General features: G+C 41.6%; 2 protein-coding genes across 3 annotated transcripts; one reads left to right on the forward strand and one right to left on the reverse strand.

The window, feature by feature from the left end:
• Positions 1–12702: 12702 nt before the first annotated feature.
• Positions 12703–95478, reverse strand: RNF144B (ring finger protein 144B). Its single transcript, XM_035549880.2, has 8 exons — positions 95346–95478; positions 44697–44885; positions 32146–32250; positions 23578–23638; positions 16339–16543; positions 15025–15169; positions 13035–13124; positions 12703–12843 (listed from the first exon to the last, which is right to left on the reverse strand). Exons 2-8 carry the CDS (start codon positions 44859–44861, stop codon positions 12703–12705), a joined length of 912 nt encoding a protein of 303 aa, XP_035405773.1. The 5' UTR covers positions 44862–44885; positions 95346–95478.
• Positions 94829–113078, forward strand: DEK (DEK proto-oncogene). Of its 2 annotated transcripts, none has more exons than XM_035549879.2 (11): positions 94829–95099; positions 97745–97891; positions 99764–99865; positions 100376–100485; positions 104091–104185; positions 104744–104864; positions 105911–106093; positions 108979–109111; positions 109772–109920; positions 111249–111317; positions 112124–113078. In XM_035549879.2, the coding sequence occupies exons 2-11, from the start codon at positions 97756–97758 to the stop codon at positions 112133–112135; spliced, it is 1110 nt and encodes a 369-aa protein (XP_035405772.1). In that variant the 5' UTR covers positions 94829–95099; positions 97745–97755; the 3' UTR covers positions 112136–113078. The 2 variants fall into 2 exon arrangements, with proteins under 2 accessions (XP_035405772.1, XP_035405770.1); XM_035549877.2 differs by lacking the exon at positions 94829–95099 and adding an exon at positions 96285–96438.
• Positions 113079–117354: the final 4276 nt, after the last annotated feature.

A 117354-nucleotide genomic window follows, 5' to 3' on the forward strand; every position in this document is an offset into this window, starting at 1 on the left:
TTTCATTTTTTGTTGTTTTTTTTTTTGAAGAAAACTTCCTGGGGAGGAAGCTATAGTACATATGCTGCTTTATGGAGTCCACGGGCTATAAAGGAGCCTTTGCACCAGCACCGAGACCCCCACACAAGCAGCCTTCGCAACAGAGCATCAGTGCCCTGGCCCCAGTACTTACCACTGAAATAGCAGCTTTCACCTTCCCCGAGCAAAGCAGTGCCCTCTGCAGCCCCACCACCTTATCATTGCTGCAGTTCCCTAGACCTTGGACAGTTGCTCTATGTTTTAGTCTCACGCATGCTGAGGCATAATCATTTCTGAGAAGAAGCCAGTCATCTGAGGTGTTTTGAAGTCATCATGTGCATAAAAATAAATAGATAGGTAATACGGTAGCATTTATATAATTGTCATCTGTGATTGTGTAATGATAGCTTGTGAATAATGGGTTTTATAGTAATACCTCAGTGCCAAGGCTGTAAGTAGTCCTAACCACCAGTGCTAATACTTCCTATGTGACATCAGCTTAATGAATATCATGAATATACACCAACACAAAACCCCGAGTCTCAGACACTGTTGCCTTCCCAGAGGAAGGAGAGAGGGATCTTGGGGTGCTGTGCTGCTACCACAGGACTCAATCTAGCAAAAAACTTGCCTGCTATTTATTGTTTATATAGCAAAGCCTTCCCATGATTTTAAGTGGGTCTGCCCTTGTATCAGAGGTCTCCAAAATACATCAGCATGGGACCAGGCAGGGACACATGGCGTTTGGAGCCCAACAAGTGCCTCAGGTAGCATCAACCATGGATGAGGCTGCTGGAGGGAGGTGGGCACCCAGTCTCAGTAGCCTCCATGCCCACCACTACATCAGGCTCTTCTCCCACAGTCACTGTCCCACAAGAGTTTACATGTTGGCGCAGGCTTGGCATAGTCTATGCTGGCCTTACCAGGAAGCTCATGAAAATGCAACATGAAGCACAGCCACAGACCCAGGCCTGAAGCTATCTGAACCCAAGCCGCAGCTGTGAAGAGTGACCAAAATGCTTGAAGGGATCACAGACCACCAGAAGCTTAGAATTAGGATTTCACTTTTAATTAGCTGATACATCCTTATTTCTCACTGAATTATCCCCTGCTATTTACATATATGCTAATCACCTACTAAGCCTCCACACCTGTCAATGGAGGAGACAGTCCCCAGTTTCTCCTAATTGACCTCACTTGAAGCACACAGCTAGTTTTACTGGCTAATCTAGATGTGATTAGGCCTTTGCAGGGAGAAGGTGCTCTCATGTCAGGGGGCAGAAGTGAGAGGATCAACAGCGTTGATCCTTTTGGCTCACTGTGGAGGCCCTGCTCACAGCTCTGTGCAAGTGATGAGCGAGTCCCTGTCAGAGGACACAGCAACACATGCACAGCTCAGTGCCACACAGTCTCTGAGTACACTGATGTCACTGAAGGTGTTGCTGACCCACTTCAGCCCAGATGAAAGGATTATTTATGGGATACCACCCTCCTTCATGGTTAGAATTAGCAAGCAGGTTGTAATTACCTGGTGGAGTTTAATCAGGATGCCTTTAGCTAACAGGTGAGCAGCAAATTTTTTCCTCCAAAAAGCTACCTGTGATACAGACAGAAGCTCCAGATTAGAAAAAACACGCATGTGGACTTCTACTATTTGCTTAGGCGTTTCAAACCCAATGCCAAAAATAACTTCATCACTGGAAATGGTTTCCTATGGCAATAGCTTTACCATAAGAAATTTTACACAGCTCCTGAGGGAGAGAAGGACAAAGTTTTGTTTTTTTTTTATATGCACCCCAAGCCCCTGCTGCTAAGCACCCCAGACCACACACCAGGGAGACCTGAGGTGATGGCAGGCCACCACAGCAACACCAGCCCCTGCTGTACCTCCTCACCCAGCTGAGAGGGCACTTTGTCCCTCTGGGGCCCAGAGAATTGCAGAATTGTAGGGGTTGGAAGGGACCTCAAGAGATCATTGGGTCCAACCCCCCTGCCAAAACAGGTTCCCTAGAGCAGGTTGCCCAGGTAGGCATCCAGATGGGCCTTGAATATCTCCAGAGAAGGAGACTCCACAACCTCCCTGGGCAGCCTGTCCCAGTGCTCCGTCACCCTCACCGTGAAGTTCTTTCGCATGTTGGTGCGGAACTTCCTGTGCTCCATTTTGTGGCCATTGCCCCTTGTCCTGTCCACACAAACCACCGAAAAGAGGTTGGCCAAATCCCTCTGTCTCCCACACTTAAGATATTTGTAAACATTGATAAGATCCAGAGGATCCCTATCATCACCTTTAAGGCAATGCCCCCAAGGAGCCAGAGATTGCTCCTTCTGTGGTGGTATCAAAACTTACGGATGACACGGACTAGAGGCCCCCAGGCCTCTCACATCTTAGCCTGAACAAAGCTAGAAGCTTCCTTTCCATAACAATTGTGTTTTAAAAGTAGCACTATACCACAGTAGTGCCATGGACACTACAAAACTAGCACAATAACACTCCCAGGAGCTGCTTCCTCACTCACTGTTACTTCCAGGACCATCTGCAACAGGAACAGCTGCTGAAGTAGCAGGAGTCTCCTTCCTCCAGTGACAGGCAGCAGCACAAGCTGCTACAGGCACAGACGCTCATCTGGGCTTAAATTCAATTCATTAGCCAAGACAGAGAAAAACTTAATTACTCACTAATTGACCAGTCCTCAAGGCTTTCTCAAAGGCTGATATTTTGTCATTGACATGGCTCTTGGTAAAGCAAGACTGGCAAATTACAAACTGTGCCTGCTAATGGATTGTTCTAATAGGAGGTCAGCATCAGGAATGCTTTTTGTTTGTTTGTTTGTCTACCACATGATATTAGAAAAAAGAGGAGGGAAAAAAAAAAAAAAAAAAAGGCAATTTTCAAATTTTCAGTCTGAAGAAAACCAGGGGTTCTCCTGCTTGGACTATTACCCCTCTGGGGAAGTTTTCTGCAGCTTCAGTTTGGGAACCCAGGGTCCTGCAGTTTTCCCTTTGCGGATAAAACACAGGCCTGTCTTTGGGCAGGTGTGAGCACTGCACTGTTACTCAGAAACTCTGCCCTCAGTAAGTATTCCAGCCTTCCCACCAGATTTTCAAGCACAGCTATTCTCTTTGGTAGCCCTGCTACAGCTCAGTTTAGGGAAAGGACCAGCAAGAAAGGATTTAGTTGCTCCTGTTGAATATCACAACAGACTCGCTGCTTTGAGTTTGCTTGTTGGACACCTGCAAGGCTCTGCATGCCGCCCCACAGCAGAAGTCACGCTGGCCACAGCTGAGTTTGCAGCACCGCTGAGGCATGGGAGATAGGAGCACAGACCCTTTGGGTGTCCTCCGTGTAAGAAGAGAGGAGGCACCTCCAAAAGACAGGTCAGCGCAGCGGTGAACTGGGTCAGCTTGCTGGGGTGAGCACTGAAGGTACCAGCAGGAACCTATTTCCTGATTGTGGCATTTCACTCTGGTGGGATGAACCTGGCCTTAATGACTCTTTGAGAGTAGATGAAACCACCTCCTGCGAGCTGTCTTGGAGGCCATTGGCTGCTGCAGAGGAGGAAACAACCCCATGAAGTCACAGGCCACATGAAAAAGCATGATAGCATCATTATAGGGTGGACAGGCATCACCCACGGGGTCACACCAGAACAAAACACCAGCTTCTCGCTGGGAGACCTCAGGAGGTGTTTTGTGAGACTGACATGGGTGACGTTTGTCAAACTGGAAGGACAGATCAGGCTGAAGGTAACGTTTAAGTCAACACTCACTCCAACGCAAAAAGAGATATGGGCATGGGTGGGCAGATAGCTGTTACGTACATACAAGTTAAGGTAAAGGACATCTTTTGTAACCTCAAAAAATACAGGAAGTTTAAAATCCAGGGGCTTAGTCATAAATAACCCTGAAATAAACCACTACTCATTGAAGAAAACTGGCCTTTATGACAAGTACTGGAACTGGGGGTAAAATTGCACACTGAAGCTGGAAACAAATCAAATTTGAAGCTATTAACTTTTTCCTTTTTTCTTTTTTTTTTTTTTTTTGGAAAACCTGGTCAGATTTTTGGGTTAGCAGGAGTAATGGTGAGTGCTAGTTCCCTTCTCACATTAAGAAAGTGAATTGAATGTGGTAGGTAGTTCCCATTTCTACTGAAGAACAAGTGCACGTGGAAGAAGTTGTGACCACACAGGAGTTGTGGTGCCTCTACAATTTCTGCTCAGCTGAAAATTGCTCACGCTTGTCTGATCTGGAATTTTAAAAATTGCAGAGAAATTCACAAATGCTGAATTTTTGCCTTGGAAAACATTTTTTTTTTCTGAAGTTGCAAGGTGAGGAGCCGGCAGCTCACTCGTCTACCAGGTGGGAAGCTGGGCAGCTTGCCCACCGTCAGCAGCTGGTGGGCTGGCAGGGCACCAGGCATGTTGGCTGCCAACAGCTGGTTTCCATTGGGAGTTTGATGGAATTGACACATTCCCACCACAATGCCGCTTCCTCTATCATCAGCAAGATCCTCTGATGGAAAACTGCTGTGCTGGAAGTATTCAGTCTGCTGCAATGTGTCATGCATATTACTGTCTGGGCCAATGCATTGCCACGGCATTGTTGCACATTGACAGAACAAAACCAGAGCATTGGCTATTAAAAAATAAAATAAAATAATAATAATTAATAAAAAGCCAACTCAATAAATAAAATGGCTGTGTTTAAATAAAATGACATCAGTGCTGAATATACTCTGAGCAAACTGGTGGGAAAAAAATGCATGGGCATGGCTGAAATTTTGAGCTGCACGTGAAAATGGTGACATGGTTACAAAGGCAATGTCAGGTGAAAACAGTCTTCTCAGTCGTTCCCCTCAACCCTCATCCCAAAAACATGCTTCCTGAAAGCCAAAACTCTCAAGATCTGTCCGATAATCTGCTGATGTGAAAAGCTCCACAGATGATATGCTGGGTTTTTGAGGATGTGCCACTCAGCTGGAAAATCCTACTTCAGATGCTGAGTAATTGTAGTTAGGATAGAAATATTTAATAGTAAGCATCACCTTAATATTCGATGCTCAGAAACATAGCTGCAATTGTCCCTTATAAACACGGTAGGAAATGGGTGTGCAAGAAAACTAAGGAGCGTTTTTATGTGAAATGACACAGCTGAGTGTAATGTTTCGTTATGTCTTTTGGCAACACAGACCATGAGGCCCGATTCTGCTGCAAGGACAGGCAGGGTTGAGGGAGCAAAGGATGTGAAGGGGGGCTTTGAAGCAGCAGACTTCCCTTACTGCAGCTTCCCATGGGTTCCCCACTTGCAGGTAGCTCTGGCTGCTCCTGGTATGCCCCAGGTCGTGGTCCCCACCAGAGCGTGCGAGGGGCCAGGTTTACAGGAATCCTGCACCCCACCTGCAGAGAGAAAAGAGTAATGCCGCAGTGGCACGCAGGAGCTAAGCCAGAGCTTGCCCCACTCTCTGTAAATGGATTTACACAAATCTCAAAGGCTGTTAAGGAGCCCAGGGGAGGTACTGCTTACAGCTTAACGCCATTTATGTTTTAGAAAGCAGATAAGAGTCAAGATTCTGATCTATCCTCTTTTATTCTCAAAATTTCTAGTGAGCACCCCAGATATGTTTGTTCCCACATTTTCTGAACCAAATGTTAATCTTTTTAAAGACAGACAACAAAATGACATAAATATCTTTTCACTAATTTTTTAATGTTGCACATACTGCATTTTGTAACATCAGAAGAAAAAAATGAAGTAAATCTCAGAGATGGAAAATAAATATATACTTTTATGAATGTATGCAGAGAGAGTGCAAAAAATTGCATCTGTAAAATGTTTAAATGCTGAATCATACAACCAAAATTTTACAAAAGCACTTATTTCTTTATACGTCAGCTTTCTTATAAACACAAAAATATTTTAACAAATCTTACAAAGATCAAACCCTTTTTGCCCTTCACCAGGATAAAAGTGGTGAAGAAAGTGTATTACCTGGAGGAAAAGAAGAAACCCAGATAAACAAAACATAAGCTTAAACAGGTATCAGGGAAACGACATCTATATGCTGAAGAGGAGTTCACCCTTGTGCAGCGCAGCGCAGAAGGCAAGTCCCCCTGAACAGGAAGGGCTGGCCTCCGAAGAGGAATTTGCTTCCTGCCGTCGAGACAAAACTATTCCTTTCCATGCCACCCACCCAGCACAGCAATGAAGTGTCCTGTGTCATGCTCCTGTCAAACCGAGGCTTCGTTTCAAACGCCGACGCATTGGAAAGCAGCGCAGTGTGTCCAGCCAGGAGACTTCCCACCAGCAAGACCTTATGCACTTTTCCCCAGAAATATGCAATACTGTGGTAGTTTGGAGTTCTCACAGGGTGACACTTGGCACCTGCGATGCTAGTATCATCAGGGAATATAGCAGTTCTGCTGCTCTTCCTAGATATTATGCAAAATGCACACCTACACCAGGCCAACTCCAAATAACTCATCAACTGCGGTTTCTCTGAGGCAGACCAGTAGCAGAGCCTGCAAAACCGAAGGAACAGAGGTTTGCTGTGGCATTTGAGAAGTTTGGGGGTCGGGTATATAGTTACGGTCAAGCTAGAGATGGTGGCCCTGATGAAACTCTGGGAGACACACACGCACAGTGACCTGGCCTGGCGTCCTGGCTGCGGTGCTGCACGGGCTTCGCGCCATACATGCCGTACAGCTGGCAGCGCTCATGAAGCCTCTCAGACCAGTCCCTTGTGCACCACATCTACTGCATGTGTCCCAGCAAGCTGTAAAAGCCCAGGCACCTTCCTGAAATGTAACAAACTCATTGCACATATGTTGTGGCATCACACATTCGACCTGACCAGGATCTCCTGGCATGTGGCCACCAGAAGCTGTTGCTTCTGTTTGAATATCCAGAAGGCACAGACAAATTATTTAAGTCTTTAATTTTCAGCTAGGAACAGAAAAAGCCTCTTAGGCAGAAGGGGAAAAAGAAGTGGAAAGAATGATGTCATGTCCTCTAGAAAGGTGGTGGACCTTGTCAACCACCATCATCTTGAATAGCCCAGATCATGATGGTCAATAAAATTCATTACTAGGAAATTACCTTCCCTAACAATAGGAATTTGCTTCATTCAAAGAACTAACTTGAGGGATCGTAACAAAACACTCTGGTGTAACTAAAAAAAACAGTATAGAACATTTGCTGTGGACTGCACCAAACCATAGGAGTTTACCCTGCCTGGAACACAACAACTTTCTCCATAGTAAGTAGAAGAGGAAAGGTTTTCCATATGAATGCAATTAAAAATAAATGTATCACATGATAAAAGCCAACTATACTTCAAAATTGGTATAATTACAAAATATAAATTATATGTGAATTATATAAATTATAAATTATAAAAATGCATTGGTTCTGAGAAACTGAGTGTAGTGACACAAAATAGACCTTTGGGCTTCTTGTTCTGCAAAAACCATTACTCTCTCACTACATTACTAACCAGAAGACAAATAAATATTAGACTGAAGTTTTTCATAATCATAGCAGTAAGATGACCTTCTGGCAGACTGCAGAAGAATCAACTCTCATTATTTCAGAAGTACATTTTCACATCTTTATTGCTAGCCACATAAATTAGGGCCTGATACTACATACTTACACACAAGGGAGATGTCTTACTAGCTTATGAGTCTTACTTGACTGTCTATAACTAGAACACTCTGTTAAAACTGTTTTATTGAATTTCTTAAATTATCTTACATATAAGTATATCCAAGAAAGCTTCCAGGGGGGTTGGATCCCTAAAATATGGAGACCTACAAGAGAATCTTTTTTGATGTATAAAATGAAAACATGTAAGTTTTATTTTTTGCCCAGTATATTTCCAAAAAGTCTGCTCAACAGTAGAAGCATATTTCATGTGAAACTCAAAAAGCTGTTGGGCTCTAACAAAGCAGTCCTTATTTAGGGATTCCAAGACAACCTCTTAAGTATCAATGAGTTTTTCTACACAAGCCAAGTTTGAAATTTCTATCTTTGGTCATTATCTAAGCATCAAATTTCTTAATAAAATCTCTGAGAAATTTGTTGGAAGGTTTTTATCCTCATATAAAGAAATCTACTAATTTCACTCTAGAAATCTTTGGCCTGAGACAGGGGATGAAAAGCACAATCTCAAAAGGATTTTGTATGAGAAAAGAAAAGAATGACTGACAGAGATTACAGTGCAAAACAGATTTCAAATTTTTAAAGTGGCAGGGACTGCAACACAACCACCTGCTGTGGTACCAGAGAAGAGAGCAGTCAAAAGCTGGTTTCATTGTCCTGTTGTGGAAACACAGTTGCTTTCTGTCCACTTGCATATCTTCAAGCAAATATGAAGATAATATCCAGTTTCTCTTAAGTTTATTCAAGTAAAAAAAATATGTACATTTTAAACTTATCTTTGGACTTTATTTTCTGCTATGTTACTGGACAGACAACCATACATAGCATTTAGCATCATTAAAGCACTGCGGAAACATCAGTTACTGTAAACCTTCGTGCCTTCCTTTGAGATAAGTAACCCCATGTGCCATTAAAAAATAACCAGTTACTGAAAGGCCACCTTGACCATCTCCCGTAGTTCTACAATAAATACTGCAGAGAAGTACTTATGCTCTAGCATGAGAGATATTTACTTCTTATTGACAAGTGGTTTTGGAAGCAGGTACTACCACCTTCATTGTAACACAAGGACAAGAGATGCAGAGTTGGATCCCCAGCCGTATTCGACACAGCTGCCATGACTGCAGAGAAATTACGGTGAGGTATGTGGCCATGGAGATTTGTGGCCAGCTGCAGTAAAAATCCAAATTTCCATTACTTTCTAGACTTTTAGGATTGGATCTTTAGACATCCATAGCCCAATATTCTGAAGGGCTGAATGCCTCTGACTCATAGGGAATAGACAGTTGTGACTTTTGTTCTCCAAAGGAGTCATCTGTAGACATTGTCAATCTAACATTAATAGCCAAAATAAATAGCCAAAAAAAGCAAAGTTTGTCTCAGTGGTTAAAGGCCACAGGGAGAATTGGCAACAGAGTCAGGGAGGGTTGCAGGTGTGCCATACACTCCAGCTCCTGCGCAGCACTCAACCCTGCCAAAGCCTGGAATTCTCCCTTGGGTGCTTCCTGCACACCAACCACATGCGAAAGGAGAACAAGGATAGATGGTGAGAGTGGTGAGGATGAGGGCTGATACTAACATGCACCGCATCACATAGATGGAGTTCAAGAGGGTAGACTTACAACTACATCGATTTAGAATAGTCAAAAGCAGCCAGAGTCCCATTTTTTGTTTTGTTTGGTTTGGTTTTTTTCCTCCCTAATTTCTGTTCATATTATTTGCCGTGCTTGCAATAAATTTCTTATAAAGTGAGTTTGTTGTTGTTTTTTTTTAAAAAAAAGAAACCCTGTAAAAAACACTCTTGCTAAAATGGTTCATTGTGTATGACTGCATATGACCAGTTGGGGCAAAATAGTTGCCTGCTGGAAAGCAAGACAACAGGGCCCTACTGCTCCTGGCACTTCAGCACAGGTACAGCTCTACCCGGCAGAGTTAGTGCATCCTTATGAGCTGGCCAGGTCACAGTCTACTTAGAGCACATGCTCAGGCATCCCTACACAAAGAAAAGCCAGGATACACAGTGTACTGGGCAAAGCCTTTTAAATAAGTTAATCCTCATAAGATTTATAGTTTAAGCTCTGAAGTAGTTCTGGAGCTTCCTTCTTGAACTATTTGTTGCGTCTACACAGCCAAAGAAAGGAGTGCCTGTAGTTCATGCTACTTTATCCAGCTTTTGGGTAAAGACCCCCAGCTAATATCTGGGCATACAGGCTCCTTAAATGCCTGGATTGGCATTCTGGCTCTTAGGTTGCCCTAACATCCAGATACTAAACTTCTACTGCTTTTGGTACACCCACCGGACACCTAAACTGGCACAAGCAATAAGAAGTGCACACAGAAAAGGCACATCTTCCTTCTGCTCTGTAGATATTAATCTCTGAGAGAAGTTATCCTGCACTCAAACTGAGAAGTTAATAAAAATAGACAGAAAAGTGTTTCTTTCACAGACTTTGTAGCTATGCACATGTGCACTGCTTTTATAAAACATTATCCTTCAAACCACTGAAACAAATTGCTATTTTCTGGAGAGAGCTACATTAACTTCAGACAGCATTTAAAGACCTAAACAAGGTGGAATTTGTTTTATAATAAAAATGGTGACTTTATGTCTATTAGCATATTCTGGGCAAGATACTGCCTTCAGCTGCATTCCTTTAACAGAGGGAAGAACCTGGCAATTTCATTAACGCAGCAGTACTAACGAAAAACCATGAGACACCTTCATTTCACTGGGCGTTTTAGCAAAAACTACAAACGAAAGAGGAAGTTGACAAAGAAAGAAACTGGGCTAGCAGAAGGTGTATTGAAGACCACAAAACATGAAAAAAAAAAATTAACATGCAAAGGGTATTATTACTTGCTGGTTATGGTTAAAGAGACTGTACAGCTCCTGTATCTTTGTCCTTGAGGGCTTCGTTAAAGTAAGACTCTCAACTGAAAGTTCCTCAATAAGCTGGAAATGGCAGTAGGGCCATAAAAATGTAGGTAGAAAAATAGTGTAAAGCCGAGGGCTAGATACTTTAATCTGTCACAAGTGCCCCCAAGTACAACCATTACTGCTGGTAAAGAAAACACATACAGAAAACATTCTCTACTTTGTATAAATCGTAGTTGTCTGCATTGCACTCTGTATTTAAAATGTACTGACTACCTTTCTGCTTCCCTTAGAAGCCGCGGATGGAGAATAAATATAACCTTTCAAATCGGCGAGCGCTGCCTGCCCTCCAGTCACGACTAGTAGCAAAGTCAGATAGCATTTATAAGAGAAATCGATTAAAAAGTAAAACAGACAACATCATTTAAGGCCTTTGTCCCTGCTAGTCTGCTCAACAGACTAGATTTTCTTAAAATAAGAAAATCTACCACTTCTGTTACAGTTAACAGAGGGGGAAGTTAAACAAAAAAGGTCACATTTATGGCTGCCAAGAAGGCAAAGTTCCTGAGGCTCAGCCAAACGCAACAGAAAATATGTTCTTTGCAGCATTCTTCTGGTGCTTCGCATTGCATGCATGGAGGAGGGTAGGACCAAGGAGGAAAAGCCTGACGTGATGCTCAGGTTGAGCATCCCATTTAAAACTTGCAGCCCTTATTGCAAAGGTTTGGAATTACAACTGATTAAACAGTGCAAATTCGTATCAGTTCCCACACATATAAAATGCACTGTAAGTCCAGAACAAAAGATGCTGCTGGCCAGGGTTTTGAGGAGCACCAGCCATTAAGGAAATAAATGCACGGAGCAGAGTCTGAACTCAGCTACTGGGTGAGCCTGAAGTAACTCCAGCTCTTCAGGGAGGTTTCAGTGAATTTATACGGGTGTAACTGATACTAGGGTCTAAATCAGTTTAGTGGTGAGGCACCAAGTGAAAACAAAGGGTGTATAAAATGACAGGCTTTCATATTCAGAGTAACTAAAAATGAGCGGTAACAAAGTTTGTTAACCTTGAGTGGGACAGAAAAAATATTCACCAATGGATGGAGCTTACATTTACACAGCATTTCTCAAGTATTCACTTCAGCAGGTCCATAACGTTCAAGAGAGGGTTTTGGTTTAGCCTGTTCTGAGTAACGTTTTACAGGGTTCTTGCTGCTACCCCATGTAAACTGCTGAAAAAATATACTGACTGCCTGGAAGATAAATTGTGCATTATGTACTCAGTATATCCACACACAAGGTCACTGTATATACACACAGCCAAGATCCCAGTACTGCACAAAATAGGAGCCTTTCCTAAAACACCAGATTCCTGGTGACTTTACTACACCCATGTTACTGACAAAAGGCATGCCCAATAGCAGGGAAATATGCTTAGTCCTTGTATTTCAATGTAGGTACGTCTCATTTGATCTGAAAAAAGCATCTATTTTCCCAAGCTAGTCCAGTCTCTTAAGAGAAAGCTCTGTCTTACAAATAGTTTTGTTGGTTTTTACTTGTGTAATTGAGATCAGTAATATGAATCCCATTGATTTCAATGCTGAAAGAAATGCCATGGAAGCCAGTTGACAGGAAACTGTCAATATATTTTCTTAACAGTTTTTTACCTCTAATGGGACACAAGCTAGCAGGCAGAAGACCTTTATCAAGCTTTTCCCTCTCCCCGTTGTAAAATACCCAAAACTTTCTGAAAAATCCGACTGTCACCAAGAACCAACAGATAGCATGACAGTAACAGTTGGGTCTGCAAAGGCAGAATAATACTGCAGGATCAACTCGTGCAGTTGATGGAAGGTGGCAATCTTCTAGCAATCTCAAGAGCTGGCTCATACTTAAGGGTATGAACTACCGATCGGCGTCCTGTTTTTCTTTTAGAAAGCAAAAAACCTATACCGTATGTACTGCACTATTATCTAGACTTTTTCCACACTGCAACTTGTAAGTGATAGAGTAGCCTGTAGAGAATAGGCACTTATCCCAAGAATTGGCAAAAAAAAAGGGAGCATTATTTGGTAGGTATGGCACCAAAATACAACCACTGCGCTTTCTCACAAACATATGCTATACAGACAGAGGCTCAAACAGACGCAGAGTTAGGTTGCTGGCAGACTGTGTTTTTTCTTTTTGCTTCGGCAAGATTTGCAAATGCAGCAGATGATGCATGGAGATGCCACAAGCAGCAAGGGAGAGGTCACCAATGCTATGATACCTAGTCCAACGAGGATCCCTACAACCTGAAAGACATAGCGGGGAAAAATATGTATTTAGCTAATGTGGAAAATAAAATACATGTGCATTCATAAGCATGGGGTAAGCCACAAAAATAGTTGAAAGCATGAAAATAACCATATTGGTCCTTCACTGAAGGGTAAAATCTCTGCTTAACACATGCATGATTGCTCTGTTCAGCTGACTAGAAACACACCTGTGTCCTGTTCCACATCACTGAAGCACGTGAGTGGCCTAGCTTATTTCTGCAAGGGCCTTTGTCGTAATGTCTTAAGAAGATGTCGTTCTAAAAAACAAAAGAAGAAGCTGTAAGAGAAGGTTACAGTATGGGGACATGCAGGGACATGTTCAAGACTGGACTGGAAATACAACTTCCCTGACACTGCTGTAAAATTACCTGCTGCTGGCAGGGAAATTCACCTACCTTCCAAATAATTATCTGGAAAACCTTCTTGCAGTTCCAAAAAGTGTAGTGTATTTGGAATCCAAAATATTGTATAGCATCTTCCTTCCTCCACTTCTAAAAAGCTTTGGACAACTATATCTGCATTGCATTTATGACAAAATTACCTAGTCTGTAATTTGGTGATGCTAAAGGGGCCTATAATCAAGACATTTCTGAAAGTTAGCAGTCTCAGGTATCATCTTCCTTAGGTACTTCTACCTTCTGTTCTGCTGTCCCTTCAAGTCATTTTTCTTACTAGGCTTAACAGGAAAATTGAAAATAAAATGAAATAAATAAAATAAAATATAAAATAAACAGAAATCCCTGTTTCTTTTTGTTTTTATAAAAAAATAGAAATCGCCATTTCTTTTTGTTTTTCCCAATATTACTAAAGTATCTATTTTTTCTTCAGAAGATGACTAATGCTCCACATTACTCTACCCTTGCCAGCTGTGCTGTGACCTAATGCTGCTTCCTCTTTCATTCTTTAGCCTTACTCTTCAGCTCTGCAGGTATTACCCACATCCAAATCTGGATTTCCCTTAACCCTGCTCATTTAGAAAAACTACATTTGAATCGGACAGCTATGGTTTCTTTTTTCTTTGTCCTCTTGAACAGACTAAAACTTTGTAAGGACATGTCTGCAGAAAGGGAGAATCTGATGGTCTTCCAGTTCAGCAAAGTTTTAAGCATTCATTGTGTACCATATGTACTCTGAGGCAAGCCATCAGTCTGATGTCGAAAAAGCACACTCCTGCATCCAAAAATGGGACATAACATTAAGTGAAACTTGCTAAGCATTCTGAGAAAAGGAAGGCTGAAGAATGAGGAAGTCTCGTTGTTTGCTAGCTGAGGAGTATAAAAAAAAAGAAGAAAAGTCGTGCATCTTTTGATATTTTATTTCAAGTGCTGGTAAAGTTATTTTCACATTCTCACCGTTGTTATTAATGACTGTGCCAAAAAGGGAAGCAGTCACATATACAAATACATTACTTCTTGTACTCTTAATCCTACCAGAAAACTTAAGGTCCACAAAAGTTGAGACTAGTTGGTATCACTTGAGAAATAATTAGCCACCTGCATTTCATAACCCATGTTGATAATGCAACAGTTTTATCCTCAAGCCTACTAACTAATCATTCTCTTCAGCAACACAGCACTAGAGATGGACTAGCAAAGAAGACCAAGTTTATACGAGCTCTTAATGTACCCTCCCTTGAAACAACTGCCTTCACCCAGTACCATACCATTTTTTGGACAGGCTGTGATCCTTGCAGTTGGAGCAAGCATGAGAAACTTATTTCCCTGACTCTCAAACTGTTTTTGGCTTCTGCATGGGAACAGGAAATCAGTGAAGGGCAGTGCTATAATGGACCTCCAGAAAGTAACCAATCTGTCCCAGTTCCCTCAAAGACCTACCACGGGACCTCTGGATATGGCTATAATCCTTTATGGAAGAAGGATGTTGATATAAATAAAAGCACTGGATAGTACTTTTATTAGTGAGAAGAAAAGAATGAAGTGAATGAAGTTCCTTTGACTAGTGGAAGGGGTCCCTGCCCATGGCAGGGGGATTGGAATTAGATGATCTTTAAGGTCCTTTCCAACCCAAAGCATTCTATGCTTCTACGTTAGAAGCTGAAATAAGCCAGGAGATTCACTAGAACATCTAGGAGTTGTTGGGAAGCTTCTATGGGTTACCCCGGTTACCCTTTATCTATTTTTGATCTGCAGCACTTACATCCAAGTTCTGTAGACAGTACCAGCAAAACGTGTGTTTGCAGTTCTTGCACATCATCTGAGCACAGCCCTCGTTCCTCTCAATGTAGATCCGACAAACTGGGCACTGCTTAATTGGTGCCTCTGTCTCTGTTCCAATAAGTGATCTAGAAGAGTAAGGAAACATTAGAGTGAAATGTAAATATAATTATAGGTGATACTCAGATTCACTACCTAATGTGTATTGTACTTACTATTCAGAGCATCTAATGTTATTGTTTTAATGCACTTAATGCGAGGCTTATTATATTCAGAATACACCAAAGTATACTCAGTAATAAGTGAAGGATTTTATATCATGTAAAGTTGAAAGGCTATTCTCTTGGTCTTTCATGCTAAATAAAGCCAACACTGACTATACCCACCAACATATCACCTACAGCATTAAAAATCAGCACTTGGTAAGAGTGCTTCCACAACACATTAACAGAACTGGGCTATGCAACTCATGGCATTGTCCTTGCCTAAACAGAATAACTTAAATTCCACCAAAGCCAAGGATCAAACCTGGGCGAGAGAAATTATGGTGAGACATCTTTGGCAACTCATATCTGATGAAGTCTCTAGCAAGCAGAATCTTTAGGTTTTAAGTCTTTAATTTCTTACAAAAAGCAATAGGAAACTTTGAATATACATGACTGAACTTTATCTGATTCAGAAAACAAAGATGGATGGCCACAGACATTATATAATCTAAACAAATAAGTGTTTTCCTTCTATAGATTAATGCCTTATGCAACCTGACCTGTGGGTTATTTGCACCTACGTAAAATTAACTTAAATCATATTTCTCCCACCAAATGGGACACTGCACACCCACTCTTCATAAAAGTTAAGATTTTTCTATGTAGAAATTCTGTAAATATAAAGCAGAGGTAATTTCTTAATCACAGTACAAGCAAAGTTTGGATCCCAGAATATTAGTGTACTGGATGTTTTGTACAGGTACATGTCATACTTCTACCATGCAAACAAGGTCTTTAGGAGGACTGAAAGCCCTGGTGGATTTCACCTTTCAGAAGTGTCAGTGGCATCCCAAAATTTGGTAAGAACCCAAATAATATTAAGATTTTTTTAAAAAAGGAAATGTATAATTTAAAATAATCATTAGATTGGAATTATATTTAGGGAACACCAGCAGAGGTGGATAGTATCAGAGATGCACCTAAGAAACCAGATGGAAGCAGTTCCATGAAACTGACGTTAGACACAGAGTGAGCACTTCATGCCAAATCAAACCAAAAGACCACATGACTCCTGTGGGTTCCTCTCTTACCCCTGCTCTGTTGGTACCAGAGTAGTTTGGTTTTCTGGGCACAGGCGCTGTGGGTGCCACGTCTCCTTGCAAGAGGAGCAGAACGTCAGGTGGCAAGCTGGACACTCCACTGGCACCGGCACTCCTGGCTCGCTCGGCCCAATACAGCACACCGTCTGGCAGTCAGCCGCAGGGCACCATGTTCTCTCGGGGTCCAAGTGGACTTCTGAAACGTAACAGAGACAGAAATAAAACTGGTCATATGGTCCCCTTCTCATTCCAGTGACATGTCTAGGTATGCAAGACCCAGTTCTGCATGGGCATGGGGAAGTTGAGGCTCTCTGCACCTGTGCTCACGGGCTTTTGAGCCTACTTTTCTTCAGGCAGGTCTGAAATGGTATTCTGCAACAGCAGCTGCACTGGAAGCATCACAAAAACAGCAACATACTACAAGGGACATATTCTTTGCCTTTATAGGAGGGTACAAAAGATGAAGACAACTAATGCTTTCTGAGAAGCATGTACCATTTTGTCTTTCACATGTGGAAACCATGTCGCATCGCTCATGTAAATAGCAGGAGAACTGTCATTAAATTAAGATCAAGTCACTTTCTGTACCTTATTTCCCCCACGCTCTTTTAAGTGATTAATACTCACTTTATTATATGATCAGTATTTGTCAGGTGTCCAATTATAACAATAGTCAATGTAAGTTCATGAGTGGAAACATTGGCACATGGTAGCAAATGATAAATGTTGATTCTTTCTCTTGCTCCCCAACCTTTATCTGAGGACTTTGGACTTGCAGCAGAAACCCAGATGAATCACATCCACTGTTAGGGTTGTCCACTGTGTGTTCACTTCACACTGCTCAAGTCAATGCAGCCCAGCCAAACACTCCCACCCTGCATCTCCTCCCTCCCTGGGAGCTCTCTGGGACCACCAATGAAAATGGATGTGGGGAATGCCTCAGTAAAGCATGGAAATCCCTGACTGTGAGATCTAAAAAGCCATTACAGAGTTCTTCTCTACTTCCAGCAGGTAAAAACAAACAAAAGGCCACACAAGGGCCCCTGACATATGTTCTCTGGCAAATTTTGCTGAAACAGTCGAAGGCATTTCCTGCTGTGCACACTCCTGTCTGCATTGCTTCTTTGCAGGAGGTTGCTGGTAGCCCACCTTGCAGGGGGCTGGTGGATGGGTATCTAGCAGATGCTCCAGCCAGCATGATAAACAATGGTATCAATTCAGCATCCAGACATCTAGAAACTAGAAACCATACAACTAGAATTGTGTTCAAAGAAGTAAAGCAGTAGATACATAAACAGTAGAAAAATAAAACATAAGCAGTAAATAGATAAAAGTACACATGCATCAACGCCTGGGGAAGACATCCCACAACCTTCGTAACCTAATGTACTTTAGAAACTGAGTTCTTTTCCAGTATGTCAAACATCTGTGTTCAACTTGAAAACTTCCAGCTTCTTCACAGGTGGCCTGTGCGAACCTCATGAAGTTCAGCAAGGCCAAGCACAAGGTCCCGCACCTGGGTTGGGGCAATCCCAAGCACAAATACAGACTGGGCAGAGAATGGATTGAGAGCAGCCCTGAGAAGAACCTGGGGGTGTTGAGGGAGGTGATTCTCCCCATCTACTCTAGTGAGAACCCACCTGGAGCACTGCATTCAGCTCTGGGGACCCCAGCACAAGAAGGACGTGGACATACTAGAACAAGTCCAGAGCAGGGCCACAAAGATGATGAAGGGCTGGAGCACCTCTCCTATGAAGACAGGCTGAGGGAGTTGGGGTTGTTCAGCCTGGAGAAGAGAAGGCTCCGGGGAGACCTTATAGCGGCCTTCCAGTGCCTAAAGGGGGCCTGCAGGAAAGCTGGGGAGGGACTCTTTGTCAGGGATTGGAGTGATAGGACAAGGGATAATGGCTTTAAACTAAAAGTGGGTAGGTTTATGTTAGATATAAGGAAGAAATTCTTTACTCAGAGGGTGGTGAGGCACTGGCACAGGCTGCCCAGAGAAGCTGTGGATGCCCCATCCCTGGAGGTGTTCAAGGCCAGGTTGGATGGGGCGCTGAGCAACCTGATCTAGTGGGAGGTGTCCTTGCCCATGGCAGGGGGGTTGGAATTAGATCATCTCTAAGGTCCCTTCCAATCCAAACCATTCTATGATTCAAAGCTATGGGAAAACAAACAAACAAAAACCCTTACAGGCAATCTCCCTCCCTAACTGAAACAAACTAACTTCAGCCTAATCCACTGGTAGCTCAGAGTTTCCTGATAATTTTGGAGGTGTCTTTTGGGGTGAACAGTAAACCCACACCAAAATACGACTTGGTTTATCATAAAACTATTCACACATTCAGGGTGATTCTTGACAGATACTTAGAGAAGAAGCCACATTTTAATGATCATGTTAGCAAAGCCACCAGCAGAGGAGTAACCACTAACACCTTTTTTCTATTTAATATTTGAGAGCAAGCATGTAGGAGAGAATTTCATTCAACTCCTCTGCTCAAGACAAGCTGAGACCCTTTCTTTTCTGAAGGTGTCCTCTGGGTCAGGCTATCACATAGTCCTGTGTCTGGCTTTCAGTTTCCATTGATGCTACTACAATCTGGGTGCACAGTGGTGGCAGGGATAATACTCACCTGGGCCATGATCTGACTACCAGGCAAGGCAGTCAAGAGACACGGGTTTGAACCTCTTTCAACAAAGACTAGCACGTAGTCTCCCATATTTAAAGTAGGCATATCGGTCACTGTCATATGGGACACTAAGTCAGGGCTTTGCTACATTCCTCTATTTTCCATCCCTCCATGTAGTTATTGCAACTACAGGTAATATATTAATCTGTGTCAGAGTCCTCTGACAGATGTGGAGACTTTCCGCATCCATGGCAAAGGCTTTAATCTATAATTTAGGCAGTGCCAGAAGAACACCTGTACCACCTACCTTCTTTTCCAGCCATTCCATGAATCTAGTTACCTTCTTTCCCCTTATTCTCTTACACGTGCTTCCTCTACCAGCAAAAGCAAATAAACATTTTGCTTTGAACTGAATTAAAGCCAGAAAAAGACAGTTTGTAGCTTCATTTGTGGGGAGAAGAAAGAGACAGGGGTGGACAAGCCATCCAAGCATTTTTAAATAGCATCCTTCCTGAGAACTCATTATTTCTGTAGCTTCCTTCAGAGATGATGCTCTGAACTGGGTAAGACCATGCCCTATTATTGACTATTGCATTTAAGTCTTCCCACAATAGGTTCCATATGTTTTCTGTTGATAAACAACAGTTAAAATGAGAAAAAAACTGCAGTTCCTGCAGATAGCATGCTCAACTTTGGAAACCTAAATTCTCATATCCTCGTTTTGGATGAAAGACAGGATGTCTGGTTTTGACATCCACTGGGCAAAGGGTTGTAAGTCTTACTGATTTTTACAAGTTTTTTGCAGTAAGATGTGATGCATAAAATGAAACTCCCTCCTCTCCCACTTCCTTCATTTTACAAAGAACCTACAGATGGTGTTTTGCAATCCATGCTGTCTCATACTGTTTGCTTTACCATGGAGTACAAGCAAAACCAGAAAAAAAATAAAATAAAAAGGAGCAGCCAAAAAAAGGAAAGAGGCTATCATTTTACTCTGACAAGATGTTCAGTCTTTTGGTTAGGGCTATTTCTCTCTTGAGCCTTTTCCCTGCTTCCTCACAGCCAGTTCAGCCACGCTCATTCCACTCTCAGGAGGAAAGCTTCCCCAGACCGTGCCAGTAAGAGGCAGGGATCTGGCCAGTTTTCACACAATACACAAGCAAGCAGGTGAGATGTGTGATGCAAACAGAGGCATCTGCAAAATGAGTACAAAAAATGCAGCACTCTGAAGAATGAAGAATTTCTGGCTTAGAAGAGGTACCTACCGAAAAGGTGGCCCCGTGCACTCCACAAAATATTAGGAACACCTGTCTTTTAATGCACTGCTTTTCAGTCAGGCATAAAAAGGAGGTTCTCACCATCTTTCACTATGTCTATTGGGCAACTGTCAGAGAAACAGAAATACACCGCGTGTGTCCTAACCACATCCTATTCCACTATTTTGTTATTTCTGATGGCCACAACAACCCCATCCTAAACAGACATACAGCAATTCCTGTTTCTTCTATTAAGACAGATTGCACAGAAGCCCTGTGACTAGGTCCTGATAAGTTCTAGATACGTAGGAAAGCTTGGTTTAAAGCCTGGAAACATTTGCATACTAAGAACACAAAGAACACAAGAGGACTGAATATTTTCAGTGCTTTCAGTATCAGACTATGCAATTGCATATAGACATCAAATTGTATGCCAGTTACTTCTCACAGCCTTTTAACCCAATATTATCTGTCCAATTTCTTAGAAATAAGGTAATAGAGAGGAAACATATAGTATTAAAACAGCTAGCAAAGATGGGGAAAACAGCTTTTGGATGTCTAAGTTCTTCATGTCTTCAAAATTTTTCTCAAAATTAATCTCTTAACAAAAAATGTCTGTAAGGATGAGAAGCACTGGCTTTACCAATCACCTGAAGACTGGTGAGAAAAGACCACAGAGCAAGAGCAGAAAGACTTACCCATGCAGTTGGTTACTTATGTCCAGCATTTCTAGTAAAGCAAAGGGGAAACCAAAGCAAGATGGAGGACAGACAGCCCGTATCTCAACAGAATAAAGCTGGGAGCAGAAGGGTCTAAATATAGCAAGTGGAAGGGTTTGAATATTGGGTTTTGTTGATCAGAGCAAAAGTAACGAAGGACAGCCTAGTACCTGCCTATTTTAAGAATCAGAATTTGGCCTATTGTATTTGCAAATGTGGAAAAGAGGACAGTACACTTCAGACGCAACATCTGGAAAACACATTGCTTTCTATTTCTTTCCCTTACCATGCAGCAAAAAACAACCCTAGCTAACTCCAGCTAGCCTTTCCCTAGTGCCTGATCTGAAGAAAAAAACTGAGGACCAGGAAGAAAAGGGAGCTCAAAATATTTCATATGTAAATTTTTTCTTCATTTTTAAATGAACTTGAAAGGCTGACTACAGCCACGCTACTATTACACTGAATTTCAGTTCTCTGAGGTATTCTCTATCATTACATAATTCCAGTGAATCCGTGGTCCTCTGAAGGTGTACTTGGCTTGGCTGACATCAGCTCTGGCCATTGAGCTGCATCCTGACTGGAGTTCACGTGTTTTTAGGGAAAGGCCTATGGCTGAATGCAAAGACCAATGGACTACACTTGCTGGCAGGTCAAGGAGCTGCAGCTGAGTTTGCCTTAGGGCTCGTGTGAAAAGAGATCGTGAGGCTACACAGTGGTTGTGGTTGGCAGGAGTCTGTGGGAGAGGCAAGAGCTAGGCAGTAGCAGCCTGGGCTTTGGGTAGCACGAGGTTTGGAAAGGGCTGGGTTTCACTTATGCCGACAGAGGCACAAGCTGTGCATCAGATCTCATTTGTCGGGAGTCCCTGAGCAGACACCGGGTCAGAAGCTGGACCCAGCAGCTGCCATCATCAAGGCTTCTTGCTAGATTCACAAAAGGACCATCAAGTCGGCATTGCTGCTGGTTTGGGTAGGCAAGCTTTGCTGGGCTGTTGTCAGGTCTAAGAAGAGAGCTTCAGCCAGCAGAAGCCCGCAAGCCAGGTTCAACTGGTAAGTGTAGAAAGGTCAGCCTTAGGGGGCAATGCTAAACCTGGGACAAGCGAAAGGTCCTGGCTGGGGGTGGCATTAGTGCTGGTGTCCAGGACACAACTTGAGTTAGCAGGTTGTGTTCCCAGGCATCAGTAAGTTCACTTTATTGCTGGGGCACGCGAGGTCAAAAGTCTCGGTTTAAGCCTGCTGCTTGGATGCCAGTTTACTCATCATAGAGGAGAAAGGACAGATCTAAAAACATCATGAAAAAAGGCAGTGGAGGTGGAGGAGGATTTGCAAGACTTAGGCAAGAAGGAAAAGGGAAGGAGGATTTAAAAAACAGACAAGTTCCAGGTTTCTGAGAGTGGGAGGCAGTAAAAAAAAAAAAATGTAACAGGGAGTTGGACAAAAGATCATGAGTTCAGCTTTGGCTAGTTGTAGAGGAAGAGATACCAGGAAATCATTAGTTTCACAGTCTTCAGCTAAAAAAAAGGTTTTATGTAAAAGAGATTAATGTATTGCAAGAATGCCTCACTTTCTTAACCCCTTAATATGTTATTTAACAAGCTGTGATTTCTACTTTCTAGGGCTGTAGACAAGCCACTGCTTGGGTTATGAACTAGAAGGACTTCCTAAGGAATTAAGGGTAAACAAGAAGAAGGTAGAATGGGAGAAAGAAATCAAAAGTGAAAGCTGAGTTTGAGATTTTTTTGTTGTTCTTTGTCCTGAGTACCTGCAAACCACAGCTACAATCTGCATCTGCCCATGACCTCTGGGGCACACTTGGGTGTACTTATTTTGTTGGTTTTGTACTTCATGGTCATCTCACTGAACTTCAGTCCAGATGAGATTCAGTAAAAACCCATATATTCTTCTATCTGACCATTTTTTTTAAGTGCATTAATATACCTAACTTTTATGAACCTCTGCATTTTCATTCTTATTCCCAATTCCTCTGCATCTAAGCATGCATATAAAGCAGAGCACAAATATAGACTTCAGAGGAAAGCTTGAAGACAGAGTTAGAGCTGATCAGTCCCAGATACCCTACTCTGCAAGCTACCACAATCCAAATTCTTTGAAAAATACTACAACTTCCAGCTGGGCTTTCAAGTTGGTGTCAGTCTTCAAAATCAGCACGGGATCTCATCTTTCTGACTATCAAGTGTCTTCTTCAGCCTTGGCAAGGAATCGTCTCCTGAAGCAGAATGCTGATCTCTGACATACCAAAGCTTGGCACCAGTAAGATCTTCAGTTTCAAGACTCCTTACTACTATGCCTTACTCAGTAATGAGGGGTCCAATTATCCCTCAGGGAAAAAAAAAATTAAACATACTAGAAGAATACACACAAGGCTTCTCCGTGAGAAAAATCTCTTCTAGGGATGCTTGCAAAAGTTTCTATCAGACAGCAGGATCTGTATCTCCTAGAAGTTTTGAAGATCCTCGTGGATGTATATTTCAAAACAATGACATCTTCTCCATCTCTTCCTTAACTCACCCAGCATGCTTTGTCTTAAGGCAGAGTGGTCTGCAATATGTCATATTGCTGCCTCTACTGACACTTTAAAACTCGAGGTAATAGAAACAAAAAGGGCTCATACCACGTTCAAACTTCAGCCTCTTGTACAACTGAAACTGGTCAACAGGCACCAAACAGGCAATCTGAAATGAGAAACAAACAGAAAAATCATTAGAAACAATTAGAGACTTGAGAAAATTTAATAAGCACCCTGTTCTACTTGTCTGCTCTCCTGATCCAGCTCTCAAATCCACCTTCTTTTTCTGCATACTTTTCACCACCACATTTCTTCACACTTAGACTTCCTTCTTCAAAGTATAAAGTAGTTCTTGGTCTCTCCTATTTCAACCACACGGCACAGTAGTTCAGCCCAAGTCCTTCTTACCATGCACAGGAAAGCCTTCTTTTGGGGTTCTGTATTTACTTCAACCTCTTTGTTTTATTTCATGTTTGTTTAATGTAATGAAGGATGACAGCTAGCCAGCCTTGGAAACTGAAGTCTGTTGTTCATGCACAAGAATACAGTCCAAACAAACGATTGCTCATTCATGTCTCCCAGTCTTTATGGTAGGAGCCAGTTAGCTCTCGGGAACAAAAAAGCCAGTCTGTTTTCCATTTTTTCTTCATGTAAAAAATGTATTTTTTCTTTTTTTTTTTTTTTTTTCTTTTCCTGGACTAAGACAGTTAATGCCACTGCTATTGGAATTTGCCTTAGACATGCACAAGCCCACTGGGAACTAAAGTTAACAATCTAGTTGGCATAGACAATCAGGCTTTGTCAATACATTTTGGGCACTACCATAATTAAGCTAACTTAGCCTCAACGGATAAATGCTCTGCTCTCCAGTCCATGTGAAATAACCAAGTATTTAAAACTAATAACCAAACCTGCATACAGTGTAAGGAGGGGTTCGAACAAAACTTGTCAGATATTTGAGAAGCCAAATGTTTGCTGAATTCAAAATATGAGATAAATCTCTTATTTGATCCATTCATAACATTGCAGAGTGCAGATCAGACCAGCACTGAAAAAATTTATGTCTAAATGACTTATTCTTTTCCTAAAAATAAACCTGGACTAATACCAGTAGAAGACCTGATCATTTGGAGCCCTGTGAAACAACACAGACCTGACAGCTTTGAAATGAAGGGTTCTCAACCCTCACCTCCAGTAGCCCCCAGTGGACCTTCAGATTACTGTAAAGGCAAAATTTTGCTCTCACTGGAGTAGAAATTGGCCCTTGCTATCCTTCTGGGTTGTGTTGCAAGGCACTCATGAGAAGAAATACAAAGACAGAAAAATTCAATACATATTCAATCTCGTAAATACCTCTGCTTTTGCAGTTGGAAAAAATAATAGCAGAGAATATATCCATTTGGAAGATAACAAATCACTATATTAAGATCTCAAATCAAATGAAATTAAAATTGCATTTTGAAGCTGATTTTTGGATCAATTTTTGACCTAAACCAATGCCACTGTTGTCCAGATTTAAGTGTTCGAAGGTGCTTAAAAAACTTATAATTGAAGAAATCAAAGGATTTTTCAGCTAACTGGGAAACACTGACACATCTTCACAAACCATACTCGTAGTCTAGTGAATCAGTTCTGTGGTCAAAGTACTGTCCTCATTCAGCTTCTGAATTCAGGGTGTGAAGTATTTTTAATATGAAAGTACTTTCATGGATACTTTAGTATGACTAACACAGAGAGCTTCCTGGAAAACTCTTCACCTGTTCATCAGAAGTTAGCTGAAACACTCTTGGAAAACAAATAACTTAATCAAACGAGTCAAAAAGAGTGAAGTTCAGCAGCTTCAGCAAAGAATGAAGCCAACCAACGGAATTACACAAAACCCACAAGACATCATTTCAGTATTGCCCAGTCTCCCCAGGACAGCTTAAAATCTAAACAGAGTTCTGAAAACAAAGGGAGTCATCTGCTTTTCTCTAGCTGGGTGAGCATTGGCAACTACTTTAAATTTTACTTCATTATGACTAAATTAAAACAGCGAGTCTCAATGCTGTAAGGGTAAGAGCCACTTGAGTGAATTGTGTAGTTTTCTGAGGCCTTTTTGTGCTTGCTCTTGCTTTCAACAAACTGTTGAAGTGCAGCTCTATTGAGCCCAGAATTTCCCATGTATTAAAAATCGGCCTTTTTGATGACAGTGGGAGCAGAGTTAGGAGTTTTATCACAGATTTCAATAGGTAGCAGAGTTGGTGCTGAAAGCATCCCTTTCTTCTATTGAAAACCTGACCTCACTGTGCCAGCCCTCCCCACTGGCTTCCTCCAGCCCCACTCTTCCTCCTATGCGGCCTCTTCACAGCCGAGGTCCGGCTCCCTGAACACAGCTCCGGGCACACACAGCCCGTCCCTTCTGCTGCTAATTTCATTTACGTTCAATGGTAAAGACAGCTTTCAGGCAGCATGGTTGGGCAATGAGGTGCTTATCTCCTCCTGCTTGGCATCAGAGTCTAAATGCTCATCTCCATGCAATTCTTTCAGCCCCGTCTGGGAGCCCATCCCAAACACCCCTGTCCTGCCTGACTGCACACACCCAGGGGTTCAGCACAGGATGGAAACCTGGGGAGGAAGCGAACTGGCAACAAGGCAGGTGGCAAAGGGCCAAAAGAGAAAGAGCACGAGCACGCCAGAAAGCAAGACATTTCATACTCTCGGATAAGAAATTATTCAATGCAACAAGAAATGCTACAGGACAAGTTTTAGGTGTTTTTTCTTTTTCTTTTCTTTTTTTTTTAATAAAAAACACTGGGTTAAGGTTACAATTAAACCTCTGAACAAAATGAGAATCTAGGACTCTCCTCTCATGAAAAGACATTGATTTGAGACTTATCAGACTGGTAGGAGTTGAAGTAAGTTCTGGTTTTCTATGCATCACAGGCAACTGCTTCATTTAAAGTACTCTTGTAGAGCACACGAATACTGGCAGGTCTCACTAAGAACATCAGCTTTCGCCTGAAGTAAAAATATCCATAGAAAAAAAAAAGCAAAATTTTGAAAGCTCGCTACCACAAAAGGCTCCAGCTGGACCCTTGCCAAGTGTCCCAAAAGATTGCCCACTACAGTACAATAACCGGGGGTGCTATTGCTATGCGAGACAAAAGAGCAAAGGAAGGAAAATGAAAGAGTTGGAAATAATTGAGTTCAGTTTACACAGGGGCAGACTGTTCCTTGTAACTTGGGCAGTGCAGTAACCAGGAGCCAAGGAAGAACAACTCCCCTGTTTTTAAACACTGGCTACCACAGTGGAAAGGGAAACTCACCGCTCCACCTATTCTCAGGCTTTCAAAGGAGATGCAAGGAGGCAATCAAGAGAACTGAATAGGCCTTACTTCCTTTCACACCCTTATGAATCAAGTCTTGATACTGCCTGGAGAGGAAAGTTCATCAGGACAAGTCCTTCTCCCTTTCTCTCTTCAGCAGACACACAGCAAGCAGAGATCCTGCACTGGCAGCACCAACAGCAAAGGGTTGCACTGCCCGGCTCTGCTGAAGTCCCACTCACAGAGGCAGCGTCTGATTTTGCAAGTAGTACAAAGCAGTTTTAACTTGGGCTGTGGTTGTTATGCTCAGTAGTTTAATCACAAAACATTAATTTGTTTTCTCTATCAAGGAGCTCTTCCCTTATTTAATGAGACACACACACAAAAGACTCTTATTTACTTCCCTCAGATCTACTTAAGAACAAGTAAATAACTTTTTTAAATTTTGACCCTGAAAAAAGTAGGTTGGCCTGCAACATTTTCCCACCTTCCTCCCCATTTTAACATTTCGATCGCCCCTAGCAAAATGTAAACCAACTTTCAAATTAAAAATAAAGCCTTTATTTTAAAACAACTCCCAGAGGGATTTTTGCTCAGCTATGTATGGAATACAACACAGTAAAGAATTTGAAGATCTGGGTCACTGTCCGTTTCATCAGCTCTTTGCAAAGTGTCGACAACCCTCTGCCAGGTTAGCACTGGCGAAGATCAGGTATTTACACAGATGGAGGGGTAATAAGCAGAAACTGCACTGAGTGCAAAGGGAAACTTCTCCTTGCTGAACTCAGGAGGCAAAAGGAAAGCCCAAATGATGCTCTCTCTTAGTGCTCCCTGCACAACTAATTCAAATCAGATTACATACATCACTGTGCCTTGTTGGCATCAACTCTACAAGCTTCAGAACAATGCAGACATTAGGAACCGCACAGCACAACCCACTAGAAATCATCCAAGCGAGTACTACATTGGAAGTCCTTATATGCACTCGAGACTTACCCTGATTCACAACTTACACTGGTGACTGCATTTGCACCATGTAAAACCATTTCAAGTCATAATAAATTACCCTCTATTTAGGTTAGGAATATTAACTGTTCCAATTAAATCAATGGAGCAAATCCCCAAGAGAGACAGGAATATTCTAGACGGGAGAAGTCTGCACAGTTGAGGAGATCTGCATTAGCATAAGATGTTCCTTCTACCTTCTGCTTCCAGGAAGAAACCCAAAGCATTTTCGTTTATTGTACTATTATAGTGCGAAAGGACAAACATCTTATTTAACAAGATGGCTTTTAAACTTTCCTTTTCTGTGTAACCAGCTATTTGAAACAGTGCCTGTAGCCAAAACCATTGCCTTCTCACCATTAACATCCATTTATTTCTGCTTTAAAACAAGCTACACTTAAAGCAGCTGCTTTCTTGATGTAACAGGTCAAGATATGATCTAGGCTTAGACTTGATTTCAAGCACTGTAGTGGAACAGTTCCTTCTATTGAAGTGCACTGTTTGTCAAAACCAAAAACAGCCAGGGAAAGTACCAGTTTCAACTAGCTTTTGTTAATGTAAAAACAAAACGGGGGGTTCAGAAAACATATTTTGAAAGTACTGAAAGGTACAATTTTATAGTTCAAATTACTTATGTTAATTTTTTTTTAAGAATAAAAAACCTGCAATATTTTCTTCTGAGGTCCAGAGAGACACAATGTTCTACTTCACCAGAAGTTAAGCCTTAACTCCCAACATCTCCTATACTCTGTGAATAAGCAGTTTACTCCCCAAACACCAATGAAATATTTAGACACATGCCTACTATTCAGACTTGCTAATTTCTTCATGACAAATATAGGAAGAAATTCTATCACACATTTACAATGTTAACCTGAGTTTTTGCCCTCTCCACTGCCAAAAGCAACACAAGAAGCGTATGTGTCAGAATCAAGTCCAGGGCAGTGAAAAGGCTCTAATAATTTAGTACCAAACAACAGTGACACTGAGGAATTTTACTGAGAAGTCAAAAACATACTTTATTCACAGAGAAGACAAGTAGGTCACTGGTAAGTACTGAAGAAATGTTACACACCTTGAATAAAGACCCTGACAGAGGAAAGTAGATGAACTTTCATAAATATTATGTGTTCTAAGTTGCTTATAAGCTTTATTATTAATTGTTCAGGTTTCTTATTGAACAGGACTCAATCCATAAGGCACTGAAGTCAATGGAAAGGCTTTTCTTCACTTCAAATTATGTCTAAGTTCACCTTATCTCCCTTGTGCAGGCTAGGGCAAAAGGCATTTAAAAAGCAAACAAGACAACTGCGTTAGCTAACGTAATTAGACACAATTTAGCCCAAAGTAGAGGAACCTATTTAACACCACATTCATGCGAAAGACAGTTTGAACTGCTGTTTTTTCTCCAAGCTCTAACAGTACCTGCTAAACATCAGTTACAGAAGGGTCTGAAATGGACATGACCTGAAAAATACACTTTTTCAAAACCCTGATGTTAACACAGGGGAAAAAAAAGGACCAATGTATTTTTCCCCCCAGGAGAGGTAACAGTCACATAATTTTCAGAAAAAAATAAAAATAAAAACATAAAAAAGTCTACATGCATATATTAACATATTTTATTGAATGTTTACCAGATAAACTTTTAAACGCACAAGTATAAATATCTTTAAGTTATATACTACTGAATGGTTGAGAAAGTGTTGCCAGAGGTATGACATTTCTCATGGCACTGTTGTGGTGATGAACATTTTCCTGCCGGAGGCCAGAGAGCAAACAACCAGCCCTTCTGGAGGCGAGGCGGCTGATGTTTCCACACCTGGAGTTTCAGAGTGTGTAATGAATAAACTCTAAGGCTAAATAGTACTTCCATGCCAAACAATAGCCATATGTAAGGACATTGTCTCCCATCTGAATAAGGTTCTATTTTTTAAACAGTAGCTTTTAAAGGCCACATTTTCACATGGAACAGCCTTTATAGAAAAGAAAAGAAAAAAAGAATACAGAGTGCTCACAGATAATCTGTGGTTTACTTACTAATCTTACAGATTATTAACAGAGACAGTCTATTAATTCTATTGTTCATCTTTTGTTTTGTTTTCACATTTTTTTTTCATTAAAAAATAAGAATTTGGTAAAATACATAAGCAGTTCAATTTAACGAGGTTGGGAGCTTGTTTGCTTTTCAAGCAGAGGGTTTGTGTTTCAAGTGCATCACCAAGAGGGAGTGTCAGAATATTCATTCATCCACCAGACACTAATGCACATCTTGGGTTGTTTAGTCGTTCTGCCTTTAGCCCCAAAAAGCACACAAGGATTAAGTTAATGGTCCACTAATACATGCCCTTGGGTGCCCTTCTGCTTACTAATGTGAAATACATCCGTACAGTTCCTATAGCATATATAGTTCCTAATTCAACAGTGCAGAATTCTTCCTACCATTTGCTAATCTTCTTTTAAAACAGCATTTTCAATAAATGTTATTTGTCTTCAGTCTGGTGCTACAGGTGGGAGGGACAACGCTACACCTTCTCGGCATCTATGCAGAAGAAAGGAGGATGGGAAACAGCTAACTTCTTTCCACAATGGCTGGATTCAGCCAAAGAAAATCTCCAATATGTGCCAGCACAGCATTTAAAAAAAAAAATTAATTGCACCTCCCAGGCCCTGATTCAGCTAAGCATTGTGTCTCAAATTCATGCTGGAGAGATCATGATTTTTGGGGGGAGAAATGTAATTCTTGGTAACTCTCTCCAGTTCCGTGTGAGACGGTGTTTCTATCTGCTTTCCCTTATGCAAGCAGAGCCACTGCAACTAGGCTGCACTCCTTCCCTGGTTAGAGGTGATCCCCTCGATGCGTGCCATCTTCCCAGCCCCGTGGCAGAGCAGAGAGGAGGAGTACAGCTGCCAGTGTCAATGGAACAAAGGAGGTCCCTCATGTTCAGTCAAAACTTTTGCCTCCCGATGGGTCTAACTCTCGCATGCCTGCTTGGAGGAAAATCCTATTCCATAATGAACGGAATTGAGTTTACTCCTTAATACAGAGTTAATATTGAGTTTACTCCTTTCTCTCCAGCAGAAAATAACCACACATGAAAAATTTGTGAGAAATAGCATGATTGCATTTGAATACGATTATACACCTCTAACACAGTTATGTCATCTGTATAAATAGCGGTTAAGGAAACCCAGAAGATAAATAAACTGCTTTTCTTTAGTTCCGGATGGAGGTCTGATTCTCCTTGACATTGTTCCTGCACACAAATGCAGAGAGAATGCACTGAATGAGCCAAAATCCTTTAGCCACCTTTTTTATCTCTGCTTGTGTTCCCGTGCCCAGCAGTGGCTCACCTGGCTCACAGAGCGAGCAAGCAAGCAAGAATAGCCTCAGGGTGAAATCAGATTTGCCCACGTTTTTCCATGGCTTTCTAGATGCGCGGAATAGCTGGCATGCATAAAGGTTCCAGCCACACTGCCAGCAGCTCCTCCCCGTGTCATGGGTTTGGCGCTAAGCCCAATTCAGAAACTTTACACCAGCCCTAAGTCAGCCTGGAGGCTGTTGGAGCTCTGCTGGGAGGCCATCGGGCAGCCTGGTGGGGGTCACTGACAGCCCCCTTGAACCCCTTTGCCCCAAGCAGTGTAAGGAGGTCTTGGAGCTACATTTTCCCCCCAGTTCCTCTGCCTTCGACTTTCAAAGTGAACCTTCATGTTACTCTGGGGGATTGTGCATGTGCCAGATGTGCAAACAGCTGTGCCCAAACCTCGTTTAGCTTCTGAGTTCTCAATCTCTCCCATCTCTGCCCTGGGAATTAAGCCACTTTTCTCTTAAGACCTACTTCCACCCAGTGCTGTGCAGATACCTTTCTTTGAATACAATTATGCAGTCTTGCATGTTTATACGGGCTGCAAATTGGTTGTTGCAGCCCAATATAAATATGGAGGAAGAAGTTCTGGCTTTGCATACAATCAGTTTGTGTTCTTGCTCTTGGGTTTAAAGAGGTGCTGGAATCTCAGTGTTTATAGTCATATCAAATCTGTTTTAATTGACAGCACTAAGGGAGGCTCAGCAATTCTAGGATACAAGGTGTTCTGGTTAAGTCACCTGCATGGGTAATTCAGAAGTTGTCTGGATGCCAAGTAAGCCCTTCCTCAAGGCACAGAGAAGGAAAAAAAGGAGCAAAACCCTTGAAAAACATCTGCTTGTTTCTAGTTCCTCTTGTCAGTCAGGCTTCTTGCCAAAAGCTCATTAAAGGTAATTAAAGGGAGGAAAAAGAACATGATCGTATTTATTATGTAGATGAAGAAAAGTACTTGGGGGGTTTTATGTTAAAAAAGAGGAAGAAAGAAGTGTTGATACCTCTGCTTCTTGTAGGGTCCCATGGTTCAAGCATACCATGTCTGGACAAGTGATAGGAGATCCACAACCGTCTTGAATTGCCAGCTGCATGTACTGTTTTAGGCACTAGGAAGAAGGAAAGGAAAAAAAAAGTTACAGCCCACATGTTGGGAACACACAGATGCTGGAGATACTACAGAGCTACCACCTCCACTGCCTTAATTGGCTGTCCTGAAGCTCCAGCACACAGAAAACATCAATTATTACAAGCGTGAATGTTACAAGTCATTACATTGGAAAGAATGCAACAAAGAACAATTAATTATGCATGACTTCATCTGCCGAGCATTGTGTTTACCCAAGTCAGCAAGTCAGACCCTTCAGTGCTAACAGCCCCTATGCTCTCCTCAACTGGGTTGGGTAGATTATGGGGAGGGGGGGCATCTTTCATCCTAATTAAACAGGCTTCTTTCTTTTGTCTTTCCTCCTGCATTCTTAATTCAGACTCTCAGCCAGCAGTCCCCATTGTAGGAGACCTCACTTACAAGAAGGAGGCTACTGTTCCCAGCTCCATAAAAGGGGGAGGGCTAGGAGGTTAGAGGAGGTTATAGTCTGTCCTACAAGATGTGCAGCTATCAGATCTCTCCTCCTTCTCAAGGCCCCACAGAGATCAGGTCATTTCCATGATTTACCTTGATTTATCATCAGCCTCTAGGCTATTAAGCAACAGTTCAAGGTCCATTTCCAGCATGGAAATCTTCTTACGAATGTTTCCAAATTGTTTCATCACACAAAAATGGCAGGCCTCTCCTCTCCAAAAAAATAAGCCCTCCGCTCCCCCTCACATTTTATTTAGCATGGCAGTTTCAAATGTATCTGGCTTGTTATTACACTTAACTATACAGTCTTCAGTAAAGTCATGAAATAAAACTGGGGCAATGGACTGAAGAGCACTGTTCTAATTTTGAAAACGCTCAAGAAGCATACAGTAAATTGCTAATCACTCTAAAATGTAAAAAGTAACAAGACATGGATTTCTGGCCGATTTTGGTATCAGTTTGCATAGTTTAATGTAAATGAAAACCAACACATTTTATGAGCAGCAGGACTAAGGAAGCTTTGTACTCTTCAGCTTTTTATTACATGCCCATGTGGTAAACCTGTCCTCCTCTTCAGTACTGCCGGCTGCTTCCCCTGATGCTCCTGCTCCCCTTCTCCTCCCTGCTCCCAACCCCAAAGGCCAGAAGCAGCACTGGGTGCCTCTGAGGACAGCTAACGGGTTAAACGCTACCTGCCCGTCTGTCATTTGGGCACCTAATCTGGGTTTCCCTGGCTAAACTCCTGTCAGTTTTCAAGAAGTATGTCAAAGTGTAAGGTCCCCGAGACCTCTGCCTCTCTGCCAGAGAGGGAAATCAGAGCGTAAAGTCCCAGGACTCTTCACAAAGTGCTTTTCCAGTATTTATGGGCATTTAACATTCAAGCCTGCGTTAGTCTGGACTGTTCTGAGAAGGCTTTGTGTAACGGGCTCCGATTAAAGAAATTTCCTCATTTGTATTTTTATTGGAAAGCTGGTATCCTCTTAAATGTCAGGCTACCTAGGAGTTCAAAAAACGGAAACGAGGTTTCCTCTTTATTCTGTCCCTCCACTGAAATGTCCCTGTCCACATCTTCTTGGTTAATTCGGATGGACTACACACGGTTGAAGCAAGTAGAAGCAAATTAAGTCAGTGGCATTTTAAAAAAAAATACGTTTTATTTATAAATATCTGAATAGTATTCGTTTAGAAGAATATAGGGATATAACCTACTGGTAGGTTTTAAATATCTAGCTCATTAAGCACTAAGTGGATTCAGATCCAGCACCCATTCCCGTAAGAAAGCAGCAGAGCAGGCTGTAAGGAAGAGATGGTACACAAGCAATATGTGGGAGGTGAAGGAGATATTCACAGGTCAAGGCGGAAAAAGACATCAGTCAGTAACTGAAGATGCTATGAACCACCTAGGGAGCATCAGTCCAGATTTACCCAGGAGCTACTCTTTTGTTATTCAAACAGCAGACTCCGTGCCTTTTCCCATCCACTTGTCCATCTTCCCTCAAGGCATCTAGGCACAGTGCTTACGAACAGTCAGTGTAATCACCAGACCAGTCACCCCATTATAACACGCAGCTCCACCACAGAGCGGTAAGCAGAAAACCAGGTACAACCACGGCGGTGGCAAAACAGTGTCCCCTGATCCCAGGGCAGCTCCCAGCCCTGCTGCTGATGCAGATAGAGACCATGGGAGCCCACGCACTTCAGATCATACAGCAGGAGAAACGGGGCTCCAGGCATCGACTCCCGACACGGCTTCCCTCCCTGGTTTGTGCCTGCACTGTCCACTATGAGTGATGCTCAGCCCTCCGAGTCCCGTCCCCGAAGCCTGCGTGTGCTGCAACGTGCAACATTTGAGGAAGGGGGAAAGTTCCCCTCCTGCCAAAAACTTTAGTCTGCCTTAGTTCATCAGAAAGCATGGGAGAACAACCTTTTACTTTCGCTGAGATCCTGGCTTCTATCTCCTCTGTGGTGCTGCCTGATATTTAGTAATTTGTTTTGACAGTGTGGTACAGAGGATTTGTATGCTGGGGGCAGCTCAGGTCAGCCAGTTACAGAGCAAGGACAAAGCCTGAGAAGTTCCTGCAGGCCTAGCAGCAGCCCAGAGGCTTGTTCTTAATTTAGACTTCCAGGACAGAAGCTCAGCGCGCTGGCAATTGCCCTCCCCTGCCACGATGGGCAGGGAGCACTTGAAGGAGCTCCCATCCACAGCACAGATTTTGATTTCAGCTTTTGTATGCACTAGCTGAACCATTAGGGATACCGAGGCAGGAGAACAGAGGTTTCTGAGGATTATTAATGCATCTGGATTCTCTCTCTCTTCTCACTCACCACCTGATCATGGGCGAGGACAGGGAGTTGAGCCTTCCCGCGGTACTTTTAGAGGGCACTGTGCTTTTAGGGGGTGACCTGGGGAGATTTCGTAACAGGTTTGTGCAGTGCCACAGATCTTCAAACGCTTCACCGCAAGCCTCCATGTTAAACAGCTTTCATAGCTATTAAACATTTTGCCTTGATTTTCTTAGCTTGGAGAATGTGTTCTGGGTGCAATTCAAGAAAGTGATAGAAGGACTTAAAGGAAGCCTTTACATTTATCACTGAAGGATTAAGCTTTTTACCTCAGTCTGTACATGAATGAAGATGTGAACTTCTTGTTCCCTCTTTCACAAGTTAGCAGCAAAGAAGAGATTGTGGAAAATTACTAAAATTTTCAAATACACTTCCACATTAACAGCAAGACTGTTTTTAAAGAAGTTTTACTCTTATTTACAGCTCAGCTACTAATTTAGCTACTTCCTTGAAAAGTGGCAAATAAAAGTATCTGAAAAGATGTAAAAGCTGCAAATGTGACGAAAAGAGGATTCACTGTTTATACAACGCATCATGATTCATTTTCCCAGCAGTATGTCCTCCTACACTATGAAGAATTCATTATATAGACATAAAATGTTAAGAGTTTTTTTTTCCATGTTTTTTGTCTACGAAAATCAGAAATATCCCCGTAAGGAAAAACGCTATTTATTTATTACACATGCTACTTAGTCACTCTACGAAGTGAAGGTAAGATCAAGATATTCGGCATTCTGTGGCACCGGAGCTCCTTGAAAGGATTTAAACCTTGACACCCAATAAATCACCAGGCTGTGACACCCGTGGGCTTCACAACGCCCTCCAATTTCCCCCAGTCCGGAGATTTACAAGCACGGGGAGCAGTCAGCAGAAGCTGCACCAGAGGACCTGTGGCTTTCAGTGGCAGTCATACCACAGGCTTGCTCTCCAGACTCATCAGCAGTGCCCTTCCTAGCAGCAAGCGAGGTTTCCACAAATGCCTCACCAAGTCGAGGCAGAATGGTCAGGGCAATGGACTAAAAACCCCTGAGGTCTCGCTCGACAGGTCTGAATCCTGCTGCCTACAAATGGAATCAGAGGATTACCTCCCCTACGTTTGCTCCTCAAATAAATGGAGGAAGCCAACCAAGGGAATTTTAACTCCCATGCCTGCAACTGTACACCGATCACATTCATCTCAACTGAGGTTCTGCCCACCAAGCAGCTATACCACGTAGATACTTGTGTTCCGGAAGGCATTAGGTAATCCTGATGCAACCAAGGAAGAGGGATCAGTTACAATGTGGAAATATCAGTCCACTAGTAAAAATCAGTACACCTAACAGAGGGTTTTGGTGCCAATCTAACTTCGCCAAACAACTTTTGCTCCTGCTGGACTACTGTCAACTTCAGTGAAAATAGTACTACACATATTTTTTTCTTCTACCTGAGATTCATAATGCATAATGAGACCTTTTTTTTCAAATAATTTGCTTTCTAGGCATTTGGGGGCAATAATTTGTTTTTCACAGTAAGATGTTTCTGTCTTTCAAGCCATCACCTTCTACCATTTAATAAAATAAGACGGGTGTCTATTTACCTACTTCAAAAAATGCTACTCGTGAGTATCTAGTAAGTTAAGGCCTGTAAAGTATTTGGATCATATTCTTATAGTACATGCAATATATATGCATTTATTTTTATTTTACAGGACTCGTAAAAGAGATTACGATTTAGGCAAATATTTACATATGCCCAAGTACACATTCCTCTCCTGGAGGCAAAGCTTTGTTGAAAATGTAAGTTGTAACATGAAAGAAGACTCTTTTAAAAAAGCACTGAAAATCCCAACCCAGCAATGCACAAATGAATAACAACAAATCCTTTTTCAGTAATAAACACTTCCTGTATTTTTCAAGAGTGTTTGCTATGGTCAGCTGTGAACTCCAGGAACAGAAAATTCTGTTCAGACCACTCACGGATTCTTCATTTCAGCACTTCTTGTACATGTTGCTCTAACTTCAACTTTTTTTTTCTTTCTTTTCCCAAATCGTATTGTATGGCGGGGATTTTTAATATGCTGACCAAAAAAAAAAAAAGAAAAAAAAAAAGGAAGTCTGTTTGGCAATGTCTTCAATCTGCAGAAGGACCATAACAGTTCTGCATTTTAACTTAAGAATGAGTTCAAAGTATAATTTTAGTATTATGTTGCTAGGTAATGATGTAACAAAGGCATTATATCCTTCTCCCTGGGAAATCTTATGCTTCTGTTCAAAGGCATTTTCAGGTCATCTCTACATCAGAGACAAAAGATGGATCCCAGTCACCCCTACATACTGCCTTTCCAAGTACTTTGACATATTCCATTACCCTGCTCTTCAGCTCCCTAAATGCAGCCTCACAGTTTTGGATGTGAAAGCATAAAAGTGAACAACAGATGTGATACAGCAAAATTGAACAGGTAGTATTAACGAGAGATGGAGGGATGGATAGGAAGAAGAAGGAAACTGAAAGGGCTGACCTATTTTCCTGTCAAGTGCTACAGATAGTGCTGCTAACCACTGTGTGGCAGTTGATACAGAACAAGTAAGGGTATTTTCTTTAATTAAACATGATAACTGTGGAAATGGGGGAAAAAATCAGGTCCACGCTAGTTCTTAACCACTCCTAGAGTATGATCTACGTTAAACATAAAAATATGATTTAAAGTATTCTGCCAAAGAAGAAAGTCTTTCTTACTAATGTGTAACTTGAAGACAATTTCCATTTCAGAAAATGTAAGAAAACCTCAGGCCCATGTTTTAATGCCCACAAGACTGACTTAAAATGTTAAATCTCTTTCTCAAAGTCCTCAAAACTGTATTGAGTTTGGGGTTGGGTTTTTTTTGGTGTTTATTTTTTTAGCCCTGGCCTTTCACAAACTCAAAATTTGAGGGGTGAAATAGAAAGACTACATATGGAGAGAAGACATAACTTTTTGATTGGCATTCCAGGGGCCACATGCCTCTGTCTTACGAGTCAGAACAGATTAAGTTTAGTTTTCACTTCAGTTCTCTGTAGTGTTTGTGTACTTTTTATTATATAAGACATAGTTCTCATTTCTTTCCTATTTACAAATGTTACCTGCTCTTCAGTGCATATGCATGACAATGAAGTAGCTGTGAAGTTTTATATGTAGAATTATTAACTTGCCAGAATTCTCAATTTTCACCCCAGTGGCTGCCCTATCCACTCAATATTTAATGAATTGGCAATTGATCAAATTGATCAAAAAATCAAAACTCAATTAAATGTAAAAAAAAAATAAAATCAAAGTAGAGAACAGTACTCAGCAGTTATGGCAGATCTACATAACGTTTAATGCATTCATCTTTATCATAACATGTGCACCTCTGCATGTTCAATCTGTAAAGCAGACCACTCACTTTCAATGTGTAGTAACTGAACTCCTGGAATGTGTCAAGCATTTTCCAGCAGGTCTTAAAACCAGATGAATTAAGCCTATTGTCGATTAGCTTGGAGGTATCTGCACTTTGCTTGAAGAAAAATGTGGGGCTTTTCCAACCAAAAAAAAAGTTTTTTAAAAGTACAACAAAAGCACACCAATAAAACATGTACTTGTATTGCCTGATCTGTATTTTAACTGCTAAGGACCAGGTGCAGTGATAAATGAAGTTACCTTTAAATGGATACAAGATCAGACCACACAAAAGACTTATTGAGGAAGATGCTTGAAAGAAAGTGAAAAAAATCCCTTTTAGCCTCAAATGACAAACTGTGGCTGAGTAGAAGGGGAGAAAAAACATGACTAACAAGCATCTTATTTTGTTAAAACTAAGTGAAAATATCAACAAGGAAAGATGACAGTGGACTAGAATATAATGGCCTCTTGCTGCTCCACAAGCCAGGGCTTTTAGGGGATCTGTCAAGTAAGCCTGAGAAATCTGCTGTAGTCAGCTTTGTCTCAACAGATCTACAGCCAATGGTGCTAGACTCTGCTCAGGTGCGCAGTCTAAAACCAATTTACACATGGCCCTCCACATGACGGACGCCTTTCAGAAAAGTCAGGATAGGTTCCCGGTAATCTTCACCATGAAATGGCACCACAAAACTAAAAATGACCAGAAATGCATGTGAGAAGTTTTCAGACCCTCTAAATTACTATAGAATTGCTACACGTTCAGTACTGGTGTTAGCAGGTGTGGGAATTTTCTTTTTTATAACTTTAAGACAAAGTTATTCTGCAACATTTCAAACGTCAAGCTGGGGGGAAAAAAAATCTGAAATGTCAAAAAATTTGACAGGTTTCTACCTGTGGGTGGAAACAGAAAACAATCTGAGGTGAGCTTATATAAAGTAAGTGGGGCATCGCAGCACAAGGGCTATTTAGGAAAAGGAGAACACAGTGTTCTAGTGCAGCCGTGAGCACATGCAGATGTCTCCTAGGATGGAGAAAAGAGGTGGAAGAGAGGATCAAGAAATCTCCTGAAAATTAGCACAAAGAAACAGAAGAGAGATTAAAACCCAGAGTTTGCTAGACGAAGGCAAATCCAAATTTTTCCTTACTCGTAAGTTTTACTAAGTAGTCTTTCACTGTAGTATTTGTGCATATTTGCTTCATTTCGCAGACATCCCACGCTCTTTGTCATCTGCCTCCCCCTTGTCTTTGATCTGCTCAATCTCCTCTGCTATGAGGCTTTTCTTCAAATGCTTTTTGCTGATGCTGATCCTTCACATCAGTTTGTCTACAGTTCTCCAACTCTCCCCTGCACAAGCAGCCAAAGACGTTGCAGTACTAAGGACAAAATGTCAATATTTGGCCACCCGAAGAAGGAAGCAGGGCAGCGCACAGCTGCTCCTAAAAGGCACAAGGAAAGCAGAGGAGCCTTAAGAGTGTCTTGCTGGCCAAGCACAACAGAAACTCCTGTTTCTGTGGAAGGGTTTTCCCTTCCCCTCTAGCAAAAATAGCTGGCAGCAGCACGCAAGCTCCTCTTTCAGAGGCTGCAGCTTCCTCACCAGGCAGGCAAGAGCTGCCCAGGACACTAGGCTGCCAACAGCAGCAAAAAAGCCTGTTTTGCCCACGCCTAGAGCCCTGGCCTTGCTGTCACACATAGCTAGAGCAGAAAATCTTGTTCTCCCAAACACCACCGGATCACCTTCTACTTGTAGAATACTCAAGGCAGAAGCTACCTGTGCTTCTATTCAACATTGCACGTTGACTTCTCCTTTTAAGGTTTCAGGAAGTTTAATCTTACTTTGACTGGATTCTGTGGAACAAAATAACAAACAGGTGATCATCATGGTATTTGTTTTGTAACTCAGTTACCTCACACGCTTCTCAGAAATACAAGACCTAACAAAGAATTTGCTTGGAAAAAAAGAAGGGTGATTCATGCTGGTCCTGCATAAACATGTGCTGACAACACAGGAGCAAATACATAAAAGTATCTTTTGTGTTCAGAGTTTGTTGTTTTTTGCATCTCAAACCCTATTCCAGTAAATAACACACAAGACATGGACAAAAGCTGCTGCTTAAATAGCAGCAATTCTACAGTGAGCGATTGCTCACCTGGCTCACGTCAGGGACCTGAAATGCTCAGAAAGAGGGGGGAAAAAAAGCAAAGGCAAAACCAAACAGACTTGGTGTGGGGGGAAAAGCTGACACCAGCATGCTCACACATTTACAGCCCCCCCCCAAAACCATGTTCTCCTTAACAACAATGTTGTCAACAGTAAGTAACCCACCAGAGCACTCCTGATGTTCGCCCAAGCAAGGCAAAATATAATTTTCCAAGTGTATTAATCAGGATATAATAAATATTAGTTTGCTTTGGACCCAGAGAGAAGTGCACCAAAATACTGTATTTCTTAACACTCTGACGGCACAGCCGGACATGGAGTATAATTGTTTTATGTACATATATGAGCAGTGTGACCACCAAAGGGGCAAAGACCTGTGTAGCTGCACATGTGTGTGGCATCCAAGGACATTGAGGTTGCAAGACAAGGCAAGCATAAGGTACTGTAGATACGAAGGACATCCTGCCAAATATGCAAGAAGGATGACTGGAGAGATGAAAAAACCAAGCAGTATGGGGAACAGATTAGACACCTCCCACCCCCCTTTTCTGAATGGGGCAAGTAGCATAAAACCATGTGGTCCAAGCAATACGCATATTGTTGAAAATATATACGTATATTCATTTACAATATTGTACATCACTGCAAAGGTTTTATGGATATAGAAAATGACCAGAGTAACATAAAGTGCAGTCAACAAAAGTTTTGCAGAGAAAATATACCTCACCATTTCCCTGCCCAGCCCTCTTTAGAGATCGGTCTTGCATTAGAAACTAATATAAACCAAACACAGCGAAACCAAGCCATGATGTGCATTATAGCCATTTCTAAATTCTTGGGATGTGTAAATGTGTGCTTCATCTCACATTTCAGTGGAGTCTTATGCCAACCGCAACAAATGTGGAGAAATACAAGGCTGATGACTGTTCAGACCTGACTGGGCTACCAAATAACACATCAACTGCGTTCCACAAAGCCATCTGCTTTTCCTTCGCCAAACAGACAGAGTAAAACTGTTTATAGGTAGTTGAAAAGCTCCTGCCTTAATAGCAACTTTCCACCAAAATTCAAGCATACACCTTCTTAAACAGAGTTTACTTACTTTGGCTAGAACACAGTCTTTATGAGATATATAAGGTATCTAAGTTGAAAATATAGCTGTACGCAATTTGAATGAAAAGGAGATATGATCTCCCCCTGCAGATGCCTAAACAGTAACAATTTCCAATTATCTCCACAGCTAAAAATGCTGTAGTGAAAAACAGTCATAGACAGAGAAGCATCATTACAGCTGTCAAAAAAGAAAAGGCCTCACACGATTAATATAACAATAGAACATACTATGTCCATGTCAAGTCCTTTTCTATTAAATTTCAAATTTAGTACTGCTCTTGAATCTACAGAATTAACCTTAGTGATAAAAGATAAGAATAAGCTATGCAAGCTGAAAGCATTGCTAGCTCAAAAACTAATATGGGCTTGATCCCATAGCTCAGGGTTGACATTCTCACTGCAGTCTCTGTCTTAAAGGTGGCATGAAGGGATCTAAAAGCCTTGTCATGGGTGGGAGGAAAGTTATGGCGTTGCATACCAGAGCAGCTACTGCAGGTTCTGCCCTGAGCAATGCCCAGTGCAAGCCCCAGCACTGAGGCACTCTGTAGCGAGGTGCTTCTGCCACTGCTCTTCGGAGGCTGCCTAAAGGTATTGGTGCAACTTAGCTTCCCAGAAACTGCTCAGGGTTCAAGATGTTAAAGCATTTAGTCAGGTTAAAAGTTTGCAGAGCCCTCTTTGTTACAGGATGCAAGATCCACGTGTTTGTGATGCATCAACACAGAAGTGTATCAGGAGGGTGCTCAGACACAGATTACCATTCAGACCTGTGCTACACGTATCAATCAACCTTCCTCTGTTACATATCTCACCTTTGAAAGAAGTGCCTTATAACTCCCTTTCTCTTTATAACCACCACAAAATGTCTCAGTGCTTTTTGAGACCCTTGATTTCCAGAGGAGCCTTCCTGAGCCCACGCCCCAGCAGCAGTAGGTAGAACTGTGCTTCGTCATGGGCACAGAGGGACCACAGGGAGCAAAGACACGTCAAAAGCTGTGCTGCTGCCAGCCCTGCTCGTATTTGTTTCCATGTCAGCACACGTGGTGAGCAACAGGAAAGGGAGCAGGAAAGCGCAGAGCATTCTGCAGGCAGTGACTCAGCCCCTGTCCAACCTTTCACACCGGCAGCCACAGAAATAAGGAGATGGCAGCCTCTCCTCACGGACAGCCTGCTCACAAAGGAGCTGTTCCTTTCCTTACCTGCCCCTGATATCACAGCCAGGCAAGGCGCTTGCAGGACAAGTGAGAAGTGACCATGAAAGACAGAGGCAAGCCGGCAACAACAGCCAAAGGGTAGACACAGAGCATAAGCACAACCGAGGCATATTAGGCACACTGAAATAAATAGAGCTTGTTGAAAGACTTCTCCCAGCTGCATTCAGTACTCACCCAAGGCTGGCTCTAGCCTTAGACACAGGCAGCGAAGTCTGCACAGATGCAAAGCAACCGTGACTGCACTTTCCAATTTTTTTGCAATGGCACTAGAGAGCCAAGCTCAGAGCAGATGCTCGTCATGATGCTGGCCAGGTAAGGGCTGTACGTATGGGGCGGAGGATGCAGCAACCACAAGGGACAGGTGGGGACCGCAACCACATACAGCCATCGGTGACATCTCCCTTTAGCCAGGGCCCTGGCGGATTGGAGAGCACATTTCTGCCTGGCACAGTCCTCAGCAGTCCTCCCTTCCCCAGGGGAGAAGGAATTACTCTGCCCTGCTAACACTGAGGTCAGAGTCATGTGCTATTAATGATACTAAATCAGAGTCGTTGAATTCTTGGAGAAGAGTGGGACCACTTTAAATATATCCACATATCCAAATTTTTAAATCTAAAGTTGTATCTTCCTTCATATCTACCTGTTAGGCATGTTCTCTTAAAACCTACGTTACAAACTGAAGAGTGGAAATGTTTTGCGGAAGTCATCAAGGAAAAGACACTTAATGAAGTTCAGGTTGAAAATGCACATTAACCAATCTTACACTAGTTTCTTGAAACACGTAACTAGATTCTTGTCCCTCTTAAGCTGGCCTTAACTCAGTGTAAATGAGGATACTCTGACTCAAGCAGGCTTGACAAATATCTCGTTTTTTCCATGAGTTCAAACAATCAAGCACAAAACTTAAAAGTACTTGTTTGATGCTCATCCACAAGTTGTTAAAATAATGTTTATTCTGGAATTTAAAAAAAAAAAAAAAACCTCTGTACAATGGCTTCTGACATACTTCCAATATCCGTTAGTCAGGTACATCAAAGTCACTATTGCCAGAGAAACTGGGTTCATTTTCCCATGCTGACAAAAAGAAACCAGAAGAGCACTAATATATGTAGGGCTTTCATGAGCTCACTCAACCTCAGCCTTTATCACTCCCAGCAGCTTTCTTTGATCTGAATTTGCAGGATAGAAAGTCCTCACTGACAACTGTACGCAATGCATGACCTGGGCAATTTCTCTGCAGCATAGACTGCAGAGACAAAGGTTCAATAGGCCAATTTTTGTTTAGATTTTCTGATTGCCCTTGAAAAATACATACAAGACTTAAAAAAAAAAGGCATCTGACTACTCAGAAAATAACAGGGAAACAAAACCTAACAAAATCTCACAGTCATTGTATGACATTTCAAGATTTCGCTTAAGAAAAAATAAATGCTGAGACTGTATATAGATGGCGTATGTTCTCTCACAGTCTTAAAATGCATATTTTCCCCATTTAATACTGGTATTTATTATTATTTGCTATGTAAATATCTCTTAGAGTTACCAATTATCAAAAACCGAATGGCAGATAAGTCTTTAGATAAGGCAAGACAGACTAATGCCAAATGTTCTTTAGGAAAGCATCCTCTATCAGCATGGATAACATCCTTCTAGCAGGGGACAAGCAATCCCAAGCAACCCTATCTCAGAGGTTTGTCTATCCCCCATTACTCTGCTCCTGTAACCTAAAGGTGCTGCTAGATCTTACCGATGTACAAAAGATGCAGCTGCATTCCTGAAGAGTGGTCATCTTATCCAGGGAATATTCACAGAGACATAGCTTGCAAGTGAGCAGCGGCTCCAGAGCTAACTCTCCAGCTTCTGACTTGTCAGCTGTCATGGTGAGAGGGCAAGCCTTCCCAGCAGAGCCCATCCGCTCACCAATCGTCAGCTTTGCCTGAAAAGAGAAATCAACAGCTGAAACATCCCACAGGCCACATAGTCACTTCTCATCGATCTGAGAACTTACAGCTCGGATCCATAAAAGCCCCTGCACACCCAAATTTACTACTTCAGCATCTCGGTGCCAGTTTCACGCTTCAGGATGTTCAAAATTTACCAAGAAGATGCTTGAGAGCTCAGCTCCCCAAAAGGCCTGAACTGGGTTGCATTCTCAGAGAATATTTACCTCATTGGCATGAAGCATGTCAGTCACGCCATTTATCATCAAATTTAAAAAAAAAAAAAATCACATAGATGAGATATTATCTATATTGTATGCAACAGAACACCAGTCAAAGCCCTCACCAAAGTCCTAGGAGCAAGGATCTGACTTGGGACAATGAATTCTGTATTTGAAAAAACGCTTATATATGTACACATACACATCACTCTGCCCTCTCAAACGAGTTTCAGAGTCATACCCCTCCCGTTACTGTGAATCCTGCAGTCATTGAGGCACCCACACAGTTTCAACTCTGCTCCCACCTTCCATTTGACATGGGGGCTCTCCTGGGCAGTGCAAGACAACTGCAAGTACAGACTCCCACTCCATAGGCAAGCACTGCAAACATTTAGCCTCTAATATAAGTGGCAGGTACCACAAACTGTACCTTCTCCTTGAGTTGTCACTGAGACAGTGAGCTAGCAGTCCCTACCAAGATGGGGAGCAAAGGCATCTAAACCCAGGAAAGCCTTTCACATCGAATGTCCTACATGATACGGGGCTGAAACTTAAACCCAAAGGAGTAAGAGTGTTTCATGAATATTTCTCTTTCTGCATTCCCTTGACTATGATGGATAGCTGCCTGCTCAGGTCTGTGTTTTTTTGGTATCCCACTCACTGGCATGCAACTCTTCAATCTATATCACAGGGCTCTTAGGCATATAAATGAGGTTTGTGAACCGTAAACTAAGTGCACTAGCACTTTGACATAGGGATACTCAAAACAGTCATGTTTCTACCACACATTATGTCACACCAGTGCTTGGGGAAGTAATGTCTCTCCCTTGAGAAGGAGCAATGGATTGGAATCTGATTCCATTATATGTGGAGATACCATGCTCATATATATAATATTTTCTGACCTTTTCTGAACATTTGAAAACACCGCACCATAACCATTAAAAAATTCAAGATCCCCATTCTTACCCACTTACACTGAAAGAGAAATTAAAGAAAATGATCTCGTGCTTAAACTGAAACAACAGTAAGAAAGTTTGCAGATTTTGTTCACCTCAAAATAGACAGTGGGTTTTGGTGCAGTATTTAGGGCACAGGAAAATCTATCGCCATCTCCAAAAAGCATGGCCTGAATTCCTGACTTGCTTCTGAATATACTTTGCCGATGCCAAAAGGACCTTCACACACATTTCTTATACGGAGAGACACGGTGGCCAGCTGCACACGGACACTTGCACCAGCACAAAGCGAGAGCACAGCACTACTAAATCTAAAAAGCCTCATTACAAATGGAGGCTACACAACTATGAAAACTGCAGAGGATCAAGACCCATTCACGTGCCTGTGAGATCTGACATCTCACGAGGCAAACAGGAGATCCCTTTGGTCCACTCGTGCTTCCCTCCCCTGCAGCCCTAAGTGTCCTCATGGCAGGGCTGTCAGGTCACGTTTGGCAGCGTGTCACTGCTGGTGTTCTGCTGCTCCCCGAGCAGCCATGGCAGCTGCACCCAGTCAGTGTGTACACAATGCATCAGCTTCAGTACCTGCTGAATTTCTCCCCAGAAGGAGAAATTATGGTGTTCATGAAGCAAGAGGGGACAGCACGTGTGAAATTTGCCCCACAGCTCACATCTCACTACATGTCATACGGTTGAGCCCCATCTCCATGCCTACCCCTTGAGACTCATGTCTGGTGTTCCCTTGTGTCTGCAAGAAGATCATTTTTCTTCAAAAGCTGTGAAACCACAACAAACCTGGGTGGAGCACACTTACGCTCTTTTTCAGTCTGTATTCTCCTAGCCCAGCCTGACAGAGAAGGTGTCACCTGTCCCTTTGGATGTCTTTCCTTTAAGCACCTGGTCTGAGAGACACAAAAGTCATAGCCAAGATTCTGGCAACCAACTTGCTTTGGGTTAGCCACAAGAAAATTCTCCCATTAATGGCTTGCTATCTCTTGTTCAAAACATATGCCACGCCTGCATTATTCTTGGCTCAGTCCCCGCCAGCTGCCATGCAGACCCCCACAACTCGCCCCATATGGCTGCTGAGCTGGGCTGCCCGCAGGGCCAGGAGCCTTGGAGCAAAGCCTCCCTCTGAGTCAGAAACTGCAAGACTCTTCTGTAATTACTGCAACAGGGGGGAAAAGGGAGTGAGTCACTGGAAATGCTACAGCAGATCAAGAACTACCTGTTATTTTGAACATGCTAGACATTATCTCAATATTTAGCAGGATTATAACGCATTTACTCAGATATGCTTTTCAACATCAGCTGCATCCGTACAGGTAAGCTACTCACCTCCATGAGCAGCGCACCCAGCAGACAGCACCACGCAAACCTGGCCGACCAGAGAATCCTGCCCCCAGTGCAGGCCGGGCTGCCTCACCTCACCACAACCTCGTTCACCCCAGGGGGGTTCAGCAAACAAAGCAGCCATGACCCCATGGGCACAGCACCTGAAGGAGGCACCATGGCTACTACAAGCAGTTCTCTCTCCATGCCCCCTGAGGAGCTGGCTTGTCCATAAGCACTTCTCCAGGTCAGGCTGGCACAGGTAAGGCCACCCTGTTAGTACCTGAAAATCTGTCCATCGAAGAGGGAGAGCGTGCACGGCCTGCTCCTTTTCCTGGAGCAACCCAACCAACTGGTCTCTGCTTCTGCCCACCAGAATAGCTACTTGTGCTGCCAGTGCCAAGGAAAGCATGCAGGAAGAAGAGTTAATGGTCACGGAGAGGGATAGCCCCATCCAGTGGCAAGAGAAACTGGGCCTGGGAATCACAGAATCACAGAATTGTACAGGTTGGAAGGGACCTCGAGACATCATCGGGTCCAACCCCCCTGCCAAAGCAGGTTCCTTAGAGCAGGCTGCCCAGGTAGGCGTCCAGATGGGCCTTGAATATCTCCAGAGAAGGAGACTCCACAACCTCCCTGGGCAGCCTGTTCCAGTGCTCTGTCACCCTCACCGTGAAGAAGTTCTTTTGCATGTTGATGTGGAACTTCCTGTGCTCCATTTTGTGGCCATTGCCCCTTGTCCTGTCCACACAAACCACAAAAAGAGGTTGGCCAAATCTCTCTGTCTCCCACACTTAATATATTTGTAAACATTAATAAGATCCCCTCTCAGTCTTCTTTTCTCCAGGCTGAACAGACCCAGGTCTCTCAGCCTTTCCTCACAGGGAAGATGCTCCAGGCCCCATATCATTTTTGTGGCCCTCCGCTGGACTCTTTCCAGGAGATCTGTGTTTTTTGTACCGGGGAGCCCAGAACTGGACACAGTACTCCAGGTGAGGCCTGACCAGGGCAGAGTAGAGGGGAAGGAAGGAGGTTCAATCCCATGTTTCAGGTGGTGGAAATGATGGGGAGAGAAATTTACTTGTCTTCCTCCAGCTCTCACCCTCTACTCCTTCTCTCCCAATGACTCAAGGCCCATTGTCCTCTCCTGAGCTCTCAAACCATCTACTGAACTTTACTACCCCTGGCAGAACTGACTTTTCCATCCACTGCGGAGCAGCTGTGAACTTCAAACTCATCCGCTCCACATTTTTATGGCTTTCACTTTGCCTGGCCTTGTCCCACAGACTGTCATTAGTTAATTATACATCCATTAGCTCTCTTTACAGTGGATTAAAATTCCTACTGTAATTACAAGTTGCCAAGACTTTAGGCTGAAAACAAAACATCTTGGATGTATGAGTCCTGCAGGGGAAGAGGGAGTCACCGAAGAATGAGTTGGGGACAAAGAGGACAGCATTCCACATCTGATTATATTAATAAAAATGACCTGAAATAAAAGTAAATGGAAAGTTTCTGGGAACCTCACACAGACAGGATACATCTGTAAGCACTAAGATCTTCCTTTTCTTCTTTTTCTTACTCACAAACACAAATACCCCAATTATGACAGAATCCCCTATAAAGTGATATATGCCTCATGGAAACCCAAATACAGCATATAATTTTGCACAAAAACCTCCACTGAACAACAACAAAGGCTGCATGAGATGTTGTAGAACAAGGATAAACACATCTTAGGGATGCTCTAACCCAGAGGAACACATTAGACTAAATTCTGTACCAGTATAAATCAGTCAAACTGGGTCAAACTGGCCAAACTGGCCCCAGTGAGCATAAACACTCCTGTCTAAGGGCCCAAGATCCAAGTCTTTTTACTTGCATCTATCAGCCACATACTTTCACACACACACACAGACCGTGTTCCTTTTACATTACATGGAATTTCCAGGAAATGGGATGTATTTCCGCAAATTGTGTGTTGCAAGGCTTATAAGGAAGAGGACCTGTTGAGGACATTCATCCTTCCCTGGCTCTGATGCTAGTGGTGTCAATGCTCTAGGATAAGGCATGACGAAAAAGCCTGAACGAATGAGAGCAAGCTGGATGGGGTCAGTCCTGGGAGGGGGTAAACTGCACAGTCACCAGGAGCAGTTTGCTGAGCGCTCAGACCTGTACACCCTTCTGCTTCCTTCAGCTGCCTGCAGGCTCTTTTGCTTTGCCTTAGGGAGGTGACAAAGCTTTCACGTAGAACTGAAATGTCTCAGCGCCTTCCATAAGCAAGAAAACACACAGGCACAGTCAAAGTGAGTGAGAAAGGACTCAGGAGAAGCAGGAGGATAAGTAAATACAGAAACACTAACACGAAAGCATCAGAGGTTTTGAGCAAAGTAAGAAAAACACGACAGCAAAAGCACAGGAGGAAGGTGTATAGAACCCGTCTGCCTTCAGGGCCTCCTGACACCACAGACCACCAGCGTCTGGCTTTGAAAACTACTTCCCTACAGAAAATATCCGCTGTACCTACTCCTGGACAGGTACCGTTGCACATCTTGCTATTAGTGTCCTGAAGTGGAAACTATTAACCACCACAGGTATGCTGAATTGGCTACGTTTACTCCTGTGGGTATGGAGCAGAACAGGTTATAGCATTTGTCACATTTTGTGGCCTCCAGATCAAGAGCCAGGACAGACGCAGCAGACACAACCCCCTGGGAAGGTCTTCCAGGGCCTATACCATGAGATCCCATGAAGGTATTCACCTCACACATCTGCAGGATAGACGCTTCAAATTGCATCCTCAAGTGTGTATTTCAGAAGGTAAAAAAATCATGAGAAGCAACCCAGCAAGCACCGAGGTCAGAGCAGAACCTGTACCCTGTACCACTTGTGGGAAGAGGTAGAGGAGCTGGGAATGAAGGACTGAAGTTGACCCTAGGAAAAATGGGAGGCCGGGGAAGCATTGTGTTAATTTTGGGGTCAGTTTCTCACCATCCAAATCTATTCTAATTTGCAAGAATCTAATTTTCCCCAAGTAGAGTCTGTTTTGCCGGTGCTGGCATGTGGCAAGCGATCTCCTTGCCTTTATCTCAACCCAGTGAGTTTTCCCTCTGACGTCCCCCCGTGTCCTGTTGAGGAGGGGGAGTGAGAGCACAGCTGGGTAGGCATTGGGCAGCCAGCCAAGGTCAAGCCAGCACAGCTCCACAGAGGTGTTAAAAACTGATGCAAGCAAGGGCTGAAACTTTCCCCTGTGAGCACGCACTGTAAGGTAACATCCTTGTCACGGTCATACAAAGGCTCGCTTAAGTCTGCCCAGGTGCCTCAAACCCAGATTACTGGGCTCAAAGAACAAAAGTTGCTCTGTGTATGTGACAGAGCAAACAAGCCAGGCAGTCTGCTGAGCTGCAACATCAGAAAGACATTGTCTGAGTGTCTGCAATCAACTCACTGTATTTAGCTAAAAAAAGTGTCTGGGTGTGACTTTCGCCTCTCAGAAAGATCACATAAAATCATGAAAGCCTTCTGCACTGATGCTGGAGGAGAATGAATGGATTACATTCAGCACCATAAGTCATCCTTTCATTTCTCACACGCTGCATCCAATAACAACAGAGTTCTTAGAGAAGCGACGTGGAGCCTCCTGTTTACAAACAATTCTGCTGGAGTTAGTAGTTCCATGCTTTCAGCTCAATGCTGAGTTTAAAGGAAGTCAAGAAATGTACATAAGCCTACAAACTACTCCAAGAAACATTCACAGGATAAAAAGGGCCCTTCATGTGTTTTTCAGGCAGGTGGCCCATCCTGTGGGACCGGGTAAGCCCTGTTGTCCCCTCTACCCCAACATCCTCCCTTGGCTTGCAATCGACCAGCACCCAGGCATGGACCTGCATGAACATGGGATCATGAAGAGGTCTGGGATTAGGTGTAAGGTCATGTGTTGCCCTAACACGTAACATAGCACTTCCCCATTTTACAAAAAGAAAAAAAAACTTTTAGTATCAGAACTACTGACAGCACCTGCCTGAAGTTCCCATTTAGTGTACCAGGTAATCACTAAGCTTTACCGAAGAAGAATTTGCAAGTGCTGTAATTGTTTCTCATGCCCTAGAGATTTTTGAAGTACTCCACCCATTACGAAATGACTTCAATGCCATATAAAAACCTGTTTTGACATTGTTCAACTCAGCATTTGGTTGTTTCCTGTAACTAAGGTTCGCCCCTTAATAATAATAGTAATTCCTGAAAAATACAAGCGTGCAAAACCAATCCTAAAAATCAGGCCCCTCGGGAAAAAGAGTAATTATAGAAATATGTCAAAAATATAACAGAGTGGTATTAAGGTAATGGGGTCAGATCACAGAAGATATAAACCAAGATGTGAAATTAGGACACATGAAGACAGATGTCAGAAACCTATGTGCTTCTAAGATCAGCTTCAACAAAACTCTATCCTCTTTACCAGCTTTGGTTACAAGTCCTTAGCTGGCCCAGTTCTCCCAAGACAACGTTATTCAAATCATAGAATCACAGAATGGCTTGGGTTGGAAGGGACCTTAAAGACCATAAAGACCACCCGGTGCCAACCCCCTGCCGTGGGCAGAGACACCTCCCACCAGCACAGGTTGCCCAAAGCCCCATCCAGCCTGGCCTTGAGCACCTCCAGGGATGGGGCATCCACGGCTTCTCTGGGCAAACTGTGCCAGTGCCTCACCACCCTCTGAGTGAAGAATTTATTCCTTATGTCTAATCTAAACAAACGTACCCTCTTTCAGTTTTAAACCATTCCCCCTTGTCCTATCATTATTTGCCCAAGCAAAAATTTGCTGTCCATCATTTTTATAAGCCCCCTTTATTGAAAAGCTGCAATGAGGTCACCCTGGAGCCTTCTCTTTTCCAAGCTGAACAGCCCCAGCTCTCTCAGCCTTTCTTCACAGGAGAGGTGCTCCAGCCCTCTGAGCACCTTCAGGGCCCTCCTCTGGACCTGCTCTAACAGCTCCACATCCTTCTTCTGTTGTTACTCAAAATCCACATTTAAGGCAGGTTTTTTAAATTCAACGGTTCTGCACAAGGTATTGGTGTGAATCAAGCAGGCTATTATTTCTGTGGTCTAATAGACTCACCACTAAACCACAATGCATTAATTTCTTCTTTTGATATGCACTGCCTACACAGAGCTGCCAATCTCATCTATACAGCATTACTTACGAAGTACTGGTTCAGTAAGGCTGTAAAACATATGATTAAAGCTCCCGTTCAGGAAAGCCTTCATCTTCAAGGAGGACACTTAATCATATGCTTAAGTGTTCCTGTGTATCAAAGCCTAAGTATTTTGCTTTATTACAATGGGATTATTAACAAGTTACACAAGTACTTAGATTTTTCGAAATTCTGCTGTCCAAAAAAGCAACCACGAATGAAAGGTCTAATTTAAAATACATTTTAATATATTCAGAATTACTGTATTACACCTGTGCCTTAATGCAAGCAAGCTGATGACTTGATTACATACATGTCTAAGGAAAACCCGTTTTTGGACTACCATAATACGCCACCAAGCTGAAGTATCAGAAAGTATATCAATAGCTGTTCTGTCTGAGCAGAGCTTAAGAAAAATAGATGCATAATACTTCATGCACTGTAAAAATTGTATTTTAAGAAAACTCCTTTAAAGAACAAGCAGCCGAAGTAAATGTGCTGTCTGGTACATGAGAACACACTGAAGGCAATTTCTCTCACTTGTTTTCATTGGAAAGGTGGGAAAAAACAAGCCCTTGAGCTGCTGTTCAAGAAGCACTGGCCATACGGAGTATTTTCATATCATGCTAGCAACCAAGAAATAAATATATAAAATATTTTGGAAAAGAATGTAGTAATCAGGAAGCCTCTTGCACAGACACAGAAAAAGTAAGGGACAGGCTGCACTAATTAAGAATATCATCCAGCTTCCTGCCAGGTATTTTTATACTAGCATTTTAGGACAACTAAAGCACACATTGAACAACTTCCCAAATCCCACATGAACCCAGTAATTTCAAGTCATTCTAATAAATCAAACCGTCATTAGGGCACATGTAAATCATGACACTCCACGACTCTTTATGGGCATACTTGCTGGGTAACACTGCATCTTTACTGTAATTCTGTACTGTAAAACTGCACAGTAAGAATAACATGGAGATTTTAGAACAGTTTTTCACTGTAACTTTTAGCAACCCTACATCGGTATGTCCTCAGGGAATTCTTTTGCAAGATGGTTGTGGATATTAATTGAATATAACAAACCTCTGTTTTTTTCCAAAATAGATGTGACTCATTGCAATTGTGGGAATTCTTTGTGTTTCCTTGTAATACTGCTTTAGAATAAGGTAGGGGGAAAAATGTGGGGTTTTCCCCCTTCCATTCCTAAAAAGCTGAGGAGTCCAAGAGAAGGGAATCCAACAGCTAACGTTGAAATAATTGCTGTTACTCCTAGCTGACAGGCAGCTAGGAAGAACATTTTCCAATCACTTACTTACAAAGACTGAAAAAGAAACAATGCACCCTGATGCTAAACTGCAGTGCACAATCCAAGCATGGTCTTCATCTCTCCTCAGCACTGACAGCAGCCACACCACAGCAGTATTGACCGACGCCATGAGGACAGACATAAGCCTTTCTGCATGGGAAGCCGTCAGATTGTTGTATTGCAGAAGCCACCACCTACAGCCAGTTCTGCTGGAACCGGGCTTGAACTGGGACATCCCGATGCTCAGGATCAGCTCTGTCAACGTCAGCAGATCTACTGCCTGCGGGTCCTGCGGGCATCACGTTGGGGACGAGCCAGATGAACCAAGCTTGCTCTGCCCGAGCAGTGTGGTGGTGCTCCAGTCCTGCAGATGGTCACTAGCTGGATTCTCCTAAAGTTTTATGTTCACCCTGGCAGTCACAGAGCTGTAGGAAGTTATCAGCACAAAATGCAGTGGAACAGGCAAACTGCAGCTAGATGATAGCACCGGCGTATTTTGACATCAAACATTTCCAAATATTTCCACAACACATCCAAACAACAAAATTGTACCAACTGGAATTTCAAGTATTAGTTACCAAGGTGAGATTAGACTCTAAAGCTTATCTAAATAACACTCCCTTTTCTTAATGATACTGTGCATTGCCTGCCAATGCTAAGCTATGAGGAATTTCCATCCTAACTAGTTTGGTGTACTTTATTTTTAACTTCCTGTTGACAAGAGGTAATATACCACTACTAAAAAAAACCCCACTCTTCATGACATTAATGACAAAAGCAAATGATATGTCTTCCTTTTTGATCACATGAAGGGTTTTGGTAACTGCAGCATAGTAAGTAAAAAGGAATTAAGCCCTTGGGATGTCAAGTGGGTTGATAACTCAGCTAGCTGTCTCAGCCAAAACAGGAATAGGAAGTGAAATGTAACAATTTGCCTTTGACATAGAAAAAAATGTTTGTTTTTGCTAATCGGATAACAAAACCTTGGGATATGTCAACTCCTTGAACTAGATTGTTTATAGTTTAGATAGGATATTTTCAGAACATATTTGTGACATTGGCTTGTTCCAACGTCAAGGATTTCTGGAAGGTATTTGTAAACTCATGTCGTTAAAGTGAAAGCAGTGGCACTGTATTTGACAGAGGGGCCAACCTCATCTATTTGCTCAGAGCATGTTCTCTTCTCAGAGGACACTAACTGGGCCATCGGGCTCCTCTGGCTGCAGATGGTTCCTTCTTCAGAGCAGCGTCCTGACTGCAAGGCAAGCAGTCCAAGACAAGCAGAGACACGACCCAGAGCGAGGCCTCGAACGTGACAGCAAAACACTTCTAAGTGCCAAGATAAGCGTGCAGAACTTTCCAGAAACCAAAAACCAACTGAGCTGACCAAAACAATGAAAGAGATCCTCCACTGACTTCTGTAAAAACACTGTATACTAAAGAAATTAACTGAACGCCATATATTGAAAAAAACAACACCTGTTTAGTTGTTTATTTTTAGAAGAGATTATCTGAGTAACTTTTTTTTTTCAGAGCTTGCAATAGAACGATGCCTTTAACATCTCTGTCCTTTCATTCTGCCAGGCCAAGAAATCTGCAAACTTGCAAGACTGTGGTCCTACAGTCCTGTTTCCTGCAAGCATCAAGAAGCACTTTCACACAATTTTGGATTTACATCAACCGGAATCAAAGAACAAGTTCGTTTTCCTTTTACAACAATTTTTGTGTGACTGGTCAGTGAATAAAACTAACAAGTACGATGGTTTAGTTTGCCCTTATCTAATCTTTCAGTCAAATATGCTGCCCATTACTATAGATGAAACATGATGTTCAAGGTAATCTGGATAAAAAAGGCAAAATATTGAAAAATGCCTTCGATCCAAACAAGTCTCAATGACTTAGAAAGTTGGGAGGGGTGACCCTGGGGTAAGACTGAGAGTCAAGTCTGAAGATGAACCTTGGGGAAGTCACTGTAGCTAATACAACACTTTGCATTACGCAAACGACATGAGTAACTACTGACAGTGCTAGAGCTCAATAAGAAATAATACAGAGTCATTAAGAAGCAATAGCAGAGGTTTGGTCCCTGACATGAGCAGCTTGTTTTGAAACTAACTTGCATTTATTGAAGCAACTGCCGCTGCTTCTCACAGCTGGCTATGAAACTAATTGCAATGTATCCCTAAACTTGTCTGTAAGGTCCTCAAATGAGGAAAGGACAGCCGAGTGCTGAATGAGTACCAGCCCCAGCCAGATCTGCAAAGGCAAGAAAGGGAAACAAACTCCCAGAGCAATGCCTGTTGGGGCTTCACTCTGCTTGTTCTCTCAACATCCACGTTTCTTCTCCCTCTTCTCCATCCTGCCCATGGGAAAAACGACGAGCCCAGCACGATGGGGAGAGCTGCTGGGAGGGGGCCTGCTGCTGGCGCTTCCCTCCACCCTGCCTGCTGCCCCTCTGCACCCTTCTGGGGATGCCCTGGGGAGCTGCCCTCTGGTGCCCGCCCCAGCCACCAGGAAGTGAACACTGCGCGCCTCTACCAGCCTTCAGGTGCGCCCCACCCAACCGAAGCCACAAACTCTCCTGGAGTAACGATAACAGCTTCAACTACAATTAGTCCTACATTCTTGATTAAATGTAATGTCTTTTTAAATCACTTATGTATTCCCACTTTTTTTCCTGAACAGCTCAGCGATGACACTGCCTACTGTGCAATGCAATGTTGTCTCTTTGCTGCCCCAACCTCTCCCACCTACCTTTCTGCATCTCCTCTCTGTCTCTGTTTCAGGATGTAAGGAGGTTTTTGCCAGCACAGTGTCAAGCACAGGGAACCCAGTTAGCTTCTTCTAAGAAATCCAGATGCTACTACAACGTATATAATAACACAAAAATGTACAGCAAATGGAACTAGAGGCTTGCATTCCCTCATTCCAATTCCAAATTTCAACCTTCATTACAGAAATAATTTCAAAGGAGACAGAAAGCTGGAAACACAGGAGATCTCAGCCTTAGTATCTGTTAACAACTGGTTGGTCCCTGCATGATCCTAGCTATAAAATCGAAGCCCTGCCAATGGGAACACTTCCAAGGGCTCCAAGTGGGCCTGCTTATGTGTGCATAGACACCAGGATTAGTTAAAAGAAGCTGCCCTTCCAAAACCTCCCAAACACTCAGAAAAAATAGCATCTAGAGCACAGTACTGAAGGACCTCATAGCCTTGCTATACTATGGCATGATGATCTCACAAAAGTGTTTCTAAGGATATCTTTCTGGAGGCTGGTCTCTTAATTATGACCACGAGAACCAACACCCCTCAAAGAGGCATTTTGTCATCTCTGTTAAGTAATGAGGAAAAAGAGCTACAGCAAGAATTCTCAACTCCTGGTCTACTCCTCTCCCCACAAGTGCTTGTTTCCTTCATTTGTTGGCCCATCATGTCAAAATGCGGGAAGCTAAGTCAACGAGGGGGCTGAAAATGGTCAAGCCATGTATGCTGCTTGGGTATTTGCAACGAAAACATTGACCAGTCCAAAAAACACATGTCCTTAAAGTAGCATCAGCTAAATTATATGTATACATATGACTTTTACTCCACTTCAGCCAAAGGCTATGATTTTCTTTCCCACAAATCCTCCCTGGAGAGCGTGATGGAGATTCCCCACCACCGAACTCATCGGTACAACTGCGAAGAGGTCAGGAAGGTGCAAGATTGCATCCTCTCAGTTGTGCAAATCTTCACCAAGCAAGTCATTGCTGGCCCTGTGCATGTTATCTTAGCCGTATACTGGGAAAACTCCACTGGGAAAGGCTCCAGGACCAGTGATTAGCCAACAGCCCCCTGCTTGAGAAAGCTTCAAGTGAGTGCACCAGCAGACAGCCCACAAGCTCAGCTAGTTTTCCCCACTGACATCTTTATAACTTTTCCTTTTGGGGCAGGGGATGGGACATGACAGGGGAACACCAGCTATTTTTCCTTCACCTTCTCCCCACCTCCACCCATCAAAATGCTTCCAAAATTAAGCAGAGACAGGACACATGATCATTCCCATCTACAGCTCAGACGTAACCAGTGTCAGCCTGCACGTCACAGCCTCTAGTTAATGCTGGAATTTTCTTTGCATGCAAATGATTAGCCTGTATGCTAGCTGTCGTGAAATGTGTTTTTCCTTCTATGTACACAGGGCTTTAGAGCATTCAATTTTGAATGATTTCTGGCTATATATTCATGAGCAAGGAATTCTCCTCTAAGCCACAGTAATATATAATACATAAAAGTGCAAGTAAACATAGCCATGAAGGACCTGTTTCAGCCCCTGAACGCAGGGAGATAGCTCTTCTGTTGCAATGTTTTTTCCTTTTTGCAAACATACAGAGCACATAAAGGTTCTCAGATCTGCACATTTATTCGCTGGAAGTCTGGGGATACAACATTTTGTATAATCTAGCATGAACATCAAAGCTGCTGTTAGACACCCAGACAGCGTCCATGCTTTGAATGACTCGTGTCTTATATTTTCCCTTCTCTCCTCATTATTACAGCACAGTGAAAGCCAGAAAAGCTTGCAACAGACACAAATAAATAGTAATGTTCTCAATTAAAGGGGAGGAACATGTGCATGATGGTAAAATGTGTTTTTTTTTCCCCTTCCAGTAAAAAGTAATTCTGTACTCTGTCTCCTAATCAGCATCTCTTGTCTCTCCGTCAGGCAAAAAGCATGTAGAACAACTCTCCATGACTGCTGCATGTACAACAAGCTCTAGTGCACAGGAAGAAACCCCATACAAGAGATGTGCTCTAGCATGCACAACACCCCCCACACAAGCTGGAGTTTCCCACAGTAATACATTGGCCAAGGTTTTCATGACCAGCACATCGTGACTTCATCTTCTTCACTGGTAACAGCTCCAGACCAAAATCAAAGCACACTCTTATCAAGTCCCAGTTCTGGAGCCACGCTTCAGTCCCACCCTGTCTCACTTATCTGCCCTTGTTTATGGGTTTTGAAATCTGTCAGAAGGGTACAGAACTTCTCATTAGGTTTTACAGAAGCATAATTTAAACAGACAGTCCCTTGACTACAGGGTGCCTGAGACTGCCTCACTTGAGGGAGGTTAGCTATTCTGTAGCAAGAGCCAGCCTCCAGGAGCCCAAATTGCTGTGTCTGCTGCTGGCTGGGACTGCAGAGATCTCAACCAGGTAAAACCTGAGGCACAAGGATGCTCACAGGTCCCATGGATGCATGGTCCAAACTCCATCAAGGCCAAAACTGCACTTGTGGGCACTAGGGACATTCAAAGAATCAGATGACATTTCCACCCCAGACACCATCTGACACCAATCTGTGTTTAAGCATAGGGGTGCTTAAACAATGGATTTTACTGTGGAGCCTGAGCAGATTCCCCTAGAAATACAGCAAAAAACACCCAGACCTTGGGCAACCCATCTCTTTTCTGTATTAAAATAGAATAAGAGGAACCAGAACTGGGGAACACGTCATTGTGTGCAAGCATCTACACATACAAAGAGATCTAGGAAACAGCATCAATGAAATATTATTTTATACAGCTACATTTTTTATTTGAAAGTGTGTTTGCAATGCAGTTAACCTTGTCATGCTATCAAGCCTTGAACTTTTCACTCAGCACCCCTGCTCCTCCCTGGAAGACTAGGAGTTGGAAAAGTCCCACTTCAGTAGGAAGTACAATTTGAGATGCTATCTTTTTTATTTTTTTAAAGAGCATTTTAATATCTGCTAGTAATGATCTACTTCATGAATGTAATGCCCACTCAGTTCCCACCAAGTTGAAAACGTTTACAAGACAGAAAAAGATTACTGAACACTATTTTCTTACTGATCAGCACAATGCTATTTGGCACAAGCACCTCTGTAAATATTTGTCCAACACTGGGTAAATTTGCAGTGTATGATGGCCCTCCGACCTGTACTTCTCTCTGTCAGGTTAGAAGGCTCGCAGTCGAGCACTGGAGCTCAGCTTCGGCAGAAATACAACACGATGGAGGCAGACCTCAGTGTCACTGCTGTCTTTCCCGTATGATCTGTTCCTTTTTGGTTCGTTCAACGTTCCCCTTCACAAGCAAAAAGAAGATTAATTTTGAGGTGGAGTGATTATAAGGTTATTCCTGGCTGTTGTGTAACAAAGGGAGTTTGTGCAGTGCATTACACCGGGCCAGCCTTTGGCACGGGGAAGCCAGAGGGCGAGAAGGGAACTGTACCCACCTCCCCGTGAGCACACAGAGGAGAAGGACAAATCCAGCCTCACCAAGCTGGAGGCAATGTCTCCTCTGCTGTGTGCCAGGAGGTCCGATGGACTCGGTTCACAGCGACACTGGCAGCCTGCCACGGTATTTTGTTCACATGTGCTTGTGATCATGGGCTTGGAGCTGTAATTACAGTCTCAGATTTCACAATACTACCAGCCCAGGAGATATTTATGGATCTGATATGTAGGATCTATCGGCATCATGCAGTTTCACACATATTCAAGAAAACTCCCCACTCACAAAGAGGGTCAGCAAGTCTGTCGCAGTTTCTTTAAACTACACATTCAAGCAATACACTTCACTGGCTCACACTACTAAAAGGCACTGCAATGTCTGGACCAGGCAGATTATAGGCACAGGACTCCTATGACAGATATTATCACCAGTATACTAATGAACGGGGAACCAGGTTAAGTATTAGTGCTGCTTGTTCTGCTATAAAGCGACTTGTTGCTTTCCATAGTTGCATTTTAAACTGAAGATGTTAATAAGGTCAAGTACATACTTTCCCCCTCCAAGAGAAGAGAAAGGTCAGATAGCCACTTCCACATTGCGTATTTGTTTTTACAAAGCTTATGAAGCATTTGGAGAATAGTGCAATCCAAGAACCTAGCTAAAGAGGAACAACTCCATATCGCTGGCTATTTATACTATTAACTTCTGCTCCGAAGCACACCACTGCACAGACAAAATCACCAAAATGTCACCATATGCAGGAAAGAAGAGTGCCTGTCAGTGAGGAGCGCACAGGATACAGTACGACATGGGGAACAGAAACAACCAAGTCGCCAAATGCTGTTCCTACACGAAGCGCAGGGAGGTTTCCATGTCCTTATATAAGCCGACAGCGCCGTGTGTTAAATACCCCCACCAGACAGTAAGAAGCCTGGCAGAAAAGGAGTCTGATTCTCATCATACTGCCTTGGCTCTGGAATAGCTCCAGCTTCTTCTGAAGGAATACTTCCCACTTTACCACAGCTCTAGATGCTCTGCAAACACATTCTCCCTAATCCATAACGTAAAGCATTGCTTTCAGTATCATCACTACAGCCATCCCCTTTCCAGAGTGCTGTATTTTTTCCAATGCTCACTGTGAGAAGGGCTTCAGCCACTTTCATGCTGTGACAACAACCCATACACCCACTCACATTTTCAGGCGTGGACAAGCCCTAAACAGGAGGAGAATCAGGCCAATGCATTTGTTTTGGGAAATATTTAAGGACGGGGTTTTGAAACTTCTGTTTCCAGCAAAATTGCTATTCCAGACCCTGTGCTTGCCCTTAACAAAGACCCCTTGCCCTTCAGGCTGAGGGCAGCAAAACAGATCACGTTACTGTGCCTGCTCACAGCCAGCTCTAAAGTGGCACCAGGGTATTTCAGTCACAGCCTCTCTCTCTGCTCAAACGTACTTCTTAAAAGCATTCGCTGTTTTTACAGAGGATAGGAAGTCACCCTATAATGTTTCCTTAACTATCGCCATCCTAAATATTTTACTACTTACAATACTCCCTACAAGGCGCATATTTGGTATTGCCATACGGAGTTAGGAAGCAGAGTGCCTTTTTATTACAGAAAATACAGAGCCTTATAATAAGCCTGAGTGAAATATCTTCATTACCGAAGCAGCTTTGTACTGGGAAAGCCTACCACTGGAAAAGAGAAAGCAGTACAAACACACCAATAAAGGCTATTTTCTCTTTAGTGCAAAAGAAGAAGAAACAGAAAAACTAATGCATACTAGAAAACAAATCTATTGCATATTTAGTATGTGTTTACCTAAACTACATAACCCTAGACCCTGAACAGTTTAGACCTGTACATTAAAATACAGATAAGTGTATTATTCCCTTCATGACAGCAGCCGTACCATACTGTGACATAAGGAACAGCTTTAAACCAGGAGGAAACCTGAATTTTAAACTCAGGCTCCCTCCAACCTAATCTGATGTGTCTTCAGCATGAAGTGAGTTCTTGTATTTAAGCTACAGCCGATATGACACAGTATGCCATCTTAGCAACTGCTTCCCACACAGCTACATGCCCTAATACTGCAGCATTTTCAACCTGCTTGTACAGATATTCCTTTAAAAGTTACACTGTCAGAAGTAATTTCACCCTTCTGGGAAGTACTTCATGTCTATTTCATTTTCTGTGCCTTTAATCGTCCAGACTACAAGATTGCCTTTTTGCCTCAGTCCTATGCACCACACAGTTCAGTTTTAGCCAAACCACAAATAATATTTATTCTAGCTCTTCAATCATTCTATTCCTTACCTTTTCTGCTAACTAGAGCTTTTCTGTTTTCTTCTGTTCTAAGCAAATGTCGGTTTTCTGTTCCTTCATTATTTTTGTTAAGGAAAAAAAGAGGCAGAAAGCTATATTCCAACATACCTTGAAAGCAGAGTAGTCTTCACTCCCAGCTGTTTGACTTTTCAATAGCTTCACTCACACTTCAGTGCTCCCAAGAATCATAATGTCACAACCACTGTAGCTTGCAATCAGAGGCAGAGGCAGATCTCTCTCGCACACCCTTCCTCCTCTCCGTCTATCTGACAGCTGTGCACTTTTTAGGACTGCAGCAGGACTTGCCTCCTGGTCCCTTTGCCACTCTGATAAATAATCCCCTCCCTGCTATTAAGAGCATGCTGCCATTATATCTTAAAAGCACGCCACAGCTTGCATGCAGTAGCTGTGGGAAAGCTGCATTTATTTATACAGGAAGCTTGAGCACAGCACTTCCTACTTCCCATCCGAGGCTCAATTCAACTGCAGGTGATTGCTTACACCCTGTCACGTTCCTGCCAGTGCATACCCTGTGTTCTTACTTGGATACCCGTGCTGCTTTTAACTCCCATCTGAGCCCCGACAAGATAAAAGTGCAGGAGATAAAGCATCAGAGGTGAGACCCCACTTGCCATTTAACCTGCTTCAGGATAGCAGTTTGTGCAGCAGCCGACCTACCGGCAGACGATGTCTGCAGCGCTGCTCCTTCTGCTTATCTCCAGATGTGAAAAACGTGGTCTAAAAGCAAAGTGATTTCTTCACGAGCAAAAATCCAAACTCCCAAGCAGCGGTGTAATTTCACGTACCGAGTGCTTGTGCTCAGCTCACTGTGGCAATGCTACATTTCGACTCTAAGCTGAGCTTGTGTGCAAGAGGGGTGGGAAATTCTGCAATTCTCTTCCCTAATCCTGCAGGTGTGGTTCATGCCCGCGAAGAAGCAGGAGAAGGTATGGTGGTGCCACATGACACCAAACGCTCAGGAACTTTTCCTGCTGTAGGAAACGTGCCACACCCGCAGATATGAAGGACAGATACATCCGAGTGCAGCGGGTGCAGAAAAACAGGGGGAGAAACAAGCACAGATGCTAATCTCTAATTTTATTTTTATGATGAAATAAATTTACTTTGTACTTCATGCAATTATTGCTGGCATTTTGCCTTCGGTACTTTACTGGGAGGACTGAGGTACAGGCATTTCTTCAGGACTTTACAGAAGCTCAGAACTGAGCTTTTATATATTTTCAGACAATTATACTGCATCAGGTGAATTTAAGGAAAAGGCAGGAAGCTCATGGCACTTTAATTCAGCTTACTGGCACCTCTATGATGCAGCTTTATTTAACAGCACATACTATTTTCCCCTTGAAATAAGCACAAATTTTACCAGTCTATTTGACATTGCTATAATTTTGTACCTGTGCAGGGAGAGAATAGTATCTGGGAAAAATACAGCTGTCCCAATATGTGGAATCATGTTGATCCCTACAGGATTCATCAGTAGGATTAGGCAACCTAGAGCCATCTCACCCACACCGCCACTTGAGCTAGCAGAGCACTCCTTGCCAGTAGCGGACCTTTATCCTCGGCAGCAACCAATCCTAGGCAGTACTTAAGAAGCACTTGGGGTTCAGAGCTACTTTTTAGGCTGCAGAGCAGTGGTGAAAATTCTGAATTCTGTGTCTAAGTTCACAATTAGAAAAGGAGAGCCCTTCAGTGGTTAGGTTTTTATACCCCACCTTCTGTTCCAGTAGGAAATATTTAAAGCCTCCACCACTTTTCCACTACCTCCCTTCTCTTCTCCCTCCCACCCTCCGTTCCAGTTCCTTTTCCTGCAGCTTCTACCTTTGCTACTCTGCCTCCGTCACCCAGGTACTTGTTAGGCAACAGATGAAGCGCAGCAGGAAAAACCTCCCTGCTCAGCTCCTGCGCCCAGCACCGCAGCGGTTCAACAGCAGAAGGACAATCAGCTCAAGGAGGAGAGTGGTGCTACAGGGAGGATGAAGGAAGTCACTCAAGCTGGTGTGGGGAAAATGGTAGGGTGGGAGGTCCAGAAGTAGAGCAGGGAAGCGGACAGTAACAGCATCTGGTTGGTACTTACTCCTTGCTGGCACAATAAAACTGAACCAGGCTTCACTGCAATAGTCTCCACCAGTCAGGAGAAACAACTGCAAATAAAGGCTAATCATCTTTTCAGATTTATGATTAATCCTGCTCATATCTAGGGGAGCTGTTCTTCTGAATTAAGAAAACTAGATTAGTCTATTAAAATGCGGATAAATTCTGGAAACTTCAGCTGCAAACATCGCATGGTATCTTTATCCAGTTTCCTACTGCGTATCTCTCTGCATGGAAGTTAGAATGTGACTGTGGAAACGTGCAAAACTGCTTACAGCATTTAGTTTCCCCAAAACATCACAGAATTAGTGAGAAACATCATGAATGTTTCTTAAGACATTTCATTTTCTGGAAAATGTTAAGATGATCTTATTCCAAGCATTCCACTCCAAGCGTAGTCTGTGACCACTCCAACCTAGACTGTGATCCCCGTATTTATATGCAGGACAATCACTTACTGATGCTGGGTGGGCAGCTGGCTGTTCCCCTGGTCCCACCTTCAGTTCTGTGTCTGCCCCTGCCTCTGTGCCTATCCAGGACTGCTGCAGCAACGCAGAGCTGAAGGTGACGTGGCACCGTGCCAGAGCTATAAGGACTTGGGATGATCAATACCGATGATTCTTTCCCTCGCCGTCACCAAAGGTCCTGAGCTGGACTGTTATGAGCTCTGCTATCAAAATGATTTCTCCTCCAGCTGCACCTCGAGCCCAGGTACTTCAGAGTTTTATAGAAGCACATTTTCTTGGCAAGCTAATTTTGTGAAGTGTTATGAGTCGTGCTAAAATTGCTATCCAGCTGAAATCCCTGAATCTCTTAACCCAGATTGATTGATTTCCTTTCAGAGCCAACAAATAAATAAAAAACACAAGTAGGGAATGTCACACAATGCCAGTCACGGCAGAAACTAAGCCCTCCCTATTTGCTGTCTTCTTCAATAACAGTAATACAAAGCACAAAACAGAGAGGGTCCGGATAAATTTTTGGCTGTTCTTAACTGACACTTTTACAGCTCAGGGGTGGGGGAATCTGCAAGTCTCTGAGGTGGTACATGCCAAAGCACAACATCACAGGGAATTTTCAGTTGAGTTAACAGCCAGAGTAAGAGTAAAGGCTGGCATAGTTAATTACTAACGTTGCTCTGTCATCCCAGCAGCTACTTGAAATACTTACAAAATGACCAAGCCACTCTGGCATTAACTAAAATTACTAATTAATTTATGAGGTAGTTGGGTAAAAAAGTAATAGCATGACCCCTGAAATGCCCTCTCGCATCTCACAAACAGAACACCATTAACAGCAAATGTAAACACCAAGTTAGCGTAAAACTCAGTTTCATTATATTTCTACGTACGGAACCATAATTACCCTATGATGAAAAAAAAAATTGTCACTACCCTGATTCAGTTTTTCAACTAATAAAAAAGAAATATCCTGAAAAATAATTGCTAGCCATGGGTGTAAAATAAAAACAGGTTTTGTAACAAACTTCCTAAAACCAGAGCGTAACTCTCAGTAAAACGTCTTTATTCATTTCACTTATTGTGCATGCAGATTATCCACTCTCCTATACACAAAAATGTATTTTTATATGCAAGAGAAACAGTTTCACAAGCAGAATAGATACTGATATGTAACATAACCAATGCTGAAAAAAAAAAAGTTTTTTTACACAATGGGTATAAATATATTATCTGAAGTTGACAAGTACGACACCCCTCAGTTCATGGGCTAAGGATAGTTTTCTTCAAGGGCAACTATTTCAAAGGAGGATTCCACCCTCAAAAGTCATTTGTGATAGCTTCATGAAGTTACTACTTGAAAAAAAGCATCTCTAATCTAACATATATAGATTTATCACATAAGCAATGACAGAAATTACATGTCAGTGCAAAAACACAGAGCTATGTAATATTTTGTGTGCAGACAAGCTTTTCTCAGAATAGCTGCAAGAAAATCAGGATCGCATCTTTTTCTGTTTAAGTAACCCTATTGTTCAATTCAGACTCGGTATGCAAGTCACTCTCTGACAAACCAGGCTTGAAATCTTCATTATTCCCTTCAGCTAAAAGATACTAAAACTTTATTATAAGGTATTTTGTGGTGGAGTGAAATAAATGGAGTTAAATTGTTCTGAAAGAATACTAGGTATAAACCTAAAGAGCTTTTTATTTTACAGTAAAAAAGTGAGTGGGATGGTGCGCTCTCTACTGAACATTCACGATGATGATCTCAAAACACGTGGATTTGTCTCAGACAGACACAGAGAAAAGTGGTAAGCTGACTTACAGTCATCCTGCTCTATGAATAAAACAAAATGCAAGTCATTACAACATGCTGGCACAGCCGACCATCTCCAAAGAAAACACAATCACGTCTTCCACAAACATCTGTATTTCTTCTCTACTGATACCTTCTCCTGTGTTTATAATTCGAAATACTTCCTGGGACGTTGGAAATGAGCTGTTAGCATTTGACCCACACAGAACAGTGCTGTATGAAAGAAACACAGCCTCACCAGACGACAGTGAGAAGACAGCCTGCTACCCCAGCAGAACAGCTGTGCTTAGGGTGAAATCCTGGTTTATGGGTCAGGGCTGATGGCTTTGACAATACGTTACTGGAGTGCCAGTGCAACTTATCTTCTTGGGACCTGCAAGTATTAAGGGTATGTGTATTTTCCTCCACAGAAGATCCTGCTGATAGCATAGGTCAGTTGGTGATGTTGCCAGGAGTAGGCTTTTTTCGCCAGCAACAGCTCTACGTACATTTTTAACTTCTACCAACTGCCTGTTCACTAGGTGCGTGAAGAACCAGCCTGTAAAAAGAAAACAGGCCGAGCTGGCACAAGTCTTCCGTAACTAAAATGCTGATGAATTTTCACCAAATGACAAATATCCAGCCCAGGAACAGCCAGCACAACACCCTCAGCCTAGGGCTCATCCCCAGCCACCTCTCCATACTCAGACACGAGGAAGAGACAGGTTACTGTCACCCTTCCCCCGACCTTCTCCTGGGACAAGAGACATGCCAGTCGTAAGCTCACAAAGCAGTGGCGTCCCTCGTCCCCCACGCAGTAAGCACAGCCCCAAACCCTCAGGACGGGAAGAAGAGCTGGCACATCAGTGACGTGATGACAGTACTTCATGCGGCAGCAGAGGACGCAGGACACCTCGTGGGCTCAGAGGTGACCTTGAGCAAAGGGGGCCAGCTCCCCAGCTGGACAGCACACGTAGCTTCCCACACACCAGCACCACCTCATGAGCTGCTGGAAAAAAATATCAAACTAAACAGCTTGCCTTGCTCTTGAGCTCAGGTATAACACATGCAGATACGGAGTTGCTCGGTTCTTCTGAGGACCAGGTAACAGGCAAGAATTTATACCTGCAAAAAGAGTAATTCATAAGGTCGTACTGAGAGGACCATATTGCATGCACACAAAGAGGAGACAGTGAAGTTGTCCTCCTGCTCTTTCTTAAAGTAAGCAGGCATTTTCAACAAAAGATTGTATGGGAAAAAGTCAAGGTTTGGTTAAATGAATTTATCTTCTACTAGCTGTGCTCACAGATAGCTTCAGAGCATGGCACAGAATAAATTATGCAGTTGGTTTTAGTTTTTTTTTCCTTTTGACTGTGTGCCCAAAGTGACACAATTTGTTGACTTCTGACCAAGTGTTTTGGTAATGTACCTAGAATTGCAGTGATTCCAGACATTGGAATCACAATTTCTTTAAAAACTGAGAGGGCAAAACCATACCGGCAGCCAACACAGGAAGCTTCCTCTGCAACAGAGGAGGTCACCAACCTGTCCTTGTCATGAGAAAAAAATGTGCATGCTGTTTTCACTTCTCAGTTTCTACTGCTTCTCCTGTCCTGCCTCAAGTTGTTAGCTGCCCTTTTTTGGAAATGTTAAAAGGCAGCTTTATTCCTTTCAACCCAAACCAGTGAAGCGCCTGGTGTGGCTCTATCTCCAGGCTTAAAAGACAACTGGAATTGGAGGGAGTGGGGGGAAGCTTAATAATACATCTCAGCTCAGACCTTGCTGTTCTAACTATACCTTTGGAGTTGGGGACAGGCAGCTCTGAGATGAGATATGATTGAGGCACCTCATTTTATGGCTGTCACAGCCCTGTTACAGGGCTTCCACAGACATCCAACAGGCAGGACCAAGGCGTGGAGCTAGTGCATACCCTCGATTCATACCTTTTCTTTAGTGTTCAGGTATGACACTGACGTATCCTTTGATTAATATAGGGTGAGAAATGATTTCCAAGTTGAGAGGAGTTACTCCAGTGGACTGAATATGCAGGGAAATGCTCAGCTGAAACACACCCGTACAGGAAAATCAAGAACTTGTCCCTCTTGCCCAGTATCCCTCCTCTTACTCGGCTTCCAGGGAGGGCTGCCCACCCCATTTACCTCCCTCACCACCCCACCGAGCAAGTGGTTAAATTCAACAAGCATAGTGTGAACTCAAAAACAAGCAAACTGCTTACTTGCAGCAAATGACATTAGGATTTTTTTTCAGGTGCCCTGAAATAATTTTGTAGTTTTTAGCTCTATGTTGTTTATTTTTGCATGTTCCTTTCAAGTGCCAGATAAATTTATTAAAAATACGTGTTTTTTACCTCGTAATATTAAAAATCTCTTATAAAACTAGGCACATCCTTTTGGGCAGAGAGATTCTCTATGAAAAGAAAGGCAAGCGTTATAAGACAGCAGGGGCTGAAGGGCAGGAGGCATACCAAACCTTTGCTTTTCTAAACACTGCTGAAACCCAAGCAAATAGTGCTTTCTGCTTCACTGCTATCTGCAGTCACTGAAGAACTGACAAGGGAACTCATCTTTTTGTTAAGCATGACCTCTGTGAAAATCTACTGGCTCTGCTCACCTCCCCTGCACTTCTCAGGAAGAAATTTAAACAGAATTTAGGTATATTCTCTAACTTTTCATTTTACACATATGTAGACGTTTCCTGTGACATAACAAGACAAACCAGTCAGTGGCAAGATGTGTTCCCACAAAGAATTACTTTGCACTGTAAGCTATAAGCAAAGCTTTGAAGTGTGAACTCTGAATCTGATTCTAGGAGTTCTGTCCTTCTGCAGTCAGGGCATGTGAATGCAAGGTGGTGAAAACGTGCTCAGTGAACTCTGTCTACTAGTCAATAACTAACTTGTTCTCCTTACATTATCCTTAGGACAACTGTCTCCACGCCTGTATTTGCAGATCCGGAGAAAAGGCAATTTCCCAAGTTACAAGGCAGTCACGGGAGCAGAGACACTGCCTTGTGGAGTAAGAAAAGGAGGACAAGAGTAGAAACAACTGGCCTACTTACATGGAAAAAGCCCTGACAATTCTCTCACTTCCCATTAGTTAGGTCAGCTCCCTCTGTGGGAGGCTGACAGTAAGAAACCTCCAGGTTCTTGAAGTCTGTCAAGGAGATCTGAGAGAACGTGAAATTTAGGGAGAAACAGGGGCCAAAAGGAAACCATTTGACTCCCCTGAATATGAGATTAACATCACGAAAAGGCTGAGGATAACTTTCTCCTGTCCCTCCCTGCTTTTGGTTCACTCACAGAGTACATTTGCTATATAGAAAAAAAGCACGTAAAAGGGAAGAAAAATTAAACACTTTCAGGATAATTCTAACAATGCATGAAAACTATACGAAAAAGGAAAAAGTTACTTCAATGTAATATATTTTGGTGTTGTTTTTTTTCTTTCTAAGACCAGCTCTTCCAGCTCTTAAAATAATCTCTCACGTTGTTGTCTAACATCATGGCTTTTTTAGCAACTTATATTAAAACCTGGTAAACAGCATTTCCCAGCAGCCTTGCAGTGGCAGACTCCAGACCTGTAGCATCTCCAGCATCCCTTCTGGCGACCATAAACATCTCACCAGTTTCTGGGTATCCCAGGGCACAAGCTGCAGCAGGTTTCAGCTGTGAACGTGGCAGGAGCACCTCACTGGGCTGCCAAGAACTAGAACAAATGTGCTGCTTCCTACTGAGCAAACCTCAGAGAAATTATCCAGCACAGCTTAGGAAGAACCGGGAGGCTCCATCTGAGATGCTTTTGAAATCTGGTCATTATCAGAATATGCCACAGAAACAGTGTATACAGTAATGGATTCTTGTCTTTAGGTTAAAAAAGTATGAAATCATGATGTCATATATAGCACAAACTCTGTACGTGAAAACAGAATTTGGTGAGCAGAGGATAGGATAATTGATTTTTACTGTGGTTTTATTCTTGATCATATTGGTTTAAAGAACTGAAGAGTTCTCAGCGGTTTGACTGTTTTGAAGAGTTTCCAGCAGTTTTACTGTTTGTTTGTTTGTTTTTGTTTTGTTTTGTTTTTTGTTTTTTTGAGGAATAGTCATTTCTCTTTCCCCAAGCAAAATGACAGGAAGCATGAATCAAGACTGTTTAAAAAGTCACATAACAACTTCCTTTGTCCTTATTGATAACATTTTTGTTTTTGTGACCTGAGTGGATATTTGTGTGTGTGTGCTCACTGTGGGAAATCTTTTTCCAGTGACTAATCATTTTGATGCAATATTTTACATAAAGCCAACAGTTGATCTTTTGTGTCATTCCTTCTGGTGTCAATAGGCTTACAAGAGAGGAGGAAACTGAAAAACATGTAGGAAGAATAAATAAAATTAATGTTTTACAGGAAATTAAATGGATGTTCTGCTGCAGTTAATTTCCACAAAACACAGTGGAGTATGGAGCGAATGTACATAGCAATGGTCAAGGAAAAATTCCAAGGATCAGCTTTAGCTCTTTGACTCTCTTTCCAGGAAACACCAACATCCTTTTAGCCTGCTTCAACCGGCAACAGATCCCCAAGAAATCTGTTGTCATTTAGTAAAAAACACAATGCACAGCACTCCACAAAGTTTTATGTTTGGATACCACCTGAGCCAACATCACTGTGTTGTGATCCAGACCACCTGAAGCTTGTCACTGTCATTGCATCAAGGTTTAAGATTCCTTCATGTTAGAGGGTCCCCAGACTGATGACCAAAGAGATCTCTGCTGCTTCTGTATCACCAACTGCCCCAAAAAATTATCTTTTCAATTTAAAGTTCTATGGGAAGATTACAAAATGCTGTTGAAGTTAAAATAATGAAGGATTTGATTGTTGAACAACTGTTTCCAGGCGTGCTGCTGAAAAAAAGACAATGAGAAAAGGACTTCTTCATTTATTCAGAAGGTATTATAAACCATGGTTTTCCTCAGGAATAAAGATTTATTAAATAGGTAGATTTTATGCTCCCAACTTGTATGTGAAAAAATCATTTGGTGAGCAGCAATGCTAATGAAGCGCGGTTTCTAAGGATTTGCATGCCTTAAACACTACTGAACTTTACCACTAAAACAGTAACCCTCGTCTTCCTGATATCACTTACAACGTGCCCCTGGACACAAGGCAATGCAAATTATGATTTGCACCAACCCACATGCATGACAGTTTGTGAGTCCTGTACGTGGTAACTGTTTTTCTGACTGGATACTACCAGAAAATGGAGCGCTGCCTGCCTTTTCGCATCGGTGACTTGAAAAGTTGTCAAAGGTACTGGCAGAGAAATAGTGAGATCCACGCAGGCTCTATTTCCTAGCACAACACTTAACTCAGTTTCAAAGCTCCAAGGACTGGACTGATGATTTTACAGAAACATGGCTAAAGTCACTGTATTCTGCAGTTACAAGTCTGAGGAGTACCCTAAGCACAAAGCTTATGTTTTGTGGTTACCTTTGGGTTTCATTGCACACAGTGAGAAGCAAAGAGGGAAAGCCTTCATTTGACAACCTGGTTTTGGCCAAGGGAAGCCAATTTCAGGACCTCTGCAACAGGCTTTCCACCTCCTTAACAAAACAAACCTGCAGCAGACATACAAGATTTGTATTTTATTCTAGGCTTTGCCAGAAACATCCTCTGACATTGGAAAAGTAACTGAACCTCAACATGCGCTGATTTTAATATTTGTAACTCCCCAGAAAACTTACTTGCTTTTGCCCCAGGTGTCTTGTATATCCTGTTACTGACTGTGAAGTGTACTGCATTTCCAGGCTAGTTGGGTTCAAGCACAAAGCAGAGGAACATAAATATTCAACAGGGAAGTCAGAAGTGAATGAATAGAATGAAAAGTCAGTCATGACAGAAAAAGCTTTTATTTTTTTGTGAGCATCAGTGATCTGATGAAACGGATGGTATTTGTTTGGAAGGTAATGCAAATGCTCGTTCAAACAATACAAAGTGTGTGTAGCCTACTTCAATCAATCTTGCCTAGCTAAGAAAGATCAGTAGAATAGACAAACACCTTACACACTGTAACTGCTTGAATGCTAAATGCTAATATGAAATGAACACTAAATGCCTGCAGAGAAGCCATGGGGCCACGGGGGGCCTCTCTACATCTCATTTCTGAATCATGCCCTGATTTCTTCCTTCTGACTTCACACCTTCTTCCATTTGACTCTTCAGTGTATGGGGTGTATGTCTTGTGATCTCAGCCACACAAAGACTTTGGCAGGCAATTCCTAAAACCTCCTGGCTGGCCAACCCTGCACTACCCATGTGAAACCTGCGTAAATCTACTCAAAGTCCAAATCTTCTCACCTTTTCTTTAGAATACGTATTTTACCCAGTCAGCAAAAACTCAGCTATCTCACTGTGAATATGGCAGTAGTTCATGATTTTTTTGTATCTATACAAGTATATAACGTGCACCAGTATGTTCGATGTTGTTTTTGCCTTAAAGGCTTTCTCTGTGAAATGTGTTGAACCAACAGTTTTTCTGTTAGTATATACATCTTAGTTCCTGTTTTACTGGAAATGTAGTATGCGTGACCTCATGTTTTTGTTTGTCATTAATGTGAGCAGAGGTTTATCAGAAGGTAACTTCTTCAGGCAACACCAGTTTGACAGTTTCTAATCTACTATTAAAATGCAAGTCATGATAAAAGGCTATATTTTGTGAGATTGAGTTAAATTAACTAGGTAGCCTGGTGTAATTACATTTCATTGTATAGATTTTATGTATCCCACCCCAAACGGGTCCCCTTGCAAGGCAACAGGCAGGAAGCTGCAGCATCACAAAGAGCTCATAGCCTGAGCTGCAATCAGAGGCAACAAGGAAGAGCTGTAAAACAATACGAAAAGAAAAGCAAGGGGGAGAAGCGTGACTGGAAAAAGATACAAGCTACCTTTGCATCTAAAGAAGTTATTTGGGACATTTAACATTCCTTCTTCAGCCTCCTTTCCTCCTCCTCAAGAAAATAAATAACCAAACACACAAATTCTTGCCCGATACGAGTCCCCACTGTTCGCTGACCACAGAAGACACGGGGGAAGCCGTGAGCTGTGGAGGAGCTGGAAAGCAGAGGGAAGCAGCAGCCGGAGGGTTCCAGGAGAGAGGGCACGGGGCCACCCGGCAGCCCAAGAGCCACACACACACACAGCTGAGCAGCTGCGGCCACCGCCACCGGGTGGTTGGTGGTAACACCTAGAGCCTGAGAAACACTAACTCAGACCACACGTTTCCTTTCGCTATTTCCAGAATCGCTCATCTTGTCCCTTAAAAAAGAAAAAAAAAAGGAAAAAAAAACAAAAAACACAAATGCCCTTCCAAGCAGATTTTATGGAGTGAGGCAGAACGCTCCTCTGGTCCTGAGCACCACAAGAAACGCTGCAGCATCACAGGCTCTCAAACACTTCTCAGTCTCCTGATTTCATTGCAAAGCTAAAAGCTCCTGCATGAGGGTAACTGAAGCATAATTACTGGATGATTTTTTTTTCCCCTTTTTCACCTTTTTTCAGTTCGGCCACCAACCCCTTCCTCACTGACCCTCTCCCCCTGCAAACTCCTCGTTGTTTCAGACAGGTTAATGAAGAACCTGTTTTGGTAATCAGTGGGGTGCTCTGATTGCTTAATCATGGCACAGATACTGTCAGCACCTCACTGCGGAGGTGTTTCTGGCAAGGGTTCATATTGGGCTTTATAGCCTTCCTCCACAATGTGAGCCATCTCTTAATAAAGAAGCTGTTTTATTGACACTAACAACTGAGAGGGACTTTCCCTGGTATCTGTAATTAGAGCTTTGGTAAATGATTGTACTGAAAAACGATAGGAAGAAACTATTCTAGAAAGGATTAGCTTTCTTTTAGTGCTGGTAAGAAGCTAGAAACAAAGCAGGGTGTTGCAACACCACAAAATCAAGCTGTGCCCCACAAACTGTTCTGAAAACCAGCTCTGTACAGATCAGTTTCCTGAAACAGAGACAAGAGGAGGATGCTGTGAGCAGGCTCTGGAAAGCTGTCTGTCTGTCCGTCTATCTGCTGGGGGGCTTGGCAGCAGCTCGGCAGACGAGCTACCAACAGCAGGTAGGCCCGGGGCACTTGCACAAAGCTCCCCCTTTCCTCAGATAAAACGTCTCAAATCCTACCAGCACAATCAGCAAGGGGACAACTGCCCTTGTCTTTGGGTACACGTTTCTACTTTTCAAAGCACGTGTCAGCCATTCAAGTAGCAGATTCTCAATACTACTAGGCAGAACAACTGCTGCTCAAGGTGCACAGAGGAAACTCTACTCCCCGCGTCCTCACACCTTGAGCGCTGCCTTCCATGTTTTTTGGCTCTGGGAAAACTTTTTACCTTTGAGAAGTGTCACAGGCTCCAGAGCTCCTCCTCCATTTCTGACTCTTCTTTCCAAGCAAGAACAATTTAGCTTTTTCCCAGCCAGCCCCAACTGAATCAATTTTATTTTTTTTTCAGCCCCTTCCCACCATGCTGACACCCGCTACAAGAACACAGGACCAGCCCATTTGAGCTCCCCACGGCTCTTCAGCCTCTTCCGGACTGTGCTACGTTTGTAGGCTTCCCCACTGGAAAAATGCCCCGTGTAGGGTAAGGCAGCAACAGTTGACAGTAGGGTCCAGCCTGAAAGTTTAAAGGACGTTGTCAACATTTGGAGTGCTAACCAGCCTTTAGTCAAGTGTATCTGCCATGTTCTGTGATCGTACAATTGCATTACTCGTTTTAATACCATGCCCCAAACAAATCTGACTGTTGGTAATGAACTTTTCAACCTCTGTTAAGGCAAAAATCACTCATGCTCCTAATGCTGTCTGGGTAGTTACAAGGAAATTTGGAAGTAGGCTTTCCAAGGGGAAAAAATAAAAATAAAAAGTGGTAGAGAGACCTCTGCTCTGTACCCCATCTCCTTTAGAAAGCTGCTGAGCAAAGTGCTCAACTAACACACTAAGGTCACCTGAAAAGCACCTCATAACAGTTATCGAATGGCTCTTAAAGAACAAAATAAATACTGAACGCTTTCAAACACTGTTTATATTTCATATTTACTCTAACATAAAAGACAAATAGTCAGTAACATATGAGAATACCTAGTCAACACTACCACAGAAAAGAACCAGAAAACGTTAAAGAAGGAAGGAAAATTAAAAGCCACTGTGATACCGGGATAGCGTCTGGCATCATAAGATTGAAGAAAAACACACTGCTGTGTAAAGGGGGCATAACGCCTTAAAATGATGTGTAACTAGGACCAACTGTCAGAGGGATTAACACATTAGATCTTCAGTCTCCACCAAACTGATTCATGAGGACCTTTAACTGGAAACAGAGACACAGCTGGCAGAGGAAGCTGCTGGTGTCCCTGACTGCTCTCTTGTGGAATAAATGCCTTTGAGATGCTGAGCACCAAGCAGTGCACCAAAACACGGTTTGCCTTTTCGTTGTAGCTTGCTCACTGAGTCTCATTCACCCATCCTGCTGCCTTCCTTTTATTTTCCACTCTTCCTCTATAGTACAAGGTGCATTACAATGTATTAAACCTTTCTGAATGGAAGAAAAAATACCTTTTTCAATTCATTCTGGAAGAACAGCAGAGGAGTTGCATACACAGACCAAAGATGATTCTCTCCATCCACTCTGAAGCCGTGGCTCTTCACAAGCACATGCCAGGTGTGATTTTGAGACTCCCTTTTGATGCAACTCCACACCAGCCTCAACTTTGAAGTTCCCTTTCAGTAAAACTACTGCCTAGGCTTCCTCTTTAACTACCGTGAAGAAATATGAACGTGTAAAGCCATCCTTTTATTTCAATACTACAGATGCACATAAAAGGGAATCTAGCTCTGCCTTCATGATTTATACTGTCAATAGAAGCCTTTAACTAAGTTACTGTAATATTATTCAGTTGAATTTAGTTGGTTGTATAGCAAACATATGCGAGCTACAAATTTCAAGAAACAAAAGATCTATTTAGCTGCAGGCACTTTTATACCACCAGTGGGCTTAGGTATGCTTTCAGCATTTTGCCTATTCCATGGTAATGCTAGGGGATTAGGCAGATTAGATATGCCTGCCGGTTCAGCTCCCCGATAAATGACAGGCTTTCCATCCACAGCGGGCCCTCAATAATTCCATTCCTGTGGCGATGAAAATGTACCGTTGGAACAGCGCAAAGCACTCCACTATTGAGCTGCTGACTGAAAGTTTTGTTAGTATCTTAAGAGCACAGCCATACCTAGAAGCATGCCTACCCTTCTCCAAGTCACTCTGGGCGCAGCAGAACGAATGACGCCCCGTTTCCTCTGGAATGATGGCCTACATTTAGCACCCACAGTGTGACTGTGGCTATACTGGATCTAGAGAGCATGCCTCTATGTTCTGTACTGGAGTAAAGGCTGTTTTTTACCTCAGCCCACATAATGCTTCCCACTTCCAGCTGAACTACACAGCAGAAACCTTGTAGCCATTGCCTTTAGATAAGGGAAAGAGAGACTCCTACCTATGCAGAGATCCATCACAGAAAAGTGTTCAGCTGCAGTTCTAGTGGCCAACACCCACTTTCTTAGATGATCAATAAACTACGTTTCTGTAAAAATGGGTTAGCACTAATTACTGATGCTTATATGGCTTTGTAGGTATCAGTGGGTTTGATAAACTTAATCAAAACCACAGAAGCACAGACCTCAGCAGCGCTTCCACCCCTACTGGCACAGCAAAATAACAGGAATTGGGTTTAGCTCATTACCACCAGTTTTTACTGGCAGGAGTCGGGGCCTAACACAAACACCCTGCCTGCACAGCGTCTTCTTCCCTTCGTTGTTTTCCCCCCCTCTCTACAACCCAGGAATACACTACCTCTTCCTCTAGAAAAAGTCACGCCTTTGAAGGACAACATTAATATGACTTAATATGAGATGTTAAGGCAAATAAGGCTATCCATGAGAAAGGATTCCCCACATCTGTAAGACCCCCACTTGGATTTCCTTCGTCATAAAGAAAGAGCTCTGAATGTGCTTTTAATTCCTGGTTTGTAGTTGATGATTAAGCTTGGCACAATCTTTTTATTGTTTACTAAATGTCAAAGGGATACATTTACTTTCTCAAGATGTTCTTAACAGAAAAGCAGTTGGATGTTCCTTGTCTAGAACCAGTTTCTGTTTCAACATTTATGTAACACGGAATGCAAACACCCTCCTTCTGAGAGTCCTGGATCTCAATGCTAAGGAATTGCATACGTTTGTAATGTATGCTCAAACAAATTCACACTTCAGAATTCTTTGACTCTCTTAAACATAAGCCTTTATCTTCTCATAATTCGAAATGCCTTTATTGTTCCTGACTCGGCATAATTTAGCTCTGCCTGAAATGTTGCGATTCTCAGCATTATTTGAATCTTGCTCTGAGACCTAGAATTGCAAAAGCTAAAACTATTAAAATATGCTATTTCAAGTAAGAAGCACAAACATTAATTCACACTAGCAAGAACGGAGTAGAGTTAATGTGAGCTCAAGCCTTCCAAAATCACTACATTTTTTACTTCATTTTGTAGTCAAACAAAGCCTAGCCAAATACAACTAACCACAACGCAGAAGACTGAAATCATTTTTAAATCTATTATGTTCTTTTCACTGAGCATCCAAGTCTGTTCAGCTTAGTGCCAACAGCGGCTCTCCTTAAATCCTAGACTGCATTCACGGGATGAACTGACAATTACACCAAAGGAACCTTCTCCTTGCCAAGGTATTTGATACCTGGCTGGTATTTTCACTAGCCAAGTCTGTTTTGCAAGCTTTACGAACTGTGCTGTAGCCCATGCTATTTTGGTTCTGTGATAGCTAGAAGCAGCAGCTGAAAATGATGCAAGCCTGTCATTTTCTAATCTCAGTCACCACATGCATCATGCTTCATCAGTGATGAAAAATAGAAATATAACAGCCACCCGTACCTTAGGAGGAACGGTGTCTTTGGCCATACAGTGTCCAGAAGACATTTTAATAAAGTCTTGTGTCTGTAGCACTAATTCATTTTGTGTGCTGCAAACCAAGCTACACACATACACTCAAGGCAGACCGTGGGTTCATCCTCAAAGACAACCGAAAGCACTTTGATTTTGGTAATAGATGGGTATAACATCAACGGTGTTTAGGGGAAGAGAGCTGTGCCCCATGGAATCACTTAAATGCTTCTCAGCAAGACAGACAAAACTGAATCCTACTGCCCTGAGGATGAGAAGAAATAAGTAATTTTGTCCTCATAACTGGGCTAGAAACATGCAACTTAGTAATGACAGCAGAGCAGAGAGAAAGGTGAGATGGAGGTGCTGGGAGGGGAGTTACAGGGCCATGGGGGGTAAGCATCAAGACTTGGAAGAAGTCTGAAGGGATTCCCAAATATCCCTAAGGAGTGAGTACTGCAACTGCCAGTACTATTTAACACACAAAAAACCTCCTCTGTTTTTTAGGACATCGGTCCCACAAAACAAGTATCTCTCAAACTATCTTTCAAGTCTCATTTGCTTCTTCAATGAGTGACTTGCCACAGGGAAAAAATGCCCTTCATTTTTCTAAACAAGAAACCTACGCATTGTTCTCCACAAACTCTTCTTGAAATGAGCATGTACATCTCTGCATATGTAAAAGCTTTAAATTTCAAAGCACAGGCATATAAATTTTGGTGCACAGTTTTGGTCTTCTTTCTGACAATATAAAATTGTGCTGCCCAGAGTGATGTCAATTGGGTACCACAACAACTAATTCAATTTGTACTGTCTCTCCCTTTCTCTAATATCAATTATCTTCTACAACACCACAGTGTCATTGAAAAACACTAGAACAAATTATGCACAAGAACCAGTTTACAAGGAAGAAATCAAGAGGATGTATGAAAAAAAAAAATATATATATATATATCTGATTACAAGGATTGTGTAAACTGAGACAATGAGATCACTGTTCCCCTACAGCTTATAGAGCAGTGCTATTTTATGGCTTTTCCTCATCAACATACAGCAGGTTTTTCAGCTTTTTTTTTTTTTTCCCCCAAATGGTATCAGTTAACACTGGAATAAACCCACTGGGTGTGAGTTTCAGTCAGTATAAGATGACAAAGCCTTTCCAGGCTGCACTAGAAATTCACACCAGCTAAGAATCACTCTTGACATCCATGAAATGTATGATGTTTGACCCTTTTCTGAAAGGCATGCATAAAGCAATTGAAAAACACTTCCAAACAAGCCCTGCTATGTTTTACACTCATTTCTTCATACAGTGATCACGTATAGTAAAATGCCATGCAGCCTTGGGCTTTATAATACAAGGGCTTTTATAAATTAATGCCCAGGGAAGGCAGGGAGGACAGACAAGCAGAAAGAAACAGACCAGATAGTCAGTTTAAAATAAAGCACTTGGAATGGGAACACGGAAAATAAAAAACAAGTGAATGCTAATCAGAAAAATGTATAAAAAATTAAACCAATCAGACTACAACATCCAAAAGCCCTACCTCTCAGAATCTCAAACGCTTGCTACATAACAGACTATATTTCTCTTCTTTCAAAGATACCAATTTCTTTTTTTTTTATTGAAAAGAAAAGCTTTATTCTAATGAAAATAATAACTTTCATTATTTAATTCAAGATACAAAATGACTCAGACTTGTCTTCAATTCTGAAGACAACACTATTATTTTGCATTAGTCTAAAAGAGCCCTCTAGTGCTCACCTAGTGAAGGCATAAAAAACTTTTAAATGGCTAAAGAACCTCCTTGCAAATTTCCACCTATCAGCTCCACCCAACTGCTCTAGCTAGCAGAAAGTAAATTTTAGACACTGGGTGATACATCTGCATGAAGAAAGTTATTTTGGTTAATGGGGTTAAGCAGCATTTCAGACAATCATTTATATAAATAAATACGTATTAATGAGTATTAATATTGAGAGCCTTCAGCCTTCAAAATGAACTAATTCTCTCATTCAGTCACCACTACTGATAGTCTGCAACTAATGGGTAAAGCTGCTAGCATCTCCAAAGAGTCATTTTTTCACTGGGGCTCTGTTCAGTTCACTTGAAGGGCCATCCCTTTCCAGTTTTAAAAAGGCAAAATCTGCTTAAGATTCCTTACTCATCTACACGTCCCACTCCCTCAGCTGGGCCAACAAATCTTCTGCCTGTGAAGATAAGCTATGAGGCACACCACCGTGTGTCCCAGGACTATCAGAGAGGTCTATCAGTCTCTGGGGAGACTACGCCTTTGGGTTCCCTATCTGCCACCCAAGAAAAGCATTCATCCCATTCCTCCATCAGCAAGAGCTGCAAGACAGAGTCGTGTGCAACCTGTAAAAAAAGTGCAAAATATGCTTACATTTTGTCTGCAAGACATCTACTGGTAGTCACATGCCTTGTGTACCTGTGATGTGACATATACTCTGGACACAAAGAGCAATCTCAGTGCCTTAGCTTCAAGTTGAGTAATAATAAGGCATCGTCTGGCCTTCCATATACTCACAGGGCATCTCCACACCAAAGACATACTTCCTGAAGTATGGTGTTACTGGTCATTCAGACACCCCAGAATATATCCAGCCTCCCACATGAGCTATGTTTCTCTCTTGTGGGTCTCCTGTCTGAGTTACCAAGCATCTGGATCCCCCTCTGCTCACCTGCTGCCACAGCCCCTGTCCATGGGGCCAGCGAGACCTGGGAACATTCCGGCTGAAAACTACCCACCTGTCAGATCAGGCCCATAGTTTCTCCATCACACAGCCACACGAGGGCCAATGCTTGCACAACGCAGAGGCCAGCATCCATGGGTAAGGAAAAAGGGCATAATCACCTCATTTGGTGGCACGCAGTCCCACAGGCTCCACCACCGCTGTCCTGACCTGCAATCACTTCTGTAGGACATTTGCTGCTCTCAGCAAGAGAGGTAATTCTTCGTCTAAACCAAAGAGTGTTTTTTTTTTCTTTAGGGAAATAATGCAGTTAATACCAATGAAAGTATCTTGACATTTTATTCCTGCTTCTTTCGTAATTTATAGTAGCTTCTTATACACATTGCAGTTACAAATGAAAAAGAAATGTAATGCCTCCGTGAAATAAAAGCAAATACATTCAGTCCATCTATAAAGACCAACGTTACTTCTGTAATGACTTTCTGATTTTTAGAAAGCATGTGCAGAAGTTTTGAGAACAAAGTTTGACGGCAAAGACATCCCTTCTGCCAAGACTGATATTCATGATCGGGATGTGTCAGACTGCCACTCCAGAGTCCCTCAGACCCACAGCTAATGATACACTACGTACAAACAGAAATACTGCTAAAATAATGGGATTGGGAAGCATAACATCAGCCTTTGCCTCTTCAGACTCAGTCTGAACTCTCACACACTTATTTAAAGGATTCTTACTTCAGGGATTTGAGAGGATATTTTTGTGTTCCAGTTACTCTAAGTACAAAAAGTGTGATTTTTATTTTTTTAATGTGGACTGAAAATGTCAATTCACTGACCTCAGTTACCTGTACATAAGGTTTACAAGAACTGCTTTTAGCTTCCTAGCAGTAGCACAAGTTTCTTATCTAAATGTAAATGAAATTTATGTTTCCCATCAGTATCAATAAAATTATCAAGGGATAACAAGCAAAAGGAAAATACATAAAACCCTGCAGTGATTTAAGTGTATGATATGACTCTATTGAGGTCATTAACCGCAAGGTCAAAGCATATACAATTTTATGAGGAACAGCAGTACCAAAGAAGAAAACCTTGTTTTCCCAGAGGAAATTCAGTGCTTCTTTACTATTATTATATTTTCCTATCTAAATGAGTTCCATTCTCTGTGTCCTGTTATGATTTCTCTCTTCCTGTAACCTTTGATAGAAAATGAAAAAGCAGCATGAAAGAAAGCTGACTGACACTAGAACAAATTAATTATGATGCTCCGACACAAGGGATTCGATTTTTTTCTTATATTAATGATAATACAGACCCATTTTAAAGAACCCTACCAGTCCCACTTCACGGAGATTACAGAGGTGAGAAGAACAGTTTGTTAAAACAAGCAATGATTTCCAAGGTCAGGAAAGAACTGTGTATGCCATTATTTGATAGAAACATTTTCAAACATTTTTCATGACTCAAAATCATGTTTGACAGCTTCTTTCAAGTCCATTATCACAAAAGCAAGGTTTTGTTTTCACCCTGACACAGCCCAAAACTATTCATTAGTCTAACCCCCAAGAAAGGCACAATATGATATATCCAATTTATTCGATATTCTCCCCCCACTGCCCACCACCCCAAAAATGTCAAGCTAAGGATAAATACATGCCCAACAAATCTCTGTTCAGAGGTGACTGCAGAGGGCAGCTCAAGTAAGCAAGCACATTTTCCTCATCTGGAAAGTGAAGAAGTTCTGCAAACACATTAAAGAGAACTGCAATTCTGTAGTTATAATAGTTACAATGCTCCTGCCCTTATCTGTTAAACGTACATTGAACAGAGATCATGGGTGGGATATAAATTTAGTATTTCAGACCAGATAGTAATAGCAAACCAGCAGAAAACTGGCACCCAAAGACTTGGGCCTCCAGAGACAGATGGGGTGGACACCTCTAAATAGTGGCTGCCCTCCTGGTCCTGCTGCCCGTACCCCTGCACAAACTGCCAGCAAATGGAGTTCATTATAATTCCTAACATTATCATTGTCCGTCTTACAAAAATACAAACCTTTATGTCCATGTGTCCAAAGCACACATTTACCAATGCTGGAATAATCAAAAAGAAAAAGAAGTGCTAAAATTCAAAACTTAATACATTAAAAAGCATCAAGTTTTGTATTAAAAAAAAAAAAAGGAGAGGGGAGAGTAATAGGATTTAGGAACTTTTAATAGTGTTCTTTATAGCACTCAATGCAACTATTTGCTCAAAATTTAATAATAAATAGAGAAGAAAAAAAAAATTGCTCTGGAAAATTGTCTAGTCCCACAGTGCTTCACTATGTACTTTAATATCTGTGGCTAACATGGCATGGAGTTTTCTTTCCTTCTAGCAATTCTCTTTTCACTTTACATTCTGGCTGAGACCTCCTAACTTCTCATAGCAACAGCCCACTGGGAAAAGCTAGCACTGTTTCACCTTCAGTACTATAGAAATGCCAGATCGAAAAGTGGTACCAAAAAAAAAAATTTTTAAAATAGGATATTGGCTCTTTCTAGACTTATAATGATATATTGTACAAGTAGCAGTCTTAAACCTCCAAAAATAATGCAAGTATATATATGAACAAACAGTTCACTATTTTCTCAGAGGTTTCCCTAGCTGTTATGCTCTCAGGCTATCTGAGTTGAGCTGGAAGTAACAGCCTCACATCCCAGGCTCCTCTGTCGGAGGGACAAGGTGGAGAAGAAAGGACGGTGAAACTGCAGCAATAAATCAGTGCTCAGTGGCACTCACCTAGGAGCTGGGCACCAAGAGGCAAAAGCTCAGTAAATCTACAGACATCAGTGCACTGTGTGAGGGCGCTGCTTAGGGCCCCAAATCCCTGCAGCCAACCCAAGCTCACCGTCACATAGATGCTCTCCGTCACTCTGTACCAGCCCAGCTTCTCCCTTCAGCATATGCTTGAATTGACTCCTGTACACCCTCCTACACCAGTGGGATCTCGTGCGCTGATGGAAGACGACCGTCAGAGCTCCGCTGATGCCTAGGCTGCAACTCAGAGCAAAGTAGTACACACGCATGTCTTTTGAGGACAAGGAGCCAGGAGACAAACCAAATGAGGGGACTGGGAGCTAATGAGCATGTAATCAGTGCTGAAGGGCACACTGAGCAGTCTATGACTTTTTTAATGCCTGCATTTTATAGCATTTGCAAATTAACACACTCAGCAGGCTGGTAGGAATCTGAGTCATCTAAGGCATAAAAATAAATGTAGTCAGATGTCAAAACAACCCAATGTGAATCCCAATTTTTAAGAGCCATATTTCTAATGACAAAATAAATGAAATCCCAATTCTAATATGTCCATTTTGACTCTGTCAAAAATCTAATGTTTTATTCAATAAATGAAATGTAGAGTTATTATTCAAACTACTTTACATCTGGTTTTAAACCCTCTAAGTCATTTAATCTTCGTGGATATTTCAAAGCCCTATCATTAAGACTGACTTCATATATAAAAAAGCACCATTTAATACCAGCTAAAAACAAGTTAGCAAGGAATGAAAGGATTCAAACAGTTTTTTGTTTTGTTCATGGCAAAATATTTCTGATTTTTACTGTGTTTTCCTTTGACGAGAAAGAAAACTCATTGATTTAAAAGTAATTACAACTGTGAGGAAACAAAAAAAAATCACCACTGAACTGAAACTTAACTCACGCTGTAATTTATGATTTTAAATGTTTAGATGTGATGCAATATCCCTCTAGGATTTTCCAATATGGTGCAACTGTGGGTTTCCCCTGGAAGAAGAGCCCCAGTTTGCCTCCGTCCCCTCATCCCTCCGCTGCCTGCCCACCACATCTACTAACTGACCTAACCTTATCTTGTCCCCAAAAAGGATGGTACTGACTTCTCACTTGTGCCATAATAGCATCAGCAGGTGAGCTGCAAGGTCTGGGAGATGCTCAGAGCTTAAACCACTCATTCCTTTCCAACTGGACCACGTCTGTTATCCAGCTATTATCCCTCATGCTAAATTCGAGCAGTAGCAAAGGGCAGGGGAGGACAGGGAGACAGGGACACCCCTTCTGGCAGCAGCACGGCCTTCGGCTGCCTTCAGTATCAAGGGACACAGCCGAGGACAGCGATTCCCCTGGCTGCCCACAGCTGAGGCAAGCAAGGAAAGGAGCTCCATCTAGCGAGAGCAGCAGGCACAGACCTGGTTGCTCGCTGGGAACCTCACCGAGTGTCCCACTGCAATGGATGGACAGCCAGGCAGCTGTGAAACTCTCCTGTGTTTGGCTGGAGGTGATGGTTTAAGCATCCTTCGCTCTGAGGGGACCACTCCATGCTGTTCTTGTCCTTCCAGCCGCCTACGGGATGAACGAGCAGAACGGCCCTGCTAGGGCAGCACCACTTTGCAGAGAAACACGAGTTCTCTTCCCACGTCCAGCACTACCTGCTAACCAAAACCAGTCGCTTCATTCCTCTGCTTTCCCCCTCCCAGCCTCACCATACTGTACGCTGAAAGCATCTGGAAGTGTATTGCCATTTGAATGTACAACTGCACGTGCGACGCTTGTCCCTTTGCCCCTCTCCTCGTAAGCTACAACAAAGCATCAGTTGTTTAAAACAACCTATAAAACATCCTGAAACACTTGAGTTTTGTTGGTCTTCTTCAAATGCATATGAAAATGCCAATTGGCATAAACAGATACACATGTATTATAGACTATTTGCTAGAATAAAATGCAACATGTAAAGGAAACATGGGACAGTTCTCAGCTTTGCAAGGTCAGAGTTAACAGAAAGCAAGTATCAAGAAAAAAAACACATTCAAAAAAATTTTAGAAGTCCTAGCATATTATGGGGATGAAACATTTCATATTCTGCCTTTTGGAAATAGGTGATTAAAGGTCTATGACCAATACTCACATCAGCCCTGAGAAAAGAACGCGAGGCACAGAACCAGGTATCCTCAGAAGGGAGCAAAAACCAGTATCTAGCAGCACTTCCAAAAAAGCTGTTTCCAGCTGCTCTGAACTGTTTGAATTCATATTCAAGACTGTTTTTCTGAGGTCAGGAGCAGAACCCATGCCAAAGAATGTGTTCTGTTTGGTTACTCAAAAGGGAGTATTTAGTTTGGGAAGCATCGGGAATGTTTAAGGGGACATATTTTCTAGCTTTTTGCAAGTTATTACCTGGAAAAATTCCAGGTTATTGGGCCTAAATTAGAGGAGAATTAAGTGATGTGTAACTATATAAAGGTTATAAAGATGTTTAATATTCATTATTGCACACTAGTTTTGAAAAGCAGTCAGTGTTCCTAGCCAGAACCACATACACTAGAGAGATTCCATATGTCCATCCAAATCGACCTATGCAGAAATTAATCATAATTCCAGAGACGGAAGAGACTGCCTCGTCCCACCACTAACTGCATTCAAAATTCCCTCTCGCACAGCTTTTGCAGGACGGCCTCACTGTACAAGTATCTTTGGCATCAGGGATGTCCACATGAGGAAGAGACTTCTGTGCTTCTTAGTGAATGTGGAAAGCTAGCCAAGGATACACGTGCCCGGGTGAACGACAAAGGTCTCTCACAGTTTATCTACACAGAAAAGCATACCTTCAGCTACTGCAGAGAAGAATTTACAACACAAATTCAGCTGCTCAACAGCTCCTGCCACATGCAAGAAATTGAACAATCCGGGACAGTAAACTACTTCACATTCAACAAGAAAATTCAAGAATACCCAAAGCAGGAGCAAGCGTGGCACACCAGCTGTTCTGCACATCCTACCTTATTCCATGGGAACTTCTGTGGGAAGACACACCTTCAGTATCAAGAAAATAACAACTTCAAAAAATATGTATCTAACCAATTTAACGTAAGGTCTTCACTCTCCGCAGATTTCCAGGAAGAAGCACGTTTCCACTTCACGGTTTGCAGAAAGAACGCTTGTTTATGCAGAGGCACTCATGCTATTGACGCAAGGCTTGCCAAATCCCGCAGCTGAAGATGTCGTTGCCTCTTCTCGCTGCCTGCCTCACGTACCACCACCGATGGCCACTGGCGCAGCACGGCAAGCAATCTGCTCCTGCCTTACGATGCTGCAGTTCACAGTCCACTGCGTTTGCCTTCTCTGAATGTAAATCTGTGCTGTATGCCATTTGCGAACTACCCCAGCTGCCCAGCAGCCATACGTGCTGCCCTGACGATCTTTGTCCGGCAGCATAAGGAGAGGGGAACAGGGAGCTGGACGTCACAACCTCATCAATCACCCTACCAAAACTTCGCGGGGTTTGTTGGCCAGAGCCTTCAGGAAGATGAATTTGAATCGGCTTTTATAAAGCAACAATTAAACCATAAATAGAATTTAAAAGTGACCGTAAAGCGCTTTTGTTTAATTTCTTTCAAAGTTAGCTAAATAAACAGAAGCCGCTGCCAAATAAGAGTATCCATAACAGATTTGAATGAGATTTAACTAGCACGCCTTAGAAGTTAGCTCATATTAACATTTCAGACTGTCCATGCAGTTAGCTTGGAATATTTCTTCTGAATGTTCCTGTGTATACAAGCCGAGAAACTGCTACTCATTCTTCCTGAGACACCAAAATGCAGAGAAGACAGAGAGCTGTGTTTAGCCCTGGGCAGGAAGGTGGCTGTGAAGAAGTGTGAAGTGAGAGCGTGCCAAGCAAGTATTTTTGAAAGTTACTCACAAAAATGACAAAAATGGCTCTGTTGCTTAGCTCATTTTTCAACTAAATTACTTAACCAGATGGAAAGCCGAGATATGTGACCTTCTGTGCCAAGTAAGGTCACTCTCCCTTTTTTTTTTTTCTTTTAATAGAGTTTAAAAGTAGAAACTACTCTGAAAAGACAAGCAAAACTTTTGATGAAAACTCAAGGTGAACACATTTTCTAAAGGGTGATTGCAAAGGCCAGTAGACACACAAAACAAATTTATTCTAACAGTGCTCAGATTTCTGGGGAAAAAAAAAAAAGTATATATATTTATACCACCTTGATACTATTGATCATTCTGATGCTGGAAGTACACGTTGCAGGCCAAATTCTTCTCTGGTAAGTCACCTCTTAAGCACACCAGGAAAAAAAAAAAATTATATGGCTACAAATTTTAGGGGAAAAAGAAATGACAGAGCTAAAGTCCTGCTCTCATGAGATCCATGGCATTTGTTTTTAAGATCTAATTTCTACAGTTTAACTAGACTCTGCTGTACTTTTCAGTGTCTATACTCCCTCCCAACAAAGCTCGGAGTGGACAAGGCTGCTACACAGGCTCAAGCTCACAAACTGAACTGACATTTCCATCTCAGAAGTGATGCAGAAACTGCACAACTAAATCACTCAACTTCCATCCTTCCCTTGCTGGCTTTAATAGCGGGATATACCAGCTCCCAGTTTACTGTGAGCAAAAAGACCTGAGTACCTTCATTCAGAACTCATTTAAACCACTGGAAAGACTTCATCAGGCTTTAGGACACGACAGATCTTGTACACCATTTTAATTGAAATTTAGCAAATTTTTAATGTTAAGTACGTTTACTTTTTGAGACCAAAATAGGGAGCTTTACAAACAAGCAGATCTAATAAAACTGTATAGTAATTTTCTATAAGGCTTTAAAACCTGTTACAGAGATACTGGCTGTGTTACATTATTAGGTAAGTCCACGCTCCTGCACACATCTGTACAAACCTTCGGCTATGTGAATATTCTATCTTTATTCCAGTAGGCAAATTAGGCAACTGCTCTCATAGGTATTTATAGCATTGGGATTTGAGGACCTATTTCTGAGAGGTGACAGGCAGCTACTTCTTCCAACGTACCAGAACACTCAGGTTACAGGGCTCATGTGTGATCAAGGATCTTGTAACCAACGCTGCAATCCACCTCCAAAAAGTCCAGTTCTCATCAATAATAAAAGCTGCTTTACACAGTGGGTATAACTATCTCCTTAAAGCCTAACTAAGCATCCGAGAAGCCTTATCCCACCAAAGGTAGTAGCAAATGCAGTGTTTATTCATGCTGATTTACAGCAGTTTAAATGCACCAGTGCACAAAGCCTCACCACTAGCAACCAGGGTACAAGCCTTTCAAGAAACAAATAGTGTAAATTAACTAAGAATAAATTAGAAATAGGCAACAGATTTATTTATTTTTTAAGTATTTGTTCAATTTTTTATCTCCAAAGTGATTAAACTCTCAAAGAGAAATAGCCAGGCTAAAAAAGTCAAATGATATAGCATTTTATATATATATACGTGTATATATATATATATATATATATATATATAAATATGTATGACAGCAACCTCTTTCCCCAGCTACATTTTAAATAGGAAAATAACTTTTTTTTTTTTTTTTTTAATCAAAAGCAGGCAAAGGATTTTCCCACAAGCTTACCAGGAAAGTTAACCTCTGGACTAAAACCAAATAGAAAAATTCCATCAGGAAAGGAGAATAATTCATTAAGTTGCAAAGCCCACATTCAGCCACAAGACCATGGTGAAAATTCTTATGTAGCTTTCAATTTCGCAGAGCACTACAGACTAGCAGCTGTTATATAACAAAAATGTACCAACGTATTTCAAATAAATCCAGCTGAATTCAAAGCACAGGCGTTATGTAAAGTATCATACTTTGCTCTCAACTTTCATCTGATTTTCATATATTAATCTTCAATATCCAGAACAAATGCTTAAAACGAGTAAGAATGTGTTCTGTCCCACAAAGATGTCCATGAAGTTATGCACAACTTGTTCCAAAACGCAGTAGATAATTTCATTGGATCACAGGATTTGCTGGAAGTTTGACAGTTTAAATTTTTGTCAAAATTAAGCAGTTTCAATTTATTTCTAAAATAATTACTTGGGGAAGCTATGATGTTTATTTTGAAATTACATACGCTGTAAGACCTTCTTGAAAGCCAAAGCACTGTAGCAAATACCAATAACAACAAAGATTCTGTACCCAGAAAAATTTTGAAGTGTCATGTGAAACTATTTTTATAAAAGCCGGAAAGAGTAGTATCTGAAACCCTTCAAAAGCTTTTGTAAAATACGAACAAAACCAAGATCCATTTTATGAATTCTGAAATCTTTTAAAAATTACTGGGAGCGACACATCTCTGTGCATACTGGACCATTCATAAGATTTACGAGAGACAGTTGCTCAGCATATGCCTAAAAAAATCATCATCCTAACCAACACATTGAACAAACACCACTTTTAAGGTTGATTTTGCATTTCAAGGTCTTCCTTAAAATCTGCCTGCTATGTACCTAGAAGCACGGAGGGAGGACGCAGGAGACATCAGACCTGTGGATAATTTTACTCACTACCACCTCTTCGCCCTGACAACAGGATACCAACAGCAGCAGTTGGTTGACTGCTGGCTTGTTGCTGAAATCCTGAAAAGCACAGACAACGCACGTTCTAAAGTCATTCTCAGAAATTGAAACAAATCATCATCACGTTTCTTCATGCCAGCAGAACTGGCATAATAAAATGCATACACATGCCCAAACATTGATGGGAATATTAGGAATTAGAAGTAGGTCACCTTACATTGAATACGTGTATATACAACATATGCTTGGTTTCCTGTCCAACAACTGTCACAGATCCCAACCTCTAACACTGCGGATGACAAAACCGGTGTTGTTTCACCTTGATATGTCACGCATAGTGAGGCTGCTGCTCCATGGACAGCAAAACCACTCAGGGAGCTGGAACGGGCATCATAAGCGTTTCTCTAGACAAACGTCCCTGTTAGTCCTGTGGGACTGCACACTTTGATAAGTTTACTTTGCTCTTTATAGGAAAGATGTACATTTCCATTTTTCTTCCACCGTCTAGGCAGTGTGAACGGGAATTAATCAGCATTAATCAGCAGACCTGCAGCCTATCCCCAGCTCTGCTATTAAATGACAGTAAAATAAGCAATAACATAGTCCAAATGAGTCTCAAAGTGGGGAAAAAAAATAAGAATACCTGAGGACCTGAGATCCCAAATTTGGGGTCTTCAAGGTTGTTTCACTTAAGACTGACAAATAGGTGGAGAAATCCAGTATTCCATTAATGGCAATTTATTTATTTACAGCAAATCTACATGGGGCAGAAGAGGACAGGATATTGGAAAAGGTGAGACAAAAAAAAATCTCTTCTTTCAAGAGATTTATGATCTCTTCTTTTCATCAGTCTGCACAGTTTATATATATAATCAAGAGATGAATATTAACTAGCTAGCCTGTGAAGTTTCTGAGAAACTTTGACCAACTACCCACAGATGCGTGTGGGTAGCGATGTGATGTTATTCCTGGAAGGTCTATTTGTAATGTTCACATTCTAGAAGTGGTATCACACATCCTCGGGCAATCAAGCTCTGCCTTCTCTGGCATCCTTGCAACAGTTTTGACTTGTACAGGGATTACTGGAACCAGAGTGTTTTACAGAACAGTCTAATTTTGGGAATTACATTGAGTAACACAGTGGCCTGATACTGCCTGGAAAATAAGCAAAATAACTAAAGTACTGATTTGCATTTAAGTAACTGCATACTCTTGTGTTTGGATATTTTCACCAAGGAGAACGTCCAACTTTGTAGGAATTACTTAAAATGCATATATATACACAATTCCACTGAACGTTTTACGATCCTATAGCTTCCATTCACTAGGCATCACGTAGTGTTTCATTTTTCGAGCATGCTTCAGACTATTCCTGTAAAGTATTTTCTCCACAGTATACCTGCAAAACCCACGTAGGGAGACCTTCACAAACTTGTCTTTGATGACACAGAAAGTGACTCTTAGATTCACACACACAAGACAGAAAACTTGTCTTCTAGCTCCATACTCCAAAAGCCTTTCTACTTTTCTTTTTCAAAGATGAAAATTTAAGCAATAAACAATACTTTGGTATACAACAACTTAAATCTTCAGCAAGTGTTTTCTAAAATTCTTTGACACAAGTAGACATACTGTTTCCACTAGGAAGACTTCAGAATCTATTTCTGTTGTGGTCATGAAATAAAGACTGAAATACGAAAAAGTCTTTCTGTTTAAAGAAGCAATAACATTTGCAAAGACTACAAGCTTCTCTTCTGCACGGAAAGCTAAAAAAGGTAGAGCAGCTGTTCAAGATCAGTGAGTTTAAATCAGTGTCTTCCTCCACAAAGAACGGCTGAAGTTCTTGTAACAAAATTAGGGAGAACTCAAATTCTGCATGACTGCGGCCTTCCCAGTAAATATCCAGCCACAATCCCCTCTGCATCACAGTATTTCTAATCATTCCTACGCCAGCATCTTTGTTCCTTCATACCATATTAAAGTACTGAATGCCCTTGAATTTCATTTGGGCTTGTTGTGAGGGAAATCTTCCTTGTGTCAAAACATCAGGTGGACTCTTCACTTACCCACCTTACTTCCCGTAAGCCAGATTGCTTTATCTGGTAATTACCAAGGTGCAGTCTTTATTTTAACCTCAGTGAAGGAAGACACTTTTATCAGTATGTCCACAGCTGCTAGGCAGGAATGATTAGTTTCACAGCTTTCAAACCCTTCCACATCATTTAAATGCACTATACAATGGCACTTTTCAAAACGATGGGCTTCAGCCAGCTAAATCCATTGGAGGAAGCAGGCGCAATTCAGTCCTCTCAGCCTAAACGTACTCTTCCTCTTACACTCGTTCTTAATCATTACTGTGTACGGATGCCTCTTGGAACTATGTAATGAATGCACGTCAAAGCAAATCTACCACGCTCCAAACTTTAAATGAGAGGAATCGACTGAGATTTAGCTGGAAAAAAAATATAAATGAAAAAGAAACATGGTGAAGAAACATAGCAACAGAAGTCACAATTAAAGACTTTTTACCTTTGTACAACGTTTAGCTTAGGGCTGCAGCTCAGCAGAGACTTCAGGATATTTACCTTAACTTTCCCCTTCACATGACAAACAGTTCTTTGAGTCTCACACTCCCGGTTAAGCCTTAAACCATCTTCTCTCTTCAAAACAAGAATACTGCTATCGAAAGTGGTACTTCAAATAAGCATTATCAAATTTGTTTCCACTTAAAGCAGTGTCGCAATGTTTAAGTAAGCTTTTGCCAAGCTATTTCTAATAACCCGTACCTAAATGTCACATTTCTGTTATATAATACATTGGCACATTTTTCCCTTCACAGACTTCAGTAAGTTAAAATGTCTTTCTAGGTTCTTACACTGCAGACAGACTTTACCTAAATACCCCCTAAGATGCATTTACACAGAACAAGATCAAACCAGGAACCTGCTTTATGAAACTGTAAATCTTCTGGCCCATGTTAACCCCCTGCAGCTCTATACCAGCCTCCTCTAACTTTCCTTGGGGCTCTAGACCACAGTGGAGCCCACCTCACATTAAGGGGATGCTAGACGCAGAAATCTGCGAAGCTTTTGAGGTCCAGCCACCAGAGCAGAAAATATGAGCTTCCTATATTTAAGTTGTCTCTATTTCAGAATGTCATTACTGGAATTCTTTAAGACTTTTTTCTTTTTTTTTTTTTTAACTTTAAAAGTCATTCTCATCTTGGCTTTGCTATTTATGTGTGCACACAAAATAGTTTCCCTAAAGCTTTTAGTTCTGTCATACCAGAATCTCCACTAAGAAGGTCATCAGTACCGAATGCTTATAGCTTTTAGCCACACAAAACACCATTGTGGTTTCTTGCCTCTACTAAAAACACGTGTTGTATCTATACTTCCAATTCTGCAAGTCCTGTTAAAGAGAATTGTTAAATTGTGCATCGTCCAATTTATAAATAAATCCTGTACTAGAAGCCTGGCTTAATCTGACAAAATTCACAAAATATGGCAGAAGCTATTGAACAAATTCAGTATCCAATGACAGCCCTGTGAAGCCAGAAAAACAGCACTGAACCAAATGGAGTTACCATGGCGTAAAGTCAGAACTGCGAGCAGAACTTGGCCACCTGGTGTTTACTCACTTCACTAAACCTAAAGCCCTGGTCAAACAATGAATAACTATATAATCTGTGAGGAGAAATGTCTGGAAACCCAGGACACAGAGGTAAAATGAGGATAAACGTTTTGCTTCCGTACTGGACTTAATGGATTTTGTTAGTTTAAGCCAGACCATCGATATTACTTAAACATTTTACCGTGAATATTTTCAGTGTGAAATTCCATTCATTTTAAAATAAGGCATGATTCATAGAGAATTCACAGAGCAGGAATTTTGAAGTAGCTTGACTGTAACACGCAGATGTATAAACGTTTATAGTAGGTAGGATTTCTTTCTCTAGATAGTCAATATAGTTGTTATAGCTCTGGACTGTAAATCCCTGGAACTTTAATACTTCTTTACGAGCCCAGTTTACGTATTCTGAGATAAATACGCTGAAAAGCGAGGAGGTTTCTCCCAGCAGCAGCCTCTCCCTGCCCTAGCAGCTTTCGCACCGCTGCGCTCGCACCTTACGCGTGGCGAAGCACGCCTCACGGAAAGGTATGTGGCACGGGCTTTCAAAAGCCTGTCAAAATCGCGGAAACCCTACGTTTAAATAAAAGCTCCCGGGGCCGGGAGAGAACCACCCCTGAGGGGAAATGTCCCTGAGGAGACCGTGCCGGGACCGAGCCGCCCCTTTGCCCAGGACAACGCGAGCGCGCTGAGGGGCGGGAGGCAGGCTCGGCCCCTCACCGCGCAGGTACCAGCGGGCGCCCGGGGGCTTTCAGCCCGCCGGCGGCCCCCTACCTTCGCCCGGGGCCGGGGGGTGCGAGCCCGGCGGCGGCTCCGTCCTGCTCGGCGCCTCCGCTCGCCTCGCTTCTCCCAGCGCGCCCTCCCCGCGGGCGGGCGGGCGGGGAGCGGCGGAACGGCGGCCCCGGGGCGGGGGGAGCCCCCAGTGTCGGGCCGGGCGGCTGTGGCAGCGGCGGCCGCTCATAGCCCCGCCATTCGGCCGTACCGGGGCTGCCGCTGCCCAGGGCTGCGGGTCCCGTGTAACGTTGCCGTAATTAGGGGATAGTGCAGGGCTGGTGCTCTGCTTACAGTGTGCTTGTTCACTTCGGGCTTGTGTAATTACGTGTCGTTGGTAAATAATTTGCGTGGTTTTTTTGTTTTTATTTATTTAAGTACCACCAGCTTTGACTGCACGCCCTTAAAACTCTGAACATGGAAAGTGCGTCTGTGTCGTCGAGTTAGGGGGTCCGGATCGCTCCCCAGCCCCATTTTTTTGCGCAAAGTATACAAATCGCAGCGTTTCCTCAGCCTTGCCCCGGTTATGTTTATGTTGCACGTTCCCTCCTTTAGTTTAATTATCAAGCCCACGCCGATCGCCGCGCTTCCCGCACGCCCAGAAGGCAAACAGCTGCGATCAGCTTCGTTTTTTATTAACCCCCTTCCTCCCCTCAAGCCGCTCCCCGCCGCCAGCCGCTCGCTGCCGGCACAGCGCCGGCTCCCGGAGGAACACCGGCACCCGCCGCCACCCCCGGGTCCCAGGGCACCAGGAGACCCCGCTCCCCGTCTCCCTCTCCCTCCCCAACGGCCGCTCTCGTCCGTTGGCCGCCGCCCTGAGCCGCGGGTAGCCGCCGCCGCCACATTCCCCACCCGCCCCCCCGTCCCGTCCCCTCAGCCGCCCGCCGCGCACGCCCTGACGTCACCGCCCCCCCTCCCCTCGGCACGCCGCGCAGCCTCCTCGCGCTGGCCGTGCCGCGGGCACTGATTGGCCGCCGCCTTCCCGCTTCCTCCTGGCCGCCCGAGAGCCCGCCATTTTGAAAAGCTCGCCGCCGCCGCCGCCTCCCCGCGGGCCCCCGGCACCGGGACCGGCCCCGGGGCTGCAGCCGGAGCTGAGGTGGGTCCGCGCCGCCGCCCCCAACGGGGGAGGCCCCTCTGGCGCTGAGGGAGAGCGAACCGAGGCTCCCGTCCCGCTGCGGAGCCGGCCTGCCGCCGGGCCGCGCTGCCCGCCGCAGGGCTCCTCAGGCGCCGTGTGTCGCCGCCGCCTTCCCCGCGCCTCACGCTGAGGGGGCACAAAGTTTTCGGCTTCCCTTAGCGCCTCCTGCCTGCGTGGGAAGGGGAGGGAAAGGCAGCCTGTGCCGGGCTGCTTGCTTGCTCTTTTCTGTGGGCGAGGGGTTTTCGCAGAGCACCGCCCTGAATACCCCCAAAGCGACGTCTTTTCTCCTGGTGGTTTAACAAAGGAGGACTAAACTTTCATTTTCCTCTCGCTAATAAAACTCATGGTCTTACTGCCACCTGCGAACTTCCGTCCATGTGCCTATTTTAATTGTTGTTCGTTGAGTTTGACCTCTTGCAGGTATACCGGCTTTAATTTTACAAAAATAAAATGATTAACGTGATATTTTCCCGCAAGACCTCAAACAATTGATGGTGTATTGTGTTCCAGAAGCGTAAACAGTGAATGATTTTGAAAGTTAGAGTCTTCTAAACTGAAGAGATAGGGCTATCTTCCTTTGTTAGGTAGGCGTTCTCTGTCACGAGGGAAATGGCACTCACTGGAGTGAGATATTTAAATTAAAACTTAAGCCACTTGAAGTACTAGGAAAAGACTCCTCTTAAATATACTAAGTGTGACACATTTATTAGTTTCTGTTGTAGACTTGCAGGTTAAAAACACAAAAGCATCTTTGAGCCCTAAGTTGTCTCATACCTATTTGAATTCTGAAAGCAGTATTTGCTTTTCCAAATTGCTCATAACTTTTTTCTCGCATTTTCCCGTTTCCCATGTAAATACCAAGCTTGTTGAATTTATCAGGGAACTTGTATGCGTAGTTAACTGTGATCAGAAATAACTGATAACATGGTGCACTAAAATTGTGACGTCTTAAAACTTTACGGTTCTTCCTAGTACAGCGCCACTTGCTTTGAGTGGGTGTTTCTGAAAATTTCACCAAGCATGCTTGCAGACGCGTGTGTGGAAAGAACTGATAAACTTTTAAACTTCTTAACCAGGCTAGTTGCAGGATGGATGACAACTTCTGAAACTTATTCCGTTGTGTATCTGCAGAATGGTCTAGTTTGTGTCTTAAAGTATGTAACCAGTCACAATAGAAGCACTATGACATTAATTGTATTATACTTTAAAAAAAAAAAAAGCAGTAGTGCTATTTTTTTATGGTTTTCCTGTTTGTTTTTTTTTACAGAAACATACACCATGTCTTCTGTTGCTTCATCCAAAGAAGATACAATGTCGTCTGAGAAAGCAGACGAGAAACAACCTGAAGCTGAAAACAAAGCTGAGGAAAGTGATGAAGATGAAGAGGAGGAAGAAGAGGAGGAAGAAGAAAAGGGTACTTGTTTTTTCCACTGAATAATTTGTCTTTTAAAAATGCTAAGCTTATTGAATACAGTCGTCTGTGTTCTCAGCTAATTTTACAAGAAATATTAGAAGATTCTACAGTGCATCTTTCTCTCAGATCATAAATAATTTCCCAGTAGACTAAAACAGACAAACCTGGAAGCAACAACACTGATGTTCCTCAAGCAAGAATGAAGGAATTGCTGGCATCTTGGATTCACACACTAGTGTGTTTTTTTTGTTGCTGGAAAAACTTTTAGGTGATTACAAGGTGCAGCATCCTGTATCAAATTATTCACACACAAAAAATACATATCCAAGAAAGAATCCTTTTTCTGCCAGTAACGCTTTGAAGTGATCTATGTTTGCAAAAGAAAGAAACTTGGAAAGATCTGTGAAATAGCTTTGGAATAATACAGACGTCTTTGTTTGCCTAACTGCTGTGAATTATTTTATTTGGTGCCAAAGCTTAGTTATAGTGGTGCTGTAATTCCACATAACTGATTTTACTAGTAAAAATTGTGGTGTCAGAGGGACAAGCAAGGCAGGATTTGTGTTGCAGCATGTAATTGCAGAGGGTAGTCAAGGAATACAAGCTGTGATGAAGGAACTACCATGCAATAATGTTGGTGTGAAATCCCTAGGCAACTATTTTGCAAATGAAAGCATCCATGTAAGTAGAGCTGCAGTATTGCATAGCGAAAACCAAGTCACTGGTGGTCTCAGGTTCTTAAAGGAGCAGAGCTTTGTCTTCAAGAAAGGTAGCAGAAAAATTGTGCTGTTTGGGGAACAACAGAGTAATTAGAATTAAGTTTTTACAAACAGCTCTGTCTTGTATATGCCAGAGTATGTTTTGCTATGTTGTCAGCAGATAATTGTCCAGTTTCGATTATGTACGTATACATTATGAAGCTGCTTTTTGATATTGAGGCTAGAACAGCACTATCCGCTAAAAACAGCGTGACAAGTTTATTTGAGGTTGAGTGTTTTACTATGAAATGTTTAGGTTTGTGAAGCCTTGGGGCTTTTGTCCTGGTGCGCTACTGTTAAAGTAGCGATATGCAATGTATAGATAAAACAATCTAAACATATTCATAGAATCATAGAATGGTTTGGGTTGAAAAGGACCTTAAAGATCATCTAGTTCCAACACCCCTGCAGTGGGCAGGGACACTTTCCAATAGAAGGACTAATCAGTACCAGAATTATTGCGAATAATATCCTTGTAGTAGTGGTGACACTAGTTTTGTGCTCTGCAGAGTGTTAGCGCAGCACAGCTGTGTGTGGATTAGTACAGTCCCGCTGTCCTTGTGGGAGCGATCTGTCTTTTCTGCTGATATGATACTACTGTGTAGGTTCCCTGTGCCACAAGTGGGAAGAGGAAGAGGCTGCAGGCAAGTTGGATTCCACTTTTGCCCATCTGGTAGCGTTGTTCTCCCACAAAGAGCCAGAGTGGAACTGTGCCTGTGGGAGCTAGGGGTGGCAGAGGGAGACTGCAAAAAAAATAACAGCTCTATACCTTAGAAAGGTGATGAAAGGACAGAAGGCTGGGATTCTGAAAATGCATGGTGTCGTCATCTCTATCATGAGGTGCAGTTCTCTTTAGGAAATGTCTAGCCTTCTCATTAAGGTTAGGTTGGATGTAGGGTTGTAGTTAAGAACTAGAGACTCTGATACACAGCTCTACAGAACCCCCTTGACCTTTTAGCCAAAGGTTTGAAAGTGTAATAGTACTTGGTTATATCATTGTCTTTTTTTTTTTTGGTTCGCCATTGCAGTGATTCAGAGTTGTGTTGCCTATCACTGCAGTGGAATGTGGTCATGTCGTGAAAAACACTCTGTTTAAGGAAACTGTATTTTGCAGAAAAGAGCCTCATTGTTGAAGGAAAAAGGGAGAAGAAGAAGGTAGACCGGCTGACCATGCAAGTATCCTCATTACAAAAAGAACCTTTTACAATTACACCAGGTAAGTTTGACCTCTCACATAAGAATTGTGAGTATTGGGAATTATGACGGAACCTCTCAAATGATAAAATTGTTAATTTGTTGTAGATGAGACCTAACCTAACAATCATGGTATGTTTTAAAATAGTAAGGCTATTATAGTTATATGAAAACTACCTTTTATTCTGTTATGTCCTGTTAAACCTTGGGAGTTATGTAATATTTAAACTTAACCTTGAATAGGTTCTTCAGTATCTAGCCACCACTAAAAATTACAGAAGCATGTAGAATAAAAAGAAATGCCAAGTCTGTGAACCCTGGTATAGGTAGTATCAAGTAGGAAAGAGAAAAAATATCACTATCGTGGTGCCTAATTGATAGGAAAAGCCCTGCCTAATGTTTGACTTACCATGTCTGATGCTGTGCTGAAATAACTTCTTTGTTTTTTTAAAGAATTATAGCTGTTTGAAGTTGTAAACACATAGGTAAATATAAATGTGATGAATCACACAACTGATTTTAACTGTTTCAGGAAAAGGACAAAAACTTTGCGAAATTGAAAGGATACAATTCTTTCTGAGTAAAAAGAAGACAGATGAACTTCGGAACCTGCACAAACTCCTCTACAACAGGCCAGGCACTGTAAGAACTTAATATCAATCTTGTATATTTATTAGTTCTCATGCATTGTGAAAAGGTTTGTAGTAAAGATTTTTGCATTTGCACACGTAGATCTACTTCTTCAGTGTCATTTGTTACAAACTACTTAGAAAATTAATATTAAAGGAATAGTTAATCAAGCCCACAATTTTTCTAACTTCCATAAACTAGTCTCTAAAAATCCTGTGGAAAGGTATACTGAATTGTAAGCCTGTTTGAACAGAGGCGTTTTTTTTTTTTTCCCTTCCTTGGGTGCAGGGGAGTGGTTACTTTACTAGGATGAGTTGGAAATTTGAGTCACATGGTAAAACTGCAGATATGCGAGTCATAGTCAATGTATTCCATGTATAGTTACTTTGTTCAACATAGCTTTTTCTTAGTTCTTCAGTTTCTTTTGTTTGATACCTGTGTTAGTGGTTTTTACTACATTGTTACCTACCTAGTCATTTTCTCCTCTAATATGCACAAAACAACAGAAAGTAAACACACATTAATATATAAAGTCTTTATAGTTATTTTTTCATTTATCTAAAATAAGATTCAACAAAAATATTAGTTAAAAATTGATATGCTTGCATTTATATCTGAAAATGAAACCTAAACAAATCATAACAGCAAATCTTTTTTGGAGTCTTTTACGTACCATTGATCTTGCCTTAAATTTCAGAGTAAATATGACCCATTTTTTTTCCTAAAAGGCATGAAGTGGACATAGGGAAATTAAGGCTGATTAAACTTTACCATTTTAATACACTTACTGTATTTATAGGAATTTATTTTTAAGCTGCTCTTATATTTTGGAAACTTAAATAGCTAGCACAGAAATCAAGAACTGAGTAGTACAAGCGCATGCTAGAGTGTCTCAGACCACTGCTGCAAATGCAATGCTTGTTTAAATGGCAAAGCAAAGATCCATTATCTCAAGTAATCAGAAGAAGGAACGATATATATTCATTAAAAGCCATTTCTGTGAATTATGGTATTTATTCAGTGTGGCAATAAACAAAACAAGAAAACTTCTAGCTCAGTGCATACAGAGGTTTGCAAACATTTGGATTGTTCTGCAGTAGAATTTAATTTTAGTTTGAAAGGTGGAATGACAGAACCAGGTAACTTTCTGATTTAACTACCTTTGTAGTGGAAGTTTTGAAACTGTGTCCATTTATCCTTCTTGATACCAGTAGCGCTTTTATACCTTCTTCCAGTGGTGGTACTGGGATACCATGACCTCAAAGTCTCTCTCCCACTTCAACTCGCAGGTCTGAGGCATGACTCATTGGAGGGACTATAAAGTTTATTGTTTTGCGACAAGCTACGAAGAAACTAACAACTCCATTATACTGTTTTATTGATTACTAAATCAATTGTTAATATGTAATGTAATCCACGAACAGACACATGACTATTAGCAGTTTCACAATTATGTGCAAAATGATATAAATTGATATTTAACACTCTTAAATCTTACTAGCTAGACACAACTGCAATTGAAATACAGCTCTCCCTGTTCCCTCCCACACAACTTACTTGGATGCAATTTCACCGCACTTTGCTCTGCCCTCTCCCTTACAGTCTTACGGGCATTGAGTTGGAGAACCCAACCAATTGCTTAAAGAGGATTGCTCTAGAGTCCCAGTGGTGTGAGTCCTTAGGTCACCCTCGCTACTTTCTGTAGGTGTCCACATTCCTGCTGCCCAAAGCACGGTGTTCCTGATGCAGTCACCTGAGCAATCTGTGCCTTGTACACTACTGGTATGGTTCCCTAGGTACAAATGGCCCTGCAAGGTTCTGCTCTCCAAGAGGTCACCTAAACACCCCTTCAGTTGTCTGGTTCATTCTGATTACACACAGCTTATGTGTAACAAACCTATTTAAGGCAAATTGGTTTGCTTAACCTCAGTTGCTCTATCTACTTCATGCCACTGAAGTACAAATACTTTCCTTAGCTTATACACAGACAGTCCACATAACAAAGCAGGATTCTTCGTGCTGTTTTTGAGCTTACACAGCGTCCTGCTGCCTTAGTTGCTTGGTTACAAATCATTGCCCTTAATGTATTCTTAGAACAATCTTCTGATTTCCTGCAAAGTTTTAGTACACCTGCAGGCTGTTTTGCTTGTGGATATCAAGTAGCATCATCTGTTGAAGTGACTGAGATAGAATTCTGTCACGTCACAGTGTATCTCTTCCACCTATTAATCATCATCTGTTTATCATGAAAAGTTTCTCTCTTAAATAGCTGTACCTGTTCTGTTTCTACATTCATTTTTCAGTAACACCTGTGTCCTAACCTAAAATGTGATAGACGCAAATTAGGTCGCAACCTTGTGTTGGAAGCTTATGTTGTAACACAAAGTATGCCCCATCACTCATTGACCAGAGTCAGTATTTTACAGACTATTTAATACTGTTTTTATTGCCTCCAGTTATAGTTACATTTATAAGAATATTCCTAGTCCTAGAAAAATTCTCAAATATGTTGACAATTTACTGTATTTCCATTAATTCTTGTGAAAGCAATGCCTCTGACCTAAAAGATCAGAGAATATATTTATTTACTTCAAAATATATTCCATTTGAATATATATCAGTACAGTTTCATCCAAAGCTATAATCAGAACTGTAGGGAGCTCAGAAAGATCTTTAAGGTCATGAAGATCAGATGTTGGTTTGTATGCACATTCTGTATGTGCTCTGGAAAGTGATTAACATTTTCAATAAAACATAATGGTATCATCCACCTGTTTTCTTAAGGTGCTGGGCAAAGATAATTTTCTTGGGAAAAGGAGCTTAGCTTTGGTAAAATTGGAAACTAATGGAGAAACACCAGAAACAAAATTTGTAAACCTGTTGAAAGTGAGTTCAGATTATTCTTGATAATGTTAAAAAATGTCAGAAGAATAAGATTTGGGGGTTCTTTTAAACTGCTTTTTTGTTTAGAGGAGATAGAGAAAAATCAATTCACTTAATATATTTTAGGATCTAGATGGGAGTGTTTTCCAACCGTAAGGACTATTGCATTGAAAGTTCAGTCCTGTTCAGACTGCAGGTTTAATGGTCAACCTTGTAAATTGGGTGGCATGTAAATGTGAAAATTGGTCATGCTACGAAAGAGGTTCAAGTGTACAAGTACGATCCTATGTAAGACTAAAAAAGTAAATAAAGCAAATCTGCTCTAGTAGGTCATATAGTAAAAGCCAAATTCACTATGCTATAGCAAAATATATGGTATAAATCATGTGACAGGCTTCCAATGATCATAGTTGTGCAAACATGTAAATAATAATGCAGTACATTCTAAACAAGCTCAAAATGGCAGGTGATTTTACCAGGTAAGTTATCAAAATTAACTAAATTACCAGGGCCGCTGGAACTTAATTGTTGTAGTTATCAGTCATAGGCTGTCATGAAGCAAATGAAAGCATAAACTGTATAAATGTTTTTTTTTTGAAAGTGGATATGAGGTTTCATCAACAGAAAGCTAAATGCTAGAACAGATTTTTCTTGTATGAAAAGTTAACAAACATAATTGGATGACATCTTTTAAGGTACCCCTAAAGGAAAGTAATCTGTGTGTTCTGTTCTAGGTTGCTTCCCTAAAGAAGAACGTGGGTCAGTTCAGTGGGTTTCCATTTGAAAAAGGAAGTGACCAATACAAGAAAAAGGAGGAAATGTTAAAAAAGTAACGATCTCTTTTGCTACGTAATATAGTCTGACTCGTGCTCTACATTCTTTTTATTTTCAAAATTTTACTTCACAAAGTTTCTTGCACTCCATTCATGGTGCAAGCTTTCATCCCTTTCATCGCTCTGTGTCTCAAAGCCTTTCTTCTTCAAAATCTAAACCATTTCTGCTCGTTGTATATTAAAAGTACAGTATTATTCCTAGAACTGTTGTCAAATAAATGTAGTGATTTGTAGCAACTAACATAACAAATAGGTGTGTTTTTTTGTTTTCTTTATTTGTTTTTTAACTGTTTCCACTGCAAAAACAGCTTCTATTGCAAAAACACAACTTTTTCTCACATAAGCACCTTCTCTATCAACAGAAGTGGCTGCAGCTTGGTTGTTACGGACTAAAAGGGTTTACAAATGTAAGCCCATATAGCTAGTCATAACAAATGGAAGAATTTCAGGTTGCAGACATAAGCCAGGCAGCAGCTTCCAGCAGTCAAATGTTGATCTATCATTTATGAAGTGATACTGAATCCTTTTTTTTTTCCTCTTACTCCTCCCTCCAGATTTAGAAATGCAATGTTGAAAAGTATCTGTGAAGTTCTTGATTTGGAAAGATCAGGAGTTAATAGTGAACTGGTAACCAGGATCTTAAACTTCTTGATGCACCCAAAATCTTCCGGCAAGGTGAGATGCAGTTTGCTATGCTTGTTTTTATAGCTCTATTTTAGTGAAAAATGCAGCTGTCTCCATTCTTGAAAGTAAGTAGTACTACTACTGCAGACATCCTTAATGGGACCTGCTCTAGCTTGCTATGGATCTTAAGGGTGAGAACTTTGATAGAAAATGCTTACGTGTAAGAGCACTTGTCATATGCTGTTAGCGCTCAAAAGCATGTGTGAAGCTTATTAGGAACATCCATATCTAAATGCCATAAGTAGCTTCTGCTTTGTGGGTGAGTGGGACAGAATGCACATAACACAATCAGGAAAGAAAAAAAAGCGTCAGAGCAAAGAAATAAAACATGAAAACACAGGAAAATAAACAGTCAGATGTACCTGGGCACACCACAAGTTGACAAGTGTGTAATCACACTCAAAATGGAATTTATTGCAGGGCTGGGAATATTTGCTTTATCTAGTATATTCTAATGCACTGCATTCAGCTGCCAAGACTATTAAACTATTAGTAATTTTCTTCAACCCTCAGTTTTCAATCTAAAATCAGTACTTAACTAGTGAGAGTATTGCTCAGGAAATTAAATTTATTCCCAGAAAACACTAGTAACTAATAGGAACAAATCAGCATATTGCGTTAGGCACACTGGTACCGAGTGACAACAAAATGCAGTTTTGTATGACCTGAAAAGTTGTCATCTAATTTGTTGCTAGAAGAAAAAGTTTGCATTTGTGGGTAATGTAAACGATTCCTTCTAAATTGTTCATTCTTGTTTCTCTTCCCTAGTCTTTGACAGTGGAAGATGTGTTCCGTTATGGGAGTAAAAGGGATGCTTAGCTTATAACTGAACTTAAGTTTCATTTTACTCTGATTTATCTCTGTACTATGAATTTCTGCTTATGGTATAAGAGTAGCATGTACAATTGGCCTGTTTTTTGTTACAACAACTTAAAGACCTCCGTACTTACTATTCTTTCACATGATTTGAAGGTATTTATATGTTTCAAAACTCACTTTTGCATTCCTACTTGAATAACACAATCCCTGTCTCTCAGCCATTGCCAAAGTCCAAAAAAACACCAAGCAAAGGTGGTAAAAAGGAGCGCAGTAGCACTGGAACAACAAGAAAAGCAAAACGCACCAAGTGTCCAGAGATCTTGTCAGATGAATCTAGCAGTGAGGAAGATGAAAAGAAGGAAAAGGATGACTCTTCAGAAGAAAAAGAAAGTGAAGAGGAGGTAATGAGGATTTTTGTTGTTGTTTTTCAACATAGGGCTAAAAATATTTGTCTGCAGTTTGTCACTGTGGTTGTTATCAGTTGGTAATTCTTGGAACACACAAGGTTGGGAGGTAAGTGATGTTTTACTGAATGAATGGCTTGAAAGTGAAACACTGAAAAGGGAACACATCTTCAATTTATAAGGGATTGTCATGATTTCTTTGTGCATTAAATTTAGAGAATCGATAAGGCAAAGGTTCTGATTTTTGTATGTATATACACACCTTACAAACCATTTGCTCTATGTCATTTAGGAGCAGTCAGGGTTTCAAGTGCAATTGATTCTTGTATCATTTTGTGAAGACTTTATTAATGTGATTTTCATTTAAAAGAAAAAAAATCCCAGGATTGTTTGAGTGTGTGTGTAGGATTTGATTGGTTATCTAGGAGTTAACTTTGAATTCAGTAGACGTCCCTAACCTACTCAGCTGCATTGTTTCCAGATCTTGGTTCCACGTTTCCTCTGGATTTTGTCACAATTTCTGTTTTAAGAGTTCTATGTCTTGGATCACAAAGCTAAAGGGAGCAACACAGTAAGCAGCCTTACAGAGATCCCTGCAGTCTCCAGACTGTTCTCACCTCACTATTTGCAGTTCTTCTGTATTTTCTTTGAAATTTATTTCAGTTTTCCATAGCAGGAGAGAAATGAAATGAACTTTATTTTTAAATTCAAAATACCTTTCTATGTGCATTCCCTTTCAGTCCAATACTTACAGAATAGACACACAGAGAAACAAACAGCAATTAGTCAACTAGTGTCAAAGAAAATTCTTTATGTAAGCTACAGAGCCTTTGACTGTAAAGTGTGACCGTTACTTACTTGGGTTGCATTCCCTCTACTGCATTGCAAGTGTAACACTAAGTAAATAGCCTGAGTTGCAGAAAATAGTAACAGAAGTCTTTTGTTAGAAAGCTGATGTATATAACTTCAAGCGTTGATGCAAACACTGTCATTTTGACAGGTGCTCATTTTAACTTTAAAGATTGTTCAAGGAAATTCCTCACATTTCCATAAAACAAACTTAATTTCTGAATTTCTTCCCCCAAAAATAGTGAGTCAAAGGAGGGCTGAAATGCTATAAGTTAATTTTATATTTGTTCATCTCTTCAGCAGTACAATCTTCCTGCTGTGAGGAAAGGAACGTGGCTTTCAGAGCCAGGAGTCTGCTTTTAGAAACTTTTTCAAGAACTCGAGTATTTAAGGAAAAAAAAGTAAACCCTATTGATCTAACTGGGTCTTCTTTGTCTTCTTTCAAAAGGTAGGAGTTAGATGTCTGCCAGGCAATAGCTGAGTGCAATGAAGTCTGGAAAATGAAGCTGACTTGCATGAAACAAAATCTTAATTACTACAAAAACACTACTACGTCAGATTAGTTTGAATATAGGAAATGGTGAAGTAGTAAATGTGTACCTTTGTACAACTTTGAGATAACAGCATTTGAAAAAATGCTAGGTTTATGATACTCCTTAACATACTACAGGTTGAAGGATGCAGGTAACATATCTGCTTTGTAACCCTATTTCTGTTGGAATCTTGGGCATGGAGGGGCTGGAATAGAGTTAAGAGCCTCTCTTGATTGCAGTTTTGTTTTTTTATTTTAAATCTAAGTTACCTGGAAGCAGAAAATGTCTGAAATACTTTTGTGTGCTGAGGGAGCATAATTTTGTAAAAGCTTAAATGCGAGTGCTGGTTTTAACCTTTGACTTTGTAGCTAGTGATAGAACTTGAGCAGAAACGCAAAAGTTAATGGGGTGATTATTGAGTGTATTTCCTGAATTTCAACAACGAAGGTCTGAATTCTTTACTTAACACTGTTGTGTAGTTGTATAGTTGCAAGCGCGATTGTAAGTGAGCAAGCCAATATAAATAAATATATTCTGGTTTATTGAATGCTAGTTTCACAGGTTGTACCAGGTACTAATGGGAAAAGTGGTTAAAAGTTGGATGAACTGATCTTATTTTTTTTAGGTGTGATAGTTTGCTCAGTTGACTACGCTGCCATTTAAAATTTTAATTACTTATGAATTTAGTAACTTCAGTTGATTTGTTTTGTTTCACCATGTTCCTTCTCTTTACTCCTGCTCAAAGTTTTGTATTTGTTTCTGTGAGCAAAGTTTTCAGCCTTGTCAGAAGCACTACGTAAAGATTTTGTGTATTAAGCATATATTTTGTGCCAAAAATGCAATGCACTGATAGATGTATTCATACATAGAGACACTGTATGTATTAATGTTCCCAATTTCCCCTTTGGTAGTAACTTAATGCGGTAACTTTTTGAGTTTACTAGTCACAATAACTGGTCAAATTAAGTATTAGCTCATGTAGTTCTTCTCAACTAGTGCAAAAAGAATTAGTTGCATGTAGTCCCAGGGAGCTACAGGATCTAGAAATTAATTGAACACAACGTGCTATGTTTTTTGTGTGTGTTTAAGAAATTTTATAAGCTAGTTATAACTAACTATAACTTTGAGCAACCTGATCTAGAGGAAAGTGTCCCTGCCTATGTCAGAGGGGTTGGAACTAGATATGTTTTTTTAATTTCTTCCAACCCAAACCATTCTATGCTAACTAATTACAAATGGTACATTATAGCACAACTAAATTACTAGTATCATCAAAAAGTTCTAGCTGTTTGAGTCTGTGTAGAGGGACAATGTGAAATTGAAAAGAATATGAACAAATTCCCTCTATGGTGTAGGGGTAGAAATTGCTAGTAAAATGTAGTAATACAATCTGTTGATTTAGTTTGTATCAACAATGGAAACCATCCCTTCTGTTGAAAAGGGGAATGGATTGTTGAGGTAGAAACCATGATTTTAATCTTCCATTTTTCTTCTTTATAGCCCCCCAGAAAAGCATCCAAAAGAGAAAAATCTAAAAAGATGACTTCCAAACCCAAGAAAGCTGTGAAGGGTGCTAATGTCAAGAAGGCTGATAGCAGCACTACTAAAAAGAATCAGAACAGTTCTAGAAAAGGTAAATGCTTTAAATCTTTCCTCCTACGTTGTCTTGTAGCTTAACAAGGATGTTTATTAGAAGGCAGATTTCTTCACCTAATTGTGAAGGAAAATGGAATTTGATTAATAATGGACTTGCTGCTTGATGTTTTCCTTAAAATGGTAATATTTTTAAAATGTTCTGTTTTGGGTATACCTTTATATAACTTATCTGTGTGCATATACATTTTACTTGCCTTTCTGTTTTTCTGATGGCATGTTTAGTATTAGAACGTTACAAAATTACAAGACGTTAATGGGCAGCACTGCTGGGGAAAAATAAATTGAAACTACTTTTTAAAGCAGATAAGTACTGTTAGGTACATAATGCCTCAATTTAGAATTGCAATAATTGGCTTTTTTCTAGTTTGATAGATGAGTATAATCGGTCCCATACTTTCTAGAGTACATATTGATTTGTAAACTGATAGTTCATGGACAGTGATGCAGAGTCCTAAATAAAGGTAATATTGCCAGCAGTAGCTTTGTTTATAAAGCAATGGTCTGGCAAGATATCGATTTTGAGGGAGACCATCTGCATCAGTTGTTTGGGAAAAGTTCTGGTGGCTTCTGTTTTGGCAGAAGAAGGCAGGCAAATTTAAAATCTTTTATTACAATTCAAGTTATTCTTCATATTTAGAAAGTGAGTCTGAGGATAGTTCAGATGATGAACCTTTAATTAAAAAGCTGAAGAAACCACCCACGGATGAAGAACTAAAGGAAACTGTCAAGAAATTGCTGGCCAATGCAAACTTGGAGGAGGTCACAATGAAACAAATTTGCAAGGAGGTAAGCAAATGATTTTGCAATCTTTTTTTCTTTTAGATAGTGAGTTGTCTATAAACAAACTTTTGTCATCTTGTTTTTATCAATTGTGGCTTGCACTCTGCATAATTTTTCTGAAACAGTGCTTTTGCATTGATTTATTTACTTACCAACAGCTACAGCAAGGAGATCCTTAATCTTAAGGTATGCAGCACTGATGCTCCACACAAGAATGGAAATCTCTCAGTCAAAATGAGCTATGTGGAAAGTAGCGGTATTACCTCCAAAACTGCTGTGTACAAAAGTGCAAGTGTTAGAGCTGTTGAGATGCAGCAGAACTGCTGAGTGCAGCAGTTTTCTACTGTCAAAAGGGGAGGGCTGTGTCCTGCTCTGTGCACATTTCTCCTGCTCACCTTGCTCTTCTTCATGTATTCTCTTTGAGTCCATTCAGTGCTAACCTACCACCAAAAGATGACTAGTTCTCAGCTGAGTTAGTGAATTCAATGGGTTCGGCAAAGGAGTCATTAAGCTGCAGAACAGGAGCCAGGAAGGAACGTGGATAGAAAAGGGAAGCGACCACCATACAGACAATACTGTTACTTTGACACTTTCTGCAGTCAGTTAACTCACATGTTTGTTTTCTTGGTACTTCCCCAAAGTTATCTTGAGAAAATTAAACCAGCAGTTAATCTTAGGAGAAAACTGTACATTTGTATTCTGTACAAACGTCTGTTCATGTTTATAGTCGTTCTGGAATGTCTGAAACTTGGTGTAGTGGAATAAAGCATTCTGCGTTGATTGTCAGTATTGGCATCTAGTTTTTTGTTTGTGTGGTATCCCTCCACACCCTAATCCTGGTGTTTAACCAAAGAGTAGTTGTAGTATAGCACTTAAATATGTTGACTCTTATGTTAGTGACTTTGAGGATCACAATTTCACTTTTTTACCAAAAAAATAAAAAACCTTTGGGTTTTGTTTCTTCCTATTACTATTTTAGCTTCCCACCCTAATGCAGGGACATCTGTCTACTTAGACAGCATGTAAGACAAAAACTGGAGAATTCTTAATTTTCCTGACATGGCAAGATAGGCATTCCCATTTGTTTATCTGTTGTGTTGATAGTACCAATTTAGTTGGTGACCAAACATAAAAAATATGTGCATTTAAATTCTGTGATCAAAATTAGAACAGGAAAATCACTTCCCATAATTAATAGAGGGAGTTTTGACAGTTGTACTACTGTCAAGTACAACACCAGTTTTTGCCCTGATTTAATTTAAGCTTCTTCTATTAATACAACATATTGAATGAAAGTAACTTGAGGTTGTATTTTTTTTATTCTTTTTTTTTAGGTGTATGAAAACTATCCTAGTTATGATTTGTCTGACAGAAAAGACTTCATTAAAAAAACAGTCAAAGAGGTAAAAACCTTATTGTTTAGAAAACTTTCTATAGTTTTTTGCAGTCTGTTAAAAATTGGCATGGCATCCTTTTACACTGGTTTTAATAGCCTCCTGTATAGTATTGGAGGTACCCCAAATTTCAGTGTTCTGATAAACGTGAATAGTTCTGGTGGGAAAGGGGGGGTTGGGGGGGAATCCTGTATTCCTCTTCCTAAAATAACTGGTCCAGACCTTTTTTGTTAGCATTTCACTACTACTTTATGAGTTTCTTTGATTAGCAGAACTAAAACTAAAGTTACAGTATTTTTTGATGACTTCTGACTCTCTGAAAGCTATGTATTTTCTTTTAATCGTAGCCTTGGCTGCAGGTTGCCCCACAAGTCATGCACTGACCATATACATTCATAGATAACAGCACAGGAGATTGTATAAGCTCTGCAGATTGGAAAGCTTTGGCAGTAAGAGAAAGAAAAAAAGGATAAAGATAAATAGGTTTTCTTTGTGTGCGCCCTTCTTCATGTGCTTATGAGAGATCAGTTATGATGCTGCCTTTGAGTTTTTCTTTTTCATGTGGTTTTATTTGCAGATGTTGAAATGATTTATGGCTGTCTAGAACATAGCTGTACCTGTGTGCTGTGCATACATATGTACATGTCGTTATCACCAAAGGCATAAATAAGAGCAATCTGTCTGATGCAGGGATGTTCTTGTTTTCTTTTGTGATAGCAAAAGTAGAGTATTTTCTTGATAGTCTGATGCTAAAGGAGAGGCTATTTGTAATTGCATTTAGAGAAAGGAGAAAACTAATACACTTCTCATTTCAGTTGATTTCATGATCTGGTTTGACTGTGGGAAATTGAAGATTCCTGATTTTATGTTCCCATGGATTTGAAGATCTGATAGGCACCAGCAAAAGGAATGTGTCTTACCCTTGTGGTATTCAGTCAGAGTTGATTCTGCTGATCTAATGCTAAGAGTGTTGATGTAAATCACGTTGTGTATCTTTTTTTTTAAACTCAACATGCATTTGATGCAGTTTTTAGTTGAACATACTTAAGTTTTGTGCATGGCAATAAGTGTTCCCTTTTTATAGTTTTTGTACATTTTGAATTGCTTTGTATAATTAGATTCATTAGAACCATCATAGTTTAGTCTGCCTTACTAGCTTGCAGAAGATTTTAAAATGAAGGTGAAAGCTGTTTATCTGTGGATATACATGCAGAGACTGGAATATTGCAGTATTGGTTATGAAAGAATATTTTGAATACATATCCATTCTGAAAATAACAAGAGTTAGTCACATGTTAATGTCTTTTATATTCTGATACATTCTACAGATACAGAGTTATTCTAAATCTGGAGTACTGTCTTGCATGTGTAGGCACTGAGACAACTGCTAAAGCATGGTAACTAATTGGCATATAGATGTTATTTTTGTACTTTTAAAAGGCTTTCTGTTGTGTATATAAAGTTATTTCAGATTTCTTTTGTGCAAATCAGTTTTTTAATCTTGTTATCTTGGAGGATTTCTGACATGAAATGTCATTGTTCAGCAGTGAGGCTGTGATGAAAAGTGGGATGCAGAAGTTGTGTGAAACTACGAGTTGAGGTTTTACAGTGTTTTTTCCCATCTTACCTTGTACAGAAATGAAACTGTAGTTTTATACTTAAGCTTTTCACCATTTAACTTTGTACAAAGACTACAGGTACATTTGTTTCAATGGCTTGACATATTAAATAAAATCCCTCTAAAGGCTATAGGGAAATTTTCAAATTTCACTTTGTACAAAATCTTTTATTTTAGTGTCTTGATTTAATGGCCTGACGTCTCAGAAGTGGGTGTCCAGGATGTGCAGCTGGGAGGTTTGAGAGCTTTGGAAGCCCACAGTGGGGCTTCTGAATCGGGCATCGCTAAGTGTGTGGTTAAGCTCTGTTCCGTGTGTGAAAGCTCTTTGGAACCTGAGCCTTGGTGCCTCAACATGCGCAATGGTACTTTTAAGTCTGCAGTCTTGAACTTTGGCCCACAGCTTTTTGGATCAAAGCGAACTCTTTGCGTAAGTTTCTGTTCTTTAGGTTTCTGTTCTCCGTACACCATGTTGTTAATATGGAAAGTCCTACACTTAAAATTATGAACTACTAACAGACGCCAAAGTGTGGGCTGCCGTTAACACCATGAGCAAAGAATCACTCTGACTACAGTATTGCTGGAAAGACAAAGCATATTTTTGAATTTTATTGTTGTACAGTTAGGAAATAAGGGTTCATAAGTGATCTAAATTCTGAAAATGTTCAGCCAGTTAGATTGTTAATTGTCATACACTTTGAATTTCTTTGCATATAATCATTTATAAGAAGGCTGAATGTAACGGGGGTTTTTTGTATTCAATAAACGTCTTTCACAAAAATGTAAATCAATTTTGATGACACAACATTTACTTAAATGTATAGTAAAAAAAAAATTACACAGAAACAAGGTTGTTGTCTCTATCTCATTTGGTAGAAATACTCAAGCCTGGTTCAGCAGGCTTCTCTACTTTAAAGATATTTTTCCTGAAGTGCATGTCCTTGCAGCAAGTTATGATTTTATATCTTCTGTGATTTATTTTTTCCCACTGAAATATTTTAGCATAAAGAAAACTTTGTAAATTTTAATTAAAAATGCCAGAAGTTTCCACTTCCATTAGAAGTCCTGCCTAAAAGTGGTAAGTTACTTGTGTCAAGTTCTGTTCTGTTTTCAGATGGATTTTCTACAAATAATTTACTATCCTTGTGATTGTTATGTAAATACACCAGTCAGTTTTAATTATGTGGGTCAGGAAGTGTTTTTAAGGTGAATAACTTCCAAGTATAAACATTTCTTACAGTGTAAATTCTAACAAAAGCTTACAAAGGGATAGTGTACTTCTATTTATTGTATATGTGCATTACTTGCCATTTTGGAATTGTGATGAAGGACTGGAAATTAACTTAGCAACCTTCAAAGGCTGTGTTTAAATCTCTTAATTACAACTAAGTGTAGCTCTCAGCTGAGAAGAAATGTCTGAGCTATTTCTCTGCTAATTCATACCAGTCTGTCTGCAGCTGATAAAAGATTCCAGTTCTTTCTACAACAGCGTGGAAGGCTGCAAGACAATACTAAAAGGTACATAAAATGTCCTGGTTATCCTGATGCTATTGGATTAAAAACACAGCTGATCAAGGCTCTAGATGCTATACAGAGATGCTGATTTAAAAAATAGTTACTGGCTAATTGGATAAAAGTTAACTGAGTACAGTCTTTGGGCATATACCTTGCAGAAGTAAAAGATTATATCCTGACCATAGTAGTCTAGAAAAATCATTCTAGCATCTTGATTTGGTTGCTTACAGCATAATTCCTGCAGGGCAGTGTATTGATTCCTCCGTTTTGTTAAATCTCAAGTATTCAGTGTTTTGGTTGGTGAGCTGCAAAAACACGTAATTAACCTGAATGTCTTCCTTATGGAAACAGCTGGATTTATGAGTGAGCTTGGCACTTGAAGTTTATGGGTCCTGTAAAAGAAGGGGGATATGGAGGGGAATGAGGTGGGGAAAGGGAAGAGTAGAACTTTGCAGGGTGAGGGGAGAGAGGTATAGAGGTGTTGCATGTCTTCAGACAAACAGCTGAGTTGGATTTACCAACTGGAGTAACCAACCCATGGGATACTGCTCAGGCACGTCTGACCAAGACTAACTTGGGAAGACAACTGTTAAGTGCCGTCCTACTTTTTCCAGATGCTGTAGACTAATAGCCTTCTTGGACCTGAACAGGCTGTTTGTAGTATCTGTGTTCTTTCTGCATTTTCCTGTTACAATGTACATGACAAAACAAGATGTATGAATGCCTGGGTTTAGATTAGCCACTGCTAAGCAGGGCTTAAATAAGCTTTTTGGAGCCCAGTGCTTAATCTGGCCAAGTAATGCTCCTGGCAGTCAGCACGGGGATTGCAGGAAGGTTTATTAGATCTTTTGCTGCTTTGGAGAGAGGATACCTCATAACCACTTGGGTAGAATTAATTATTCCTCCTTTCAAATCAGAAAGTTGTGTGGTAAATGTGTCACAGAGTCATGGAATGGTTTCAGTTGGAAGGGACCTCTGGAGGTTATCTGATCCAACTCACCTGTTCAAGATGACTGTAATCAAGTAGCTCCTACTGAGTCTGATTGAAAGCATTCCTGAAATGATTGCTTTTTTTTTTTTTTAACATTGTTATTTCTATTATTTTTATTTTGGTTCCCATCACTTAGGGAGAACAGTGGAAAAATCTATCAGGTACCAGAATACTTTGTCTGAAAACTTGCAGTAATAAACTTGGTTAAAAAACGACCTTTCTCTTGCTGAAAAATGTGAAGAAACATCTTGAGTGCTAACAAGTGTGTTGTTCCTGTTCAAAGAAATATCTCTTTGCCTTTGAATTCAGAAATGATTATAAAAGCGAGTAGCTGAAAGTTGTATGTCAAGAAGTCTGTTCAGTTGGACCTTGACTTGCAGGAGAAAGGGGCAAACAGGAACCTCATAAGGGTCAACAAAAGCAGATGCAGCATCTGGGATGTAATAACACCATATAACAGTGTGGGTGGAGACAGACTGGTTTCTTTCTAAGCAACTTGGCAGAAAAGGACCCGAGTTAGGGGCAAATGGTTCTCACAGGCACTGAGCTGAACCCTAGTGAGCAGTGTGCCCCTGTGACAAGGAAAGCCAACAACACTCTGGGCTGGTTCAGCAAGTGTGTAGCCAGCAGGCTGAGGGAATTATTGCAATTAATTATTGCCCCATGTTGAGCACTTGTCAGCCTGCCCTGGGAGTGCTGTGCCCAGCTTTGGGCTCCCTTGTACAAGGCGGGTGCGGACAGCCTGGAGTGGAGGGCCAGCAAGGTGACGGGGCTGGAGCACACGGTGTAGGGGGGTGCTGAGCAAGCTGGGCTCCTGCAGCCTTCAGAAGAGCTGGGTCAATGGGGACCGTGCTGCAGCCTGCGACTGCCGAGTGGGAGAGGAAAGGAAAGGCAGGGCCAGGCTCTGCTTGGAGGTGTGTGGTGAGACGATGGGAGGCACAGACACGAGCTGCTGTCAGGGAAATTGCAGTTGTATGTTCGGAGAAGCAAAGCTTCATGGTGAGGGTGTTCCCCCAGAAGAGGGGCCTTGAGCAGGAGCAGTTGTGGCATGCCCTTTGTTGGTGTTCAGGCAGGAAGCCAAGCAACCAACTCCACTGTCCCCGTTCTGAGAAGCAGCTTAAACCAGATCATCTCCAGAGGTTAGATCTGCCTTCTCGCTATGATTCTGTGAGAATAGATGAAATATTTCTCCTTTAATGAGAAATTCACTATTTGAGCAGCTTGCCAGTGCAAAAGTAATTAAGTGTTGCTCTGAAACATCCAGTAGCTGTAGGTTGGTGAAGTAAAAGAGTGATAGGCTCGTGCAGGTGCAGTTTGCTGAAATTCAGAGGCTGTTAGACCAAAGCAGTGAGCTTAATGGTCTTTGCTTAATTAATGAAAACCAGTCTTTTGAAAACAAAGAAGAAAAATGCCCTCTTACCTATTCATAAAACATTCATGGTAGTACTAGTATTTGATATAGTAATAAAATATGCTCTCCTGGGGGAATCTTACCATCTCAAGCCCCAGACTTGGTAAAAACCTAGCATCTTACCTGTTCAGTGCATAGCAGGATAGCAGCATTAACAGATTTGCCTTTCTTTTCCACCTGACATGGTTCATGGGACTGCAGCCAGTCCTAATCTCACTATTTATTTCACTTTCATTTCTGAGATAGTTTTAGGCAGCTGGGCTAACATGGAAAAAAAAATCCCTTACACCAGCTATTTTATTTGAAGGACAGTCATGGGGGGGGAGTGTGGTGAAATCTACTAATTATACCTACTTTAAAAGTAGCACTAGTATTTTTCTTCTGTCTTAAAGATTGTCATTCTTAGAATGAAGCTACCATTCTTCAAGACCAGTGTCATGCATAAAGAAAATAATTTCCTGGAGGGACTTGGCATTAGGAGAAATAAACAGGTCATCGAGACACACACATTGAA

The sequence above is a fragment of the Cygnus atratus genome, chromosome 2 (genome assembly GCF_013377495.2).
Source record: "Cygnus atratus isolate AKBS03 ecotype Queensland, Australia chromosome 2, CAtr_DNAZoo_HiC_assembly, whole genome shotgun sequence".
Lineage (NCBI taxonomy): Eukaryota > Metazoa > Chordata > Aves > Anseriformes > Anatidae > Cygnus > Cygnus atratus.

What these genes read in the sequence shown, in the direction of transcription:
- DEK (XM_035549879.2), top strand. Translation starts at nt 97,756, where the DNA reads ATGTCTTCTGTTGCTTCATCCAAAGAAGATACAATGTCGTCTGAGAAA. An exon ending in AAAAAGAAAGTGAAGAGGAG is followed by an intron (nt 106,094 to 108,978) that starts GTAATGAGGATT and finishes TCTTCTTTATAG; the next exon opens with CCCCCCAGAAAAGCATCCAA. An exon ending in TGAAACAAATTTGCAAGGAG is followed by an intron (nt 109,921 to 111,248) that starts GTAAGCAAATGA and finishes CTTTTTTTTTAG; the next exon opens with GTGTATGAAAACTATCCTAG.
- RNF144B (XM_035549880.2), bottom strand. Translation starts at nt 44,861, where the DNA reads ATGGGCTCTGCTGGGAAGGCTTGCCCTCTCACCATGACAGCTGACAAG. An exon ending in GCTGCATCTTTTGTACATCG is followed by an intron (nt 32,251 to 44,696) that starts GTAAGATCTAGC and finishes CCTTCTTCCTAG; the next exon opens with TGCCTAAAACAGTACATGCA. An exon ending in GAGGCTGAAGTTTGAACGTG is followed by an intron (nt 16,544 to 23,577) that starts GTATGAGCCCTT and finishes GTTACGTTTCAG; the next exon opens with AAGTCCACTTGGACCCCGAG.